This window comes from Ctenopharyngodon idella, chromosome 7 (genome assembly GCF_019924925.1).
Source record: "Ctenopharyngodon idella isolate HZGC_01 chromosome 7, HZGC01, whole genome shotgun sequence".
NCBI lineage: Eukaryota > Metazoa > Chordata > Actinopteri > Cypriniformes > Xenocyprididae > Ctenopharyngodon > Ctenopharyngodon idella.
Window position 1 is genome coordinate 9,457,454 of NC_067226.1, and position 136,478 is coordinate 9,593,931.

At 38.2% G+C, this 136,478-nt stretch overlaps 3 protein-coding genes across 5 annotated transcripts; 2 read left to right on the forward strand and 1 right to left on the reverse strand.

The window, feature by feature from the left end:
- Window positions 1-2,772: 2,772 nt before the first annotated feature.
- si:dkey-148a17.6 (uncharacterized protein LOC108190685 homolog) lies at window positions 2,773-4,214 on the forward strand. Its single transcript, XM_051900233.1, has one exon. The coding sequence runs from the start codon at window positions 2,963-2,965 to the stop codon at window positions 4,028-4,030; it is 1,068 nt and encodes a 355-aa protein (XP_051756193.1). The 5' UTR covers window positions 2,773-2,962; the 3' UTR covers window positions 4,031-4,214.
- A 2,391-nt stretch (window positions 4,215-6,605) lies between these two features.
- Window positions 6,606-29,969, forward strand: esrp2 (epithelial splicing regulatory protein 2). 3 transcript variants are annotated; one of them, XM_051900232.1, is made up of 17 exons: window positions 6,607-6,786; window positions 6,949-7,101; window positions 7,598-7,726; window positions 17,036-17,149; window positions 17,430-17,544; window positions 18,286-18,381; window positions 18,517-18,571; window positions 18,788-18,898; window positions 19,182-19,314; window positions 21,063-21,105; window positions 21,562-21,863; window positions 22,428-22,664; window positions 22,754-22,952; window positions 23,498-23,696; window positions 24,181-24,361; window positions 27,428-27,529; window positions 28,737-29,969. In XM_051900232.1, the coding sequence occupies exons 2-16, from the start codon at window positions 6,970-6,972 to the stop codon at window positions 27,512-27,514; spliced, it is 2,133 nt and encodes a 710-aa protein (XP_051756192.1). In that variant the 5' UTR covers window positions 6,607-6,786; window positions 6,949-6,969; the 3' UTR covers window positions 27,515-27,529; window positions 28,737-29,969. The 3 variants fall into 3 exon arrangements, with proteins under 3 accessions (XP_051756191.1, XP_051756192.1, XP_051756190.1); XM_051900231.1 differs by lacking the exon at window positions 27,428-27,529 and having other exon boundaries at window positions 6,606-6,786; window positions 18,791-18,898; XM_051900230.1 differs by lacking the exon at window positions 27,428-27,529.
- Window positions 29,970-36,137: 6,168 nt separating this feature from the next.
- Window positions 36,138-117,218, reverse strand: nfatc3a (nuclear factor of activated T cells 3a). The gene is made up of 10 exons (XM_051900227.1): window positions 116,726-117,218; window positions 87,904-89,098; window positions 81,247-81,409; window positions 63,219-63,418; window positions 62,085-62,257; window positions 61,852-61,992; window positions 55,414-55,469; window positions 54,666-54,792; window positions 50,331-51,347; window positions 36,138-38,804 (listed from the first exon to the last, which is right to left on the reverse strand). Exons 1-10 carry the CDS (start codon window positions 116,814-116,816, stop codon window positions 38,725-38,727), a joined length of 3,243 nt encoding a protein of 1,080 aa, XP_051756187.1. The 5' UTR covers window positions 116,817-117,218; the 3' UTR covers window positions 36,138-38,724.
- Between the last annotated feature and the right edge of the window lie 19,260 nt (window positions 117,219-136,478).

Genomic DNA, 136,478 nt, shown 5'->3' on the forward strand with positions numbered 1-136,478 from the left:
TGTTTTCTTCTGGAGCATGAAGTCTTGATAAAGCGTCCGCTTTGACATTTCTGGAACCAGGTCTATAAGAGATGGTGAAGTTAAAGCGTGTGAAAAACAGCGCACAGCGGGCCTGTCTGGGGTTGAGTCTTTTAGCGGATCTGAGATACTCAAGGTTCTTATGGTCCGTTAGGACCAGGAAGGGATGTTTAGCTCCCTCCAACCAATGCCTCCACTCCTCGAGGGCCATCTTGACTGCAAGAAGTTCTCGGTTTCCGATGTCGTAGTTTCTCTCCGCCGGGTTGAGCTTGCGGGAGAAGAAGGCGCATGGATGGAGGCGGCTCAGATTCCCCTGCTGCTGAGACAGGACCGCTCGTACTCCGGTTGTGGAGGTGTCCACCTCCACCATGAATGGTCTGTTGGGATCAGGGTGTACCAGGAGAGGAGCGGTGGTGAAGGCTTCCTTGAGGTTGTTGAAGGCCTCCGTGGCAGCTGGGGTCCAGGACAGAGACTTGGGCTTGTTGCGTAGGAGACTTGTGAGAGGGTTGGTGAGGGAGCTGTAGTTCTGAATGAATCCTCTGTAAAAGTTGGCGGTGGGCCAGTTCTTAATGGCTTCCACCTTCCCCTAGTCCATCCGGATGCCACTGTGGTCGATGTGATACCCAAGGAACTGCACTGAGGACTGATGGAAGGAACATTTCTCGGCTTTGAGGAAGAGCTGGTATTCTCTCAGGCGTTTCAGGACCTCCGCAACGTGGTGGCGATGTTCGGCCATGCTCCGGGAGTATATCAGGATATCGTCGATGTATACCAGAACGAACTTGTGGAGGAACTCCCGGAGCACCTCATGGATAAAATCCTGGAATACGGAGGGGACGTTGACCAGGCCATACGGCATTACCAGGTATTCATAGTGGCCGGTGGGCGTGACGAAGGCAGTCTTCCACTCGTCCCCCTCGCGTATCCGGATGAGGTTATACGCGCTGCGGAGGTCCAACTTGGTGAACACAGTGGCACCGTGGAGATGTTCCAGGGCCGCTGGGACGAGAGGAAGGGGATATCGGAACTTCACAGTTATGGAGTTGAGTGCTCGGTAGTCTATACAAGGCCGCAAACCTCCGTCCTTTTTGGCCACGAAGAAGAAGCTGGAAGCAGCAGGGGAAGTAGATGGACGTATGTAACCTTGAGCCAGAGCCTCCTCGATGTACTCCTCCATGGCCTTCTCCTCCGGGATGGATAGGGGGTATATCCGTCCCCTAGGCACTGACTCACCCGGAAGCCAGATCTATAGCGCAATCCCATGGCCGGTGTGGAGGCAGCTTGGAAGCTCTCTTGGGGCAGAATACATCGTTGAAGGGGGCGTAACACGAGGGAATATCCACAGACCGTTTCTCGATGGGACTTTCAATGGAGGTGGTGCAGACAGGGAGATGATTGGAGCTTGGCGGTCGTGGAACTGGAAGTGCAGAGAAACAGGATGGGAAACAGGTGTCACCCCACTTCAGGACTTCTCCAGTCTTCCATGAGAGGATGGGATTGTGCTGCTCCAACCACGGACGCCCTAATATCACGTCAGCGGTGGAACCCTCCAGAACCAGCAGATGGATGTCTTCCACATGAAGAATTCCGACTTGAATTTGTAGTGGACCTGTGCTCCGACTCACATGCCTTCTGTTCACAGGTTTGCCAGTTATCGAGTGGATCTGGTAGGTTGACGGCGTACACTTGGTCTTGATGTCGAGTTGACGGCAGAGTGCGCCGGAGATGAAGTTTCCTGTTGACCCAGAGTCGAGGAGGGCGGTAACTGGAATGGAGATATCAGCAGCAGTAATTTGTACAATAGTGGTGAGTGGTTTCATAGTATTGACATTTGGGATAATGGCACTCACCATGGGACGAGGAGGACGTGTTGGGCATGCGGAGATTACATGCCCAGGAGAACCACAATAGAGGCATAATTTTTGGGTCAGCCTTCTCTGCCGTTCAGCGGGTGACAGACGAGTAGATTCCACTTGCATGGGTTCGTTGGCTGGTTCTGGAGTGCTGACGGATTCTGGTCGGCAGAGGGAGGTGTTGAGCTGTTGCTGACCCTGGTGCTCATCGAGACACGACTGCATACGAGTGGCAAAACGGATGGAGAGTTGGATGAAACGTTCAAGGCCGATGGTATCCTCGTATGCAACGAGATGCAACCTCACTCGAGGATCCAAACCCTGGCGATATGTTGTCATGAGCGCTTGTTCATTCCATCCGCTTCTGGCAGCGAGAGTTCTGAATTGAATGGCATAATCATTAACAGACATGTTTCCTTGCTTCACATTATAAAGTTTCTCACCAATAGATGCATCCCATGAGGGTTTTCCGAAAACTTCTCTGAAGTGCTCGACGAAGCTGGAGTATGACTGAAGCACAGGGTTATTTTGTGACCAAATGAGAAATGGGAAAACAAAGTAACCTGTAAATTATTTATTTGAAAGTAACTCAGATATTTTGTTGTAAATTTAAAAGTAATGCATTACTAGTTGCTTAAAAAATTAACTTATGTTGCTTGTAATGTTACCCCCACTGCCATTGATGATGTGTTGTAACATTTTAAAATACATTTTTCTTTCTTTTAAATTACTTTGCATTTCAATAATTGTGTTTGAAAAAAGAGATTCAGATTCAATAAAAATGCAATAACAGGCACATTAACAATCTGGAGCAAAATTAGACCTGATTAAATTCTCAGAAATGAGCATGAACCGCAGTTTCTTCAGCTTTCTACAGAATTCCTATATTTGATTTCACAGATGTTCTGCCCATGCTCACTTAAACATTTTTATTTTTTTTTAACCAGACAACCAATGTTTTTCTTTTTTGTGTTTGGGAGTTCTGTTTTTCTCAGTTTTCACAAAAGGGAAGTGAGATTTGCTGAGGCAGACTTGTTTTCTAGCTCAGTGGTTAGACGTGTAGCAGACTCGAGAAGATCAGGGAGGGAATCATGAATGCTACGGCTTATCTTCAGGGAGATGAGGAGACTGAACTGGGCTCGGTGGGGGCATGTGTGATCCTGGGCGTGTGCTTCCTGGTGGGTACACCTGGGAACCTGTTGGTGATGTGGACCATCTTGAAGTATGTGAAAGAGCGCTCTCACACGGTGCTGCTCATCCTCCACCTTGCAGCCGCAGACCTTCTGGTGCTGATCACCCTGCCGCTATGGATCTACTCGCTGGCCCGTTCCTGGGTGTTCGGAGAGGCCGTCTGCAAAGCCATGGTGTACATCATCAATGCCTGCATGTACAGCAGCGTCTTCATCATCACCATCATGAGTGTGGAGCGCTTCCTGGCTGTCAGGTACCCCTTCTTCTCAATCAGCTGGAGGAAACAAGCACTGAACAAGATACTTTTAATAATATGGATGGCCTCATTTCTCCTCAGTATTCCTGTCATTGTAACTCACACTTTGGGAGAAGTTCACGGACAACATCAGTGTACTTTCAGGGAGTACACGTCTGACATCCAGGAGGCTGTGTTGCTTATTTTAGAAACTCTTATAGGCTTCATCATCCCCTTTTTTACTATGCTGGTCTGTTACGGCTGCCTCTTTAATCGCATAGCGCAGATGAACTTTAGGTCCAAACGTAAATCGACGGTTCTCATCTGCAGTGTGGTTGTGATATTCGCGCTCTGCTGGATACCTCATCATGTGGGGAACTTCCTTTCCCTCATCTCGCTTGCTCTCAAGCATTCAAACCCAGACATGGCAGAAAGTTTGGAGGATGCCTGCACCACAATGACCATTATAGCAGGAGCCCTGGTGTTCATCAGTAGCTCAGTAAATCCAGTGCTTTATGTGTTTGCCGCACGTACCTTCCGTAGCTCACTCCGGGAAACTGGAATACAGAAGCTGTTTCAACATCTGTCAAGTTCAGCATCAGTTGAAAGGAATAAAGAGTTATCATACGTGTCCAAAAGACAAAGTTCACACACCACCAACTCACAGTCTCTCATAGACTCAAAACTGCCTGAAGATGTGGCTGTGGAATCATGCATCAGTACCTCAGATTGACTCTGTAAGAAACTTTTTACCCAGGAATAAAAAATAAAATAAAATTACCAATAATAACCATAATAGCGGTTGTTTCTCACAAAAGAGTGCATGAGACTTTAAATGTAATTTTGTATTTCAGAATTGTGTTGAAATGTAAACAAATTGAAATCATTTTAAGTGAAATATATATTCTTGTACCTTGTTCTTTGTGTTTTAAGTATATTTTAATATTCACTGATTTTTTTTTTTTTTTTTTTTTTTTAAATTGCAACTGCAGATTCTACAATGAAAACACTTTTACGTTTGTGATCAAGTGCTTTTATAAGTGTCTATTTGGGATCAAATTCCCTTTCATTTGCAATGCATTATGATTTCAACATCTTCCTTTTTCTCATTGCGTTTGTGACTCTTTTAATGGTGTGAAAGAGGAAGTGGGCATTAAAAGGAACAGAGGTCAGTCTGGAAAAATATACCATCTGTTCCACTGAAATGTCGTTATTTTCTAGAATGCTTCTTTACAATTAAACATCAGTTATTTTTCAAAACCCAAACATATACACATCTTGCATAGGCCTACTGTGAAATTGTTAGTTTGGACTTTTCAGTGAAAGACCTTTAATGACTGAATTAAAAAAAAAAGAAGAATAAAATACATTTGAATTTATTAAATTTTGAAAGGCAAAAATTGTACATACAGTGACATGAGAGTTGTTCATGTCTTGACCTGTGGTTCTACTTCTCTCTTTTACAACACAAATTTCATGACTGAAAGAATCAGCTGACCATTGCTGAAGATGAACCCAGAGAGAAAAGGAAGATGCTTGGCAGACATGGAATCTTCACCTAAGTTTGACACGCAATGGACAAGTGAGAGGACTGCAGACAAACATTATTAGTAGGCTATTTATAGGCTTGGGAGGGTTACTTTAAAAATGTATTCCGTTACAGTTACAAATTACTTCATAATAAAAGTATTCAGTAACGTAATCCAAGTAGGCTACCACAATATGAAAGTAATGTAATCTGATTACTTTTAAATTACTTCAAGGTCACACACACACACACACACACACATATATATATATATATATATATATACATATATATAGAAAGAAAGAGAAATTTGGGGGGATCAACTTAAATTGCATTTTTAAATTTAATTTTAATTAGCCTATTTACAATTTCTGCAAGTTTTTAAATGTTACACGTTCCATACTTTTGAATGGGTCTCAACAATAAAAATATTTTACAAATCTGATAAATTATCTATTGCAAGTTTATGTATAATATAATGTTTAGAGCTTAAAAATAGAAGTCACATCAGGTTGTAGACGGGGTGTTATTTGCGCATGCACCAGCGGGTGGCTCACGTGAGTCATCACTGGCAACAGAACCAGGAAATACTGTATAATCAAACAGCGCTTAATATGTGTTATTGTGGCAAAATGATGATTTATTTAGTTTTAAATGAAACGATTGTAATCCTGATAGTATCCCCTCTTTTTTCAAAATGTAACTGTAATCTGATTACTATGGTTTTTTGTTTTTTTTGACGTAACTAACGAATTACAGTTACTGTATTTTTGTATCCTGATTACGTAACGCCGTTACATGTATTCCGTTACTCCCCAACCCTGGCTATTTATTAATTGTTTTTTTTTTTTTTTTTTTTTTTACTGTGCCATAAAGTGAGGCACTGTCATGATTTTTTTTTATTTGCTGTAATTTACCAAATTTGTCATTAAAACTTTTTGTTTTCTATTGTCCTGTTGTGATTTCTTTGTCAACCTATAATATGTTTTTTTTCTTTAGAGAGTAGCTGAATGGATTAAACACTCAAAAGCATTACATATTAAAGAAAAAAAGCTATATTAAGAAGCAAATTCAAAATTTGATATTAATTGCGTTTACTCCAAAAAACAAAACAAAATATGCCATAGTTTACGATGTTCCTGCTATCGAATCATCCAGGCAGATTGTGCAAGGTGCAATGAGTAAGACCCGCCCCTAAACGTCACATCAAATAAGTGAAGTGTAATTGGTGGTTTAATGTGCCAGCCAAGCGTCCTCTTCATAACTGCAAAAACAATGCATAACCAGAATAAACATATGCAGCACAATTGATGCCGATAGTCTAAAACCTTGTCTTGTGAGATTATCAGTATTTGTGTAGTGAGAGTGGCAGTGGAGAGTATTGGTAGCCTAGTTTGTGAAGGTTTATGAAAGTGCATTGGGCATATCTAAAATAACGCTTTTATTATAGAGATTTTATTTAGAAACTGATATGAGTGTTCATATCAGTTAAAATAATGAATTTCAGATCTACTGTGTATTTCTTTAAACGTAAAACTTATTTAAAACATTGAGTACATATGTAGCCTAAAATAAACGTGCGTATTAAAAAAAAACGAAGAAAAAGTAAGCTGAGCAACACGACTATATAGGTGTGCAGCAGCAAAGCAGGACAAAATGAATTCTGATCTTATCTCCCACTTCCTAGCGCATATAAACCAATCCGAGCGGGTTACATAGGCTCTGTGGCAATACGCCCCGCCCTCACCTTTACAAACCAACCAATCAACGCGCTCCCCCGGGAGATTGACTCCAAACAGGGAGGCCGAACCAAAACCAGGTAACCAAGAAAAAACGAGACAGCGAGAAAAGCCTTCAGGGCTTGTTATGGGGTTAGCGTGAGACGAACCAGGACTTTTTTCTGCCTTCTTTACCAGTCAAACCAGTAACTCTGGATAGAGAACACACAAGTACAGCAACAGGTAGAGTCTCGTGCCGCACTCTCTCTCGTGTCCTTCTCTTGGAGTAATCTTCTGTCCTTCCTCGTGTACTTCAATTGAATTTCCATTTCTTTTGTTTGCTTCTTTTGGAGAAAGGTGAACCCTCGCGTTACTGTTTTATTTGATCTTTGCTCTTAATTGTAGTTTTTACCCTTGTGGTCCCTGATGGCTTCGCACAGTGATACTCTGGTGGTGTTCTTTGGGGCAACAGCTGGTGCAAATGGGGGTAAACTGGGGTCGGATGAAAGGGAATTAATTCTCTTGGTGTGGCAAATTGTGGATCTACATGAGAATAAGGTACGGACCTTTTGACCCTGATGTAAGGTCTCTAACTTTAAACTACCCACAATGTGCTAGTGTTAGAAACCACCTTGACAGCTGACATTCACCAACAAGGTGCGCTTTCAGAGAGTTAAATGCGCCACATTGTGATTTACATTATATTCAACAGTTGTTTCCTTTGACGATCTATATGACAACTTGATTAAAGCATTATAATGCGGTCTTTTCGAGCCGCGAGAGTCGAAAGCGTGCCTTTTTTGGTGCATGTCATCGCCTGTAGGTCAGTAACCCTGCCGTGTCTGCTTTGCATTGACAAACACACATTGAGAAACATCGCTATAGTGACTCGGTGTCAAAGCCACCGAGCTCCCTACCTAGACAGCATTGGCGCGTGGAGAACATTGGACATTGCGTCTGTGTTCTCGACGGCCAGGTGTGTAAGGGCGCGCCAGTGACAAAACCCGCTAGAGTTGCTTTGCAGGCCGGTTGAAAGAGATGATGTTGTTAACAGGTGGGCAAGCTTCAGCAGACTCTAGTACAGCCGGACAGTGTGGATCTGTCGGAGCAGTGCAAGGAGGAGACCGGGCTCACGGTGGAGGAGCTGTGCAAGGCCGAGCCGCTGGAGAGCGTCCTGCAGCAGGTGAGAGAAACCTTCATGCAATCTGTTGGTCTGTGTCTTTATACAGTGTTTGTGTATCTTCTGGCCTTTCAAACTGATGTTTAGGAATATTTTAGACATTTTCGTCTGTAATATCTAAAATTCACATACATGTCAGCATAAGGTAAGTCTTTGGTGTGTTGCACACATGATTCTAGCATTTGGTTTGATTTTTAAATGGCTTGCTCTGTGGTGTGTGTGTGGTTTGGGTGTGGGAAGGAAGGCACAGACGCTCTGCTCTAGGCGAGCGTGCAGGTCTAGTCTTGTTGTACACTGATGTGTTCAGCAGACATCTGGAAGACGGAATGTTTACTTGTGAATGCACACACCTGAGAGCCATATATGTCACTGAGATGAGAGTGAGCAAGAGTGACACGAAAACAGGGGGATGAACAGAATAATAGAGGGAATAAAATGAAAAAGATTCAGTGAGATATTCCTGTGTTTCTTTTCTTCGGCTGTCCATGTTAGGCTCATTTATCGAGAAGGATATGGATAGTTATGGGTTGCTCCTGAGTTTTGCATGTATGTTTCGACAAAAGGCGGATGTTGCCAAACGTGTTTTTCAGCCGTGACGCAGAGAGAATTGGTTTGTACTCGGTAAACCTGTTCCCACCCCCCACTGTTTCATAACGGACACCTTCTTATTACTGTCCCACTGAAAGGTATTTAGAGCCTAAGCTCAGTTGTTGTGGGGTAGACGTTTGTTGGAATTTACCGGTTTCTTTTACAAATGAGGGACATTAAACTTTACTATTTAATTTTCTTACATTTGTTTTGCATTCCTTTGTTACATTCAGGTGGTGGCATTTGCATGTTATCTTGATTCAGTTGTAGCCTATCCCCAAGGGGCTCTGTAAATATTAACTAGTGAAATCAATTTCTCTCTGCCTACCTTTCAGAGAGAGCGAAAGACAGACACTATCAAACCATTGTTTCAGTTCAGTTTCTCCTATTGTGTTTGTCCTTTGAAATTTAAAGCAATGCAAATAAATACACCCACTTCCATCGGGGGCCTAAAACCTGAAGCAGGTTTAGGTGGATAGCCAGGTATGTTTTAGTTTAGTTTGCACCAACCCTGGGTTTTAGGCGCCATGAAAGTGGCTTTCCTTTTAGCGGTGTTCATCGCCATAGTAACTTACGCTCCATGGCTAACCTGCTCCGGGGCAGGTTGTATTCAAGGTAAGAGATCTCAAATTGAAACTGGCTGAGCAAAGTGACAGCTGAGGAAAGTGACACATCTCTGACGCAATAAAGTCACTACTCCAGTTTCTCTTGCTCCAAATTAAAGGTCACTACATAGTCAAAGATTTTAAAATACAAAATTGTCTGGCTTTTAGTGATTATTTATTATAATTATTTTGTGATGTATGTTTTATTCATATAATTATTATACCCCTAATCCATTACACAAGCAATTTTAGTTCAACAATTATTATTATTAAACATTTAGTTTAAATGAATATAAATAAGCATGTATGTATTGTTATAAGGAACTGGGGTGGGTGATATGACCAACTTCTTATTTCACAATATGAGTAATTTTATTTCACAATAACAATATAATTCTTTTTTATTATTATTTTGTATTTGTTATTAAAAATAAGGTCAAAAAAGCAAATTATAAACAGTAGGTTAAAGGGTTAGTTCACCCAAAAATGAAATTTCTGTCATTAATTACTCACCCTCATGTTGTTCCAAACCCATAAGACCTTCGTTCATCTTCGGAACACAAATTAAGATATTTTTGATGAAATCCAAGGGTTTCTAAACCAAAAAGGTAGTAAAGACATCATTAAAATAGTCCATGTGACTGCAGTGGTTCAACCTTAATGTTGTGAAGTGACAAGAATACTTTTTGTGTGCAAAAACAGAACAAAAATAATGACTTTATTCAACAATTTCTTCTCTTCCCTGTCATTATCCTACGCTGTTGACATAGTAAACACAGTGCAGAGCTTCCAAGTTCTACGTCAGAACTACGACTCATTATTGACTGGCTTCTGCGTCAGCATCACATGCATGTGTCTTGCTGCTCACATGTACAACGTCGGCCAATACTGAGTCGGCGTTCGGACGTAAACACGCAAGCGCTGCACTGCGTTCATTACGTCAACTTCATAGGAGAATGACAAGAAAGAGGAAAAATTGTTGAGTCGTTATTTTCATTTTGTTTTTGCGCACAATGTATTCTCGTCACTTCACAACATTAAGGTTGAACCACTATAGTCACATGTACTATTTTATCAATGTCTTTACTACCTTTGTGGTTCAGAAACCCTTGAATTTCATCAAAAATATCTTAATTTGTGTTCTGAAGATGAACGAAAGTCTTACAGGTGTGAAACGACATGAGGGTGAGTAATTAATGACAGAAATTTCATTTTTGGGTGAACTAACCCTTTAAATACAACATATGAAAGATACAAATTAAATAAAGAGTGCTTGAAGTTTTTTTGAAGTTCAGGTACAGCATTCAAGTAAAAAATTGAAAAATCAAATGTAAAATAAAACTGCATAGTCTACATTGAATTAATATACACTGATTGTTATTAAAACTACAAATTAGAGCACCGCATTAAGTTCTTTTCATGGCCTGTTGCTCTAAACTCTTTTTAACATCAAGTATGTGCTTTTTGAAATTCATAACTTTAGTTTCTTTATCACTCAGATGTGTCAATAACTTTAAGCAGGTCTGTGCTGTGCGTATATATTTACATATCACGATGTACACCATATAGGAAAATCTCTATCGCTAGCTACACACTTTATATTGTCACCACAGTATATATTTAACGTCATGCCCAGCCCTGTAAAGAACAGTGAGGGGTTTGGGGAAGGGCTGACAGAGACTCTCACTCAGGTATGGCAGTCTAATAAGGATCTTGGCCTGTTGTCTTCAGTGAAAGATTCATTTAAGAAGAAAGATCCCTTATTTAGGGAATTGTAACACAGCTAACATCCATTTTCTCACTGTTGTGACTCACTGTTTGATAAAATAGTCCTGACCAGTGTGTCTAGGTTAGGAAACCGGTATTTAGAAGGCTTTAGTGTGGCTCATCCTATCTTACTAACAGATTTCAGTCAAACCTGTTTTTCTGAGCATTAGCGGCTGATCTGTGCTGTTAGTACTGAGATATGGTATCCACAGTGAAACGAAGGAGGGAAAAAAAACAAAAAAACATTTATAGCTGCTGGCACTCTTTGGATGACTCGCTTTGGCTTCGCACCTGCTTTTAGACGCTAACGCTGTGGGAATGGTGTGGTGTTAACACACCTGTTTGTGTAAATATATTTGTGTGGGTGTGAAGGAGAAAATACTTTTAGCAGAATAAAATTGTTACTATGAGATCAAGAGTGTGTTTGTGGGAGAAAATGATCTTGGGTGTGTTTAAGAGACAGAGGGTGTGCTGGAGAAAGTGTGTGTGCTATTCTGAGCTCGCTGAGAAAGCACAGCAGGCTGGCAGGAGCATGTCAGTACCTGTGTGTGATGAGCAGAGAGCTTTTTCTCTACAGACTGTCAATGCTCAGGGAGGATTCTAGGAAATGCCTCTATGAAAGGATGAGTGACACATTCATCTATTCTTTCATTCAGCCTCAGAGCGGAAAGCACAGACTTCCCATAAGTGAAATGGTCATTTATAGACATGAATTAGATGGGTTTTGAGTCTCATGTTTTTACAGCATTGTATAAAGTAAGTACAGAATGGATTAGGTGAAAACCGGTTGTATGTGATTGTTGCTTAAACATCCTGGTAGTTCACCTGGTACATCCTGTTACCTTATCTAACAACACTCCCACTTTACTTTATCCTGCACACTCAGGGTGAGTTCCACTCAAAAGATAGCATCACTATGTATGTCCCACTAACTAACTTCTTTTTGGTTTTAGAAAAGCGCATTATAAATAAAATAAATGTATTAACTTTGAAGGGCAGAACATTTAAAGTGAGTTCAGGACACTACTGTATCATATGTGTCTCATGATCTCATAATTTGTTACACCCTTCTCAAAGACGAGAATGTCGATAACTTTTTTATTTTTTTTTTTCCATTCCTAATATTACCTTAATTATGTCAGAAAAATTTGTTTATAGCTATTAAAGGGATAGTTCACCCAAAAATGAAAATTCAGTCATCATTTACTCACCCTCAAGTTGTTCCAAACCTGTATGAATTTCTTTATTCTGCTGTACACAAAGATATTTGAAAGAATGTTTGTAACCAAGCAGATCTCACCCACCATTGACTGTTTTTTTCCTACTATGGTAGTCAATGGTGGCCAAACATTCTTCCAAATATCTTTCTTTGTGTACAGCAGAACAAAGAAATGTATACAGGTTTGGAACAACTTGAGGGTGAGTAAATGATGACAAAATTTTCATTTTTGGGTGAACTCTCCCTTTTAAGATTGTTTTGATTGCTTCTCTTCGTTTCAGATTTATTTAATCAGATTTTCAAATATATCCTTTTATTAAATTGCGTGCTCAATGTTTGATAGACATGGAACCAATGAAATGTTTGGGGTCATTAATACTGAGAAAAAAAAAATTCTAAATTCTAAATTATAATTTTCCATGAAAATATTAGGCAGCACAACTGTTTTCAGAAATATTTCTTGAGCATGAAATCAGCTTATTTGAATGATTTCTGAAGGATTATGTGACACTGAAGACTGGAGTAATGGTGCTGAAAATTCATCTTTGCCACAGGAATAAAGTACATTTTATAATTTATTACATAGAAAAGTTATTTTAAACTGTTATAATATTTCACAAAATTACTTTTTACTTTATTTTTCATCAAATAAATGCAGCCTTGGTGAGCATAAGAGACTTCTTTCAAAACATTAAAAAAAATCTTACTGACCCCAAACCTTTAAATGGTAGTGACACTTTCTGCTGATTGATGGATAAATATAAAATCCACGTTTCAAAATCATGTGGTCATAAGTGGCAAAATTACCATAAATGACCATCGTAAGTGCACTTTACTAACAGCCTTAAGGAAAAATCTTTTGTAGAGGGATTTTGTTACTCACTTGCATTTTGAATGACCTTACAGATAGCTTACCTTTCCTTCAAGGGAGCAAAAATTCGGAATTTGGCCTCCTTGTACGGGTGTGTGTGTGTGTGTGTGTGTGTGTGTGCACACGCACACGCGCACACTGAGCAAACATGGCTCATCAGGACAACCTCATTGATTGTCATGCTAAAGATCAAATTTCTTTCTCACTCTCACTGACATCATGGCAGAAGAGAATGTGAAACTGAAACTCAGTTTAACTTACCTTATTATAACCATACAAACAAATTTTCTCAGTGCTGGAAAGGCTAGTTTACTCATTCTGTCTTTTTGCTTAATATAAATATTAATCGAAGTAATCGCGATTGTTTTGATTGATTGCATTTTTGCCTTTCCTATAAAGAAAAACATTGTGAAATGATACCCTTCATATCTTGCTTGTCACTGGAGTTTGATCTCCTCTCTTTAATTGTTTGTAGGCACAGGGTGTGTCTGTGTTTTAGCAGAATGTTTGTGTAGTAGAAATTAAGATTGCACTTAATTATTGCAGTTGCTAATTTGTGCAAGGTGGGGTTGTGCAGTGAAAACAGCCATGAACACATTACACAAGTGCACACACAAACTCTGTAACAAGTGCAGTGCTAAGTCACAATTATAACACACAAAATAATGCATCCACTGTGTACCACTAAAGCTTCAAGCTTACTTGAAATGAGATGTAAAGCTCTTGAATTATACTTTTGGAATTGTCAGGTATTTACAAAAGTCTTGTTAGTTAAGCCCTTAATGACTAACTGAAGCCTCATATTAGGATGAGGTATGAAGATGGACAGGTTATGTAGAAAAACAGCACGTCACAATCCAAGAGCATGATGGGAATGTAGCTGAATGAGCTGCAGTTCTGCCTTCAGATGTTCTCAGTTGGTTGAGAGCTTTATACTGCCCTAGAATTCTCTAAAATTCCCAGCTTGTAGATTTGTCAGGTTTTGTTAAACAGGTCTTTTAAACTTGTCAACTGTGTCTTGGCTGCTTTTACTATTTTTGCTCTGGGTCTCAATGTTGGCTTGTTATCAGTGCTGGTGTAAATGATATGAAAATTAGGCCACAAAGGTTCTATCTGTTCTCTTATTGCATGCTACAGGCTGACAAATACAGAAATGGTTCATCCCTGCTCTGTTGTAATTCATTGCGGATTGGCTTAAATCTTAGAAATGTCATGTTTGATTTATCAGGATCTCCTGTCAGTAGTTTAATGATTTCTTTCCACAACTCTTGTTCTGAGCAGTGGTGAGGCCAGAAATTTTAAAGTGAGTGGACCTTGGTGAAATAGTGTGGACCTCTATTGCCTCTCAAATTACATCATTTTACAATATATATATATATATATAAGATAAAAATGATTTGACAGTTAGGATTAGTTAAATGTGATTTATTGTCAGCCAACTTCATGAAATCAACAAAATCCATTTATAAAAAAAAAAAAAAAAAAAAAAATTAACAGAAGAACAATAATAAATGAAGGTGTGTTTAAGGCTGGGCAGTGATAAAAAAATAATTTTTATTTTTTATTCTTTTAAGTGCAGTAACTTCAATGTCTTGCATTTATTGCATTTTATTTATTGAATTTTCCATTTTACCTTTAAAACTATACATTTACAGGGTCACGTTGTAAGGTGTGCACAGTTATTAAGCACGTTATCAATTTTGCTGAATTATTACCTTATCTGCGGTTTTTGAAACCTGCCGACTGACAGTCCCACCAGCTGACCAGATAATGAGGGCTTTAAAACTGCAGTGAGCTAAATGAATGAACGCATCTGTGCTTTTAAAAACATGAACAAAATGGAAAAGAGCGCAGGGTGTTGAGGCGTGTTTTTAAAAGTTGAACTTCTAACTTGACACTGCGTTTTCGGTCAAAGACATCTGTCTAATGCATTGTTTACATTGAAAACAACCTTTTCTCTTTTTCAACACCACTAGGCAAACAAAGTGCAAGAATTTATATTAAAATATACATTATTTGACGTTTATAACATGAGTGACATCTGCTAAATTAATGTATTTAAGCAATTATTATTATTATTATTGTCATGTATGTGCGAGTTCTCTCCTTTCCCACACACAAATTTTTGTTTGTAATTTGATTGGGTGGGCCAGCCGTTGATTTGAGTGGGCCAGCACCACCCTGGCCCTTATGTGGCCTCGCCACTGGTTTTTGATTTGATTAGTTTGATTAAAAAGCTCTTGTAGGTGTGGGTGGTAGAACCTAAATATTATATCATGAGAGTCATTTTAATATTGCAGAGAAATTGTGTATCATAAGGTATTTATATAATTTATAACCTTTTGGTTTTACTCTTTTGGGACAATCCAGTGAATAAAATACTCAACCAAAAGTTGACACATTAAAATGTATTTGTTTAATACAGCATATTATAAGAGTTAAAAATAGAACACGCAAAACAATAAAACTAATATTATAAAACTGATAGTTTCGTGGTAAAATAGCTGATTTATGCACATCTGTCGAATTGTGTATTTTAGTAAGGCAAGTTGCTTGGCAACCACAAACAACTAAACATTGCTTCATTCAGAGCCTAAGAACAGCCCTTTATAACACATTCGTCTTTGTTTTGACTCGAGAAACATTCTGCTTCGAATTTTCTCTATGGTTCTTCGTTGCTATAATATGAATAACATTAAGTACTCAAACCAACTGTCATGTCATAGTTAGTGGTTTGCCTTTACTGTTCTTGACTGATGCAGAGATGGATATGTTTACTAAACATCTGTAATGGTTCATTAAAGACTCAATGTTTTTGCTAAACACAGGTGAATGTGGGAGCCCCTATAGCTGGGAATGAGCAGGTGGTGTGTTTTAAGAGCAGGACAAATGCTCTGCATTGTTTTGTCATCGCTCTCTCTGGTCACGTGAAATACTTCATCCGAAATGACTGCCGTTGCTCACTTCCCGTATTTTCACCAAACCAGTCTGACCAGCTGCTTAATCTAGAAAACAAGCGCACGCATGCGCATGCACACAGAGCAGCATGTGCACATATTACACCATACTGTGGGTGTCCTCTGTGCTGCCCTTGACATTATAGTTGAAAGTTCAGGAGTTTTAAAAACGTTTAAGTGTGCTTAACGGTTAGATTTTTATCTGTCTTTTAATCAAAAGATATTAAACAAGCTACTAATAATAAATAATATACTAATAAACTAAACAGTGTCTCCTGTGATTGCCTGTGTCTGCAGTTTGTGTGAGGACTTTTGCTTTTACAGTTTTGCAGGGAATAGTGACTTGAGATTTTATATATATTTTTATATATATATATATATATATATATAATTTTTATTTTTATTTTTTTTTTGAAAGCTGATAATTTAAGAATATACACACTACCATTTAAAAGTTTGGGGTTAGTAAGATTTTATGGGTGTACGAAAGCAATTGATGGGTATGAAATCCGAATTTCAAAATTAATGGGCAAAGACTTGCAAACTGGGACCCTTTGATCATAAACAACGAAATTACTCTAAGTAACTTCATAAGTGCACTTTTCTAACAGCCTTAAGGAACGACCTTTTGTAGGGGATTTTGTTGCTCACTTGGATTTTGAATAGCCTTTCAGATCGCATCCCTTTCCTTTTCAGGGAGCAAAAATGTAATCTGGAATTTGGCCCCTTTATACCCCTTATGTTCACCAAGGCAGCATTATTTGAACAAAAATACAATAAAAACAGTAGTATTGTGAAATAATATTATTTGACACTCTTTTTTTTTTTTTTTTCTTTCTTTCTTTCTTATAAAAGAAATTTGTTTTAAAATGTAATTTATTCCTGTGGCAAAGCTGAATTTTCAACGTCATTGCTCCAGTATTTAGTGTCACATGATTATTCAGAAATCATTTGGTGCTAAAGAAACATTTTGTACATTATATGTTGAAAACAGTTGTGCTGCTTAATATTTTCGTGGAAAACTGTGATTAATCTTTTCAGGATTCTTTGAATATTAAATTCAAAAGAGCAGCATTTATTTGAAATGGAAGTCTTTTGTATCATTATAAAAGTCTTTACTGTAACTTCTGATAAATTTAATCCATCTTTCCTGAATAAAAGTATTATTTTAAAAAAACGTATTGACCTCCAACCGAACAGTGTAGATATATAAAGGGAAGTGAATCTAAAGCCTACAGCTGTGTGTAATGCTGTGGTGTTTTTAAAATCTCAATTCCTTCTCTCTTTCACTGCTTATGTCTCTAGTTTCATCAGTCGGTGTCAGCTGAAGTGAAGTCTTTGGGCAGAAGCTCCTACACACTTTGTGTGGACGGACCACTTCTTATTCGACAGGTGCTGCACCCCGAGGCCTCTAAAAAGGTAATATGCAAACACACATATGAGTGTGTTTTTTCTGACATTTCTAAATTAGCTGTCAGTCTGTGGTGTAATCTGTTTAGCAGCAACATGTTATAATCTTCACAGGAATGTTATGCTCAACCAGAGGATAATAAAGTGCTCTCAATCCATTCTGCCTTATACCTTTTCCCTCTTCTTTACTGTTCTCTCTCTTCTGCCCTTCCCTCAGGCTTCTCCTAAACATATTTTCCTGCTTTCCCACTCATTTTTGCCTAATTTGCCTTTGTGTGTTTTATTGTAGAATCTGGTCCTGCCAGAGTGCTTCTACACGTTTGTGGACTTGAAGAAAGAGTTCCACAAATGCTGCCCCAATGCAGGCCCTGTCAAAGATCTCACTCTGCCCTCCATGCTGGACTGTATCCTGCATATGCTTTTGGTTTTACTCTGCTGTGAGAGAGTGTGAGAGAGTGTGAGAGAGTGTGAGAGAGTGTGAGAGAGTGTGAGAGAGTGTGAGAGAGTGTGAGAGAGTGTGAGAGAGTGTGAGAGAGTGTGAGAGAGTGTGAGAGAGTGTGAGAGAGTGTGAGAGAGTGTGAGAGAGTGTGAGAGAGTGAGTGAGTGAGTGAGTGAGTGAGTGAGAGTGTGTGTGTGTGAGTGAGTGAGTGAGTGTGTGAGTGTTCTTGTATACATGGATTATGAGGACACAAATGTGTATAATGAAATGGGTATTACAATGTAAACATGGTTTATGAGGACACTTCCTGTGTCCTTGTAAACCGAATGGCTTAAAAACATACTAAACAGCATTTTTTTTTTTTTTTTTTTTTAATTTTCTGTGATGGGTAGGTTTAGGGGTAGTGTTAGTGTAGGGGGATAGAATATACAGTTTGTACAGTATAAAAACCATTACGTCTATGGAGAGTCCCCGTAAACCACATATACGTGGGTTTTTTTTGTTTTTTTGTTTTTTTTTCAGCTTTCAATTACCAATGCCAATATCATTTTAGAATACCAAATGACGTGAACAAATTTACTCACTTTTTATTTTTGGTTTATATATTTACCATTTTAGCATTTACTAGTTCTTTTCAAAAGCAGCATTTTCAGCTGTTTTGGTAGGAATATGTGCATTTGTGTATGTGCCTTGACGCCGTTGTCAGATGTGTGTATTCCAGCGGTGGTGGAGCAGGAGGCCGGACTCGGGGAGGTGAAGAACATGGTTCTGTTAATGCTGCATCTCCTGGCTGAGCCTTACAGTGAGTCATGCAATGTAGTTGAATGATCTGTTCCATTTATATATTGAGAGAACCTGTTGTGTATTTCACTTTTGATGTGCACAACTGACCATGTTGCTTGTGGTCTCATAATTCAGCTTTTTTTTTTTTTTGCAGATCACAAATTCTCCAATTTTGAAACTGTAAACTACAAGTTTGAATCTGGAGCGTGGTATGTATTCAGTCATTTTTGCCGTGGCCAGATTTTTGTTGTAAACAAACAAAGTGTATATTGTTTGTGTGAGCAGTGAGAAGTTTCACTTTTACTGCTGCTGACCAAAAAGTCATTTGTTGAGAACATCTGTCGAGTTTTCTCATTATAAGACCCATATGAATTCTTCTGAGCATGAGGTTTACCTGTGTGTCTGCATATGTGCACTGTTTCCAGCAGTAAGACAGAAGCTGTGGACAGCGAGACGGTCATCAGAGCTCGTGGGTTGCCATGGCAGTCGTCTGATCAAGACATCGCTCGCTTCTTCAAGGGCCTCAACATTGCCAAGTGAGATTACAGCTCAGCGTAATAGTGAAACACACACTCACAATGACATGGAGCATGCACTCAGAAAAGACCCTTTAGCACACATTAACAGTGTAATGCAAAACTCTGTAAGACCTCAAAGACAAATCCAGCCAAATGTCACATCAGGACTTTCGTTAGTAGGAAAAAAAGGTTTATGTGAAATGCCAAAGCTGATGTGTCATAACGAGCAGATTGGTAAAGGTTACAAACTAGTTGTTAAATGTTCCATCTCTGTGTTTCTTTGATTGTGTGTGTGTATCAGAGGTGGCGTTGCACTTTGTTTAAATGCTCAGGGCCGGAGGAACGGGGAAGCTCTGGTGCGCTTCATAAACTCTGAGCACAGAGACATGGCACTGGATCGACATAAACACCACATGGGCAACCGATACATTGAAGTGAGTTGACCTCCTTACAGCATCCTAACCAAGAGCTTTTGTTTTACTCTGATCAGCTGTCCCAATACTCACTTTAGTCTGAGAAAGTCCTAATTCTTCTTTACTAAGTTTACACTAGGCATGTGAGAAACTACATTTTTTTTTCATAACCCACTAGCCTGAGGTGTTTTAGGATGAATTTAGTGACAACTCTTTTTGGAGAGTTTACCCTGACGGTCAAACAGCATGGGCATCCCGAGGTAGAAACATAAAGCAATTAGAAAATAATTAGTGTAGCTGCTGATAATAACGTTTCAAGCAATACATGGTCATATACTTTTGATCTGATATAACTACAGTGCAAGGTTATGAGATGCATTATGTGAATATTTGGCTAAAGAGATGTCTTTAATCTAGATTTAAACTGGGAGGAAGGCTGTTCCAGAGTTTTAGGAGCCAAATGCGAAAACGCTCTTCTTCCTTTAGATATTCTAGGTACTACCAAAAGTCCAGTGTTTTGAAGAGGGTGATGGTTTGTAGGGCGATGGAAGATTGGTTAAATACTAGCGATATGCGCAGCAACTAATTTCATTAACATTTAAACAGAAATTTAATAAACCGACTAGTCTAATGCCCCCTCCAGCCCCTCGGAGATGGTCTGTATATGCGATCCATTTTAAATAGGTTACTTAATTTATGAGCAATCAAATCTCATACTGAATGCTGCTAAAAAATAGGTCCGATACATGTGATTGCCTGCCTTGCGTTGTATATTAAACTTAAGCGTTCACTTACGCAACGCCATTATAGACATATTTATTCAAATCAACTGAATCAATAGGCAGCGCAGGACCAATAAGTTTAAACCTAATAGCCTATTATAAACAGATTTCCTCAAATAAAATATACAATACCTAATGGGTAACCAGTGCAGGGATGATGGAATTTGGGTTATATGATCATATTTTCTCAACCTGGTAAGAACTCATTTTGGACTAACTGCAGCTTGTTTATTGAGGATGCAGGACAACCACCTTGTAGTGCATGAGAGTAATCCAGTCTAGAGGTCATGAATGCATGAACTAGCTTTTCTGCATCAGAAACGGATAACATGTTCTATAGCTTAGTGGTGTTTCTGAGGTGGAAGAAGGCTGGTTTTGTGACATGAAATATGATTTTCGAAAGACAAGTTGCGGTCTAATACAACACCCAGGTCTTTAACTGTAGAAGATGATGTAACAATACATCCTTCTAGATGCAAATTGTATTCTAAGAGATTCTGTGTACAGGGTTTTGGTCCAATAAGTAATACCTCAGTCTTATCTGAATTTAATAGAAGAAAATTACTGGTCATTAAATATTTTATATCTTTAACACACTCTGTCAACTTGGATAGTTTAGAGATGTCATCTGGTTGTGATGAAATATATAACTGAGTATCATCAGCATAAAAGTGGAAACTAATTTTGTTTTCTAATAGGGGGAAGCATGTACATTAAAAACAGCAGAGGGCCTAAAACAGACCCTTGCGGCACTTCATAAGTTAGTGACGTTAACTTGGATAATTCCCTTTTTAATAAACAAAATGGTAACAGTCAGATAGGTACAATATAAACCACCTTCATGCCTGTCCCTGAATACCAGTGTAATTTTGTAATCGATCTAAGAGAATGTTATGATAGTGTCAAACGCAGCACTAAGAAGCTTGAAATAAGTCATGGTTGTGCAGCCCACTCCTATGACATTCTGCATTTATTTATTTTTTTCAGGTGTATAAAGCGACTGGGGAGGAATTTCTGAAGATTGCAGGAGGTGAGACATTTACATGTAGTCTTCAGTTGTAATATGAGCAGACACTTAGCATTTGTAGAGTAAATCTCTGTCCGTTATTCCCTGGTGTGTGTGTTTGTGTGTGTGCCCAGCCCCCCCTGTGGGAATGAAAGGCTCTTTGTGAGTCTCTTTCCCTTGCTGACTCATGTTGGGCAGGTAGAGGGGGAAACTCTACTCCCCTTCCCTCCTGCCCCCCGATCTGGCCAGGCCACAGAGAAAGAGAGCCGTTCCCTCAGGGAGGAAGATGGGTCAGCAGCCTCTGAAAAGCTTCACACTGCCCTCACACACAGCAGGTGTAAAAGTACAGCGGCCTGCCGAGATATCATTACAGTGTGTGTGTTGATGTGTCTGCTGAAAGCTTTTAGAGCAGCGGAGAGTATCTCTGATATTCTGTATCCACTCACCATTTTAAATCTAAAATTCCTCTTCTTTTGACAGGCACGTCCAATGAGGTAGCTCAGTTCTTGTCTAAGGAAAACCAGGTGATAATCCGAATGCGCGGGCTTCCGTTCACTGCTACTCCTCAGGATGTTCTGGGCTTCCTGGGCCCGGAGAGCCCGGTGACGGACGGGATGGAGGGACTTCTGTTTGTGAAGTACCCAGATGGACGTCCTACAGGCGATGCGTTTGTTCTCTTTGCTTGTGAGGAATATGCCCAGAATGCCCTGAAGAAGCACAAACAGATCCTGGGCAAGAGATACATTGAGCTGTTCCGCAGTACTGCAGCTGAGGTCCAGCAGGTACAGATGCGTTTTATTTATCCCTCAAAGACCCAAGCATTGATATTCGTGATGTATTACTTTTTCACCTTTTAACATGTCTTTATGAAGACATTAGTTATACAATTCTTTTTTGCATTTTAAGATAATGTATCAATGAGGAAATGACTAAACGGCTCGGAAAACGGCTAAAAAAAGGAATAATTTTGACCATTCATTGGTTTTGACTTTCAGGCTCTATTATGTGAGCACAATAAAAGAAAATTGACCCCTAATGCCCACTGTTGCATTTTTGCTACTCTTAGAAGAATGGTCTCAAATGTATGTACATTTAAAAATTCGAGGCATGTAAACCTTTTCCTGTCAGTAGACACAGCAATAAAATTGAAAAATTAGATGTCAAATACTTACTTGGTAAAGGATATAAGCTGTGGCAGTTAATATGTAGTTATGCTGGCTCTCTTAGGATTGATCAGAACAAAGAACAAAAAACAAAAAAACAAATTGATTCTGTACGTTTGTAGGAAACCAACATTTAGTTCTTTATTGCCATTTCCTTGATCTGCTTTTGTATCTTCTAACTAGGTGTTGAATCGCTACATGTCCACTCCACTGATCTCCACACTTCCTCCTCCTCCTCCTCCGATGGTATCTGTACCTGTGTTAGCCACGCCACCCTTCATGACCTCAGGCAGCACACGAGACTGCATCAGACTGAGAGGTCTGCCATACACCGCCGCCATAGAGGACATCCTGGAGTTTATGGGGGAACACACCATTGATATCAAACCACATGGAGTGCACATGGTCCTTAACCAGCAGGTGACTTAATTAGGAACTTAATGAAACAAAAATCATCAGGCGTTATTAGAATGACTCCTTGACCAACCTTCTCTTGTCCATCTTTCTAGGGTCGACCCTCCGGTGATGCCTTCATTCAGATGAAGTCAGCTGACCGTGCATTTATGGTGGCTCAGAAGTGCCACAAGAAGATGATGAAGGATCGTTATGTGGAGGTGTTCCAGTGCTCCACTGAGGAGATGAGCTTTGTGCTGATGGGGGGAACGCTTAACCGCAGCGGCCTGTCGCCACCTCCTTGCAAACTGCCTTGTAAGAGACTGCCCGAAAGAAAGCTTTCATTTTATGGAACTTTTTTTAATGTCAAACACTTGTAGATGAACTGCTCTGTTAATTTGGGTTAGTATTTAGAGAGCGCCAGCAGCTGTAATCGATTCCTGTTTTAAAGATGCTGATCTGTGTGCAGTGTTTCAGTCTGTTTGAGATTAGATTTCAGCTTATCTGTAAGAAAGCAGTGTGATAATCTTTTTCACAGATCTAAAGGTGCAACATTTTGGCATTTAGAAAGAGCAAGCCTGTAGCGGCACTAAAGGAAGGGCTGGTTACTAAGTGATTTGATCTAGTTGTTTGACCTTGGCTTGAGAATGGGCCGTATGAGCTCACGCCACATCAGAGGAAACTGAAGTTGTTCCTGTGCCATTTAAGTATACATGACATTCGCACACTTGTGCAAGGTCAGCTGTGTGTGTGTTTGTGTGTATGAGACAGATTTACACACTGCCTGTTTTTGTGAAAACTACTATTTCTTTTTTTTTTTTTTTTTTTAAATATAAAGTGCTTTATCTTGTCCCTCTCAGGCCTATCTCCACCAACATATGCTGCATTTCCTGCGACTCCAGCTATGCTTCCCACTGAGGCAGCGTTGTATCAGCCCCCCCTGCTGGCCACTCCAAGAACTCCACAGGCCCCAACACACAGCCCTGCACATGCTTTAGCCTATTATTCTCCACAGCTTTACATGAACATGAACATGAGCTATACCACCTACTACCCAAGGTACAAGACAAAAATCCTGAAAAATAAATGTATCACAGTTTTCACAAAAACAATAAGCAGCACAAGAAATTTTTCTTGAGCAGCAAGTCAGCATATTATAATGATTTCTGAAGGATCATGTGACACTGAAGACTGAATGATGCTGAAAATTCAGCTTTGCCATCACAGGAATGAATTACATTTTAACAAATATATTAAAATAGAAAACAATTATAATAAATTGTAATAATGTTTCACAATATTACTGAGGATGTCAACTTGAGGATGTCAAGCAACTTTAACTTCACCCTTTTAACATAAAATGTGTGGTCACGTGTATACATCAATCGGCTGTTTTACAACAGCTTCAAATGTAGCTCCTCCAATCAGAATCTATATTCTAAACTGTCCATTTTATTTATTTATTTTGTTTTATCATTTAATAAATCTATTTACCATTATTTAAAACCTTTTTTTTTTTTTTTCCCCTCACACTTTTGACTAGTCCACCGGTCTCTCCCTCCACGTTGAGTTATTTTGCGGCCCCACCTGGTTCAGTAGCAGCCATGGCCGCCCAGTCTGCCCCTGCCCTCCTCCCCCCTCAGCCCGGAGCACTGGTGCGAATGCAGGGCCTGCCGTACAACGCCGGGGTCAAAGACATCCTCAGCTTCTTTCAGGGATATCAGGTGACTCTTCATTCCACTACTCACTCGCTCATTCATTTAGGTTCCCAAGTTCAAAAACAAGTAAAAAAAAAAAAAAAAAAAAAGTAGGGTTTCCCAAGCAGTGCACCTCTTACCTGCTTCTGTTGGATAAGCAGCACACATCTTAAAAAGATTTATTGTATTGTAGTGTCATACAGCATAGTGTTTTATGATGAATCACTGTGTACGTTTTGTCCTCTCATTAGCTGACACCCGATTAGGCGGAGACTTCAGAGGATGGTATGACACTTGCACTCAGAGAAGGAGGGAAGGGGTTATAACAGACAGAGGGATGGTTAGGTGGAAAAGAGTGATGCTTTGTTTTGGGCACGGGTCTGTGTGTGCTTTCTCTCTCACAGTATATTAATGTATAGCCATGGAGATTTTCAAGAAGTTATAGTTCATTTCATATTGTGTGGTGGGGATGGTACAACTGTCTTCAGCATGCAGCGTCCCTGCTCTCTCCTCTAAGGCGTGTGACACTCTGAGCTGTGCGTGTACCTGAGCGGTGTGCCTGTTACACTGTTCACAAAGCGTAGCGCAGTGGCGCGTGTGTGAAATGCTGAGTTCAGGTTTGACTCCTGGCTGAACCAATGAAATGGATCTGAGCCCAGTCCACCCTCCAAGTGTGCTTTTAACCTCTGATACAAAATGCACACTATGGGACTCTGTGTGCGGGAAGTGTTTCTTTTTTGGCAGGTGGTCTGCACCCCCCCCCTCTTTCTTTCTATATAGCGCATTCATGCTTAAACATCTTATATGCAACCCTGTATGATGGATACATTTTTTTCTGTTTTGCAGTGTATTTTGGGTGAAGTGTTGAATATGTTTGGGGATACACTGGTGTCACCTCTTGTGTTATGAATGATAAAAGGCTCTGCGCTTCAGACCTCTGTTTGAATGAAGAGCCTTTAAATGAACTATAATTACTTGAAGAAATAGTCTTTAACGAATACTTCAAGATGCCCATATTCTTTACATTTAGTTTTTACATTTTCAAACATACAGTAGGCTTAGGGGTGTGAATATATGTGCTCTGACAATGATTTGATTCTTCATAAATTAAATCTGGAATTTGATCACTTGTTTATTTTACTGCAATTTAACCTTTGGTCTGAATACCACTAAAATTTCCTACATTCTCGATACATTAATTGTTATATAAATGTTAAATAAATTAAAATGTAAAATTATTATTATTTATAAATAAGACATTTATCTTACAAAAGATTTCCATATCAGATGTTGTCCATCAAAGATTCCTGGAGGGAAAAAAAAGAAAGTATAACAGCTTCCACAAAAATATTAAGCAGCAAAAACTGTTGTCAATATTGAAGATACTTTTAAAACAAAACAAACCAAAAATCTCCAAAGTTGTGACGGGTATTATAACTGATATTGACCCATTATCAAACACACACAAACATACAAACTGTCTCACTCACTCACACTTGAGATGGTCCTTACTGCAGAACACAAGATCCAGGGGTGAGGTTGGATCCAGATCCATCTCCACCCCTGGATCTGGCTTCTACTCTTCCCACTTTACATATCCCTAAATCTACCTGTCTCCACCCCCTGGATATCGATCCTGGATCTTGTGTTCTGCAGTGAGGAGCTACTGTCACACTCGCTCGCTCACTCACTCGCTCTACCATTCAAAGGTTTGGGGTGGTAAAAATTTTGTAATGTTTTTTTTTTTAAAGCAGTCTCTTATGCTCATCAAGGCTGCATTTATTTGATCAAAAATACAATACAAACAGTAGTAATGTGAAATGTTAAAGGGTTAGTTCACCCAAAAATGAAAATTCTGTCATTAATTACTCACCCTCATGTCGTTCATCTTCAGAACACAAATTAAGATGTTTTTGATCAAATCCGATGGCTCAGTGAGGCCTGCATTGGCAGCAATAACACTACCTTTTTCAGTGCCCAGAAAGCTACTAAGAACATATTTAAAACAGTTCACGTGAGTACAGTGGTTCAACCATAATATTATAAAGTGACGAGAATATTTTTTGTGCGCCAAAAATAACAAAATAGCGACTTGAGCTAAATAGCGACGTAAAGCTCCGAAGCTTTGGAGCTTTACGAACAATTTGTTTCGAATCAGTGGTTCAGAGTGCCAAAATCTCATGATTTCAGTAAACAAGGCTTTGTTACGTCATAAGTGTTTTGAAACTTCAATGTTTCACGTGATTTTGGCAGTGTGATACACGCTCCGAACCGCTGATTCGAAACAAATGATTCGTAAAGCTCCGAAGCTTCATGAAGCAGTGTTTTGAAATCGCCCATCACTAGATACTGTTGAATAAAGTCTCTTTTTTTGTTATTTTTGCTGCACAAAGCATTCTCGTCACTTTATTATATTAAGGTTGAATCACTGTACTCACGTGAACTGTTTTAAATATGTTTTTAGTAGCTTTCTGGGCATGTGAAAAAGGGAGTGTTATGGCTGGCGATGCAGGCCTCACTGAGCCATCGGATTTTATCAAAAATATCTTAATTTGTGTTCTGAAAATGAACGAAGGTCTTACAGGTGTGGAACGACATGAGGGTGAGTAATTAATGACAGAATTTTTATTTTTGGGTGAACTAACCCTTTAATACAATTTAAAATAACTTTTTTCAATTTGAATATATTTTAAAATGTAATTTATTCCTGTGATGTCAAAGCTGAATTTTCAGCATCATTACCCCAGTCTTCAGTGTCACATGATTCTTCAGAAATCATTCTAATATGCTGATTTGCTGCTCAAGAAACATTTCTTATTTTTATCAATGTTAAAAACAGTTCTGCTGTTTAATATTTTCTTTCAGGATACTTTGAATAGAAACTCAAAAGAATTTATTTAAAATGGAAATCTTTTGCAACATTACAAATTTTCAGTATTTTCACTGCCATGTCAGTGCACATCTTTTAACACCCTTAGTAGAAATGCATACTACTCTACCGTCGCCTGTACATGAAGACGGTTGGGAGAAGTGCTGATTGTTATGAGTGTAACGTGAGGCCTGTGGCACTGACTGTGGCTCGTTGTGCTGTAGTACATGCCTGAAGACTACAGCAGCTTGGTTGGAGTGAATGAGCAGGGCCGGAGTCTGATTCAGCCTAAAGAGTGGCTTTGTCTGTAAGGGGAGCCCCTCCAGGTAAGCTCCCATGATGCCCCTGTGGCCTGAACCCATCGCTTCTGCATGGACTAATACTCTAACTCCTCCCCTCACTGCCACTGCTCTGTGGTGACCTCCAATCAGAATTGCAGTCCCAGTAATACTATTCTCTTTTTTTCTGTTTTTTCATCTGTGTAAATCTTCACTCAACTGCTTCATGCATAATTTAGTCCCAGTATGCTTCTGCTGCTGTTTTAAGAAGCTTGTTGTAATAATGCTCTTTCTTTTCGAAGTGACTTATTGGTTTGGGGTTTGAATGTCTTGTTCATGTAGCATCATTGTTCTTAACTTGCTGCAAGTCTCCAGCCTTTATAAGGGTTTCCTAATGAATGGCTAAGTGTAAACTCACATTTCTTTTCAGCTGATTTGATTGACTTTAAGATGGTATAAATCCGGTGTGTGGTGGGTTTATGCAAAAATGCTTGAAAGGTGTTTAATCCAAACTCAAATCCTGTTTCTCTCTGTAGATCTCTCTCTCTCTCTGTGTGCGTGCATGAGTGCATGCGTAAATAAATAAATGCCACCGCTGGAATAATATATATATATATATATATATATATATATATATATATATATATATATATATATATATATATATATATATTATATATATATTATATGTGTGTGTGTGTGTGTGTGTGTGTGTGTGTGTACAGTAGTGGCCAAAAGTGATGTCTTGCCTATGTTCACCCTTAAGTTAATTAAGTTGTGCTTGGAATCAATTTTGTGATAACGCAATGAAACATGCCAAATTGTGCGGACATAATTTTACAGTCATACAAAGAAACTTTTTAACACATGCAAAAACAAGAGAGAACCAAACGAAATATTAATAATTGATTATGCTGTGGTCAATGTGTACTTTTTTTTTTTTTTTTTTTTTTTTTTTTCCCTGTGAGCTTTGTGTTTTTTTTTTTTTGTTTTGTTTTTCTAAAATAAAATAAAACCAGTAGCTGTAGTTTGCCTTTTTTGCCAAATAATTTTGTCAGATAAATACCTTAACCTAGCTTAGCGTTTGATTAAACCATTAAAATATGTGGAAAATATTATATTTATTTATTTGTTTGTTTGGGAAGAACAAACTTGTAGGGTAATAAAAATAAATATCCCCTCTGGACATCATTTTTGACCACTACAGCATATTTATTATACTTGCTTGATATTTTTACTTTTTCTTTTGCTATAGCTCCAGGCGGACTCGGTGCTTGTGCTGTATAACTGGAGTGGTCAGCGTAGTGGGGAGGCACTGGTGACCTTCCCCAGTGAGAAGGCAGCAAGACGGGCTGTAGCCGAATGCTCCAATCTTCCCCTCTCCGGCCACCCCATCCGCCTGGTTTGCTGTGAGTGACCACATACAGACTGCTACATCCACCAAAGGCGGACCGCACTTCACCTGTCTCACCCCTTTCTCCATCATTACCTGTCTTTTGGCTTTTCAGACAGTTGTCCTGTTGTTCCTGACACAAAGTAGTAGTTTAGGAGGGGACCTGATGCAGAAGCACTGTATATATGTTTATATACACACAAGCTAAACATCTCAGTAGCACTGCCTCACTGCTTGTGTATGTGTGTGAGGAAAATTGAGATCAATGGCATGCATGCTAAAGTCTTCCTGTCTTTTGATGTCAAGATCTCTTCTATCCTAATTCAAGACCTTAAAGTAAACTTATAAGCCTGGCAAGCCATCAGTTTATGGAACAAGTGATCTTCCTGTTGGGCAGTCCAGTTTGGCACTAGAGAACTAAAATACAATGCAACACTTATTGCCGTTATGGATAAAGGAATGTTCTGAAATACAGTGAGATTGTAAAAAGCCAAATATGTGCTTTAAAATACTGTAAGACCGTTATGCTGCACGTAGGGTTAAAAAGGGCATGAAGGTTTTCCCAGTGTACATCTGCACTGTTGGACTGACACAGCCTTCAGACTTATTCCTTATTTAATAGAGATCAGGCCAAGTATGTACTCCATAGACTTGCATGAACTGATTTTTAGTTTAATCCATTCAAAAAGTGAAAATTTTTATTTAAAGTAAAAGATGAGTTGTTTGTGTGATCTACATGCTTCAGTGCTCATTCTTTAGAGGAATTGAATTGATAGAGGTGTGTATTCTGTTGCCCCCAGTCTGACCCCATGAGAGATTGTGAAGACTGAACTACGCCGTGGTCATACCTTATTTTGGAATTGTGGTCTACATCAGTTTACTGATTGCAGGCTGCTCGAATCATGAGCTTAGAATTTTTTTTTATTATTATATATATGTATTTCATGACTACATTACCTGGAGTGCAATACAGGCTGAACAAAATGTCACACCTCTCTAGTGAAAGAAGGGGCATTTTTCCCTAAAATGTATGAAATGTGTATGTACGTGTAAATGTGACTCTTATATGCAACAAATAAATTGATATTGCTCTGACATCAGCATGTCAAAGTGGTAAAGTGAAATGTTTTGGACCAGCTTTGTGTGTTTGTTTTGATCGGTAGATTTCAACCTTTTTAACTCCTCCCATTGTCCACAAACAAAGGCCCATGACTTTTCCAGTGTTTTTTTTTTTTTTTTTTTCTATTTATTTTTTTCTATTTACAATTCCTACCCGATAAAATAGAGCATGACATAACTAGAACAATTTATATTCAGTAAGAATGCCTGTGGAGTTTATTAATTTGTTCGTTTCCAGGTCTAGAAATCACACTTTTAAATCAGGCGACCTCATATATCCTGGTTGTTTATGAAAAAAATGTTGAAGGGGTGAATTAAAATAAGAAATATCTTGATTTTAGTCATTGTTTTGTCTTTATTCATTTTGAGGCCATGTGGTTGAGAAGCACTGGTTTGGAGCAATCAAATTGAGTGGTGGGAAATCTGCTTAAAGGATTAGTTCGCATTTAAATTGATAATTACCCCATCACACTCAAGCCACCCTAGGTGTATGTGACTCTTCTTTCAGATGAATACAATGGGAGTTATATTAATAATCACTCTGATGCTCCTAAGCTTTATAATGGCAGTACATGGAAACCACCTGTTTGAAGCTCAAAAAAAAGTGCATCCATCCATCATATACACACTCCACACGGCTCCAGGGGGTTCATAAAGGCCTTCTGAAGTGAAGAGATGCGTTTGTGTAAAAAAAAAAAATCCATATTTAAAGGGGTGGTTGATTATGATTTCACTTTTTTTTTTTTTTTTAAACTTTAGTTAGTGTGAAATGTTGCTGTCAGAGCATATACAACGTTTGCAAAGTTACAACGCTCAAAGTTCAATGCAAAGGGAGATATTAAAGTGGGGTATTTTGAGCTAAAACTTCACATACACACTCTGGGGACATCAGAGACTTATTTTACATCTTGTAAAAGTGGCATTATATGACCCCTTTAACATGTTTTAAAGTAAAATAACTAGCTTCCGCCAGACCACCTTCCGTATTTAACTTACGGAAAAAAACGCTTATTTCATAAGTTGAATACAGAAGGCTTAAGACGTAGCGTGTCTGTGAGTGTTTTGAACTGCAAGAGGCGTTACACACTTTCTTCGTAAGTTGAATACAGAAGCCGGTCTGGGGGTGATTTTAATAAGAAACAAAACCGAGTAGGCCTATATAAAACATGTCAAAACTCCGGGAAACACAACACTTTTAAGTTACGTGTCACCTAACCACAACCTACAGATCCCAGCATAAACTGTGATACGTTATTGAAGTATCAACAACATTCACAAACATAAAACAAAAACTCCGCGTTTTGAGTGGTGAGTGGATCCTAACATCTCATTGCGCTCCAGAAATCAACAGATATGTCTGTGATTGGCTACACTGTTCAATGCTGCAAAAACATGTTATTAGAAACTCTGCCTATGTTTGAGCCCGTAAAGCGTTTTTATTTTAGTTGTTCTTCATAAAAAAACACAAAATTTTTATAGCCCATTCAAAGTGTTTATTACAAACAAAGTATGTGATCAAATTAAATGATAATGAATAAATGTAACTGAACAAAAATTTGCTTTGCATGAAAACAGGGGGTGCTGCAGCACTCCCAGCACCCCTAAGCCTACTTCCCGCACCCCTGAATGTGTTGTAACGCTACTGAAAATATCAGGATTCTAATTTTCATCTCCATATTGAAATCTCAGATGGACAGACAGTGATTTTTTTTTTTTTTTTTTTTTACAAATCATTAATATTGGTGTCTGAAATGCTGGGTTTTTAAAAGCTTTGGTTAAATGTGTGATATGATTATACATGGTGCTCATAAATGACTGTTGAGATAATTTTCAGTTGAAAAGTCGAGGCTTTGACCAGGAACCCCTACTCCTTACATCACTACTTAACAAGCAGTGTCATGAAATATTGGCTACTCTGTTTCAGTCTGCGGCCATTAGCATAAACATAGCCACTAAGTTAAGACTGTCTTAAGAACTAGTCAGGCCAGCTAGCAATTAGTTAGGGCTAATCAGTCTTACTTTTTGGATTTAAATTAGACCAATCTACCTTTTTATGTAACTGACTTAAAAAACAACAACAAGATCACTAACTAACTTGCAAGACTAGTCTAAGCAGTTTATGCTGGTCTAACTTAACCCACAATTTTCAAAATGGATCGAAACAACGTTAAGTTTAATATGTGGAATACATTTTATATGTACTATTTAGGAGGCCTCAGATATCCAACTTTATATTTAGTCTGTCCAATGGCAGAATGAGAAAACTGATGATGTTCTACAGCTATAATGCCTATAAAATATATATATATATAGACACTTCAAATGTTGACTCCTATATACATATATATATATATATATATATTAGTAGTCAACATTTGAAGTGGATCAAAAAAAGTTAATCAAAGATGTCCTAAAAACTAAGAAGAAGGTTTTAAGTAGTGATGGCCGATTTCGAAACACTGCTTCATGAAGCTCCGAAGCTTTATGAATCTTTTGTTTCGAATCAGTAGCTGTGTCTCATTTCGAAGGCTGCGTCCTCCGGAGGTCGCATTCGACGGTTGCATATGTCATTAAAAGTGTACAAGCAATAGGGATAACCGCACCCTGGAGAGGATTGTGAAACAAAACCCATTCAAAAAATGTGGGGGAGATTCACAAAGAGTGGACTGCAGCTAGAGTCAGTGCTTCAAGAACCACTACGCACAGACGTATGCAAGACATGGGTTTCAGCTGTCGCATTCCTTGTGTCAAGCCACTCTTGAACAACAGACAGCGTCAGAAGCGTCTCGCCTGGGCTAAAGACAAAAAGGACTGGACTGCTGCTGAGTGGTCCAAAGTTATGTTCTCTGTTGAAAGTAAATTTTGCATTTCCTTTGGAAATCAGGGTCCCAGAGTCTGGAGGAAGAGAGGAGAGGCACATAATCCATGTTGCTTGAGGTCCAGTGTAAAGTTTCCACAGTCAGTGATGGTTTGGGGTGCCATGTCATCTACTGGTGTTGGTCCACTGTGTTTTCTGAGGTCCAAGGTCAACACAGCCGTATACCAGGAAGTTTTAGAGCACTTCATGCTTCTAGTCATTGAGGCTGTATCATTTCAGAAAAGTAAGTAGGACACTCCGAACGCGACCTTCGAACGCGTCCTTCTTTCACAGGAATTCGGAGGATGCATGAGGTGTATCCTTCGCTGCTGCAGATAGCCCACAGTTCTTTGCATCACTGTTAACAACCGTCATTTATTTGAAAAAAAAAAAAAAAAAAAAAATAGCGGCCGCGGCAGATGTACATGTAGGCTACAGTACAAGTAAAGATGTGGTGTTTAATTGTAAGTAATTTCAAGCTTGTTTTTGTTTTAAACTATTCTTCTTAATACCCCCCTCTTTTGTCTCTGCAACAAATATATGTTGTACATACACTACAGCTCCTCAAGCATTACCTAAAATAAAACAAGTGAATATATTTTCTTTTCAAATTACTTTCCAAATTTATAAATAATTTTCATTAATTTATCTGTTGTGAGAGCGCAATGATGCTGCCGTGAACGTGTTGGCATAGCAACGTGATACTGCTGTTTGTCTTATGAAGGATGTCTCGTTTAATTCTGGTTAAGGACACTCCGTATATCTCATCCTTCACAGGATGCGTCCTCAGGAGGATGCAGCCTTCGAAATTAAATGAAATGAGACACAGCTAGTGATAAGAAGTGTATCAAACTGTCAAAGTCACGTGATTTCAGTAAAACAAAGCTTCGTTACGTCAAAACTGTTTCGAAACTTCAATGGTTCACCAGTAGAGGGCGATGATAAAGTGAACCCATGAATCATGCAGATTCACTGAGAACAATTGATCAAGGATTTTCCCTATGGTTTTACCAGATCTCTGATCAGTTTTATACATTTGTAGATGTTTTAATTAGACATTAGAATAATTAAAATGAATAATGTTATTAATCTCTTATTGGCCTGTTTAGCTTGAGCCATGGAACAAAAAAAAAAAAACAAGCCCTGAAAATTGATAAAAGAACACATATTATACAGACACTCTATATTTAATCTTATTAGATAATCTTATTAGTTAATTGCATTTAATAGATTTTACTTTCAATAAAACATTTGCAATAGATTTGTAAAAGGTGTTTTTATGCATGTTTGGCCTGAGTTTTGTGGCATTTACACTGTTCTGACCACTAGGGGTCACCGTGGAGACGGGTGTCAGATTGTTCCGAAGCCTCGACACATTACTGCACATTTTCTTCAACTGCTTCAGTGTTTCGCGAAGCCTCAATCTGCCCATCTCTAGTTTTAGGACAACTTTGATGAAAGATTTTTGATCCACTTCAAATGTTGACTACTGTATACATACATACATACCCAGCAAGAGCTTCAGTTGATTCGGCAGTCAAATGACATACACTTGTGGTCAGAATTATAGACACCCTTTTATTCAATACTTTTTTCAACCTTCTTTTGCCAAGATAACAGCTCTGAGTCTTCACCTATAATGCCTGATGATTTTGGAGAACACCTGATAAGAGATCAGAGATCATTCCTCCATACTGAATCTCTCCAGATCCTTCAGATTCCCAGCTCCATGTTGGTGCTTCTCGTCTTCAGTTCACTCCACACATTTTCTTTAGGGTTCAGGTCAGGGGACTGGGACGGCCATGGCAGAAGCTTCATTTTGTGCTCAGTGACACATTTTTGTGTTGATTTTGATGTTTGTTTTGGATCATTGTCCTGACTGAAGATCCAAACATAGCCTATTATAAGATTCCTAGCAGAGGGAGTCAGGTTTTGATTTTTTTTATCTGTTGGTATTTGATAGAATCCATGATACCATGTATCTGAACAAGATGTCCAGGACCTCCAGCAGAAGAATAGGCCCACAACATTAAAGATCCAGCAGTATATTTAACCGTGGGCATGGGGCCTTTAAATATTTTTTTCACTTTCATCTGACCACAGAAGCCAGTGCTGTTTGAAGTTCCAGTCGTGTCTGACAACTGAATATACTGGAGTTTGTTTTTGGATGAGCAAGGAGGATTTTTCTTGAAACCCTCCCGAACAACTTGTGGTGATGTAGGTGCTGTTTGATAATTTTTCTTAGGCTTTTCTTAGGCTAACTCTCCTCCTCACCATGCATTAGGACGATATAGACACAAGTCCTCTTTCAGGCGATTTGTAACATCTTCAGTTGATTGGAACTTCTTGATTTTTGCCCTGATGGTGGAAATGGGGATTTTCAATGCTTTAGGTATTTTCTTATAGCCACTTTGTATTTTGTGAAGCTCAACAATCTTTTGCTGTACATCTGGGCCTGTATTTATCAAGCCTTTGAGAATTACAAGAACACTTCTAAGAATTGACTTAAGAGTAAAAAAATTCTTGGCTCAAAGCTGCGCTTAAAAGTTAGTCATCAAGCATCTCATCTCATCTAAAAATGTAAAAATGAACTGGAATATATTTCAGAGATATTTTACTCTTAGGATTTTTTTTTTTGAATGAAAGATCAAAAGGAGAAACAATGCAGATTTATTTTTACAGCCATGTTTGATCATATTTACCAAGGGTGCCAATAATTCTGACCACTAAATTATTGCAATATAATTTTGACTGAAATCAACAGCTCTTGATTTAAGTAGCCCTGGGATAATGTACAATTATTATAGCAAAATAAACCTAACTGATCAGTATTATGCTGGTTGATGTCATTGTTTTTTTTTCTTTTTTTCAAGGGCACCTTTAATTCTGCTAAATTTGTAGCTACATGGCAGAATGTGTGGGCACTTCCAATTCATTAACCACTATAGTAAATAACTGGAAGAATAACAGTAAATGGAATAATAATAAGTGCTACAAACTGCGTTTATGCGATTGTGATAATAAATTAAAATATGCTAATAAATAAGAGTTTGCGACGTCAAGCTGCAAAACAGACAGTTTTTGTACAGCTAAAATAACGATTGAGATCGGATGCCTCGACACAAGTTACAATGGCTTCGTCCACTCTAATGTTAGGAGTATGGTGAATATGTGATGTTATTCTGAAGTAAATCATGATGACAGACCATTGTGTGCAGCCTATTCACTAATTTTAGAAATGTCATTCTTAACGCATGCAGAATTCAAGACAGACCGACACAATAAGAGACATTTGGGCATTTATTCTTTTTATTGATACACTACCTCAGAAGAGCCTATGCCGCATGGTGTTCCCTTTGAATAATTTCAAAAAGCACTGCAGTCTTAAAAATTACAAAATGTTAAATACAAAATGTACATGAAACAACAATACAAGGCTCCGTAAACATCAACTGAACCTGTACTTTTATTTTACAAACCATCCAAGCTACCCAAACTTTAGGAATGACATCCATTTCAAAGTATCAAAAATAGAGTTCTGGTGTCTGCGTTGTCATCTGTATGTAAAATGGGAACACATTGTTCGATCTTTGGTTTCTAAAGAATGAAAATAGGTGCTTATCTGGGGACCCTGCTTCATCCCAGAACTCCCCATCAGTTTGTTTGTTTTTCTGTCTTGATTCTCAAAAAAACACTATTGCTAAATCAAACTCAAACCTTATGACACACATTCTCTAAAACTGAATTTTAACACAAGTTAAGGCTTTCCTACGTATATTTGATAGTTTAAATTAAATAGTCAAGTGTCATTAAAAACACCTGTCACTATATGTAAGGGTTTACATACAACAAAATATATATATACTTACATACTGTATAGATGCAAGAGTAACAAACAAACCTGCTATTTGTATGTTTGAAAATCAGTCACACCGTCATATTGTCTGTCCTTGCATAGCCTAATGTATCCGTGTGCTTTTACACCATTTAAATTCAGAGGTTTTTAAAAATACAAAAACAAATATCTACAATTCATTGGATACAAACTGACATAAGCGCATCCACACAAAACTGTTCAGATGCTTGCTCTGTGCATGAACAGACACATCTTGACACACAGAACTCTTGTCTGGCATACTACCCTATGAAGAAGCATCTCTACAGCATCTAGTCTAGAGGCATCAAGGTTTTCTTTTTTCTATTTTTTTTTTTTTCTTATAGGCAGAAGGCAGGTTTATAGTGCATAGCAGTTTTTTCTTTTTCAAACATAATTAACAGTCATGAATACAGCTGTATGTCTCACAAAGACTGAAAAAAAGATAAGAAAAAATCTTAATTGAATTGTGCCAGTTTTCATGAAGAAAAAAAAAAACAGTTGAGAAAACAACTGTAATCTTCAAATTAAACTTTTAAGGCAAGGAACCAATAGAAATTAATAGATTTGTTTGCATCAAACTGCATCTGCTCTGGCAGTGTCCGTCGTTTGTGTCTGACCCAAAGAGTGAAGTACAGAGGAAACCAGCCTAAACTGTTTTTGTCCACATGAGAGCAAATTGTGAGCAAATATGAGCACTATAATTGTCTAAGATGGGCTGATATAGATGGTTTGGATTTCAACCTTTATGAAAAGTCCCAGAATGCAGCAATGACACAAACTGAGAGCAGCTTTCAAGTCACTTTATAGTAACAGGAAATTCACTTGTTGATTGTCAAGATGCAACCTTTTATGGGCCAAAAAAAAAAAAAAAAAAAAAAAAAAAAATTCAACCAATTGAATATGGTTATTCCTTGACATCAAACCTGCAATGTTTTTTTTCCAATGCATTTTTTTGTCTAATCGAAGGCACAAAAGCGAGTCTCAGCATAGTCAACATAATTTTATGTTTGAGTTCAATGAAGATAAAGTCTATATATATATATATATATATATATATATAGACTTTATATATAGACTTTATTCTCTTCAGACCTTTTGGTCTAAATGAGTTTATCTTCCCATGCAACTGTACAAAACGTTATCTTTAGAATCTGAGAACAATTAATTTGACTTTTAAAGAACAGCACTGTGAAAGTAAGATTGATCTAACACAATTCACAGCACTCCAGAACACAAGATGAAGCTCAGCTACTAAGTATAAAATACACACACTGGATTTTACCATGTCCCCTTTCAAAAAAAAAGAAAAGAAAAGAAATAAAAACTAATATAAATTCTCAGCATAAAGCCTGTTAACAATCACAGCTACTACATAAGGCATTTGTTCAACCTGAAGAGGAAATGGGCCTATCATCAGACATTATCTACAGCTCAGAAAGTCACTAGACATGTGGAATGTTGCATATTATTACTACAGACTCAGTGCAGCGCCTGAGGGCCGTCCACTAGAGGGCAGCACTGGGAGAATGTGTACTGAAAAAGGCGGCATTTCCGCTGGTAAGAAGGCGAAATGAGGGCATCTATCATGGTTCGAGCAGCCCTCGGTTATTCCACTAAAGTGACTGTAGAATTGCTGCATATTCCGGTCAGGGATGAGGGTGCTCGACTGCATAGCTAGCCAATCCGAGGGGTAAATCTGCAAGCCGCAAATAATAATACATCATGCTGTCAGAGAGCCCTGAATTATTGGTTTTATTTCCAAGAGAACGAATCTAAGTTTACTCCCACTCAACCATGTCTGCACACGTGTACAGTACACCTGATTTTGCGTACAGTATATAGCTGTGTTCATGAATCAAGGGTAAGCAATAATTGTCATTAAATTGCACTGGATCCACGCTGGGGAAGGTCGTTTTCAGCCTATTGGGTTAAAACTTGCCGACCAGCTCTGGAGTCCTGTGAAGATTGTCTGAGAGTCTGACGTGGTGTGTTGTGGGCTAGGACTGACTGTGTGCAGCTGGAGAGCCCCCATGAGCCCCTGGGGCCTGAGACATGTCTCTGCCTATGATCTCATTCACTGAAAGACACAAAAAGAGACATTATTCAAAATGTAATTTATTCCTGTGATGGTATAGGTGTTATTCAGCATCATTACTCTAGTCTTCAGTCACATGATCCTTCAGAAATCATTCTAATATGCTGATTTGGTGCTCTGCTCAAGAAACATTTCTTATTTCTCATCCCCATTTGTCATCGATGGAGTTCCTTGCCACCGTCGCCTTTTGCTTGCTTAGTTGAGGACACTTAATATTCGACAATAATGACTTAACACTATTGGATGAGAAATGAACTGAATTGGATGACAACATCAGTGCTTTCCCCAGAGATGCTTTATAGCTGAACTGAACTCATTCCATAACTGATGAACTTTACACAGTTATTGAACCGAACTGAATAAAAACTGGACTGATTTCAACTGAATAATGTAAAGCTGCTTTGAAACAATCTGTATTGTATGAAGCACTAAATAAAGGTGACATGACAGCTTAATATTTTTGTGTAAACTGATATATTTTTCAGGATCCTTTATAAATATAGTTCAAAATAACTTATTTGAAATAGAACATTTTTGTAACACTATTGTCTTAACTGTCACTTCTGATAAATTTCATGTGTCCTTGCTGAATAAAAGCATTAATTTCTTTCAAAAAAAAAAGAAAAAAAAAAAAAGAATTTACTACCCCTTGAGCATTTTAAAAACCATTACTGTATCTAACCATTGAAGGGCAGTGTTGAGCTGTGTAAAGTCGAGTACAGACATCATCCTTGAGGGCCGATGGAAATAAAAGACAGATAAAAGGGGGCAGAAAAAAAACTTTGGTATGACTACTCAGAAAAATTTGCGTGCTAGCGTGCGTCTGTGTACGTGAGGATGTAAGTTCTGACAGCAGCACTCTTAATAAGATGACCACAAAACAGGCTATAAAGTCATCCTCCGTTTCTTTAACTACTAGGCTTCGGTGCAGGCAGTCGCATCAGTTCATTATGAGTTTAATGGCCTTTGATTACATTTCCTCTCGCCTGTTGGCTTGAGCTTTTAGAGCACTATGAAAAGCCTGTATAAAATTGATCCATTGTTAAAACACATGTTCCATATCCCAGAAGACAGTAGAGCAAGTGTGGTAATTACTTTAGCAGGCAGAGAGACTGAGGTTAAGCAAGTAGCCAAACTTTTTTTTTTTAACAGTTTGTCCCAGCAGGGTTCTGATTAATGCCATGAAAATGTGGCCATTTCTCTACACATGCGCTATTGGATAGTGGATTTTCTCATAAAGCATATAAAATGCCTAGTTTTAGCAAGCACGATGATGAAAAAATCTTTCAACGACAAAAATTCATCCTATAAAAAAGAAAAACAACAGAGAAGAGAGAGAAATCTAGGGCAAAGATGGTTCCTTACTTCGTGGAAAAAAATTATTGTTCCTTAGGAGAGATGGCAGGTTTTGACACACTCACCACAACATTCAATGACCAGATTTCCAAGCTTGTCATCGGAGTAAAAAACATCTATAAAAGGCGATGACAAATCTGAGGGAAAAGCCGCAGAGCAGATAAACAAGTTTGACTGTTGAAGGGGGCCTCAGGTATCATTCATACGGGTACCTGCCTCTGCAAGCGAGTTAATAATCCCTGCATTCCTCACCCAGACAAACCATGACTGACTGGGATGGACCAGGTTTCACCACATTTTCCAAAAAAAAAAAAAAAAAAAAAAAAAAAAAAAAAAAAGGTGAGCTCAGTCAAAGTGAACAAATATGTCACTCTATTGCCTACACAGGATTACAGATAAGCTTTAGTGGACATATATAACGGCATAAACAGTCATTTGGTAACAAGACATCTAAAGGCAAAGAGCTGGACATGGTGATAAAAATAGCATTAAAGGTAAATGAAAGAATACGTGTGTTTAAATGTGAAATATGGCAGATGGTGTTACAAAAAAGTGGCAGAACACCATATAAAGGACTGTGCTGATCTGCTCGGTAAATCAAAATAATGAACATCTCCTACAATAATCCTGACGTAGGGTGAATATTTAAAGCGGTTGTGTAGTGTGCGTTAGTATGTAATACTACTGATGTTTGTGATGACTTACACGCGACTCTTTGGTGTTTAAAAAAAATCTAAATGTCATGACAACTTACTATCGTGCCGTCACGTTAGTATCATTCAGGTGTGTCACTTTTGCATAAGTATTGTAGTTATTTGTGTATACTGAAGATTATATCTTGTGTTGCTTTGTGCATGGCGTCTTTTATTAGTGATTTTTTAGTGTTTTTATTCATGTTTATTATTAGGTTTATGTTGTTCACAGCTGTCAACTGTTATTCTGTGTGTTCGAAGTTTAGCGTTGTTTTGGTACCTTTCTTATGTGGTTGATGTTATTATTTTGTGATGGTTTTTGTGTGCGAAACTCGCATGTTTTGAGTGTGTGTCTGTGTGTTGTGTTTCAAATGCCCAGCCGCTGTCACAGATCATCCTGTTGGCGTAGGCGGCTCTTCCTCTTGCATGAACACACTTCACACATGCAGACCTGCTCTGGGCTGATTGTGAGTTCTGCTTTAAAAGCCACTCAACGTGCTGTTGTCTGCCTCTCACGCCGCACAAACAATCTAACAATCTTACACACACACTCTGCACAACGTGCACTGCACAACCTCACACACATTGTAGTAGAAGACTGATACAACTTACAAAACATACTGAGTAAATGTAAATGTCAGACTTATCACACTTATTCAATAATTTGCAACTCTCATATATATACATATATATTATAAATATATATATATATAAATATATATATATATATATATTTGTATGTGTGTGTATATATATATATATATATATATATATATATATATATATATATATATATACACACACACACATACATACACACACACACACGCACACATATATATATATATATGTGCCATAAACAACAAACTATTGCAGATACGTGTTTAAAAGCAATAATGAAGTAAAAATATATATATATAATTGGAAAAAAAAGAGGCTATTATTATTTAGCTATTATTTAGCTATTGCCATGAAGCATTAAACACACACACAAACATCTGGTAAAGAGAAAAATAACAAATTAAAAAAATGTATGTCAGTACACAGTCAGTCAATAAATACAGACAGCTATTTAATCAGCGTCTGTGGTGTGCCTGTGGTATTGGCAGATTTTTAAGGGTACCGATTTTTTTTTTAGAGAAGACTAATATGTCATCTGCCACGGTATTCGTTCTACTTTGAAGAGGACTTTCTTATTTTAAAACGTTATTTTCCTGTCTGCTTCTAGATCAAAAGCTTTCTTTTCTCACTTTTTCCATTTTTGTGACACTAAAGCACACTGTAGTTTCTCATGTTCATTCAAACACACACATACACGCTGCAGTTTCAATGCGTACTCTCTTTGTTCAACGTTTGGACCAGTCTGGAAAGCAAGTCACCTCAGGAGACTCAGAGTCTATAAAAACTCTATTCCAATTACAGTTGCTTACTGTGAATGAACTGTGAACAGCACAAAGTACAAATCTCATCAACATATTGAGGGAGTAAATGTCTAAACTGAGACCTGAGCTCTGTCGATATTAGCGATGCATCTGACTCAGTTAAATACGGGAAGTTACTGTGCAATATATCGCAATATAGCAGCAACTGACTTGAGAGGTTTCAACATCGTCTTTCCCCACATGTAAGAAAGCATGATTCATCTCAATCTATTTCGCATAATGCTTGAGAGTCTCAGTGTAGAGTCTTTAAACGGGGATCCTCTGTGGATGAGTGGTAGGGGCCATCCCTTATTACCATATGATATACAGGGTCTGAGCCTGAGAGCTTTCCAACAGCAAAACTCTGAGCTGGGGTAAATGATATTGTTTGACGGTGCTGCCCCGAGACTGTGAATCACTGGACTAGCCACTGCACTGGCTGACCGTTAACTGAGGCATCAGTTGAGATGGGCTCTCACTCTCTGAATAACCAGAAATGGGCAACATGAAAATAACAATGACTAACTGGTTACTGGATCTGGAACTGGTTTTTTTTTTTTTTTAATTTAAGGAAAAATATAAATTTATAACAAATATTTGGTCTCACACTAGTTAGCCCTACTGAGTGACCACTTAATTTAAGCTAAATTTGCAACCCTGTTACCCTATGGGATAGTTTTATAAATGTACATTTTACTTAAATGTCTATTTTTGTGTGTATTGCTAGAAAATAACAAAACAAATAAACTAACATTTTAAACTATACTTAGAAATTAGCAGAGTTGCAAAATTGCCAGAGTTAAAAAATGATGTAACACCCATTTCCTAAAACAGGAACTATGAAATGTGATTCCATTGTAGGTGAGATCCTGATGATGAGACATATTTTGTTCTATTTTCAAAGCAGCGAATGCATTGTGTTACGATGGAAAGTATTATACTAGGTAAGACTGACCTCATTAGCCGGGGCACCTGATAGAGAACACCAATTTCCATTTCGGAAAAAAACAAAAAAACAAGTCAGATGTTTAAATGAAGGGATCTGTAGCTTCAAAACTAGATGTGAAATCTAGACTGTTTTTAGGACATGGGTAATGACAGGGTGTTCTCTTGGTTTGCTTTTTTATGACCTCTGTACATTAAACTACACAAATCTCTCTCTTTTTTTTTTTTAAACAACTAAAAAAGAGAGACAAAAAGTGCCTGAGAGAGCACAAGGGGGCAGTTAGTTTGATCTGTGAATCACATTGTGGATTCCCCATCTAAAGAGTCAGTGATTCACCCCCATTTTCTTTGACCAGAGGCTGCCGCAACCTCTTTAACATGTTTTACATGTTTAGTCATTGGCATTAACAATCAGTACAGTGTAGCCATGGGGCAAAACTATATAGCTGTGTAGGTGCCGTTAAAAAAACTCAAGCCGATTGTTGCGTTTTAATGTGTGTTCAACTTATGGAGAATTTTTTTGTTTAAATTATGAAAAATAAATATTTAAAAAGGAACTCTTCAAGTGAATTTTAAAATGAAAACAGATTATCCCAGGTGAATAAAACAAAACGTTCCTAATAAAAGTTTGAGAGGAGCACATTCTTATAACTAAAATCATAAGATCAAAGCACAATGTGCATACACACAGCCACATGTTGCACTCCTTACCACAATTATTCTGGCCTCCCTCCTCCACCCAAATACACATTTTACTTCTATAACTAGATTCATAAAGGAACTTTGAATCAGCAGATTTAGAGATATATATATATATATAAAAAGATGCACAGTGGAACAAAGTTTCCAACAAAACAAATAAATGCAAAATTCAAATTATGCCATACAAAACAGAATTATCCAGTACATTTAATCATTTAGCAGACACTTTTATCCAAATCAACTTACAAATGAGGAAAGACAAGCAATTTATCAACAATATTAGCAGTGTAACAATATCAAACTTAACCTTAAAAGACCCAAAAATTAAAAAAATCAAAACCTGTATCCAATATGTAATATCCAATGTTCATTTATCTGATCTTTCTTCATAAAACAGCATAAAAGAAAAGAAAAAAGACATTTTTCAAAAAAATTTTTTTTTTTGGGTCCATTCAATTGGGAGTAAAAAGGCATCAAACCTGTTAGGTTAAACATTCTTCAGAATATCTTTTTCTTCTACATAAAATGAATTTTTATTTTGGGTGAACAAAACAAGAGTAGTACAGAAAAAAATAATAGATAAAACAAGAGAATAGAGATTTTTTCCCACTCATATACACAACATAATAAGGTGAAAATGTCATGCCAGAGAACAAATAAGTATGAGTTGGAGTTTCCTGGTCAGAGAGCTCACCCCTGTCACATCAATTCCCTAGGATCTTTGCACCATGCCACATCTCTGCAGCCAAACACCACAGCATTGCAAATTGGACAGACCACAACACCGCTGCCCACCTCCGCCAAGACCTCAAAATTATGTTCCTGTAACTGTAATTGTACGGAAAGATGACACGAAACCAGGTTTCCAGTGGTTTCAGAAGAGTTCTCTGATTGTGTTTAACGAGCTGCGTTGGGCCCAGAGCTCTGTTTTTTCCCTTCCACACTCTCTTTTTCCCTCAGAGATGAGAGAAGTTGTGTTATTAATTTGACACAGTCATTTACCACTGGCTAAAAGCTACAGACCTGGAATATGTTGCACGATGAAGTTTCCGTACCCACAAACGGAAAGAGGGAAACAGACAAATAACGGATGAGAGCAGCACATGAGGATATACGTTATAAGGAGCAGTTCGAACAAAACAAATTTGATTATGGTTACTTTAGTAAATTCCACACGTTAAAACTAATTGTCATCCCTTGGCAGAACAGGCTGACACTGAGATATTAGCTCTAGGACACAAAGTGAGAAACCGTGTTTGTGTGTGTGTAGAGTACGTCAGGAATACGGGACCCGAAGACAGCAGGCCTTTGCCTATTATTAACCCAGATCAGTGCACTCATGCCGGGGTGGCAGCTGCACACAGACATCCACGAGAACAAAGGAGCACAAGCACACGCCTGCGTACACATCTCAAACACAGACCTCTGGGAGGACATTAATTAAATACAATTGACATGAAAAAGAGAGGAGAGGAAAGAAGAGATGAGGCAAGAGAAAAAAGAAGTGACTAAGACTAGAGTAAGTACTGACACACACAGCTCCTTCTGTTCAGCACGAGGGAACCAATCCAAACTCATCAGGGAAAATATGGCACCCAATTCCTTATGCTCGTCTTACACGAACACACACACACACACACACATACATACATACGGCTCCATCGGCACATAAGCCGTCTACATTTAATCATGGATATCATGTTGAGAGATAAATCCAATGGTACTAATAGTAGACTTCTCAAATTACAATACTCTTTTAATAACTTATTTACATCTCCTATATTCTATTTCATTTTATGACCTTTCTGTTTGAAAGTGTGCGCGTTTGTGTCAATTCCCTGTTTTTTTGTCGTCCATCTGTCAGTCTGTCTGTAGCCCCTCCCCAACACCACCTGCAAAGAGTCTTTGACATCACCTGTGCCATCTGTTCACACACACACACACACAAACACACAGCACCGTACGAACGATTCTTATTTGTCCATGAAAAACCCCAAACAGTTCCAGCCCTTACATATGAGCTTTCTATATAAATAAACTTCAATCCACCCAGTTGTAGCACTGACTCCATGTAGACCTGGAATAAAAACAATAGGACCGGACTATCAGGTGGGATCCCCGCCTACCACAATCTGCTAGTAAGCATTATTAAAACTTGTTTAACCAGTATCAAAACAGCTTTGGAAATGAAAGCCGGTGCGATTTGTAAATAAACACCAGGTTTTACACTAAATGATCACAGAAATCACACAACTCCCAGAATGCACTGTAACTGACAAAGTGACAGCCACTGAATTCTGCTGAAAAGTGATTCATCAAATGGAACTGAAGTATCTGGGGCCATAAAAGTGCCAGGAAAGTGTGATTAAGAACTGCAGAGTCTGACTGATACATAAACTTACATTTAAATCTAGTGAAACTCTCAGCCAGCTGCAGAGCACTTACAGTTAACCATGAAGAGTGATTCATGACTCTTATGAACAGTATCGAGAGACAAGAGAGCAAGAAAAATTAAAACGTTATACTTAAATGCAATAATCATGCAATATAATATATGGAATATGGTAAATAAATGACATGCATTTTTCTAAATAGTGTTTATAGTTTCAGTTTATTCATTAAATAGGCCTATCATAATGCTTTCGCAAAACATGCTGTACATTTCAATAATAGTGGTGGCTGTATGTTGACGTGAAAGAAGGTTTATGTCAGTGACTGGAGCTGTGTTCTGTTCTATTTGCAGTTCATTTCTGACCTCCTTAACAACTCGACGGTACTCAAGAGCTTCAGTCAGAATGACACAGACCCTATTTATAGTGTGTGCTTTAGGGAGGATACAGTCCCTGGTGGAATCAGTTCAAAATTTCACTTTTAAAAAGGCTCAACTCCATCCCATCTCGCACACTGAATGCATGAGGACGGCTAATGTTACAGTATATGTGAGCAACATGTAGGCAGTGAGCTTGTGTGGCTGAGCATGCCTATTTTGAAATATCGAGAGTGTATGAGCACACGTATGTGAAATGGTGAATTAGAACGTGCACATCTGTGAATTAGTATGCTGCTGGCCAAATGTGTGAAGTGTGTGTGTGTGTGTGTGTGTGTGTGTTTGTTTTAATTAAAAATGCTGAATCCTTCTGGACTCACACTTCACTACACACACACACACACACTTGTCTAATTTGAGTGACTCAAGCTGTTTATTAACTCTGTCTGACTGCACATTTGAATATGTAACGGAAGATTGGCAGAAAGCAGAAGTGACTCCCCGTGATCGAATTCTGGTCCAGGAATGGTATCTTAAAGTGGGGGATGATATGTACCATAGTCATATCATCATATCGTCAGCCTGTGAGAATGCCGATACATGATATTATCGCGTGGGGGTTTGTTTACTTATTTGAGCATTAACTTACTTATTGACTTGTTTATTTACAATTTATTTAATTTTTTACTTTGTTTTATTATTGCGGGAAAAAAATATTTTTTTTAAAAATCATTTTGTGGACTAATATGAAGTTGGTCATGAAGAAAAATGTCACATCGCATAGAAATATACAACCCGTGGATATCACACATGCAACTTGCAAACTTTGCACAAGAGTTATGTCGGCGAAGGACTCTCCAACCACAGTCAATTATTCCCTGAAAGTGAAAGCAAAAACCGACAGAGCTTTTGGCATCTGACGCTGTCAGCGGATTAATTCTCTCAGACACAATGAGAGTTGAATCTACCTCAATGCTGATAACGGTATATCAACTATCTTAATGTATTGGCTTTATTTTTCTCTTGTGGACATACATTAAGGATAGGGAAAAAATAAAAAGATTCAATTTTTAAGTCAGTGTTTGAAGCTGCTTTTAATTTTCACCAATGACTGATTACTGTGCTGTGTCCGGACCTAAAGGCTGTCATTAGGCCTATATCATTTTAGTAATAACATATTATTATTATTAATTTGTAATTGTATTGTTATTAGTAGCATTAAAATGTTTTATGTGTTATGTGCCTTTGCTTAAACAACAACTACAAGAATGATGTGTCTCTTTTATAACAATCATTCTTGACAATTTGTGAATAGATCACCTTGCAATTCAATTTTGATGTGGGATGTAGTTTTGTAGTTTTAAAGACATTTACTTTGAGGATTCCTCAATCCTCATACACGTCTATCAGTGTTGCAAGTGTGGTTATGTGGTGATGTCATTATGAAATTAGGGAAGGCAAATGAATTGTAGATCCTAATAATAACACAAGCCTTATAATAATAATAATAATAACTTAATAAATTAATGGGAAAACGAGCCAATTATCGTCTTGATATCGTCAAAAGCATCAGCAATATCTCTGATTATTGCTGATACACGATACTATCGTCTGTCAGCACAACACTAGTGTCTTACAAAAATGACGACATTGCTGGAATCTGTGCTGATGAACAGCATTATCCTGAACTCTCTCATCAGCCATCCATGAAAAAATAATCTACTGTGATAGATGCACCAGGTTCAGTGTAATACAGCCCACACAGCAAACACATTTTCAGTTGTAAATGGCTTTGAATAAGGAATCCATTGTGGTCTGTTTTCTGTGCTTCTCACATAAACACACCGTCAGCAAAAACTATCCACATAAACACTGAAGCTAAGGAACAAGCTCTCTCGCTCTGGCTACATCCAGAATGGAATACTACGGTACGGCTTACTGTATTCTGCACAGTAAACACTGAATATTGACTATTTTTAAAGACACAAAAACAAACATTTTAACTAGTAGTATGCTATTGTTCATGCTGTCATTACCTCATTATGTGCATGTAATTGTGACTGATGACAACTTAGCTTAAAGATAAAAATGGTTATATACAGTTTGGGGTCAGTAAGATTAATTTTTTTTTTTTTTTTTTTTCAAGAAATTTATACTTTCATTCAGCAAGGACACATTAAATTGATCAAAAGTGACATTTATAATGTTACAAAAGGTTTCTATTTCAAAGGCATGCTGCATTTTTTTAACTGATCAAAGAATGTAATCCTGAAAAAAATGTATTAGTTTCCACAAAAATATTTAGCAGCACTGTTTTTAACTAATAATAAGAAATTGTTCTTGAGTACCAAATCAGCATATAATGATTTCTGAAGGATCATGTGACACTGAAGACTGGAGTAATTGCTGCTAAAAGTCAGCTTTGCCCTCATATGAATAAATTAAATTTAAAATATATTAAAATATAAAAGTTCTTTTAAATTGCAAATAATGTCACATATTTTTAAAAAACGTAAGGTCACATTGAGTGCATTGCATTGAAATAGCATGCACTACTGTATACAGCAGGGCTTGACATTTAGCTTTGTTATGTGCTTGTCCTTTGGACAAATAAACAGGTCATTCACTTGTCCAATTTAAAAAAGTTACTTGTCCGGAAAGAAAAAATGATTTTTGAAATACTATAGTATATACACTGCAGAAACAGTGAGAGTAAAAAGGTAGTAAGCGACTCCAAACACAGCCTCTTTCCCTCCCCCACACTACTAACGTTCGGTCTCACAGTTCTGCTAAGAAGGATTACCAGCGTAATGAATCCGCCCTATGTCATGATACTCTTAAAATCTGGGACCTGCCAACCACTGTAATGCCTCAGGCAACTTATGCATGCAAATTCATTTTTTAGTAAATTAAGCATTAACTTGTTTATTTATAACATTCTATTGTTCTTGCTATACTAGTTCCTGTTATGAATAAGCTTCTACTGCACCGATTCACACATATTTATTCACCCTTAATGTATTATTTACACTGATTACATTACTGCAAGTACCTGTCATACTCTAATATCCATAAATATCATATATGAATAAAGTTAATAAAAAGGTAATTATTTCAGTGAGTACTACAGAAACTATAACGAAGGGGGGAAAACAGACATGTCTGCTGGTGGGATTCATGCATTGTTGTTTTAATCATCATAGCTAAACCAAATGCAATGGAAACTGTCTTCATATTTGCACTAAAATCTCAGAGCTACGAAATCTTCCAGTATAGTATTCTCCCCTAGCAAACTGTGGTAGCAGCGAACTCTTTCTGTCATATTTTTAATACATGTCAATCACAACAAATTATATTATAATATAGTATAATACATATATTTTTAACTGTAGAGAGCAAAACATTTTATATTATATTAAAACAGCTTTAGCTTTAAATATCTTTAGCATAAAGGTGATCATATATCAATATTTTGTGCTTCATTTTCTTATCATTTCCATACACTGCACTGCACCGGAAATTGCGGTGGCCACTGAGGCTAAATGTGAAAGGGACCATGCACATTCAAATCCTATCAAGTGTCATGAGATAAAAAGACAGTGTTTAACAAAATGCAATGACTCACCATCATCAAGCGTAATGTCCTGCAAGCCAATGGTACGGAAAGTGGGCTCTCTATCCTCTGGCTCCTGTTTGATGTTCAGCCTCTCTCCCTGTTGGCTCAGGGGGTGCACCAAAGGACCTGAAGGGGACAACCCAGCCAAAACAGGGCTGCTAGCCTGTGGGGAAGGCTGTCCAGAGAGCGTCATGGGCCCCAAGGGGCTGCTGGATGTAGGAGACGGGGAAGTAGGCGAATGGTAGGGGAGGGAATGGAGCTGGGGGGACGAGGGCCCAGAGTGGGGAGATGGCACCATACGAGCAGGAGCACTGGAGGGTGTGGGGCAGGAGGCAGAACGCTGCCCGGCTGGATGGTAGACCAGTGGACGCTGAAGCTGTGGGACTGGCTGTCCCAGCGTGTGGGTGGGTGATGGGACCTGACCTGGAGTGGGGCAGTGATAGCCTAGAGAGTGATGGTGAGGGGCTGAGTGGGCCATGACCTGGTTGCTACCTGTACAGGCTGCATGGCTGGGGCTGGAGCCAGGTCCCGGCGGCACTCCAGAGGTGGGTGTTGAAGAAGTTGGGCCGTACACCATCCCCAAACCCAGGGTGTGACACCCGGCCGGATCGGACTGGAACGTCATCCGCTCATAGGCCTGTGGGGAGCCCACAGTCATAGGAAGACTGTGCTGACCGTTGAATGGCATGTTGTGCTGTATGGGTGGGTAAGACGGCCTGGCAGTAGCAGCAGGGCCTGGGTGGAAGGGCATCTGGCATTCGGGAGGTGCATTCAGCCCTTGAGCCTGAAGGTGGGGCAGGTGGGGAAGAGTTGGGGAGCCCATTGGGGCGCAGGGGGCCTGGAGTGGGTGCAGGCCTGTAGCCAGGCCACGTGGGGAGCTAGACAGAAGGCCGTCTGGTGGGTGGGAGTGCTCTGGGGAGGACAGCGGCTGAGCGCAGACCAAACTGGCAGCATGGACCAGAGGCATAGACATGGGCGGCACGGCAGGGGAGTCCAGATCATCCCTATGTTCTTGCTTGACCAGGACTGGAAGGATGGAGAGAGAGAGAGAGAGAAAGAGAGAGAGAGAGAGAGAGAGAGAGAGAGAGAGAGAGAGAGAGAGAGAGAGAGAGAGAGAGAGAGAGAGAGAGAGAGAGAGAGAGAGAGAGAGAGAGAGAGAAATATATGGGTAAAAAAGGAAGAGAGAAAAAAAAAAAAAAAAAAAACTTTACTTGATAATCTTATTTGAAATCTCATTAGCTATAAAATGTCACTGAATTAGCCTGAACAGTAATTAACTGTTTCACAAATTTGGTACTTTTCAGTAATATCAGTAATACACCTTCAGGTATTTTTATTTATACTTTTATTGTGATCATATTGAGATGTCATGATGCCATTACATTAGCATATCAAACTGATTAACCATCCTGGACTGGAAATTTCTTTTAAAGTTTAATAGATTCACAGCACTAATGAACTCTTGTCCCATTTCCCATCTCCAATAAATCTGACAGCAAAATTATATGGCTAACATATGTTCAAGAATTATGCTCAGTATAAAAATTGCACATATTTCATTATGAGCCAATACTTCCATCAAACTCTTCTCTCCACTCCTAAATGTGCACACAATGAGTAATAGTAACACATAGTGTTCAGTAACCCATTTCCCGATCTGCCATTTCCCTGGCCTGCATGAGTGGGGGATATTTTTACTTGCTGCGGACTCTGAGAGAACATATGTTGCCTGCTTGAGTGCCATGTAAACCAGTGCTGAATTTGGGAACTGAAGAATGCTGTCTGCCCTCCAGCATTGCTCCAAATGGGAATCAAAATCCAGTTCACAGCCCATACGCTGCTGCAAGGCCATTACTGTGGTAAAACTGTAGTTTCCTTATATGAAGTGCAAGTGGCGACCATGTGTGGGAGAGAGTGTGAATGCATTTGAGTCTGGTGTTACTCACTGTGTACATATAATGCACTTGGAAAAAAAAAGTTTAGTTTCAGTTGATTAATACAGCTAATAGCATTCGCTTCCAGGTGCATTTTAGACCAAAGCTGGTGGATTTGTCTGTGACAAACAAAGAAGCCTCAGACAATCAATTAGGTGGATTACAAACTACTTCCTCGCAGGCCTAACAGCATTCACACTGTATATAGTTTAAATCTGGATTAAGATCTCTGCTTATCACATCAGACGTCTTATTCATTACCCATGAAAAGTCTGGCTCTACTCTAACAACACAGCACCTCAGCCCTTCCCCCGCCATGCCACTTTCTCAGTGGGCTGATGCCATGGCAACCACAGTCGCCGTGGCCTGTTCATAATATTGGCTGCCTGTGCTGTCATCTGATTGGCTGAAACCTGACGGGTTAGTGTGGAAAACAGGAAACCCTAATTTGAGTGGGTGCTTTGTGGAGCGGAGAGGGTGGGCGGGAGGCTGGGCCTATCTCGCTCTCTCACTCTCCCTCTCTTTTTTTTTTCTCAATCTCTTCTACAGGTTAGCATGCAACTCAGAGATAGAGACAGAAAAAAGTTGCTCACGTGTGATTCAATTACGCCAACGCTGTTTTTCGGTTTGACTCACTTTGGGAAATTAATACCAAACCAGCTTAATGCTATGAGAACTACACATGATTACACTTTATTAGAAACTCTATAAGCCATAATTAGATGTAACCTTTTATTGCACCCTGGATGCTGGTCTATCCCACATATGTATGCACAAATCAATTTCAAAAGCAGAGCTAATAAATGTGCTGATGTAATGCATGTCAACTAAACATGTGAGACACATTATTATTGTCATGTGAATCATCAAGCTCATGATTCAAGCTCAGACTTTTCATAGGGAAAATTTTTCAAAACGCAAAGCAATTCTCCAGAATATGACTCTTAAGACAGATGAAGCTAACAGGAGATGGAAACAGAATGAGAGCATTTAATGAGAGCGAGAAAAACAGAAAGACAAAGACAGTGAAGGGGTCTAGTTCTTGAGTAATAATAATAAATAATAAATTTGCATGGCTCTTGCCACATGTAAATCATGCTGATTCTTTCTTTATGGTGTTTTACATGAGCGGTTACCAGGTGCTCAACTGTTACTGGAACAACCTCATCCCTAACCACACTGGTGCACAGTGCAGAGGAACGCTGGCATGATCAAACGGGTGACTCTGTTGTGAAAACCCACATGTGTGCCATTCTTGTTACTGTTAGGTGAAGTTAGTAAGAAAACTGTTTTGCATGAAGGCCAGACTCAAACATAATCCAATTCTTGTAGTAATGTGGACATTATATTACATTATTGCATTTGTCACAAATTCCATAATACATTACATGATTCAATATATTTTATATTGCATTTTCTTGTTTATATTGTGATGTATCAGTTATTAATTAATGTTATTTTGGCTTTTTTTTTTTTTTTAACTGTAAAATGTAACCACAATTACAAAAACATATTGAGCTCATCTTTAACAGAGCTGTATTGAGTAAAATACAACCTGAACCTGTGAAGCACTCAGGACCTATGAAGGTACTTTTTTTTTTTTTTTTTTTAATTAATAGTTTTATTCAGCAAAAATACATTAATTTGACAATTACTGACAATAAAGATTTTTACTTTGGTATAAAAGATTTCTATTTCTGTTCTTTTGAAATTTCTAGTCATAAAGAATCTTAAAAAAAAAAAATGTTGGAAGATTGAAGTAATGGCTGCAAAAAAAAAAAAAAAAAAAAAAAAAAAAAAATCAGCGGTAACACTTTACAATAAGGTTCATTAGTTAACATTAATTAACTACATTACTTAGCATGAACTAATAATGAACTGCACTTCTACAGCATGTATTAATCTTTGTTAATGTTAATTTCAACATTTAGTAATACATTATTAAAATCTTGTTAACATTAGTTAATGTACTATGAACTAACATGAACAAACAATGAACTGTATTTTCCTTAACTAACGTTAACAAAGATTAGTAAATACAGTAACAAATGTATTGCTCATAGTTAGTTCATGTTAGTTAATACATTAACTAATGTTTAACTAATGAACCTTATTATAGAGTGTTACCAAATCAGCTTGGCCATGAAAGGAATAAATTACATTTTAAACTTAAAGATAAAATAGAATATATTAAAATAAATAACTAAATAACTATTAAATAACTGTTATATATATATATATATATATATCTTACCCCAAACTAAACGGTAGTGTATATAAATTTATATGAGGTCATAAAAGTACATGACATTGCTTAGTTAAGAGCAACAAATAGTTGAGTAATATTCTCAGCCATTATTTCCTTTAGGAAATGAGTGTTGTAATATGGAACGTGTTGTCGAATACAAACCTGGCAGATAGGTAAAGCGGTGTGACTGGCTCCTTTTCCGCTTGCCATTGCACACGTAGAACTGCACCTGCACTGCTGAAGTGACCGTCTTACTGTGATAAGGAGGCACCTCCACCACAATGTTTGACTATAGATGGAGACATGAAACATAACTTTACTAAACAACACATCATGGATGTCTGAGGCAAACCTCTTAAAGTTGTTCCACAGAAGAATACAAAGTTCAAACACAGCTCTAAAGACTCGCACTTCCAGATTCAGAAAGTTTCGACCCAACAGTCATCTTTGAACTCCCTCTCCCCTGCCTCTATTCTTCCATAGCTACTTTAACAATTTTGAAAGGATGCACAATGCCATATTATTGCAATAACATGCACAAGATACTTTAATCTGTTTTTTAGGATTTACATTTTTCTTCCATATTTTTATATATACTAATTGTTTTTTGTGTGTGTGGGTGTGCGTGTATGTGTGTGGAATGTGGTCGAATACAGTTTGTTTTTTATGAGAGAGATCACATTTCGTTGTACATCAAATACAACGACAATAAATGCAAACTAACTATATTCAAAAAATGTCCTAAAATCTATCATGTGTTAAAACATTCAGAGGACTGATGGGAATTTCAGCTTTTAGTTCAGTTAAAGAAGAAAAGAAAGACTGAAAAATGCTATGCAGACATATTTATGTCTCTGCTTTTGTTGGCAAATATTTATTGAGTCGTGTAAAAAGAAAAGCATTCACTTACTCCATGACTCTTCTCTCTGATGATCTTCGCCTCCACCTCCCACTGCGGTCTTCCATCTGAAGGAAGAAAAGCATTAGCTGCATACGCGAGAACAACATATTAGGCCGGCTACAATGACCTCAACTGAACTCTGTGTGCCAATATTTGCCCCTCAAATGTAGGTAACTTGACCCTCTCGTTATTACCGCCACAACCATCATGTCCACTGAAACTTCTAGGTTACAAATAGCTAATCAGTAATGGGGAGCTTTACTGCTGCATGTTTCTACAGGTGCTCCTGCACCGAATACAATGAGAAGCATGAAAAATTGTGCTTCACCTTTGGAATGATAAAATGATTAATTGAATTTGCTTGCAAACGATAAGCGTTTTTCCACAAAAGGAAAGAGGCTCAATTGCTCGAATAGATCAAAATGTCAGCTCTATGCAGGGACTGCATATAACAATGACCTGACCACAAAAACCAAATGTTATATTAAATACTCCCAAGAAAGAGGACTAGAAATGCTGGAGCTTTATTAGCAGAGTGAGTTCTTCACAGTGGGATACTCAAATCAGATCAGTCTCACTCTGTTTGGCCTTTACTGAGAGGAACAGAGAAGACTCTTAAGCCCCTAACAGGTAATGATGCAATTTATAAGGTCGTTAGAGTCTTAGAGAGATGTGTGGAATAACTTTATTTATTGTTGAATCATGGCAAGATGCGTGGAATTAATGAATTCAGTGCACAACGCATCCACATGCTGCCCATGGAGAGGCACAGGATCTCTCGGAAACATGCTGTCATCTCATTTTTCCTTTGACATGAAGCTAATCAACTGCGCAGACGTATTACAGACAGAAAATAAAAGCCAAGGGACCAGAGCCAACCGGTTAAGACTGATCCTGGATCAGTCACTTCATGGATCATAAATTACATAAACTGCACAAACAGCAGATCTGATTTACAGTCTTAAACACTTTTCCAGCTTTGAAGTTTGTGCTTGACATAAGTCTAACATGGGTCAAACAGCAGTATACTCCCAAGAATGTCTAAAATTAATGTCTAACAATGTGGGAATATTGGGGAAAAATTTCAAAAGGTTAATGTAGTGGGCACGATTTGAGGACTGCTATCAAATTGAAGATACCGCTGTGAGCAGTTTCATAATCACCTGGTGCATTACACTCCAGAGACTGCTGTTTACACAAGGTTACTGTGTAGAGTCTCAACTCCCTTCTGTGTCAAAAGGCAATTTGTTAATATGAGAATGACCTTGGATGCCTGTAATTTCAGCAGTAGTAGTACAGCAGCACATGTTGACATTCACCGGACACCAGAGAGGGCCCCACATGAGGGCAGGTTCAAACAGGAACCAGACTCCAAGAACACACACAAGAACGCATGCTGTCCTAATTCTTCAGCTCAGAAATACTGCTGTTCTGTTATTACTAGTATGATAAACAAACTCGTGAAAAATAAATTCTGGCAAAATCATACAAAGCCTTTGTGTGTCATTATGTGGAATTAAATGTCCTGCTGGCAAGCGGAAACTAACATGAATTGAAACAGATGGTTAATGTAACTCTTCACTTATAATTTCCTGAATCATTAATTATAAAAACTTTTTTGGTTAGCTTTTTTTCCCCATAGTAAACACTTAATTAAATTTAATATTCCTTATCTGCCATTTATATTATCTCACTGTAACCAAAACAAATGAATAATCTTTGAGGACTATAGGTGAAAACCCTGTAAAGCTTTACATATAAAATAATATTGCCCTTTTAAGTTTCTTTTTATTCCTGAATATGAGGGCAGTAGTAAGTACAACTTCTGCTATCCAGTTCTGTGGTTGTCCAAGTAATAAAAAAAAACATGATTCATTTGTTAACTTCTCTATATTTCTATCCATTCAGCAAATCAAAAATAAGTTACAGTCTCAGAACCACCACATGAGCTACTCAGTTAGAAACTACACATCTAATTACTGTAGATCCAATAATCATTCAATTAGATTAGATACAATCTGTCAAAATTAGACCTAAAATTATCAGTCCCCTTCCTCTCATATGTCCTCCTTTGTCCCCTACTGCTAGAGTGGCCCCTAGGGACAAATGTCTCTCAGATGCACGGCTCCGTGCCAGTCCACAAAAAGACTTCTCCCTACAATTTAGAGTGAATTGTGGATATAATTTTATGTATTCCAGACTCAGTCAACTCTTATACAGGGACCTTAGACAACATTTTGCTTATAGATTCAGCATAGGTTACTATTAAAGCAACACCACAGTTTTTCTAATACAGTCTCAAAAAGTCTCAGTCTTAACCAGTCGGCTCTAAATACATTTACTTTTACTATAATACTAATACTACTCTTATAATATTTGATCCATGTGTGGCAATAATACAAAAAAATAAAGTAAAAGCTTCACTCTGTCTTCAATTACTTTAAGTAAATTTCTCATTAAAAAGTTTTACACACAAAAAATGAGTAATACTTTTAAAAAATATAGTTAAAATTATGTACACACATTAGATAACAAATCCATGTTAAGAAAACATGACTAGCCCAATACTACTAATTTTCTATCACTTGTTGAATATATTTTTAATGGCTTATTGCAAATAGGACATCAGTATTAGACATCAGTAACCAAATAGGGCATCAGTATTAGACATCAGTAACCAACAGTTTATGTGATGCTGCCAGGTCAGTATAAAGTCCAAGACCAGTGTCATATTACTGAGTGCAACTTTAACAACCTATTCGATTTCAACACAACTGCAGAACACATCCCTGCAAATCACACAGACACTGCTGAGTGATGAGCTCCTGCTCAAAAAGATAGGAACTTTTCCTCAGGGGCTACTCAAGGCCAGATATGAAAGCTAAATTTCCACTGTACTTGTTTAAGCATCTCAGGACTTTCCATTTTTCCAACAAAAGCATGGGTTATCACCATACAGATTGCCTAGGGGTTGCCACTTCACAGGGAGCCAATTAGAGGAAAGGTAAGTTCCAAAAGGTGCCTCTCTGAGTCAGTTTGTTGGGTTAGAACAGCCCTGTGTGTTTATGTGTAAACTCCTATTGAGTGAGTCAGTGTGTCACTGTCTCAAACTAGAAACACACACATAGACGCACACTCAAGGCAGGTCAAGACTCGTATTCCCAGAATGCCTTTCATTCATTGCCTTCATTTGAGGCTGGTCCTAACTTGCGTTTCATTATTTACAAACGAGTGTGTCCATAAGTGACGGAAAAAATGAGCAACAGCAAGAGAGAGAAGTGTTGCTTATCGAAGAATTTCAAAAAGAGCACACAAGTGATGCTGGAAAGAGTCAAGGAAAAAATTATTTTCTACCATGCTAGTTATGAAGAGTAATAGAGTGCGAGAGAGAAAAAAAATAAATAAATATGAAAGTAAAATGAGAGACTGTCTGCTGGAGATGACAGACTGTCTCTGAGGGCTCTGTTGAGTGTGTAAAAGGTCTATTTCAACAAAAATCCATACAGACAGTGCTGCTGGGGCTCATGACATGGTCTAACCCCAAAAATTCTGTCTAATAAAGCCTCTTGAAAGCACAGTGACTGAAAGCTGAGGCTTCAGACTGATGGCCACATGGCAGCCCTGTGTGTCAAATGGGAGAGAAAGAGTAACCTACAACAACTGAGCTATAGTCATTTGTCAGGTAGATGTAACTAGCAATATTCAAAACTAAATATGTTCAAAACTGACTACTCAGTGGGTTGCTTGAATGACTAGTCGACTAATCAGTCCTTAGGAAGCCATGAATAATTAGGACGGTTTCAGGTTCACCTACATGTCGGTGAGCTGCCCACGACGCCATTGAATCCGACATTATAAAGATATCCTTAATACATAAATGACACCTTGTAATACAATGTGTCATTTTAATAAAAACTTGTATGTATGACAGTTATGATTAACAAATATATACTAATATACTATACTAGATAAAACCACATTTTAGATTTTCTGCCATATGTAGAAATACCATCATGTCATACTGACAAATATTTAAGTGCCTGAAAAAAAGCATTTTTGTTTGATTTGTTTTTCCATCAGAATTGTAGTCAATGTGGAAAAACAATAACCACTGATTTCCTAATGCAGCAGAAATAAAGCCAACAAAACAGTGCATTGTGTGATTAGATGTGTTAGATTTTCATGGTTACAACTTTAAAGCATATTGTGCAGAGATGGCCAAAGCTGGCCCGTGATGACCTTTGATTTGGCCTGTCATGCCATGTCACAAGAGGGTGGAAAAATGTGAGAGAGAAAATATATCTTAATTTCTAATTTATCTTTTTGTTTTAATATTTATTTTTGCATTGAAATATATGTAAAATAAGAGATTTGTACCTTTTAATAATAATAATAATAATATAGTTGGATATAATGTAGCTTTTGCTTTCATTCCACAGCCATCAATCAAGTTTGATTTTTGGCTCTTCTTAGCAAAACATTTGATTACCTCTGTTATAGTGTATTAAAACTAGTCAATTAAACCAAACTAATGGCCATTTAACTAAGTCAAATTAATAAACGCAGATTAATTAATCAAATTAGGTAGTTGATTAGTAGCTGACTGCGGCCTTAGAAAAACACTAAAGTGGTAAATTCTGTATTATGTTAATTTTGTACAGATGGCATTGTAACACAATATATGTATTACACTCCTTAAAGGTGTAACAATATATAGGTAAGCATTTTAAATGTGCAGCTTTAAAACAATATAATGCATTAAAATGCTGTATACACAGGCTTTAGTGCAATCAATAAATAGATATAGATAAAGAAACAAAAAGATCCTTATAGTACAAGACACAAAGTTTGTCTGGCACACACATTAAGCTATTAGTTGCCAGCAGCTGGAGCAACCGTGCTGACCTCTGAATCATCCTTACAGCAGATGCTGAGGACTACAGGTGAGCTCCAGAGCATCAGTGACATGCCACTATACCGACAACCATAAATATAGCCTCCATGTGTATGGGTGAACAGAGAGACAGAAAGAAGGGAAAAACAAGTTTAATAAGCATAAAGTAATGAAGGTATGTATTTGTGCGCACAATGCTCTTGCACCTCTGTGTGTGTGTGTGTGTGTGCATGTGTGTGTTTATGGGCTGAGGATGTAGGTGTGTGCATAGTGCATTTGTGTTTATGTCTGTATGCGTGTACGGAGTGAGCACTTGCTTGAGTGCAGTGGTGTTTGTGTGTGTAGGTGTGTTGTGTTCATGCTGAACTGCACTAACACATATACAGACACACACACACACACACACACACACACACACAATGTCCCCAGAGGAGAAGGGAAATCGTGGGAGGTCAAGATGCTGATAAAGTGAAGATAAATCTCTCTGGTTTGACGAGCAACAATAAAATTCCGCTCTCAAATGAGAAGTGAGAAACTGACACTCCCTCACATTTTACCCATCGCTCCAGTTTCCCAAAGCCAGACATACTTTAACTATAAACCACCTGATCTTGTTATTTTTAACAATAAGGCTGGTTTAGCTTCACTAAGTCAGAGATTAGTGCAGGTATAACTGTGACCCTTGAGGATAAGACAGGTGAGGAGGCAATATTTGCTCACAGTGAATGATGAAGACATTTATAGTGCATACTCAGCTGTACTTGCAGAGCTTGCAGCAACCTGCTAAAAGGAATTAGTACTAGCCAAACTAAAGAAACGATACTAAGTGGAGGGATCTAATATCCCTCTAAAAGGGGTTAATTTTGATATAATGACCTGCTGACTGAACATTATCCAGCTACACAGTACACAGCTACTTACCAAATAAATAAATAAATTGGTATGAAATATTGACTTGACTTTAAATTATGTATGAAGTGAGTAAGAAAGAGACTCGAGAGATATGAAACTGCCATAGCTATGTAACTATGCAAATCAATTCCGATTAATATATAAGGGAATATAAGTAAATGCATTATTTTTTTAATTAATAAAAAAAATTAAATAAAAATGACTGATCAAGTGTTCCTGAGAGCCATATAATAAGCAAAAACAATAGACCTTATGCGCCAGAGAAACAAGCGCGCCGCCATCTTTATAATATTGTCTTTGAACTTCCGTTTTTGCGGTAGCTCTGTATATATCTATGGCATCACTGTCAAAGAATAATTACCTGGTTAAGTGGATTTAATTGTAGAGTTAATGAAAGTGTTCATGAGCATTGTAATGTTTAAAGCAGATGTCAGTAGAACGGGAAGATTTTAAAACGAGCAGTTCATTCATAAATACGTAAGATCGCTGTGGAAATACAAACTGGAAGACAAAAGACAACGAGCGAAGCGCTGAAAAGGGGCGGGGGTACATTAGGTCTATACACGGTGAAAAAGAAAAAAGTGACTAGTGTCTACCATCTAAAATAGCACTTGAACCTCAATTGGTAGGAGGATTCTTACCAGGACCTTTCTCCAGAAAAATGACCTTTGACTCAGGGAAGAAGTTGGAGCCAGTGATGACCATTTCCTCTCCTCCACTCACTGGGAAGCTGCTAATACTGGCCTTCTCGACCTGAGGTAACTCCTGTGCTGAGCGCTGGGCTATTTAATCACAAATACAGATAAGACAGTCAAATTTACAGAGAATATTTTCTTAAATATATTTTTCTTCTATGCGTATAAATAAAACCTACAGCACTCCACTGGAATTGACGCAGCCTGCAGTGAGACCACTTTTCCATTGGGTTGTGGGATGTGAACCCGGAACACCACGCGGACCCGAGTGTTTTTCCGTCCAATATCAGTCTCTCCTTTTCTCAGCTCGATGTCTGAGTTCCTCAACTTCAAGATTCCAGCACAATCAATACTGACAAACACAGCAAAAGAAACATGTCAAGAAGGAGTATCCATGACAGTTCCATCATCCAACCTATCAAACAAAGTTGCTTAAATGATTTCTAATCAATCCAAGTCACTTTCTGCATTTATACTACTTACATGTAGTTAATAAATGACTGATAATAATCAAAGGGGTATATTTGCATACCCAATTCAATTTGTATATTAAAATAATAAAACAGAGAAATAAAAGTTCAAGCTGTACTTATTAAACAATGGAAGAGATTATTGGTGTTTTCAATTAAAAATTGTTATACATGCTTTTGAACTTTCTAATTAAAAAATCCTGGAAAAAAAAGTATCATGGTTTACACAAAATATTAAGCAGCACAGCTGTTTTCAGCATTGATTATAAAAAGAAATGATTTTTAAGCAGCAAATCAGCATATTAGAATGATTTCTGAAGGATCATGTGACACTGAAGACTGGAGTAATGATGCTGAAAATTCAACCTTGTAATATAAATAAATAAAAAATAAAAATAGAAACAGTTATTTTAAATTGTAATCTTTTACAATATTACTGTTTTTACTTTTTTTTAATTTTAGATTAAATAAATGCAGCCTTGGTGAGCAGAAGAGACTTCTTTCAAAAACATTAGAAAATCTTACTGACCGCAAACCTTTGAATGGTAGTATGACAGTGCTGATATGTGTGCAAAGGTTTTGCTCTACTTGTGAAGGACAAATTTTTGAAAATGTCTTGAAAATTATTTTTTAATCTAAATCCAATAATGTAAGAAGCGGGTTAGGTTTAGGGATGGGTAGATTAGGGGAAAAACAATATTATTAGGCCAGAATAAAAACAAAAGAAGTCAAATGGAAAACCCCAAACATGATAGAAAAACAAATGTGTGTGTGAGAGAGAGAGAGAGAGAGAGAGAGAGAGAATCAAGGTTGATGTCGAAGCGAAGAGCTGCTGGCAGGTACCTGGCAGACATATTGTTTTCAGGAAGGAGAGGAATCTCGAGAACCTTTGTACTGGCAATGATAATTTCCTGGCTTGCTGTAGCAACAGTTTTTCCTGTGATGCGGTGAACCTGGTAGAAAGCATGCGGCCTCAAATAACGGTCATCCGCTGTCCCGATGAACATCTGCAGGTTCACTGGCTTCTCACTGTAGCCAACGAGCTGTTAAAAAAGTGGAGAGATGATTCATGATCAGTTTTTATCTGCATGAAAATAAATAAAAGGTTAATTGTTGCCGACCAGAGGTTTTTAATGGTCCTAGACATTCTGACAAAACTGCTATGAAAACTATAACACAATCATACAAAGAATAATACAATAAATTTAAAGGAGAAGATGACTACACCTGAACTATATGGTGCATATAATATATCAATAATACCCCACTCGTGATTTTTCATCAACTTTTGTTGATGAACTCATCAACTTTTGTTGATGAGTTTATTTTCTGCAATAATCCAAAAGCCAATAGAAAAATCCTATGGGCTTTTTGTAGAGGGAATCAGGGTGATGGTAACTTGCAGGTTCCAGGTAGAGGGTGCCTGGAGCCCTCTATAGCCAAACTCATATTCTGACAGGCTGTATTCATCTAGAAGCATTGGACATTCAACCAGGTCAAACTGGCAATATTCTCCATTTGTATCACAATCATTTTCCCCCAATGCATTTCCATCTGAAGGACCCTGTACATGTGCAATTACTTCCCAAATCCTCATCCATGCACATTAACAGACGTTAGCCCACTTTTTCCAAGACGAACCCAAAACACACTGTAACTACTAATTAAAATCCAGACTTGAACATAAAAACACATTTTTGAGCCACGAGCCACAAAAAACACCAAAACCAAATTGAAGGAAAAAATAAATGAGTGGGTAGAAAGGTGAGAAAAGAAAAACAAAACCATGAAAGACATTCTACTTCTGTTACTGAAATAGTATAAACAAGACTAATGGAAATAGGGAAGTGAAACCCCTATTAAAACCTGAATAAATTAGATGTAACATTATTCTGTGAAGTAAGTCACAGAAAAAAGCTTTCACAGAAGCATTTTCCTTCCTGGTGCAGCACACCAGGGTGTCCGGTGCAAACCTCAGTCAGACACAGGGAGCCAGTGAGGCAGCGCAATGCCGCATCCAGCAGTTTGTACACATGTATGACCTGCCAATAAGCTTCCCAGACAGGTGAGGAGTTCACAAACAGAGGGGAGCTTTTCCACTGACATGCATATGTGGGTGGGTGTTACCTAGGTTGAGCACACAGACTCCTAACAATCTCTCTACTGTTGAAATGTTATGCTTGGCAAACACTGACCCAATGCAGTGAAAGAGAGAGAAACTGGGAATGAGAGCAAAAAAGGAAGGAAGAAAAAGAGAGAGAGAGAGAGAGAGAGAGAGAGAGAGATGACCCACTCACAGGTAACAGAAGGACCAAGCCAACCACAGCAACATAATAATGAGAAAAACATGCTTCACATTTAAACTGACGGGTCCTGAGAAAAGAGCCAGACATGTGCAGATAGGGGAAAAAGAAATAGATGTTGGGAAAAGAGAATCAGGGAACAACGGAAGACTTGGATGGTGGTGGGATTTGGTTCATGTAGTTCCCAGGACAGCTTGGTTTTATTACACTTGGAGACAAGCGTAACTAAAAAATTATTAAACCAAAAGGGTATGCTTTGTTTCAAAATATTTATGGTAACTTTTCACAACAAGTTTCTCTATGTTAAAATTAATAGTTAACATGAAATAACAAAAAAAAATTAACCTTCTAGCATTTATTAAGTAAGAGATAATGTACATCCAGCTGGTTGTTAAGACAGAATAAACCCCGACAGGCTTATCATGATTCGCATCACCCTGAAGGGGTTTATTTCGTGATGACAACCAGCTGGATGTACAGTATCCCGCGTATTAAAAGTTACCACATAAGTAAATAATTGGACACAAAATATTGACTTTTATTGAAATATTTTATTAGCTTACTAAATGCAAAGCTTCCGCAAAGAAATTAGTTGCTAGCAAGAGGCTTTTAGCCAAGCCAGCTAACAAGTTCAAACTAGATGAAGGGATAAAGTACAGTCATACCACTTATTAAATGGCTTCTAACCACATAAATAATTATGGGGACAAGAGATATGGATTTGAGATGCAACCGTTCTGAAATCTTGCCTGTTTATTATTTAATAAACTATTACAGTGTACAAAATTTTCTGGGCAAGAAGTTGAACACAGCAACAATATTAGGGCCTGTTGTGTTCACACAGAATGCTCTAGACCTTGCGTTATTTTCTGTTCCATTGGCCTGCGTCTCGTGTTTTTAAGTGTTCAGTGTGAACCGGCCCTTAGTATTAATACTTAAGTCCCCTGATTTCATTTTCAATACAATCGATAAATGGACGCAAGATGGTAGCAGCTGCTTTTGTATGAAACAAGCAAGAATGATGTGATATGACAGACAAGACAGACATGCAGGCTTCAAATACCCAGATGGGAGGTATGTTATTCAGCGTTGCTATTGATGACTGTTGTTATTGGGGAATAACACCTCAGAATGTTACGACTGACTAATCTGAATCAAATATTCCAGAGAACCATGTAATAGTCTTCTCCATATAATAATACATTTTGGGTTGTGGGCATTTGTTGCCTAATGGTTAGAGAGGTCGCGGTACCGGCAGGAAATGTAGGTGAGAGGAGTGAATGAAAAGCATTCTCTTCCAGTCTCATTACCCACAACTGAGGTGCCCTTGAGCAAGGCACCTAACCCCCAACTGCTCCCTGGGTACTGCACACTGCACACATGGTGTGTGTGTTCAATACTTATTGCTGTGTGTGCACTTGGATGGGTGAAATGCAGAGCACAAACTTCAAATATGGGACACCATCCTTGGCTACGCTTCACGTCACTTTCACTTTTAACCTAACTAATGTATTATGAAAAACTGTAGCATATTTTCTTTTAAATTAACATTAAACCAAATTTTAAAAATCAGTAAAAATTGTTGTTCATTGTTACTTCGTTATGTTTTTACTCATGCTATGGCAGAGATGAGTAAAAGTAGAAAGTCAAAAAAAAAAATGTTGAATGGAGCATTATTGTTCACTCTGTTTCATGAAACTTTTGCCTCATCCTTCAATTTAATGCTTTTCCATCTAGCACTCTTGTTTCTGTGAGTGCTGTGAACTCTGTGAGACCTCCAGGCAATGGGGGATTCAGGAGCAGAGGCCATGTTTATGCTTCAAGACCTGAAAAAGGTGAAGAGCTCAACTGAAATGAACCATGACCCCGCCAACACCACATACTTGTAGGATTTACTTCAGTGATGAGAGTGAACCACCCCAGGTAACAGCTCCAAACCCATCTGGACAATTAATTTTCATTGTGTGTATGCACAAAGAAAAACAAAACAAGTCTGTGTTGTGTCGTGTCGTGTTATGTGTAACTGGCTTCCAGGTTTAAACAAAAGCTATCAAATACCGTTCAAAAGTTTGGGGTCGGTAACTTTTTTTTAACGTATTAATGTAATACATTTTTTTTTTTTTTTAAATACAGTAACAGTAATATTTTGAATATATTATTACAATTTAAAATAAGTGTTTTCTATTTGAATATATTTTAAATATAGTGTATTTTAAATACAGTGTTCAAGATAGATTTAAATAGTGCAAACTTTAGTAAACTCTGGACAACGTCAAAAGGTGAATTTTCCTCTACTATTTTAACAATGGTGTGATATGATTTAAATAAACATGAAACCACATTCACAACTTATTTTACTTCCAAATTATGTTTTTTTCTGACTGAGTGAAACAAAATATTCAATACATATTCAGTACTCAATTGGGAGCTGACTGAATCCTTTTGCTATGACGTTTCATAGCATAATGGAGCCAGAAATTACATTTTGATGAAAGATTATAAAGACAAACATTTCTGTTTGAAATAAAGTACACTGATGAATCATACACAACAGGACCAGGAACATGTTTTATTAAAGTAAACAGTGTCAATTTTGAGTTCATGTTTACTTTAAGGTCACCAAAGTCATTCATTTTGATCTGGAATGCTATAAAAAGAAGTATCCAAAACCCCTAATGGTCAGTATGATGCATTATAATGTAAAATCACTTTACAAGATGATACATCAGTCCATGAACATTTATGACTTTTGGAAATTCCATGAACATGTTGCAGCCTCAGCAAAGTTTCAGAGCGCTGCTTCAGTTTCAAGACATTTAGAGCAGCTACAAGGCGCCACATCCTCAAGGAGTTTCTGAATGCCTGCGGCTCAACCTCTGTTGCTGACTTCAGCACGACCCCTGCACTCTTTCTTTCTCTTCCCCTCTCTTGTTCAGTAATTGTTCCCTCCATTAAGGTGAAAGAATCACAGCTGATCTCCTTTTCTATTTGTCTGCAGAGTGTTTAATTGTGTTTATACACTACTGTTTAAAAGTTTGAGGTCGGTAATATTTTTTAAATGTTTTTTTTTAAAGAAGTCTCTTATGCTCACCAGGGTGCATTTATTTGATCAAATATACAGTTAAAAGTAATATTGTGAAATATTATGACAATTTAAAATAACTGTTTTCTGTTTTTGTTTTTTTTATTATTCAAGTGATGATAAAGCTGAATTGTCAGCATCATTACTCCAGTCTTCAGTGTCACATGATCCTTCAGAAATCATTCTATGCTGATTTGGTGCTCAGGTTGCATTTCTCATCAATGTTGAAAACAGCTGTGCTGCTTAATATTTTTGTGGAAACCTAATTGTTTTCTACTTTCTGAAGGTAGCATACACATGCTAAGAGTTTTGTGGATCACCTGTGATTCATTCTTCAAGGAACAGGGAGTCATTTCTGTTTTGTACGACAACACTTCATGAAATGACCACATCCATGCTCTGTTCCCACTTCTTTTAATCCTGAAGAAAAGCTTAGAGGCGGCCGCGTGCTGTGAGGGAAGGAGAAAAAAAAAGAAAAAAAAAAAAAAAAAGAAAAAAGGGAAAGGGACAACAGAAACAAACAACCTTAAAAACCAGTAGTCTTGAATGATGTGGCATCTCTCCAAGCTACAGGAAACATCCTCTCATTCATCCTCTCATCATCAGCAGGCCTGAAGAAATCCACAGTGTGTTTTTCACAAGACGACTCTCCCTGCACTCCTGTAACCTCCCTTCTCTGACACTGGTTATATTAAACTGCTGACATTAAGAAAAGTCACATGTCCCATAGCTGGAATAAAGCTAGCAGGGGCAAAAATAGCCTCCCTGGGTTGCCTTTCATATTGAGGACTAAATAAAGTCTCATTTCTCATTTCTCAGTTCCAATCAGGTGGTCTTAAAAACAGCAGGAAGACACAGTCTAGCGCACAACAAAAGCACGTGCAGCACTGTTTTGGTGTAGCACGTTTTGCGCTGTCGTACTTTAGGCTGCATGTTTCATCGTGCCTTAACTCCCTTTACACACCCTCTACACCTTGAATTTCCCTTAAAGCTTCACGTCTCATTCCCCTATTCCTCTTCAATCTCTATCTCCACTCTTCCTTCTTTCTCCATCTCTCCATCTATCTCTCTCCTTCCTACCCGTTGCTGGCAAGTTGTTTCCCTGTGTTGCTCTGTGGTTGCTATGGTGAGGGCCAGCCGGTGCGTGTGTGTGCATGCATGAGTATGATTGAGTGTGTGTGTGGGTAAACCCGAGCCTGAGGGGGTGGGGAGGAGACTCAAGGTCACACACACACACACACACACACACATATCGGGGACCTCTTGCCCTGAACCGTGGACTAGTGCTGACATGCTCTCTATGCTTACTGGACACAGTAAGAGGTCTGTTCACCGATGCAGTGTTTACACAACATATGCCTGTGTGTGTGTGTACATACTCGAGAGAGAGAGAGAGAGAGAGAGAGAGAGAGAGATAGAGAGAGAGAGATAGAGAGAGAGAAAGTAGGGATAAATAGAGGTGTACACACAGAGAACACTCAGACCTAGGAGGCTGGGTAACCTGTTGTTTAAATAAGGTCAATACACATTCTCTCTCTCTCTCTCCCTCTCTCCCTCTCTCTCTCTCTCTCTCTCTCTCTCTCTCTCCTCGAGTATGTACACACACACACACACACACAGTATGTGTAAAAGGCTGCACTAGGACTTCCACACAAACACATCAAGATATAAACATTCGTACAGAGTTACAGAGTGAGTACTGCATTTACCGTGGTGTGTACCTCTCTCACCCCCTCCCTTCTCACTGTGCTGTGTCCTACCCTTCACTCTTCAATCCACATCAGATACAGCCTCAGGCTACTGTACAACAAAAGCACTGCACTCATGAGGGTATATAGACAACAGGGTTGCTCCCCAGAAAAAAAAAACAAAAAACAAAAATTTTTATCAAAGTACAAAAACGTCTCTGGTTGGCACAGAAAACCACCCAGCTTGAGGTCTGAGGGTCACCAAGGTCAGCCATTTTGTTTTTCATAATGATGTTATCCGATACTAAGCCATGTTGCACAAGTCAATAAAGCTAATATCTTTGGGAAAAGATCAATTAAAAGACTATTCAGGATTAAACTCTAAATTCGTTTACCAGAATAATGATTTTGACTTGTTTCTCAGTTTGTAAAAACAAAGTAATAAATGTAAATGTAAACCACTTATAATGGAAGTCTATACTGTGATTGTAGAGCAGTGGAATAAAGTTGTGTACAAATTTCACACAGGATTTTAGTCTGCTGGCCCAGTCAATCCAATTGATCCAATTTGTACTTGTCCTGCTGAAACTGCTAGAAATAATATTTATTTTTTTAATTAACTAAAAATTGTTCCTGTAGCTCAAACAGTAGAGTATGGTGCTTGCTAGGGCTGGGCGATATGGCTGAAAACTGTATCACGATATCAGTGTTTCATATCGGTCGATATCGATAATTATTGATATTTTTTCTGACCCATTTAAAATAAGGACCAGGAGAAAAATACATTACATTTAAACATTTTTATTTTAAACTTAACCTTCCTCTGATCATAATCCCCTCAGTTATTAAGACAGAAATGTCAACAACCATGGAAAACTCAAATAATTAAAATGTTGTGCGGTGTTGCAGCTACAGATGTTGTTGGTTGAATACGGCTGTGCTCCAAAGGGTGAGCGCGGCTAAGGTTGTACATCAAGTTCGTGGTATTACCAGTCTTGGTGGGGACGACGGTCTTGCATAATTTGCAGACGACATTGGTCTGACTACGGTCAGACTTATAATATCCAAAAAACTGCCATACTGGCGAGCTGACTTTTCCTCTTTTATTTACAATTTCCTCGCTCGCTGCGGCACTCATTTTCTGCTTATCAGTCGCCGGTTACTGAAGAGGAATCCAGCAGACCAGCACGAGACAACGATATGGCGCAACCAAAAAGGATACTGTTACATGATTGGCTGTTAGTGTGTCACTCCCTACGTTGCTAGGTTACCAGAGAGCGAGTGCCTTTGTTAATGCAACCAAACTTGCTTCGCAACCTCTGTTTTCTTCCGATGAAGAATAATAAAAAAAAAAAATATCGAACGTTTTATCGAACACATTTTTTATTGATATCGATCACGTGTCTATCGCGATACATATCGTTATCGTTTTATCGCCCAGCCCTAGTGTTTGCATGGGTTTGATGAACCAGAGAATGCATGAACCAATGAAATCTATACCCTGAATGCAATGCAAGTCGCTTTGCAAATGCATTATTTAAAAGTTATGTTTTATTTTTTTTTAAAATTCTACACGTTTTTTTCAATAAAAAAAAAAAAAAAAAAAAAAAAAAATCACAACAAAAGCATATCATTTTCTTCACAAATAATTAAAAAAAAAAAAAGATAAATTAAATTTATAAACAATTTAGGGCCCCTATAAACCCGGTTTGCATTGTTTTTATACAATAAAACCAAAAACAAACTATTTTTATGAAGCAAAACTTCACCTGCAGGAATTACATTGGTAACCCATAACCAGAACAGAGAAAAGTCCCCAGCTTGATCATCCCTACAGACTTGTAAGGGCAAAGTCAGAGCCTCTTCAGCCTGTCAGGCATGATCATTTTCTACAGTGGGCATGTTCAGAATGGTATTCCCAACTCAAAAGTATCATTTATACAAGTGCTTAAAAAAAAAAACATAGGCTTCGCATTTCTGCTTTTAACCTCTCCAGTACAACTGCCATTAGACGACTTCTCTGTGGTAATTGACAGCCTGGCAACAGATGCTCTCAGTAGAGTTAACCCAGAATATTCCTTTGCCATCCTCCTTCTAAAAACACAGGGTTATTTATTTTTCATAAAGCTGATTTCCATCATGTGTGTTGATTCCACTGAGCCTTTTTATCCACATAAAAGCTCTGGGTGAAAGGTACAAGTGACTTTCTCTGAGAATAAAACACATGAACAGATCCTACGGCAAATGTAAACTCTGCTGCCCTTTGTGTGCGTCTTTGTGTTTAACCAGTTCAATTGTGATCTTTCACTCACACACACTTACATTTAGGGAAGTCTATGCCAGATGGGCTCACAACTTCTATACGTCTCCTAGCAACAGGTGTGCTGATTTTGGTTAACATCGAACCCAATGAGATGAGAGCGAGGTTTGTAGGGCATTACACAGCATTCCTCGTAGATCTCTGAACTGTGAATTAGCCCAGTCCAAACACTACCAGTAAACACTGTCACTTTGTTTTGCTGGTGTTTGTCTGGCTACTGTACGCTGCAATCCGCAGCCTTCTGTTATGGCAGCTTGACTTACACACAACTGATAGATACACTCACACACGTTTCTTGATTTCACCACAAATCATGTCTCTGATCTCTCACACAATAACTGGAGTAGTAAAGTATGTGTTTTTGGTTGTAACATTAGACTGCTCTTGCCCCTGTAAAGCAAATTTCATGACCTTCTCTTAACCTCATGACCTGTGTAAGGGATCTACCATCCATATAACTGGGCCAGTCGTTACTCTACACAAACTCAAACATTACACCTCTATGACAAATGCACACATGGGACGGATTCTGCTGCTTCAGGATGAAGCATTGTACAGGTTTACATGGGACTGAGAGCAGCTACAGAATGGCTGTAGGTAGGGTTGCATCAACTAATTAGGGCTGCCCTCAACTAAAGATTTTTCAAGTTGACTAGTAGTCATTCATTTAAGCGATTAGTCGACTAATCGCACGTGTATATTAATAAGCCAAATAAATTTTAATAATGAGCCTTTAATTGCCTATATATAACACATAGGCTAGTCAGCACTCAAGTGCATGCATAAAGCTTGCCACAGTGCACTGGCAAAAGTAATGATTATGAATGTGTCATGAAAAAACAGCACGGAGACGGTCTAAATATTTTAATAATTTATTGATAATGTTTTCTCTGTTTTTCGGCCGCAGAAATTAAATAGACGATACTGACTCGTCATCTCTGCAGTAGTAGACCCGCCTATATGCATGTTTCATACAGATTATATAATCTGAGAATATGTTTTTCACTTGAATTGGTTGACAATTGCAGTTTCGAATGATGTATTACTCTTATCTGTATGACAAAAAAATGACGGAGTATTTTAAGTTGTTTCCGTTGTTCTCAGAAAATTTTTTATCTAGGTTAATGTTAGGGCAAGCAGCCATGTAAAGTTGCTATTACTTACATGTTTCAAATGATAATCCATATTTGAGGTCGATGGAGGATAGGTGAAAGTTTGGATTTCCTGCCTGACATACTGTAATTACCACAAGGATTCGCTGTTAATGATCTATCCCTTGTGGACTGCGTGACTTTGCCACAAGGTCTTTTTGTTGTTGTTGATGTTTTTCTTCTGCGACTTACTAACTAATAAAATTTTTGGTCGACTAAGCCTCTTCTAGTCGTCTAACGATTAGCTGAATATGAGGGGGCAGCCCTACAACTAATCGATAAAATAGATTATAATCCATAATAAAAATAATCCACAATGAATCCGATTATCGATTAGTCACACCTGCATGCTGTGCAAAGAAACCATCTGCCAGTCACGTCACTTTACAGTAGTGAATAACTAATTTCTATGGACAAAAACGCATATGTCTTTCCTTTTGCCAAATAGGTAGGAAAACTGGGCATGCTGCCGTCCAAGGCTACTCTCACCAGTCTGCTATGGATACACATTAGTAGGAAATACTTCTTAGGAAACTTTTAGTCATAGTGGTGTCTATACTTGTATTTTTCCCAGGTGCATGAATTCAAAGAGTAAACGTAAACAAGTAAAAGCAAGTTACTTTCATTTAGTTTAGTTTTCCTTAGTGCATAACTTACATTTTACGGTTATATCCTTATTTGTAAATGTTAGAAAGTCATGCAAGTATGTCCATTTTGCATATTCCGACAATAAGCGAGTTTCTGTTAAACTGCACAGCCTTCAATGTCCAAGCGTAGGTGTGTGTATGCGTGTTAAACAGACAGTAGAACAGGAGTAAATAAACTAACTAAATAAAATATACATTTAAAAAAAAAATTATTGTAAAAAATTAAGTTTAGGTTAAAACTCTACATGTAACACAAGTAATCATTTTTATGACAGCAGTGACAGTAAATGGATTATTGTTGGAAAAGCCTAATGTTTTTGTTTATTGTAATTTTTAATTTAGTAATTTTAACTTCTGCTTTAAAGGGACAGTTCACACAAAAATGAAAATTCTTTCATCAATTACTCACCATTATTTTGTTCCAAACCTGTATGAGTTTCTTTCAGACAGTGGACAGTAGCCATTGACTTCCATAACAGAAAAAAAAAAAATACTATGGAAGTCAATAGCTACTGTCAACTGTCTGGATATCAACATTATTCAAATATATATTCTTTTTAGTTCAACAGAAGAAAGAAACTCAGTTTTGAAACAACATAATAACATAGTAAATAACGACAGAATTTTAATTTTTGGTTGAACTAACCATTTAAAATGGTAAGCAATCACATGTTTTGTGGTTTAGAATGTAATGTTTTTATTTTAACCCTTTTTTGCACATCACAGCTGCGTTTCGGGCCAGTAGCCTGAGATATATCCAGCTGCAGACCAGCAGCGCCAGACCCGCAGCCACAGGACAGAAGTGAGGGGCGAAGCTTATACAGTTAATAGAATTGCACTACCACGCAATGAACACAATGTTCTTTTATTAAATATGGGCTGTTTTCACAAGGTTTGCTCGGATTGATATCTACAGTATATTTAACAAAAATAAGTTTAAATAAAGTCACTTTTCTGTTCAGATTAAAATAATTGTTAGTTGCAGCCCTAGCTGAAGGTGAAGTATCCAGTCAGATCATCCACACAAACACTATTATACAAATATTATATTTATAAATACTTTGAATTTGCTTTTATTTTCATATATATTTAGCTTTCTTTTTTCTTTTTCTTTTTGTTGTGCTTTTGTAATTGTATTAGTTTTTGTTATTTCTATTCAGCTTTAATTTATTTTTATTTTAGTTTTAGTAATTTTCAGTTATATTTGCCAAGGCAACATTTCTAAGTACTTTATCTAACATTTATATTTTATTATATTTTATTTCAGCTTTTAAAATTCCAATTCCATTTGATGTTTACAAACCCGATTCCAAAAAAGTTGGGACACTGTACAAATTGTGAATAAAAAAGGAATGCAATAATTTACAAATCTCATAAACTTATATTTTATTCACAATAGAATATAGATAACATATCAAATGTTGAAAGTGAGACATTTTGAAATGTCATGCCAAATATTGGCTCATTTTGGATTTCATGAGAGCTACACATTCCAAAAAAGTTGGGACAGGTAGCAAAAAGAGGCCGGAAAAGTTAAATGTACATATAAGGAACAGCTGGAGGACCAATTTGCAACTTATTAGGTCAATTGGCAACATGATTGGGTATAAAAAGAGCCTCTCAGAGTAGCAGTGTCTCTCAGAAGTCAAGATGGGCAGAGGATCACCAATTCCCCCAATGCTGCGGTGAAAAATAGTGGAGCAATATCAGAAAGGAGTTTCTCAGAGAAAAATTGCAAAGAGTTTGAAGTTATCATCATCTACAGTGCATAATATCATCCAAAGATTCAGAGAATCTGGAACAATCTCTGTGCGTAAGGGTCAAGGCCAGAAAACCATACTGGATGCCCGTGATCTTCGGCCCCTTAGACGGCACTGCATCACATACAGGAATGCTACTGTAATGGAAATCACAACATGGGCTCAGGAATACTTCCAGAAAACATTGTCGGAGAACACAATCCACCGTGCCATTCGCCGTTGCCGGCTAAAACTCTATAGGTCAAAAAAGAAGCCATATCTAAACATGATCCAGAAGCGCAGGCGTTTTCTCTGGGCCAAGGCTCTCAAAATGGACTGTGGCAAAGTGGAAAACTGTTCTGTGGTCAGACGAACAAAATTTGAAGTTCTTTTTGGAAAACTGGGACGCCATGTCATCCGGACTAAAGAGGACAAGGACAACCCAAGTTGTTATCAGTGCTCAGTTCAGAAGCCTGCATCTCTGATGGTATGGGGTTGCATGAGTGCGTGTGGCATGGGCAGCTTACACATCTGGAAAGGCACCATCAATGCTGAAAGGTATATCCAAGTTCTAGAACAACATATGCTCCCATCCAGACGTCGTCTCTTTCAGGGAAGACCTTGCATTTTCCAACATGACAATGCCAGACCACATACTGCATCAATTACAACATCATGGATGCGTAGAAGAAGGATTCGGGTACTGAAATGGCCAGCCTGCAGTCCAGATCTTTCACCCATAGAAAACATTTGGCGCATCATAAAGAGGAAGATGCGACAAAGAAGACCTAAGACAGTTGAGCAACTAGAAGCCTGTATTAGACAAGAATGGGACAACGTTCCTATTCCTAAACTTGAGCAACTTGTCTCCTCAGTCCCCAGACGTTTGCAGACTGTTATAAAAAGAAGAGGGGATGCCACACAGTGGTAAACATGGCCTTGTCCCAACTTTTTTGAGATGTGTTGATGCCATGAAATTTAAAATCAACTTATTTTCCCTTAAAATGATACATTTTCTCAGTTTAAACATTTTATATGTCATCTATGTTGTATTCTGAATAAAATATTGAAATTTGAAACTTCCACATCATTGCATTCCTTTTTTATTCACAATTTGTACAGTGTCCCAACTTTTTTGGAATCGGGGTTTGTACATGATTTCTGTGTTAAGGGCATATGGAACAGCATTAATAACTACAATATTAGAATAAGTATATTTTGTGTAGCTCTTATTAGCTACTAGTAGCTGTTTGTTCGCTTCTTTTTGGTAAACAAATGCTCGGTAAACACAGCAAGTGTAATGAAGGTCACAGGCACAGAGGTGCACTTTTAATTTAACCATCTAACAGTTCATTCATAGATAATCATTTCAAGTTAATTTCAAATCACTTCCATTCACAGTATTTCATCTCATAATACTTTATTGTTTTGATTTAATTCTGTAATTCAAATTTTTTTTTTGAGGTAGTACCTCTTTTGCCTTCTCTGTCAAAGGCCCAGACTCATACATAAAAACACACAAACAGCGTCTGTGTTAGTTTACAACTGGCATACAGGTGTATGGGTCTGTTCTCCTGGCTAATTGGCAGCGTAAGTGCTGCTGACGGCAATATGGCTCAGTGAGTCTGTTCACCGTCTCTAAGATCCAGTCACCGCAGAGAAGCTCACTCCCGGGACAGATGGAGTCTGCGGTGTCACCTGCTGACGTCACAACAACAGATACTCCACAGTAGCAGCCTAAGACTCCAGCAGCGCATGCCCCAGAAAGCATCATGGGAAACATGATCGTAAACAGCTGCTCGCTGAAAGGTCTGAAGGTATGGGAGATTTTCCATGTGCAGATTTTCCCAAATGGAACCAGGGGGTTTCAAAACCACAATCAAACAGCATATATGACCAGTCAAAATGAACACAAAACAAAGACAGGTGTGAAAATTCAATGTTAACACTTTATAGTAAGGTTTAATTTGTTAACATTAGTTATCATGAACTTAATTTTTTTTTAATGCAGTGTTTATAATTCAAGGTTAATGTTCATTTATACATATACAATTGCTCATTTATAATTAACATATAATTATATAACATATCATTAACATAATTAATATAGTATTTATAGTATTTATAATTATATAACATAATTAACATACAATTAATATAGTATTTCTAGTTTTTCTGTTCAGTATATTACTATTCATAATGACTTTATATGTTCTGTGTCTATGAGCTAATTTTCCCTATTAATTTAATTCTCCTCTTGTAAAAATATGATCAAATAACCTGAAAAAAAAAAAAAAAAAACACATATTTAGCCAGGTTTTCTAGCACAGTTTTTCCCTGTGGGTGGACCAGTATGTGTCTACCACCGAACAGACTTCATTAATGTGAGGTAATTATGCATCCTCAGTCATAGTGTGAGGGGACGAGGGGCTATGATGTTAAAGAGTTAGTCATTAATACTCTGAAAAAGAAAGGAAGGCACGCTCGCTCGCACAACACTGATTCTCATGTGCATACGGGTGGTTGATGTTTAAGCACGAAAGCAAACAAGACATAAAAATCAGTTTTGCAAATGACAATTGAACTTTGTATTTTAACTTATTTGTTACATTTTTACAGGCTCAATCATGAAAGCACATTTCTTCTCTACAAATGCAAAAGGAATATATCTTTTCTGAAGGAAACATCTGCATACTAATTGTCATTAGTCAACTGAATTCGTACCTCTGATTATATTAATTAGAATATGCTGTTCATATGTTGAAACATCTGTCTGTTGAACATTTTCAAATAATTCTGACAAACCAAACTATAATTAAAAAAATTACCAACTTAAGGTTTTTTGTTTTTTTTTTACAGACAAAAATATATATCATCATATGATAATTATTTGAACTAATAAAAATAATAATAATAATAATAATAATAATAATAAATTATATAATATAAATAATAATAATAAAATACAAAATTATGACTCAAATTATCATGAAAAGATGATTTATTTCATTCCATTTATAATGCAATGCCTAACTGATATCAGCAAGCATCCAGCATATATATGGCAGCATTCAATTTAATGGCAAAAAATGTAAAAGGTATTTTTCTATGAATAAGGTCACACATTATGGCCTTTACTACAATAATACCATCTTATAGGGAAAAAAAAGACATGGCAAAACTCAGAGGCATCATGCACTGTATGTATTTTTTAAGGGGCACCAGTGAGGGGGGGAGGGGGTGTGGTCAGTGATCGCCTTGCATTTTTATGTATTATTTCTTCCATGATGACACGTCATGCTTGTCATATGACACTGCAGCCACAATAGTGCTGTATGACCGATGTATTGGTTTTATTTCATTTGCCTTTTTTGTTCGAAACATTCCTAAACGTGTTAACAATATCATGAAATATCTGATATTCTGATTCTCAAATACATGTAAGTAAATGTATTTTGTCGTTTAAACACCTTTATAATGATATATTGGTTTATTTATGGGCAAAGAGTGCCGCTGCAATTCAGAATCAGAGTTGTCAGATTTACAACACAAAAATCCATCCTTTCTCCTGACAGACATGAAAGTGGCCAGTGAACTGGGAAAAGAATAAAGTTTATAAAAATAAGAATAACTTTCAATAAAACACGCAGTCAAATTATTCATGAAAGGATTATGATTGCCGCTTCCATAGGCATCAGTGTGTATTTTACAAAATATTACATTTTTTGCTAGTACTGTGTATTTAAATATCAGAAACCTAAATTAAACATTATATAATATGGTTGAAAACAATGAACAGTTGTGATCTATGGTTAAATGACAAGTGAGCGCATACATCTCTGGTCAAAGACTTTATACACTCTTGAAAGGGACTTTACTGTGGCTCAGTACCAGCCGAAGCGAGAACACAGATTTGAATTTAGCAGTTGATGACATGCTGCACTGAATCTTTTAATCACACCTGTTTGATTGTATCGAACGTAAAAAAAAAAAAAAAAAAATTTTGAAGATGCGTTTAAAATCCATTTTGCTCAAAAAAAAAAAATCAGAGGGGGCACGTGAAACTATGCGTTATCCATTTCTCTGACAAAATGAATTAAACTGTTAAACCCTGTGCATTATGCATGGCCTTTTGAGTTTCTAAAAGCCAGATACACTCACTGGCCACTTTATTAGGTACACTTTGCTAGTACCAGGTTGGACGCCCTTTTGATTTTGGTCCATAATGACACAATAGCATCACGCAGTTGCTGCAGATTTGTTGGCTGCACATCTATGATGTAAATCTCCCATTCCCCCACATCCCAAAGGTGCTCTAGTGGATTGAGAGCTGGAGACTGTGGAGGCCATTTGAGTTTAGTGAACTCATTGTCAAATCCCAAAGTCCCAGTAGATCTGCAGTTTCTGAAATACTCATACCAGCCCATCTGACACTAACCATTCCACGCTCAAAGTCATTTAAATCACCTTTCTTCCCAATTCTGATGCTCAGTTTGAACTTCAGCAGATAGTCTTGACCATGTCTACATGCCTAAATTCACTGAGTTGCTGCCATTTAACTGGCTGGTCAGATATTTGTATTAACGAGAAGCTGAACAGGTGTATCTATTAAAGTGGCCAGTCAGTCTATATAATATTATTAGTAATAATAATAATAATAATAATAATAAGGCTTAATGTTCAGCCGTTGTCAGAAATGTTTGAGCACTTATTGAATTTCAAGTATACTCAATTTACACATTAACAATATAATTATGAAACAAGGCAATTAACTGCTTCAAAGTGGTTTTATTAATTATATTTTACTAATTCATTATTCACTACTATCTTCAATATGAAACCCTGGACACAAATGCCATATCAACAACCCATACACACAAACTGACAACATACTACACCAAAGAGATCCCTAATTATTTTGTGATTTGATTTTGCATTTGACATCTACAAATTTCATGAGGTACAGTCCAGAAAAAGTACGAAGAACTCAAACTAACTAAGAAGAATTGGAACAAAAGGCATTGTAAAAGGCAGCCCTGCAGTATAAAAGAGATGAGATGTCTGATAATGAAAGATGATCATGCAGGTAACCTAACGAAGGTCATAAACAAGGAATGACCAATTAATGGCCCCCAAGACACAAGACTGAGGTGTGATGTGGCAGAAATGCAGGTCTGTAATTGTGGTTGCTTAATGGACCATTCAAAGCCAGAGGTTATGATTCTGGGGAAAGGCCTTCTTCTCTTCCACACATGTTCAATGATCTTGGTTCCTGAGTTGTATGTGTGCTTCATTAAGGCTACCACAAAAGAGGCCACTGCCTCCAAGACCATAAAATATTTACCAACAAGCTCTCTCTCAGTCTCCCTATGAGAGGCAGCCTCAAGAGAGTGCCAGGTAAGCTTACCTATCTGATCAGGAGTACCACATGACACAGCAGGATACTAATTTGGCTTCATTTTACATAAATGATGCCATCACCTCTACTGAAGCACGCTCCCACGGGTGAGCCGCTAGTACAAGTAGCACAGATGTAGTCAATATGAAATGAAGTCTCTAATCAGACTGCTATACTGTTTGTTTGAATCTGATTGACACCAAAACAGTCCCGCACTAGCTGTTACCCAGTAAAAGGAATTTTATGACCAGTAATGAGGTTACTAGGCCACACAGCAGACGCTTTCTGTGTGGTCTCGCTTCTCATGTTCTGCTTCCTGTGAGGGAACGGATGGCATCACACTCTGTTCCCACTTTTGTGGCCAGCGTAATGAGTACCAAAAAAAAAAAAAAAAAAAAAAAAAAATCAAGACTACAAGGCTTCGTATGACAATCCAAAAACAAGTTTAACCTCTGGTGGTAATCAACAAACAAATGTATTCGACCAGGAAAGATAGCCAGGGAAAATGACATCATCACTAAAAGTCCTGTTGTGGAGACTCACCTTGACGATAGGGTGTCCCCCAGACGCGGCTTTGACAGCCCCTCGGCTGCCTTCGGTCTCATAATGAGCTCTGTGATGAGCTTTGGGGTGGACCTCAATCTTTAGTTCATACTGCCCATACTGATTTGGCAACGGCCAGTCCAAGGGAGGCAGAGATGATGCCCTGTACACAGACCAAGAGCAACATAAACAGAGCAGTTACACAATGCATAGTGAGGAATCGTAGATTGATTATAAAAATTAAAACATGCAAAACAAGATCAATCATTGAGCAGCTATGCAGCAGTTCAGGATGCATCGATTTCATGTTATTTTGTTTGTCACAACCACAGAAATTCAACAAATCTTATTTTTTCAGTGTTGGTGCTGGTGCCAGAAACGGTTTCCACTCCCCATGAAAAAGCGCTATGCACGCAAGACATCTAAATAAATTTTACAATGAAATCGTACAACTGTGGTGTGTGTGTGCCACAATATCCTTCGATAGGCTTGTCCACTGAGATATAGCACAAATTAGAAAGCTCTCAAAGAAAAAAACAAAACAAAAAAGGTGTATGATCTTTCGAGCTGCGAATTAGATATAAAAATATGGTTTTAAAATGAGAAATAAGACTTGTGATCAAAGACCATGATGCGACATGCTTTTGTAAGGGCAGGTTAAATGCTAAAATAGTCAATAACAAAAATTCTGTCATCATTTCCTCCCCCTTATGTCGTTCCAAACACAGAATAAGAACATTTTGGTAACCAAACCATTTTAGTTACCATTGACTTCTATTTTATGTACAAAAAACAAACAAACAAAAAAAACAAGACATTTCTAAAATATCTTCTTTAATGTTCCACAGAAGGAAAAAAATTATAATTAATATTGGGTTGGATCAAAATGACAGCAAACAAATGATGACCGAATTTTCATTTTTAGGTGAACTATCTATTAAGGGTATGCAAAACTATGCATTTTAACAAAGGCAAGTCAATGATCTGAATTTTTAAACTGATTTTCTGTTTTCACAGATTTTTATCTCAGTCTAGCTCTCTACCACATCCTCTTTCTTTCCCGATCACCCCTCTCCTGTAATGTGACATGTACATGCCCCGCTGTCATGGTAACGCGAGATGGATCGTCAGGGGAAACGTGAGAAGGCTATGTGTGACGGTAGTGGCCTAACTATAGTGGCCCAGTGGCCTGTGGACACCAAACAGTTTTACTTGGTGAAAATGTACAATTGCCTTATACATGCACACAAAAAAAAACAAAAAAATTAACAAGGAAAAATATTTTATCTTTATCATTAGTATACACCAATATGACAATAAACAGGGATATTAACACAAATGATAAAACAACATTTTAAAATGTTATATATATATATATATATATATATATATATAAATGCCACATAGACACTTTCATCGACATAGATGAGAATCACTGAAACAGAATTTTGAATTGATTAATACTGTAGAAACAAACAGAATGGTTTATGAAGTTCTGATTCATGAAGATTCATCAATTGCAAAAATTGGTAAATTTGAAGTGTAAATTAAAGACACTATTTAAACATTTTTTTACGCTCTTCTGCACAACTACCGTTCAAAATTTTGGGGTCAGTAAGTTCTTTTGTTGTTTGTTTGTTTGTTTGTAAATTAATACTTTTATTCAGAAAGGATACATTAAATTGATCAAAAGTGACACTAAAGACATTTATAAAGTTACCAAAATTTTATATTTCAAATAAATACTGTTCTTTCAAACTTTGTATTCATTAAAGAATTCTGAAAAAAATGTCACCGTTTCTACAAAAATATTAAGCAGCACAAAAGTTTAAGATTCACAATAACACAAATATTTCAGCAATTCAGCAATTTTGAATGATTTCTGAAGAATCATGTGACACTGAACACTGGAGTAATGATGCTGAAAATTCAGCTTTGCCACCACAGGTATAAAATTACATTTTAATATGTATTAAAGAAAAAAAAAAAAGTTATTTTAATTATTTTTTACAATATTACTTTTTTTGTTGTTGTTGTTGTTCAAATAAATGCAGACTTGATGAGCATAAGAGACTTCTTTGAAAAACATTTAAAAATCCTACCTACCCCAAACATTTGAAAAACCAAAGTGAAAACATAATGGGTCTCATTCACTAATCTGTGTACAAATGTTATCATGAACAAATCATGATTCTTCAATAACTTTCGTTCTAAAATTTATTCTAAATTTGTGAAAAAAAATGTAAGGAAAACTGAAACCACTTGTACTAGGGCTGGTCCGAATACCATTTTTTAAGCTTCGAAGCTTCGGTAGCAATCAACACCGAATATTCAAAGCTTCGGAAGGAGGGGGCTGAACATATTCTTCTCTCTAATAAAGGCAGTGTAACGAGTAGAAATATGGTGTGGCCCCTTTAAGAGCTGCGCGCTCCCGGTTGAACTGTCTGCATTGTATGTGCGACTCGAGCACTGCATGTATGCGGGTTATTTCTGTTTTTCTGTTGCTCATTTAAAGTTATTTTCTTTATTAAGTAACGCTGTGGATGGCATAACATTTGAGAAGGACAATTACATGTGTTTAATGGGGAATAAAGCGCCAGTTGTGAAATGTCAATCGCCTCCGTGAAGTCTGTTTGATATCAATAACTCAAGCTATTTGCTCTATACACAACGAGTTACAGTAGGAATCTCTGTGTCTATCTGTCTGTTTGCATTTTGATTATGTCGAGAACTGTTCACCCAATCAACTTTACAGGTGGTGGATGTGTTGCTGCGGTGGATGTGTTGCTGCAGACCCAAGGGGGTGCAGTGTCGCATTTGGCGCAATATGGACACGCGACACGTTCAGAATGAATAAACTTTTAATAAACTACAGAACAGCGAAATAAACTAGCTGAAAGCAGCGCGCTTCACGCGGGCAGGGCATATATACTTCGAGAACGGACACTGCACTAATGATATAAAACACAGGTCTGTTAAGAGCAATACTTTTAAGAAGGTAGCCTAACATTTTTCTAAAAAACAAGGTTGGGTTCCTTCAACTGTCCATCCTATTAAAAACAGATTTTATAGTGTAAACATTCAAGCGCGAATGAGAACCGTTTCGTGAGGGGGATGCAAGGTGTGTGGAAAAAAACAAACAAAAAAAAACGAATATTTGAATCCCAAAATTGAAAATCAAATACCAACCCACCGAACGAATAATCAAATATTCAGGTCCAGCCCTAACTTGTACACAAACATCACATACCTGTGTTGCGTTATTAACGTGTTAAGGTGAAATTTTATGCAAACATATTTCATTTTAAATATATTTCATCATTATGTATATATACATACACACAGACAAACTGTATATATACAATAAAGTATAACAAAGGTGCGTTATAGCTTGAGCTGTGAGTTTCCTCTGCATCGAGATGCAGATTTGTGTATGTACAGCTGGCTAATCAGAGGTCTGTAATCTGGGTCTGTATTAAAGGTGTTTCTTGTGTTTGAACTTGTTTTGATGCTCTCAGTGGAGAGAGTGTCTTTAGAGAGCGTCATGTTTGCTGAGAGCGGTGAAAGGAAAGGGTGTGCGGAAAGCTCTTATAATGGACATGGTTTGGGCATTTTTATGCAAATTACTAACCTTTGCCACACGGTCGCTTATTTAGAATACTCCAAATTCATTAACGTTTGAACAAGGTTAAAAACAAATCCATGTGCATATATTCCATATAGGTGGACATTTTTCGTGAGAAGTTTTTCTGTGCGATAAATACGAATAATTCATGCAATTATTAGTGAATGAGAGCCATTGTCTATTTGATACATTGGCCAGTCCTAAGAGCAGGCAGGTGTGTGTCTTCATCTGAAAGTGCGTTATGCTTAGTTGACTGTCATAAACTAGACCCACTAGAGACTAAATCTCAATGCTGTGCCAACTTCATCAACCCTGCCATTGCACTCCCATCTGTTAAACCAGCTTCTAGATCTTTCTATTGCTGCTGATTGATAGAGCAGTCAGTACACACACACACAAAAACAAACGCACACACACACAAACAAACACAAACGCGCGCACACGCGCACACACACACACACACACACACACACACACACACACACACACACACACACACACACACACACACACACAGGTCCGATGGCAGACAGCAGAGCTGTGAGCTCATATAACATGGATCAGGTATCATGTCTCTATTGTATGAAGGTACAGCCATAAAGATGTTAGTCAACACTGCTCCTACGTGTTGCTTTGCTGAACATTTCTTGACATATTTGTGAGAAAGAGTGAGCAGGTTGTGCGACTGTGTTCTTTTTCATATTTTTTCATATTATTTCTTTTTCGTGTTTTGCTGAATGTGGAACCAAGTGTGTTTACTATACATTGTGGATTATTAATGAAGGGGCCTGACTGAGTTAAAAAGTGTGTTGTGTTGGTGCAGTCAATAACAGAATGACTGTGGGTAGGGACACGTTTGCGACCCACAGCCACACGCTCTCTTTACTGATTTATGGTGACAGAGGCCAGGGCACACACATAGGCGTCTTCATCTAACTAGCACACACACACACAACCATTATCTGATGCTCTGATATGGATAGTGGACACACTTTTAACTCTTTGTGTTCATTGGCTCACTCAACTACCTCATGCTACTCTAAATGTATATTAATTCTGTTCTAAATGTAGTGCACTATCTACCTAGAAATTATTGTAAGGCATCACTGAAACACTTCTGAAACAGTAGGCAGCATGATTATGTCTGGAAAAGCCTTTAAGATTGTTTTTGGCCAAATTAGAAAGCAGCATCACATAGGTTTTTCATATTTAAAAGGATATTTTTCAACAATGAAAATTCTGTCATCATTTACTCACCCTCAAGTGATTCTGAATTTGTACTGTGGAACATAAAAGATGATATACTGAAGAATATCTTAATGCTGTTTTGTCCTAAAAACAGCTGTAGCTCTATTTAAAAGTCGACTATTTCCATAGTCAGTAATTTTATGTGCCCTGTGTGATTTTTGTGCTTATAGTATTGCATTTTTAGCTTAGCAACAAACTAAAATCTATTGGAGTAAGGAAGCACAATATAAAAGGTACAATACCATTTATCAGCTGGTATTAAAAATATTTTAATTTGGGCTGTTGGAAAACCAATATTTGCTGTTTAACATGTTAAAAATAATTAACGCAGCATCAATATTTTCACTCCCTGAAGTATATGCTAATGTCAGATATTTTAAATACTGTCTTTATGTTGTTTCCACATTAATTTGTGATGTGAAAATATACTTATGACACCAAATTTTAAATGTTAGGAGTGATTAAACATTATTAATTACTAGGGGTGTAACAATACACATGTCATGATTTGATACAAATCGTGATACTGAACTCGCGATACGATACTATCAAGATATTATAAGGCAAAATAAAGAAGAGAGGTTTTTTAATATTATTAAAATAATATTATTAATATTTTATTATCAGGACCCACAAATATTCCCTCATTGCATTATTATACATTATATTCAACATTATATATAGTAGTTTAATGTAGTAATGTGAAGAACTCAGTGAACTTTCATTTTTTTCCCCTCACACAGTACTTGCGCTTTTAATGCAGGCATTCATTGGATCTCTTACAAGCTGCTAACGCACAGACTTTCCTGGTGCTTGCCTCTCCCGCTATTAATGCACTATACATATAAGAATAAACTATCTAAAATGCTTTGAATAATCATACTACTAAAAGCCATCTTTAGAATTTTGTCTTTGAATTTCTGTTTTTGTGATAGCTCTGTATATTTCTATGGCATAGCTGTCAAAGAGTAATTTGCTGGTGAAGTGGATCGTAGAGTAACGCAAGTTATTATAATCATTGTAATGTTTGAAGCGGATGTCATAAATGCCAGTAGACCAGTTTATTCATAAATCCGTAAGATCTTGCCTTCATGCTGTGGAAATACAAACTGGAAGACGGAACACAATGAGTGCAGCACTACAAAGGGGCGGGGCTACATAAGGTCTATAGGTTTGAAATGACATGAGGGTGAGTACATGATGACAGAATTTACATTTTTGAGTGAATTATACTGTATAAATACAGTAAGCTGAGCACTGGATAAAACTAACTCTATATAGCAAATCATATCGTTTACATCAATGATACATATTGTTGCAATTTTATATCATGATATCTTAATATAATGATGTAACGTTACACCCCTATTAATTACAGAACTCTATGCAATTAAATAGTTAATATAAGTTTATCGGTATCGAAATTTCCCATATTTTTACATTTAGATTTACTTTGCCATCAAACAGTTAATATTTAAAAATACTGTCAAATGTAATAATTATCAAAATATTATAGGATTTTAATATCTTCCATTTATTGCTTATTGGCCATAAGATAAACCAAAATAATTATTGGTATCAGAAACTGAAAGTTGAGTCTCCTGTGCTTGTAAGGAGCACTATTTGTGTGCTGCATGTGAGTGACCATTAAAAAAAAAGTTGCTGCCAAATCAGTCACATGATGTTCTCTGTCAGTTTAGATGCTGCCTTAGAAGGTCATTGACAATGTAGTAGTCAGCTCTTACTCTTACTCGTGTCTCTTCAAAGCAGAGGAGGGGGTTTACCTGAAAATAGGTGTGTGTCCTGGTTTGGGTTTGTTCCATGTGAAGTGAGATGGGACAGAAAGAAACTGCTCTCCAGATCCATCCTTCTTTAATCCGTGCATGGCATCCTCAGCAGGTGAGTCAAGCAAAGGAGATACATTCCCAGAGTCATCCATGCCCATGTCGCCCTTCCCTTGCTGAATTGCTGCTGTACAGTCCTGGGAGGTCTTCCTCGTTTTGGAGGGAATGTCAGCCTCAGAGGGACAACATTGGAAAGGGGACATACTCATGGATGGGCTTCCTATCCAGGTGTCTTCGGTCACGCTGCCCCTGGGCGAGGGGCCGGGCGTGGCAGTCGGGGAGTGATGGGGTGATAAAGAGCCCAGGTAGCATATATCAGCGCTGGAGTGACGTCTCTTTCCACAGGGCGATGTCGGGCGGGAAGAGGGGCGTGAAGGTGAACGTGGGCTCAGCCAGTTCTCATCTGTGACGCTGGTACGGGGCGAGTGACAGGGCGACTGGCGGGGTGAAAGAGAATGGCCGTGTGAGTGAGAAAGAGAGTGAGTGAAGCCCGAGTGATGATGCTGCTGCTGCTGCTGCTGCTGCTGCTGCTGTTGCCATACTTCCTCCTGCGGTCCAGCCTGTGGAGAGCAGCCAGGTGAAGTGAGCGGTGAGCCGAGGGTAAAACGCGCCGCTGCTTCATTTAGCTCCGAATCTACATCATCGTACACATGTGAGATGGATTCGCAGGATGATGCGTCTGAGAACCAGCTACGTGAGGAAAGGCTGCTACATGGACTTGGGCTCAAGGACGAATCTCGATACGAGTGATCTAGAGGCAGGTACAGGTGGTCCCGAGACAGAGGCCTGTCATGGTAGTCTCCGTCCGGACCCTTGGCTCTCATCTCATCCTCGCTGACCTCCATCTCCTGCTGGCAGCTCGGGGAAATAGAGGTGATCTGGATGCTGGGACATTCAAAGGCCTTTGGTGGGCCGTTCCCCCCTCCACCCACCCCTGTGGGCGTGTATTTAGAGTCCTGAGGCTCATAGCTTTGCTCATAGGTCTTTTGGTGGGCCTGCAGGGAGGTGGAGGTGGTGATAAGTTGGGCTGGAGGCGGGCCTCCATGCCGCTGGAGACCGTGTGATTGGCTCACCAGTGAAGGAGGTTGGCCCACATTGAGGATGTAAAATGAGGTGTTATCATCCGTGTCTAGATCTAAGAATAAAACAAAACAACACAAATCAGAAATAATACATGACGTCAATGCAACAGTTTTTTACAGACTGTGGAAAAAACTAGCCAACCAAGATTTGCGCCTTAGGTCACATGCCCAGAGGAGCTGCAGTTACAAAAACTACGACTGGGTGGCGCTCACAAAGACTATTTTGCTAAGTGACAATGAAAAGCAGAGGAAGAATCCTGAACCAGCTTGTAAATAATATGTACATAAATAATGAATATAATAAGATTAAATGCATAATATAGAATGTTAAAAAGTGTAAAAATTGGCTTATATTTACAGAAGGGATTTGGCAATATACTGACTGTCGACCAGTATAAAACTGTCATTTCTATCACAGTTAAGGCAGTTTTTCCTGCACCTCTTTTCAATGGTCATGTAGTAATGGAGAGGCCCCCCAAAAATGCTCATCATGCTCAACTACAAAGAGAAAAGCCTCAAAGCTTGCATTGAAAAAAATATACAGAGCAGAAATCATACACTCTAAAAATGCTGGGTTGTTTCAACCCAAATTTGGGTCAAATATGGACAAACCCAGCCATTGGGTTACATTTTTTAATTAAATTTTTAACCCAACAGTTGGGTTTGTCCATATTTGGGTTGAAACAATCAGCATTTTTAGAGTGTAGATATAGCAGTATTTTTAATTGATAGTTTCATACACACAAACAAATCCAAAATGTTTATAAATAACCTATTTCCATATTGCACAATACTCGATCACTAGTGTGAGTAGAGAACAGATAGCACACCTTTCTGTTATGCATTAAAAACTAACTGGGAAATTAATTTCTAAAATGATCAAAAACAGTACAAGCAATCTGGAAAAGCAAATTCTACAGTTTTAGGGACATTAGGGCATGTAAACCAGAACTATGGATGTGTGCATAAAATAAGTCACTTCCAGAAACTGCATAACATTTACCGAAGTTTACAGTGTAATTGCTTGTATAACTAACACATAAATAATTATGGTCTATTGAGGCACTTCAAGGTCTGTGTCTCTGTCTGCTGATAAGGGAGATGAAAGAGAACAGGCTATTTTCTCTCTCCTCTCTCTCTCTCTCTCCTTTATTGGACTGCTGTTCTGATAGCCTTGAAGAGGAAAGACTTGGGCTAGTTGCAAACAAGGCACTGGGGAATCTGTAGACACTACAACACTAGCAACAGGTTAACAATAAGAGCGTTATAGCACAAACAGTACTGATATCTCAGATCAGTGCAAGGGAAAGGTAGGAGTGAGAAGAAGAGAGAGAGAGAGAGAGAGAGAGAGAGAGAGAGAGAGAGAGAGAGAGAGAGAGAGAGAGAGAGAGAGAGAGAGAGAGAGAGAGAGAGAGAGAGAGAGAGAGAGAGAGAGAGAGAGAGAGAGAGAGATCCATAGAGTCAGATCCATTTAGAAGCGGATATAATGAGACCGAGAGCCGGTGGGTTAGTCAATGGGGAGAACTTCGGGTGGGGCGACAGATGGGCTCAGATCCAGAGAGGAATAACCCGTGCACATGTCATCCATCTCAGGACGTGCGCAAAAAACACACGGGAAACAAATTCGCAAATAGGCGTATGCTTTAGCCTGTCACCACATAGAGACCGACCCTATTAATAACGCCAGCTCGCACACACACACAGATGGCTATTATGCTCTAATACTGTACAGACACACACCCACAGAGCATATTGTGCCTGTGGTCTATTAAAGGTTATTGATGAGCTTCCAGTGACTGGGCAGAGGGAGCCTGACAGGGAAAGACAGCAGTGAGCAGTCAGTGAGATGTGTTTCTACAAGCTGCATTCAGCACAACCAAGTCAAAGAAACAGCGTTGCGATTTCACAATGCAACGCAATCAGGTCTTGTTGAATATTATTTCAATTCACCATTGGTATGTTGCTTTGGGAGAAAAGCATTAGCTTAATAAACCTATGTAATGAATGTAAAAGGAGTCATGACCTTTCTCTCACTTATTCTCACTTATTTTTCTTTCGAATTCTCTTTTATGTTTCTCTACCCCATTTCTGGTCTCTCTATTTTTACCCTTCTCTCTCCTTCTTCATCTGATCAATTTATTTATAGATGCTCCACACACTCCCCGTCATAAGACATGACTATTTGTGATGACAGAGCTTGACAGAGAGGAAGGGGGACAAACCTACGTGTCACACAAGACTCAACATGTCAATCCAACTGTGAACTCTGACCCCAAGGGAAACAAACCACTGGGAGTTCATTCTATCAGTCTGACACACGTACTGCTGTGGTACATTACAAAGATGCTGCAGTATAAACACTAGAACAAGTTCAGAATAACCTTCTATAGCAAAAATAGGAGATCTTTCAAACCAAGTGTTAATCGGCAAAGGCGAAACCCATGTTTTTTTTTTTTTACCCACAATTTCATGCTGAACTTCATTTATGCGCAAGGGAGGCTTTGATTAATCCACCATATGCTGGCTGCCAGTTCATTAGCATAGCGCCATGAATAAATACAATGATGGAAGGATAAAATAAAGAAGAAAACGGCACTAAAAGCTTTGAGCATTGGGAGCAGTGGAAAAGCAGGATGATGGTTTCAGTCTGAAATAAGACTCAGGTCCAACATCTAAAGAGATGCTTGAGACATGTATTTTTGGACAGGTGAGGTAATGCTCTGGGTATGCTTCAATATATAATAGACAGAAATTAATTTTTATTTGATTGTAAGTGATTCAGCCACTAAAACGAACCACAGTGTGCTGGATCATTTGGCTTTCACCAGTTCCTGTTTCATCAAAAATTTTTAGTCATTCAATCCTTTCTATAGTCACATCACCGTCGACCTTCATTCATCTTCAGAACACAGATTAAGATATTTTTGATTAAATCTGAGTTTTTTTTTTATCCCCCATAGAAAGCAATGTAATTACTACATTCAAGGTCCAAAAAAGTAGTAAAGACGTCCTTAAAGGTCCCATGACATGCTGCTTTTTGGATGCTTTTATATAGGCCTAAGTGGTCCCTAGTACTGTATCTGAAGTCTCTTTCCCGAAATTCAGCCTTGGTGCAGAATTTCAGCCACTACGAGCCAGTCCCACAATGAGCTTTCCTTAGGACGTGCCATTTCTGTGTCTGTAGCTTTAAATGCTAATGAGGAGGAGAGAGGCGGGGCAAGGTGGAGGGTGGGTGTGTGGCCTTAACCAGCTTGCGGCCACGGTACCATGCGCTAATGTTGACAGTGGATGTATCACAATGGCTCATAGACACGCAGTCGTTCAAGCTTTTCAGTTTGACCCAGAATCTGATCCGGATGGAGAAGTACCGGATGAAGAAGTTGCAACAGCAGGACGTCTCCGAATGGTTAGTTTAAAATATTGTGTCTGGATACGGTACTTTAGTTGGTTTGTTTATGTATGCTGTTACAGTTATTATCATGTAGCTAATGCTAGCCTATGTTGTTGGCTTTTCATGTTGCTCTGATTTGCTTTTTGTATATACATACATATATACATACATACATATATATATACATATACATATACAGGTGCTGGTCATATAATTAGAATATCATGAAAAAGTTCATTTTTTTATTGTAAATTATTTTAAAAAATGAAACTTTCATATATTCTAGATTCCCTACATGTAAAGTAAAACATTTCAAAAGTTTTTTTTTTTTTTTAAATTTGTTGATTAGAGCGTACAGCTAATGAAAGTCCAAAATCCAGTATCTCAAAATATTAGAATATTTACATTTGAGTTTCATTAAATGACCATCCCTACAGTATAAATTCCGGGTATCTTTTGTTCTTTGAAACCACACTAATGGGGAAGACTGCTGACTTGGCAATGGTCCAGGAGACAATCATTGACACCCTCCACAAAGAGAGTAAGTCACAGAAGGTCATTACTGAATGGGGTGGCTGTTTACAGAGTGATGTATCAAAGCATATTAAATGCAAAGTTGACTGGAAGGAAGAAATTGGGTAGGCAAAGGTGCACAAGCAACAGGGATGACCGCAAGCTTGAGAATACTGTCAAGTAAAGCCGATTCAAACACTTGGGAGAGCTTCACAATGAGTAGAATGAAGCCGGAGTCAGCGCATCAAGAGTCACCACACTCAGACATCTTCAGGAAAAGGACTACCAAGCCACTTCTGAACCAGAGACAACGTCAGAAGCATCTTACCTGGGCTAAGGAGAAAAAGAACTGGACAGTGAACAGTGGTCGAAAGTCCTCTTTTCAGATAAAAGTAAATTTTGCATTTCATGTTGAAATCATGGTCCCAGAGTCTGAAGGAAGACTGGAGAGGCACAGAATCCAAGCTGCTTGAAGTCTAGTGTGAAGTTTCTGAAGTCAATAATGATTTGGGGGGGCCGTGACGTCTGCTGGTGTTGGTCCATTGTGTTTTATCAAGTGCAAAGTCAATGCAGCCATCTTCCAGGAGATTTTGGAGCACTTTATGCTTCTATCTGCTGACAAGCTTTATGGAGATGCTGATTTCCTTTTCCAGCAGGACTTTAGCACCTGCCCACAGTGCAAAAACCACTTCCAAGTGGTTTGCTGACCATGATATTACTGTGCTTTATTGGCCAGCCAACATGCCTGACCTGAATCTATGGGATATTTTCAAGAGAAAGATGAGAAACAGTCGATCCAACAATATACAGATGATCTGAAGGCTCAATAGTGCCTCAGCAGTGCCACAGGCTGATCACTTCCATGCCACACTTCACTGATGCAGTAATTTGTGCTAGGAGCAAGTCATTTGCTGTAATATGTCCTGCCGATCAAGTATTGAGTGCACAAAAGAACAAACTTTAAAGAACTTGAACTTTTCTGTTTTGCAAATCCATTTTTTGATTGATCTTAGGAAATATTCTAATATTTTGAAATACTGGATTTTGGACTTTCATGAGCTGTACGCTCTAATCATCAAAATTTAAAAAATAAACGTTTGAAATGTTTTACTTTACATGTAGGGAATCTAGAATATATGAAAGTTTCATTTTTAAAAATAATTTATAATAAAAAAATGAACTTTTTGATGATATTCTAATTATATGACCAGCACCTGTATATATGTATGAAGAGTTCATTTGCAAAAACAGTTAACTCCATTTTTATTAATTCTCACAAATCATTTTTTTTTTATTGTGCATAAAAAAACTCCAGAAATAATAACTCCAAAAAAATACAGGTAAATTAAAAAATTAAAGTTCATTGAAAGTATGTTTTTATATATATTAAAAGTTTGTGCGCACACGCACACACACACACACACACACACACGCAAAAGGACAACCAAGGGTTCAGCATGTAAGACGTGTATGGTGTACAAGGACTTACAGGAGTCGAAATTATAAATCCTTGATCACTTTTAGTCAGCTTTGACAAAACTTCCCTCAGCTAGCGCGTCTTTTTGAAGTGACTAGAAGCCTTGTCACCTGACCTGAATACTGTGAGTTGATTCGCAAAAATGGACTTATCGGTTTCTGTACACAAACAACAAGGGCGCTTGTCGGCTTCTGCTGTAAAACGTAAAAAAAAAAAAAAATTAACCCACTGTTTCTTCATAGGCTCGGATGAAGGAACTAAAAAAATACTTCGGTGCTCATTTGTACATCCAAACACTGAGCAACTACCATGCTTCGCCAATATTGCGCTCACCTCTGCACGGTAGTAGCTCATTTTCTCATAGGCGGGCAAAGCAGAGAAAGGGGATGTAACCTTTCCCCGTATGACGACATATAGGGACGATTCCAGATTGGGCCATCTGAGCTTTCATTATCTCAAAGGACAAGCAGGATACCCAGGGCTCGGTTTACACCCATCGCCTTTTCTAGCCACTGGGGGACCATAGGCAGGATAAGGGAACTCATATTAATGTTTAAAAACCTCATAAAGTGAAATTTTCGTGCCATGGGACCTTTAAAATAAACCACGTGACTACAGTGGTTCAACCTTAAAGGTCACATATTATGCCCATTTTACAAGATGTAATTTAAGTCTCAGGTGTCCCCAGAATATGTTTCAGCTTAAAATACCTCACAGATTATTTATAAATCCATGTTGTAAATACTAATTTCTGACTACAGTCAAGAACAGGCTGTTTTCGCGCATGTGCCTTTAAATGCAAATGAGCTGCTGTGCCCCGCCCCCTCTTACGATCACAGTGCCTGCCTCAATCGGATTCTCTGCCAAATATTAACAAGACATCTGCTTGGTTTTGATTATCATCTATACCGCGAACACTCTCGGATAGCATAGTTTTTCTTTCATCATTAAAGTTTATTATTTCCACGCGTTTTAAAGCTATATAAGTTTAAATTTCTAATGGATCGTTTTCTGAGTGCACTTATCTGAAGCGCACACACACAGACAGCTGTCAGACGTCAAGTCTCCTGAGTAACTTCTTTTTCACATTTTTTGTTTTGTTTAAACTGTCAAATACACACAAGGTTCTGTCACACACAGTTCACATAAACACAGTCAGTTATGTCTGTGAAAGTAAATAGCAGGCAATGTTACAGAAATCGTATGTGTATATTAGATCTGTGGCGCATTCCCTTCAAAAATAAAACTAATCCACTGCGTTCAGCGGCTCAGATGTCAGTAAATGAAGACTGTTATGTTCACTCTTACATCCAACAACAAAAACTTTCAATTACTTACCAGGCACTACAGCTGCTCGAGCGCGGAGAAAATGGCGGACAGCGTACAGCTTACCGAGGGTGGAAACTATGGTAATACAGGACTGTCAGTCAGTGGGCGTGGCCGAGGCATGAGGAATGTGATGTCACATTACTTAATGAGACTGCTTTGATTTAATGGGGATTTACAAAAAAAAAAAAGGAGCGGATGGATTTTTATCATTGTAGGGTGGTTGTGTTCACACACTGCTAACACACATTTATATCCAAACATCTTGTAAAAGTGGATTTAGCATAATAGGTGACCTTTAATGTTATGAAGCAACGAGAATACTTTTTGTGCGCAAAAACAAAACAAAAATAATGATTTTATTCAACAATTACTTCTCTTCCCTGTCATTATCCTATGCTGTTGATGTATTAAACACAGTGCAGCACTTCCGCGTTCTACGTCGGAACGCCGACTCAGTATTGGCCAGCTCCTGCGTCAGCATGACACGCATGCATCGTGCTGTTCATGTGAACAGCATCGGCCAACACTGAGTCGGCGTTCCAACGTAGAACACAGAAGTGCTGCACTGCATTCACTACGTCAACAGCGTAGTGCATTGTATGATCTCGTGAATAATTATAACCACAGTAATAATAGATTAATATATTTATCTATTTATTGAACACACCTTTAGAAAGTATAATGCAGTAAAACACGACAAGCATCCAATTTTAGATGCAACAAGAAATCTGCAAATATTCTAATGCATTTTAACTTTGGTTACAATTATTTACAAAGAGATATAATGCATTATACATAAAGTACATTATGAATATCTTTAAAATGCATTATACATAAAGGCTTTAAGTAAAGTGTTACCAATAAGGGTTGTTGTTGTCATTATTATTATTATTCATGAGAACAACAACCACCACAATAATAATAATAATAATATTAAAATATACGGTAACACTTTAGTATAGGGAACACACATAAACTATTAACTACGACTTTTCCCTCAATAAACTCCTAATTTACTGCTTATTAATTGTTAGTAAGGTAGTTGTTAAGTTTAGGTATTGGGTAGGATCAAGAATGTAGAATATGTTCATGCAGAATAAGGCATTAATATGTGCTTAATAAGTGCTAATAAATAGCCAATATTCTAGTAATATGCATGCTAATAAGCAACTAGTTAAAAGACCCAAAAATAAAGTGTTACCATGAATATACATTACTGTTTTGTGTAAAATAATTAATAATTAAAATAATAAAAAAATGTAAAATATTTTGTCATAACAACAAAAACAACAACAACAGGGTGCAATAAGTATGTGTCATAAGAACAGCATTGTATATCAAGGCTCAAAATTGCGACCATTTTAGTCGCATATGCTTCCTAAATTTAATGTTTGCAACCTTAAAATATATATGGGAGCATTTGTGCGAGTGCAAATAATTGTTGAGGTGCGACCTTACTGCACAGTATGTGCCTGCTGTGAGCTGATGCAGTAACCGGTCCACCATTCTGTCACATAACCAATTAAACTTCATCGTTACGTTCTTAAATTTAAAGCAGATTTTAGTTTGGTTAATATTAGCAGTCATTCACTCCCTTTCGCGGTGCTCCGTTGTCACGTGACAGGGAGTTAACTTTCGCGCAAAATATAAAGAGCTGAAGAGAGATGATGAAAAGAACGTTACACAGGGCTCGACATTAACACTTGAGTTTTTATATTTAAAACATATGATACAGTTAAGCAACATTACACGACCAAGAGTAGGCCTACAGTTTTCCTGAATATCCTGAATAAAACCATCACGATTGAAAATGTAACAATGGTTTCATAACAGTTCAATAAACCGTAAAAAGTAGTTAGAATTAAATCACTCACATTTTAGATGCAATAGTGGCTGTTTTTGTTCTGTTTCAGCAGCGAAAATAGTTCCAAACAAAGATCACAGCAGAATCATGCGCATTTCATGACAACACAATCGTGTTTTCATTACTGAATGATTCAGCATTTTGAACGAATCGGTTGAGTCAAATTCAATGACCCATTCATCAACAACCACCTCATTCTTGAATGAATGACTCAATGACTCACTCCTAAAGACGGTCACCTGCCGCCACCTACTGGCGGTTTAGTTTCATGTTTAAAAGTATCAGTCTTTCCAACATTTCTTATTTGTGTATTCAAAAAAAAAAATAAAACAATCTCATAACATTATTTAATTCCATTGAAATTTTTCAGTGTAAATTATTTATTTGACTGGTAACAGCTCTATAGTGTCTTATGATTCTAATTACATTTACTGATCAAATTTAAGAATTTAAAATGAAAGATGAAGCATACACTTAAGATTAGAGGAAAAAGCCCTTTATAAAGGTAAAAAAAAAAAAAAAGCAATCGGACGGAGTAAATATGACAAATATGGCGATTTAAATGTCAAAGCTGAGTGAACACTTATTGCTTCAAAATAAATTATATTTAAAAACAAGAATCCTATTTTTTCCAGACAAACAACATTTTTATTCGGACAAGCGAATGACAAGGCTTTTTAGTTGTGGTGCTCCTAAATTTTTGCTGGTGCTCCTAACTTTTTGAAGTTGGGAGCACCAGTGCTACCAAGTAAAAAAAAAGTTAATTTCGAGTCCTGTATATTACAGCAAAAATTAGGATTTTAAGATTATGATGATCAGTTTAATGATAAACTCAGGCTTCTTCTCAGCACATTAATTGTAAGACCAAGAAGAGAAACAAAAGTGTGAAATAGCCAGTGATGCCACAGAAACTGCACACTGCAGTAAGGCATAGAATAAAGAACTGGATATATGGTCACACTTTAGATTAGGGTCCAATTCTCACTATTAACTACAATGTTTGCCTCAAACAGCCAATATCCTAGTAATATGCATGCTAATAAGCAACTAGCTAATAGTGAGAATTGGACCCTAAACTAAAGTGTTACCATACAAACAGAATGATAGCATGAGAGAAAGAGAGAACAGAATAGCAGAAAATGAGTGATGAGCAACACAACTACAAGAACAGCTTGTTCCCCCAAAAACCTCCCAGAATCTCTAGCAGGCCTCCCATCCACTGGTCCTCAGCTCACAGGATAAAGCTAAATACTATATGTGACATCTACATCATCCAAAAGTGGAAAAGTGTGGAAAACTGCACAGTGGTTAGCGCAAGTCCTCTGGATTTATTCCTGTGATGGCAAATATTTATTATTATCAATGTTTAAAACAGCTGCTTAATATTTCTGTGAAAACCGTAATACATTTTTTTCAGGGTTTTTTGATGAATGGAAAATTAATTAAATTAATTAAATTAACAGCATTTATTTGAAATAGATAAGTTGTATAAGTTTGTTACATTACAAATGTATTTACTGACCCTCTCAATCAATTTAGGTTATCCTTGCTGAAAAAAAAAGTATTAATTTCTTGGAAAAAACAACAACAACAACAACAACAAAAAAACTTACTGACCCCAAATTTTGAATGATAGTGTATTTTATCTGTGTGCAGTACAAACATGTTGTATACTTGAAGATGATTGTTGCCTTGTACACACACACACACACACACACACACACACACACACACAATTAGTTCCTGCTACTTTATGTCTGGTGCGAACGTCAGTGAGAGAAAACCTGACCCAGATCAGCCCAAAACCATCTGCTAGAAGGAAATAGGGGAAACTGCAAAACTGTAGTGTCATGACTAATATGGCATGCATGCAGTATAGTTAACAACAAACTCTAATTTAGCACTTAAACAGTATGGCAGTTGGTTGAGATTCATAGAAACCCTTTATCCAGCTCCAAACCCCCTCAGAGTGGGGTCACAGAACCTGGGTCAGTAATAATCTATGATGAGGAAAGTACAACCGATCTTATGCAGTATGAGGAGAGGATTCCCAGTGTTGCCTGCTTATATCAGACACTGTTCAGATCCACATCAGACTGGCTATCTGGTTAAATAAAGAGCCCTAAGAGGCTTTGCTGTTCCTAAGCTAATAATAGTGGGAAATCGCTGCAGTGCACTCAATGCCTTGCCCAGTCTGTGACACTACTAATACACAGGCTTTCACCAATAAAGTCACCCAGAGGTGAGACCAACTGTCCCTACCTGGAGCAGTGTGTCTGTGTGTTTGTGTGCATGCCGAGGGGGTTTACGACATCAATATCGGATCAGGCGCTGCGGAGACCGCAAAGGATTGCGAGGGAAATCATGTCACACACAAAGTTTAATTGCTTTGATTCCCCGAACGAGAACTGACAACAGGAAGTAAAATTTATGAAAAACTCAAGCCCTTTACTCCATTAGTAATGATGTCCACATAATTCAATTATCTTCTCCTTCACCTGCTACGAAGATAAAACAGTACTTAACGCACGTCACAATGCAACTCTATGAATTTGTCCACCACTGACAAAAGATGGGGGCAAACGCTGTAATGATCTTTAAAGGGTTAGTTCACCCCAAAATGAAAATTCTGTCATTTATCACTCAACCTCATGTTGTTCTAAACTTGGAAGACTTTCATTCATCTTTGGAAAACAAATGAAGATCTTTTTGATTAAATCTGAGAGCTGTCTGTCTTCTAAACCACGCTTTCAACATTTCACACTTGTAATTTAAAATCAGGGTTAGCACTTCTTTTCACTCAGGGTTATGAAACCCTGGGTTAGTGGTGTTAACCCCGCATTTTGGTGTCATATTTGTACAGTGTGAAATGATGTGGGGTTAGAATTTTAAGGCTAGATGCTTTGCAACAGACAGCCAATCGCGTGCCTCATAATCACATGCTTTGGACAATCACAGAAATAATGTGTGTTGTATAAACAGTAATCAGAGTCAGTTGGCGTGAAGAAGAGACGTTTCATTTTTACCTTTATAGTCCAAAAAGTCCAGTCAGGAAAAACTTGATAGTACAGTCAGCAATATATACAGTAATATGAGGATATGCAATGCTAGAACCTTTATGTTGACAGGTGACGTGTTGTGTTCGTCCAGTCAATGTCACCGCAAATATGCAATTAAGGACGTTAACCCAAAGTTTAGGAATGTACTGTGTGAAAAGTCAGTTTATGAATACCCAGGACTAATTGTTAACCCCGAATGATCAGTATGAAATGTGAAACAAAAAAACAGGAGTCCGTTTAACCGAGGTTTAGAATGACCCAGGGTTAACTATTTAAAGTATGAAAAGCCCTAAACTGTAATTATCTGTGCTGTGCTGTGACTTTGATGTAGCAATGACATCTGGGTAATAAATTGGATGAGGAATGCACTTACCTACAAACACTCACTTACTTCAGGTACTCATTTTGGTTTATTGAGAACTTACTGTAGGAAAACAGATCTTTTGAGGGTGTAATAACATTTAAACACTCAAGATTCATTTGAGAGCATCCTGCTTTCTTCGTTTTTCCATTTTGGCTTCATTTTCAAGTCTTGCGTCACACAATTTTCCTACTTACACGTGATGTTTTGCTTTCCCCAGCTTCTCTCCTGAGTCATTTGTTTTGCTGATGCTTTGTGAAAATCATTTCAATCATCGTGAAGATGTCAAAAGCACGAGTACATTGATCTCTTGATTTGAATTTTATCCACTGTACCGACAGCCTGCGTGAACTCTCCTGTTAGAGGGTCAATTCCTGAACTGCTTACACAATGTTCTGACCTGAGTGCTTGTGTGTGTATCGTGCATAGAAAGATCGTGTAACCTAATCCGGAATTCCCTATATATGTAGAAAACACTCGCATGAATAAAAGGTTTCTCTTACAGATCAAACATCAGTCTATATTGTACAAATGGCCTAAATCCACATAAATAATTATAAATTTAAAAAATGAATGATTTAAATAAGAGCTTTTGCTTGACTGAACAAGCTCCCTCCTAACACTGCCGGTTTCTAAGAACTGTTGGCACAGTGCCGTCACTTCTAAACACTGAGTCTCTGACGCAGGCCACACAGAGCAGCTCACACCTGTAGCACCAACATCCCTGTAGCGCACAACTGTAGCCGCTTAAGAACACAAAGAGACACGCAGCGAGAGTGTGTGTGTGTGTGTGTGTGTGTGTGTGTGTGTGTGTGCGCGTGACACAATGTTTCTGCCTTTGTCTAAGCTTGCATACGAGTGTGTGCACATATGTGTGTCTCATTAGTCGATGTTGGATGCTCAGTCAATCAGGCGGAGTTGTAAGAGGAATACTGTTCTAGGCTGTTTTTGTCAATTGGTTTGTTTGTGGCAATGAATTCACACAATTTACATTTCTATTATCTGGTTAATTAAAAACATTCAACAGATGAATTTATAATAAAAGTAACTGTTAGTTGCAACCCTACACTGGTTATTTTCGGGCAAGCTCTATAAATGATTTCTAGAGTAGCAAATAGTTTTTTGTTGTTGTTATGTTACAAACTAAACAGTTGCTTTAGGAAGTGACAGTGACAGTAATAGCCATATATTGTAAAACAAATGCACTGAAAAATAAATGAAATTTCATAATTAATTTTCACAAGTTTACAAACGCGTCTCATTACAAATCAAGTGAAATGCTGTAATCGACAACTATGCAAATGTGAAAATAATGCGTAAATGGTGCAGGCTAAACTGAGCACATGCAGAGATGGAGTTGACTGCATTCATTCACTGTGAACTGAGATGCAGAGCTGATCGTGTGAGCGAAGTGTCAGCTCAAACAGACAGTCTTTTGTGATTTTATAAGGACACAAAGCCTTATCATGCTTCCGATTTTAGTTCGTTATAACACTATACAACAATAACACTATATTGTGAAATCACAAAGACTGCGATTCAGTTAAATAACAACGTAAAGCACGATTCAGGGTGAAGCGCGACGCCTTAATTATTTACATGTGTGCAGGTTACGCGTTTCTCGGAGCTGCTCCGTTCACAGTAAATGCTGCTCCACACAAACTCAGTCTCTGCATGTGCTGTTTATTTGTGTTTCCAATGACGTGCATTTGGGAACGTGTAAAGTTTGCATGTTTTGATGTCCACACGTTCTTGTTCAAGAAATTACAGTGGCTGTAGCATTTCTATCGTAAAGAAGTGACCAAATATTAAAGATTAAAAGGACATTTGATTAGCTGTTTGGCCAATATTAAACAAGGATTTTATCATTCTGTATGTGTAACAACAACAGTCACCAGGCTGTTGGTGCCCTCTGTAGGCATTTGTTATAATACGTAAAGTACGGAAGTTGATAATGTTTACATTATGTATATTACATTATGTGTTTTAACAGTGTTGTTCAATAAAACAATATTAATACTTAAACCAATTATTATTGCCTTACTGTTATTATAACTACGCATTTTAAGTCATTTTAATGGTTAATGTTCACTTAGGTCTCAATTACCAAAATAATCGTTAGTGTCAGCCCTATTTAATAATGTAATGTACTTATGATATTAAGCAACTAATATGTTTAATCTGGACCTTTCTATCTTTAATAATTTTGGGTCTTAAAAAAAATATTGCAGAATTCTGCAATCTTATATAACAGAAATTGAAAAGAATGAAAAGTCTTATCTTTTCTTTCAAGGAGGATTACTCTAAAGAAACATCTGTTTCTTTGTTTTAGCAACATTCCCTAGCTTTTTGCATCCTTTTCCCCGTGCAGGCGAGTCACTACTGTGGCTACAGTTCTGTAGCCATTTACATCACCAACAAGCTGCGGATGTCCGCTGTGCTAGGTGATGGCAGCCTAAGCCAACATGAACGTATGTTTGCTTTCTAAATAAAGCTCCCTAATTAAACCATCTCATGCTGTGATAACATTACAGGATAAACAAAGCTCAGCCGGCAGAGGGAACGCCTCAGGTTCATTTAGTCCCAACCTTGTCAATCACTGCCGAAATAGCCAAAGCAATAGAGTTGGTTTCAGATCTTACGTCTGGCCAATTACAGTTCACATTACAGAGCAGCTTACAATACCCAGAAATGTAAATAAAGGCCTCATGCCTTTCTTTTTGAATCATAAACAGTGTTTTCGCCCGTTAGTATCGTATCTGAACAGATGCAGATTTCACCCGAGTTCAAAGTGGTCAACATAGCAAAAAGAATTCAAAAGACTTGCTGACAGACAGCTGAAGGACAACTTTGGCATCATTATATGACCATGTACCTGCATATTTCCCTAGCTGATCATCATGTTATTTTGTCCACTATTTGAGGAACCATTTTCGTTTCACCGCAGCCAAAAAAGAAATGAAAAAGCCCAAAATAGAGATAAAGAAAAAAGGAATGAGAAACTGAGAAACAGCAGTGCAAAAAGGCATGCCAATTAAGTTAAATGGTTTTAGCATTTTACTTTGTCCTTTACATTTTTTGGTCTAAACCACATCTTTTAAGCAGAGGACAGCCATTTACATGACTGAAAGTATATTTGCTGAGGTGAATCAAAATACACACCATCTTAGCCGCCAAAAGTCTCAGAGCCTCATCTGTGATACGCCACAACCACATACAAGACGCACACACACACAAAACCATCCAGCTGTCAGACACACTTTTAATTACACAATGGCCCGAGGGTAAATTGTGTAACAGTGCCTTAGGGACCAAAAGAAGGAAGTGAAGCAATGACTCCGAGGAGAATGAGGGACCTTAGGTACAACACAAACGTGTGAGGGAAGGAAAGACTGGAAGATCAAATAATCTAGCCTCAGAATCCCATTCAGCTTAAATCCAAGTTTGGGCTTAGAGATTATTGGATATAAATGTGAATTTGAGTACCCATGAGATAAATAAACAAATACTCAAGTACTAATTAAAAACACTTACTTCAGAAAAAAAACACATCTCTTCTGTTCCATTCAGGTGCACTCTAAAAGAGTGTGTCCTGTGTGAACAACCCCTAATTCTCTCCAGAGTGTTGAGAGCTGCCATGGGTAGAAAATCATGTGTTGTTAGGGCTGGGTATTGACACAATTTTCATTATTCGATTCGATTTCTATTCACATGTTTGCAATTCGATTTGATTCGATATCGATTGTTTTGGATGTAGTATATCAGTTACAGTACATGGCAAATTTTCTAGAGGAAAAAAAATCTCTCAACTAATGCTGTAAACTACACATGGGAGTCAGTTGGTACTACTTTACTATAATAATGAAGGTTAAAATTAACGTATTTATATACAAACACTTAAATTACACTCAATTATGTTTTTTTATAATAAATAAAGTTTAGAATTACATAATCATATTTCTACTCCAATTCATTTTTTTGTTTTTGTTTTTTGTTTTCTGTCATAACTGATTTATTCAAACATGCATTAAATATTAAAGAACATTATAATGAATATGTAATGGTGCGTAGCTATATTTATCAAAATGCTGCTTTCTAGAGTTCACTTTTCTAGGTAAATAAAGAGTTTATGGTCACTGAATATGTTTTTCTGAGGTAAATGTGACGTTACGTGACATTGTTTACAAGCTGTTTTATTGATGTCTTTCCGAGGTTGAAACACTAATTGAGCTATTCCATGAGACATGATACGGATTTCTGTAAGTTGTACTGTATATTTGAACATACCTTCAGATGTTTATTCATGTTTATTTCGCACTGTAACTGGTATTAAAGCGGAGAGGATGTTCACATAACTTTAACTGAGGTGCTACAGCGATCTGTCACGTCACATTAAACAGCGCCAAAACGGTATTTGTTTTTTGAATCTCATAATAAGATGGATGTCATTTGAAATCTGAGACTTTGCTTCATATCAAAAGTAACAAAGCACAAAGATTATTGTGATTTATTGGATGGGAGGTGCGCTACATGTTCTGTTCATCCATCAACTGAAAACAGACCAGACTAATCGATTCTTAAGATTTAAGAATCGATATCGGTTCGTAAAAATGAGAATCAATTAAAATCGAGAAATCGATATTGTTTACCCAGCCCTATGTGTTGTTGATTCAGTTTTCTCTGAAAACGGTGGTGTAACCAACTGGAAAATTAAAAATGAGGCCTTCGTTTGACAAGTTTGTGTAAAGTTGTTACTAAATTCGGATCAAATGTGAAATTGAAAAGAAAATACAATAAAGTCACAAATTTATTAGGATTTCATAATTTGTGATTTCACAGAGTTTGCTTAAGAAATTAACCAAATACCAGCTCAATACATCTATTTGGCAGATGATTGACAAATGAATAATAGGGTTTTATATACACCCAACTTAACTCCACCTACAGTACAGTAATGCCCTATGCCAAATACAAGGTCTGAAATCAACACTGCCCCTCTGCCAAAAACTGCCAAGGGCCAATGAATAGAGTTAATTCAATAATTAGTACATGAAATCCAGCAGCTTTAAATAGCAACCAGACTTCATTATACAGCCTTATAACCACAGATTTTTAGAAATTCACTTTCAAGTTCACTTTTTGATAATGCTTTATCTTCAGACTGAAGCTGTTTCTATATTTTACTACAATAATTATTTGAAGATATTATTTAATTGACTAAGCAAATATAAATATGTAAAATTGGCAAGACTTTACAATAAAGGTTTCATCAGTTAGTTAACTAATTCAGTGAATTTATGCTAACAATGAACAATACTGATACAGCATTTATTTATCTTAGTTCATGTTAATCTCTGCATTTATTACTAATACATATTAAAGATTAAATGTTACATCTGTTAACATTAGTTATGCACTGTGAACAAACATTAACATTTTTATTAACCAACATTAAGAAAGGTCAACACAAGTCATTTTATTGTAAATACTAAAAATTTTTTACAATATGTAAAACAATTTTTGGAAGTTTGAATTAACATTCACTACCATTCAAATGTGGTTGTTTTTTTTTTTTTTTTGAAGATTTTTTTTTTTTAAATAAGTCTCTTAAAATAAAGTAAAACTACAGTAATACTGCGAAATGTTATTACAATTTAAAATAACTGTTTCTATTTTAATATATTTGAAAATGTAATTTATTCCTGTGATGGTAAAGCTGAATTTTCAGCATCATTACTCCAGTCTTCAGTGTCACATGATCCTTCAGAAATCATTCTAATATGATGATTTGCTGCTCAAGAAAATTTTATTATTATTATTATTATTATTATTATTACTACTACTAATGTTGAAAACAGTTGTGGATTTGTTTTTCAGAATTTTTTGATAAATTTGAATGTTAAAAAAACATTTATTTGGAATAGAATCTTTGGTAACATTGTCAAAACATTTACTGGTCACTTTTAATCAAATTAATGCATCCTTGCTGAATAAAAGTAAAAAAACTTATGAAAACTTTTGAACAGTAGTGTACTTCAACAGTAAAATTTAAACAGTTAAAATGATTATTCTTGGTAAAGTAAAACGCAAGTCATCTTATCTCTGTTTTTCTTTTTTTAAAGCTAAAGGATGTTGCCAAAGGTGCCTCTATGACGCATCCCATTTGAAATGTAAAATCAGCTAGCACCTGTGTCTGATCCAACAAGCTCCCATCTCTCTACCTCTTACTGTGGCCAAACTCTGACACTTCAGAAACGTTCCCTCTGTAATAGCATCCAATGAATGTTGCTGGTTTTAGTTACACTAAATTTAAACTAGACAAATGCCACACATATCTGCTCGTGCCTCGCCCCAGGAAACAAGTCCCTCACACCCACCACATTACAGACCCCCCTCACACACAGTGTTCAGATCCTGTAACAAAAAAAAAAGAAAAAAAAACACACACCTTCTCTGATGCCAAATGAGTCAGGCGATTCACTGGTACACATGGTCCTTTTGCTGGAGCTAAGCTAACAGCAAAACTGCCCCAAACAAAGCTCTGGAAACAACTTGTAGGGCATTAACTTGAAATGTTGATGGCCTTTACGATTAGTATCAAGTCCCCTGAATGCATGTAAAGCTGATTCACTGTCATGTATTACAACACCACATTCTGGCAGCAAATCAACATGAAGCCCAAAATAAGAACAGCAGCGCCACATGAATGTAACCACTACAGACGATGATCAGCGCCCTGCTGTAGCATTAGCAATACATGCTTTTGCATTTCCAGAGGAAAAGAGAAAGAAGAGGAAACATTTTAACCAGATCATATTTGTTAGACTGTAAATAAATGAGTTGGAGATGAGAAACTTATTGGTCACTGGTTAAGGCCTTGGGAGCCCACCTCATGATGCTCCAAACCTGTATGACTTAATTCTTTCTTCTGTAAAACTAATGAAGATATTTTGAGAAATGTCTCAGTGTTTTGTTTTTGGTTTGTTGGTTACCAACATTCTGCAAAACATCTTTTGTGTTTTAGATGCCTTTAACCCAACAGAGGTGAGCTAGCATGGATGTTGAAGTTCACCTGCAGACAAACAAGGTCACAGAGACAAACTTCTCTGAAAAAAATGTATAAAAAGGCTAATGACTGAAATTTGGTGAAAAAATCATTAACTTCCATGTGGACATTCATGCTGGAGTTGAACAACCTTCTGAAGCTACAATATCCATAAAATCTCACCATGGCTCCTCTGCGATGGATCGCCTGCAAGCAGATCATTCACACCTTTATGTTGCATGTTAACACAGTGCTGCAGAGGCAAAAATGAGTCAGCACTGTAAGCCTGCTTAAAACCTGGGACAGAATTGATTGAACATGAATATATATAGAAAACGCACTTCGTTAACATAAACTCTTGCATGTTTAGCATGTTTATGCTATTGAGAGTTTTATAAACTATTTCTGCTGAATATTCGCTACCACAATGTTAGGGTGTTGTGAGTTGCTAGAGTGTTGCTATGCAGTTCCTAGGGTGGTTACTAAGTGATTTCTTACTAAGTCGGAAAGAGCCTACCCCCAGCATAAGGCATAGTTCTCTCCTTCAATGCAAGTCTATAGGAGTTTTCCCCCCTAATTTTTTAACATTTGCCAGGTAAAATTCTCCAGCCCAATAGTCTAGAAAAGCAATGGCACATCTCCAAAACAAGATGCACAATTTTTGGTATCATTCATTTTCGTAGCACGATGTGGAGAAAGTTATGCACTGAAAAGTAACACTTAAAATTAGGAGTAACTGTTTAGAAAAAAAACCTACACCAATTAGAAACCAAAAACAGTAATGCTTGCTTTAGGAAGCAGCAAAAACATTTTTCAATTAATTTTTTCCCACTCAATGTGTAAAACTGTTTTAATGTCACAAGAGATTTCATGGTAACTGCCAGGCTGAGCTACACCCCATTACCCGTCCCCTGACCAACAAGCATCAATGATACACCTGAGTCTGCGGCCTCACCTGTGGACGTAGCACACAGCATTTTAACCCTTCTCTGCTGCTCGGGACACACAGCGCGAGGCGGTGCAGGGCTGAAAGGTGTGGCGATTTGTCCGGTGGCACTTGCTGGCCGAGGGGGGAATTCTCCTCTGACGGGACTAGCGAACCTGCAGTCTGCCCTCTACCACTTTTGCTGTGGCTTAAAATAACCCACCCTGAGAGCGATGTAATTTCAGTCTTTCCCACGACTGAGACAACCAGCAAGCCAGATGAGCAGATGCAGACTAGCACAGACGCTAAACACTGCACGCCCGACATTTAGCTACCCACTCCTAAAATACCTCTAGACTGGTACTCATGCACTCTGTCAACCTGTTTTTTTCAAAGCCTGAAGACCGTGAGAAGATTGACGCAAAGGTTTGTCATAAAAGAGAAAAAAAAAAACAACAACACACACACACACACACACACTTACAGCCAACTACTGATGGAAAGATGAAGAGACAGAGAAGAGAAAGTGAAGAGAAAGACTCAACCCCCTTTTCTGTTTCTGTCTAGGCAGGAGGGTCTTGTGCCCCTCCCCATGAATTCCACTGCCATCTGAAGACCACATGCTGTGTCTGGGCATTACGCCAGGCAGCTACACACTATCTGACTTTACCCAGCCCTGAGAGAGCACCTTCTGCCCTACTACTGCCACCTCTACAATGGAAGAGGCCACTTTTACTGCACACTCAACCTCTGTCTAACAAAGCCTTCATTCTGAGGGCATAAAATACTAGATTTGTTTATTGTTATCTTATTTAAGGCTGGAATACCCTACATGACTTTTGCTCAGATTTTTGCCCCAATTTGGGATCTGGGTGAAGGCAGGCATACACTGTGCGAGTTCAGACACTCGGGAGGTTGTGAGCCATTGCTCACGTTACGAGTCAGTTAACCTGATAATCGCATCAAAGCAGCTGGTACATGGCATGACTGTACTGCACGGCAAGCTGGCAGCAATCGCACAAGCTTTCATGCTAAACATGGAGCAGTCAGTCCGATTTGTCCAATGGTCCGGAATTGTGGGTTGGAATGAAGAATGCGCAGGACAAAAGAGCGTCCCAGTGAGCTTTCAATATTGCTGCTATAGCTTCAGATAGAAAAAAGAAAGACTGGGCTATAATGTAGATCTAGCCTATGTGAAGTGGTTGTATGATTTGGCAATAGGGAACAGCCTATACACTGGTCAAAATCAGGTCGACTCCCCAAAATTTTTAAACAAGTTTGAAGATTATCAGGAGGTCGGGAGGTGCTCGTAACTTACTCAGCTCGGCTTGTAATTCCTCTCACACAGGGGTTAGGAACCTTTTTTGACCAAAAAAAAATCCATTTTTTTCATGTTTGGTTATTGCACTTTTCCAAAAGAGCCACAGTAATAAAAAAATATATATAATTTTTTCAATAACATTTCAATAATAGTAACTTTATTAGGTCCATAGATAACTAAAAACAAACAAATACATAAACAATAAATGAGTTGCAATAATGAATTAATTGTGCAGGGCTTTCACTGTGAGGTTACTGCTCTAAAAAAATGTTTTCGCCATTACCACATTGAATCGCCATTGAATCTGAGTGCAGGAGCTCTAGGTTACCACAGAATTACCACGTGAGCCATAAATTCCCGACACAATGCGAGCCAAATCACGTAGTGTATGATGGGCACAGACTCCGATTTTTTAGCTTCAGACTATGATTTCATCCAGTCAGAGGATATCAAATGATTGAGGAAAAAAAATATATATATATGGGAGGAGATGATGCAGGTGCGCCTTTCAGCGTGAAAGACGTTCCGGACAGTTGAAGGAACTGTCAGTGTGTCCCGATCGGGCCGGCGCTGCATGGTCACAAAAGTTTATCATTTGCAAGCGTTTTCAAGCCTTGCCAATTTAAGCATTCAAGTGAAAGAGAACTCGCTCACGCTGTGTAAGAAGTTTTGTGTGCGACAGCTGCAAGCCTCAGACAGCGTGCAAATAATACAATTAATTCTCCTTCACGTCTCCTTGCGCCTAAACAGACAAATTCACAGAATTTTATCTCAAAATGCCGCCTTTGCAAGTTTACCTAGATACACAGTCGGTTACAGTAAGCAGTAAATAAAGAACACATGTGTATCGTTATTGTATCCGTGCGTTAGTCTTAAAGTGACAGCAACCAAATATTTCTGCAGCTGTCTGTGTTTTTATGTGTTAAAAATGCAAAAGACACAGAGAAAATCACTCCCTGCTCTTCACTAAATAACGTTTTTGTAACTTTAATAAGGATTAACATTTATTTCATTTGTACAGTGAAGATTATTTGCAGTGTTATTTTACATTTGATTACTTTATTCAATTTATGTACATGAAAACTATTGTTAGACCAACCTGAAAAAACAGATTATTTAATTTGTATCTTTGTTGTATTGTATTTATTTATTTGTGCTATTGCTTGTAGTTTAATTATTTGTTCTTTTTTATTAATGACTGTTTACTTGTCTTTAATAATCTTTGAAATTTATATTAGTAGTTTTAGCTGTGGTCTCAAATGGAATGGAGAATTGTTAAATTTCACTTTCAAAAAAAACTATGCTATCCGAGAGTGTTCGTGATATAGATGATAATCAAAACCAAGCAGATGTCTTGTTAATATTTGGCAGAGAATCCGATTGAGGCAGGCATTGTGATCGTAAGAGGGGGCGGGGCACAGCAGCTCATTTGCATTTAAAGGCACATGCGCGAAAACAGCCTGTTCTTGACTGTAGTCAGAAATGAGTATTTACAACATGGATTTATAAATAATCTGTGAGGTATTTTAAGCTGAAACTTCACAGACACATTCTTGGGACACCTGAGACTTAAATTACATCTTGTATAATGGGCATAATAGGTGACCTTTAAGATTTTATTTTACAGGGATGGGGAGTCATCATTATGTGACGTATTGAGCACATGCATGGCTTCTGACGTCACACTTGGACGTGGCCAGAGTTGGATGTCCACTGCAGAATGCAGCGAGCCATACCTGGAGGCGCTTGGCGAGTGATCACTTTGAGATACTAGGATATACAGCTTACAGCTGGTAGACGGAGCGGCGAGCTCGCGCATGTCTCCCAAGTAGGTATAACTGCAGACCAGAGATCTCCAAAATGGGGTGTGAACTCCAAAAGTGGGCTGACCCTCCAAAAGGGGATGGGTTCTCCAAGTGCTAAGACTTTCACTATTGGCTCTGGCTTCATCCGATTGTCATTGACTTACATTTCAAAATAAAAGTTTGTGAATTAAACATTGTTTCTAGTTGATATTAGAACAAGAAAGTTATAAAATATGCAATATAAATAAATATGCTCCATGAGAGAGGAGCCCAGAGCTCGTGGCCAGTGGCATTCAGACCAGAGTTTGAACCCCTGCTTAATGATATAAGCGGGTATCCCCAGCGAGCTTTTCTTCGAGCCGTCCCAGTGCAGCGCTTGGGAAAGTTCTACTCTATCGCTGTGTTATAAGCGATGGGGGTGTCCCGGGGCTCAAGATTCGCAGGGTAGGAATTGCAATCAATTTCACTGGTTAAGGTTAGGGTGTAGGTAGGTTTAGGGGTTAGAATTTGATGTAGCATAGTATTATAGGAAATACTATGATACTATACTATGATTTGGGGAGGGAAAAAAATAATAATAATCACACATGCGTATCATTGCCTGTCTGTCAATGGGAGGAAGCCACACCCTGTTTTGGAGTTCCCACCCCCATTTGGAGATCTCCAGGCTACAGCTATACCCTTTTTCATGCAATGCATGAAATAAAATGTATTAGAAAATGCAGCATCTACTGCTTGTTGAGTAATTGTTTTCGACATTTCAGTATTCACACAGTGGGGTTAGCGCAGCTCACATCGCTAAAACTATGCCATTCACCTCCAACTCCTGTTGTAATCTGTTGTGTCCATACTGACTGCGTCTACCCACCTCAGACCGTTTCCAAATGCACTTGGCTCATATCTTCCACTACTGCGGGTCATCTCCTGCATTTGTTTCACATGTCATGCATCTCCTAGCAATGAGGCACATGTTTCTGTTTGGAACGATTTTAAAGTCTGGTCATGTGTGATCCTCAGTCGTGTAGTGTTATGATGCCCAGCTTTTCTATGTAACCATTTACAAAATCGGCAAAGTGTATGATGCCTGCTGTTTAAAAACCTGTTCAGATTTTCAAAGTCGTGTAATGTATTCCAGCCTTTAGATTTTTGAGACTAAGAATTTAAGATAGCATAACAGAATAGAAGCAAGCAAAACAGACAGTTTTCATAAATATGATACTTTATAATGTCCAAACAAGAGATTTACCAAACATCAAGAGATTTTAAATAACTTTTAAATAATAAATAAATAAAAATAAATAACTTCAATAATTTATTAATTGAGAATTAAATTAAATTTGTATGGCTTCTACTATTCTGCTCCCAATAATAATGTATTGCCATGTCACGTCCAGTTATGTTTCTTAACAGGACAAAAATGCTCAGAAAAGTTACAATTGAAAGTTGCCTGGGGTGGGTCATTCAAGGTGACAATGGCCTCTATGCAAATATTCACAGATTAACCAAACGAGCAGATAGTCCTCCTGTGAGATTTCACTTTGGACTAAACAACATTGAGAACTAACAAAAAAACATTACATAAATATAATAATTAAATAGACAAAATAGATTACATTTGAAAATAAATGAAAATTAAAAAAAAAAAAAAAAAAAATGTGACAGAATGGGTAACATGGTTGCAGGTACAGCCTAAATTAAGCTATTCTGGGGCAAATGTTGGTTTATTATAGTCATTAAATATTTTGTATTACCAGTTTTCTCAACAGGGTTGAATGGTTGAATCTGACAAATGTGTTAACGCATTGCTGTTACTGACTAGAGACTAGCGCTATGATGAGTGACTGATTCTGATTGAGACTGAGAGCATGCATGTGCACTAAAACGCTCTCTAAAGCGGCACGCACCTCCTGAATGTCAGCACTCCTGTTACATCATGCGTACGCAGATTTGTATTCTCATCTTTGTTGTTTAATTCATTTTACATTTTATTGTTCGTTTTTCTCTTCTATCTCTAACTGTATAGCATTTTAGGTGAATTACCGTAATTACATTGAAAATGGGCATCCTAAAATTCATAAAACTTTAATATTTATATTTTAAAAATAAATTACAGCTGCATAAATTACAGCTTGCCCAAGTGAATCTATAAAGGTGTGAATGCCTAAAGATCAGCATTTCACCTTCCTAATGGCTGTAATCTCATGCTTGGAAAGTTCTCATTCCGTTTTATAAAGTTTCAGAGTTACGTTTTTTGGTAATTAAAATGAGTTACTGATAAAAACAAACAAACATAGAAGCCAAAAAAAAAAATACTTGAAAATTCATCAAAATTTAATAGGATGTGATGTGATTATATTTTGACATTTTACAAGTCCTGATCTAAATTCAACTGACTCAGCTTTAGTAACAAATACAAGAGGAAAAACTCAGTTATCTTTGTCTAAAAACAACTAGAGGCACAGTGAAAAAACACGGATGAGTGTGTGTATAGTAACAACAGCCCTGCCCTTTAGCTGCATTAAAATCCTGATGACTTCTTGCATGAGCGGACACCTAAATACCTTGGGATAAAACCTGTTCAACAACTTAAAACTAATGTATTTTTATTTACATTAAAAAATGGTTTTATTCAGATATGACACTTTCCTAACGTACAGAAAAAAATGAGGCTAGTATTTTCTACCAAAATATAACCATTACATTTTTCCTATAGTCAGTGGCTGTCAATTATGCAAAACAATTGGGCAAGATAGAAATTTAAGTTCCTAAACAATTCTATTCTCTGCTAAATCAGTTTGAAATTCTTCTTAATACTCTACTCTTCTTAAAAATAAAGTTGGACTACATACGGTAGCTGGAGAAAAAAACAAAACAAAAAAAACAGCACGCTACCAATTCTGATGTACAATTTTCTCTTAACACCCACCTGTGTAAGTATGAGTGTACAAATCCTACATACAGGCCAAATTATACAGGGCAACAAACTTCCACACAAAGGCTTTTTTTTTTTTCTTTCTTTTTCACCCCCAACATTTAGTCCAAATACATCCTCTTAACTTCTGTCTCAAATTAAAGGCTTTCTCTTTTCTTCTGTCAATTTCCATAAAAATCTCTTTATGCATCAACAAAAGCACAACAGTGATGTTTCCACTGATTCGTGTAGTTTATGAAGTAGCAAAGTTACTGCTCAAAACACAATAGTATAGTATTTTACATAACAAAACATGGCGACTGCTCTTTTAAAATACGAAAAAAAATGCTCAGTCCTCTTTTGCCTAGGCAATGTATGAAATCTCCATATGCAATTTACTGATCATGCAATACTTTTCAAAAAAACATGCAAAACTTAAACAAAAACACACAGGGGTCCACCCACACACAGGCATTCTGCTTTCACTATACCCAAATCTCTTTCCTTCACGACACACTCAAGCACACTGACAGAGGCTGATAGGGTTGCTACTTCTCACACGTTTTTTCATTAGGCAATTACACACACACACACACACACACAATGCCTGGTGGTCGCAAACTGGAGACAATGTGCATTGCTGATTATACAACTGACATTACAAATTTTTCACAAAACAATGAGGGCAGGAGCAAAAAAGTGATGATCAAATAATCAAAACCCTGGTAACAATTAAATGTCCACATTATTTGAAATGCAAGAACATAACTATCATTCAAAAAAAAAAAAAACACTTTTTACAGCAACACTTAGGTCTAATCTTATAATGTGATTGGCATGTAGTGTTGCTTAAATAATTTAATAGCTACAGTAGTTGAAAACCATGTAGATTATGTTAATGAAAAAGCAAGAATATGCAAAGAGTATATCAAACTTAGCAGTTTTATGATTCTATTGACAAACATAAAAATTGCCATCAGATTACACACAAAGCATGTTTTTATTCTGGAAAAGGAAAAACAGATACACTTCCCTCTGAACTGTGATGAGGACTCGTTTATATAATCATACATTTTAATACATTTGTATTACCTGAAAACTCAGAGACAGAACTAGCTACTGTTGATGTATTGATGTAAATAAGAGTAAAATGGAGAAATGAAACAGTGTAAGTTCAGTATTAGTGGAAACTTATGGGTTGGAACTTTTTCCATGTGTTCAAACTGAAGGCAGGGGCGAGTGATAACACAAACTTTTATAGCATTTCACTGTGCAGCAGCTGTCAAATTCATGGTTGCTCTGTTTCAAACCACCGCATATGTTGTCCAAAAAAACTGTCTAGGTAGGCAGCTAACTAGGTTTTTGAGCCGCTGTGACCGGCTTAAAGTCTTCAGGAAAGAGTGTCCAGGTGCTTGTTGGTTATATTTTAGTTCATTCAGCCGCATAAACTTGCCGCTTCTCATTTTCATTGGCTGAATTTACAACCACACACACACACACACACACACAAAACTAAACAAAACTGCAGCTGCTGGTGTAAAGCGAAAAGCCGGCGAGTGTTGTCGTTTTAACAGCGCGGCTCTGCTGCTTTTGATAGCGTGTTTTCAATTTCTCCTCACTTTTTCGATGCATGATTCATTAAGGAGTGCGTGAGAGTATCCCGAAGTAAAGGCACTGACCTGCGGGGCCTAGCGGCGGCTGCTGCCCGTCCTCCCCGAAGATCAGTCTGAAGTCCAGCTCTTCATTCCCGGGGCAGTTTGCAGTAGTCATCGGGTTTGACAGCTCGGGCTCACCCCGTCTATGTACGCCGACTCTTTAATAAACTCACTACATTGACTAATTATGAAGGCAAAACTTTTGAACTTTCCCTGCTATACTTCTCTAAGTCCGGGCAGAAAATATTATTGCTTCTCCCTCAGAATAATCCAAACTGCTCGACCTTCTGCGGAGATTCAGCGAACTCGCAGCGGCTTCAACTTTTTGCCCGTGGCGTGAAGGGGGGTGAGCGTTGTGCGTCAGCACGACCGTTGATCGAGTTCGTCCGTAAATTTGCTGCTGCTCTCCGTTTCGAGGCTCGAGCTCCTATCCCAACTTTTACTAACAGCGCGTGACAGGGCAGTTCCAGTGGTGACGTCAGGCGAGTCGGCAGACAACACAAGCGCGCGCGCACACGCGCCCGGCCCTCAATCACTCACGCACGCACACACATACACAAACTTAGCGGGCTTATGGGTTTTGTAGTTTCTGTGACGGTATAGCTGCAGTTGAATCAGCCGTCCTCTTTTAAAGACCACGTGTTTCAGTGCATTTTTTTGTAAATGTAATTTACAATAAACCAAATTTCATTATTTGTTATGCTCTCCTTTGCTCTAATGACAGCAGAACACAAGCTGTATGAACTGCAGAAGTTTATGAAAAACTTGATCATGTGAGCTGTAGCAAAGAGCATGTTGTGCTTCACTGAAAGCCAAAACATCTGCCCATTTATTCAGAGGAGTTAACATGTCTGTCACAGATTTTTGATAATATTTTTTAAATATTGCAGAAATTAAATCATTCTTTTTTCTTCCGGATTATCAATGTGGTTTCAGACATTTATACCCAACTATATGCCTGTACATATTCTTGAAGATTTTGGCTCTGTTCAAGACATTTTTCGCTGCTAAAGGGTGCTTATTAAAAACAAAGGTGTAGCTTGATGATGCCATGCAATGAGTGTGGAATCATGGGAGTTGTCGTCTTCACCTCCACAGCCAGCTGATGGAAAGCAATCCGACGGGACTCAGGCAGAAATCATGTTCATGGGTGAGCTAATGTATTAAAGTTTTATTAATGTTAAGCAGGGGCGGGGCTGAAATCCAGGGACATTTTACATTGCTGTTTTTATTACGCTTATATGCCACAGTCGGCCGCTGCTCTTTCGTTTTGTTGTTTGTGTAATTAAAGTTACGTTTAACATCCGCCTCCTCCTTCCATGATCTTGAACTTTGTTACAGTTATGTTTGATCACATAAATTCACATTATTTTGTTTCATTCTAACAGCCGCAAGTGCTGAATAACATCTCACACAATTCACTTTATTTGATGAATTAAAATTGTGGGGTAATGCAGCGCTGTTTTACTTGGTCAAAACGTACTCAGTTACTAACGTAACCTCAGTCCCCCTAGATACGGAACGAGTACTGCGTCATTCGTCTTATTATTCGAGACAAGACGCATATGGGGAAAATTCCTTTTTCTCAGATTTCTGAAGCCTTTTTCAATCACGCAGTGAAACTGCACAGCCATTGGTTCGTGGAGTTAAAGTAAACAAACCAATGACGGCGTGGCAGAGCCACGCGAGCCAATGGAGAGCGAGCCCGCTCGAGCCCGCCAAAAGGGGCGCGGTATCGGGCTATATAAGTGGCCGTCTCACCTTGGCAAATCGAATTAATTCGACTGAAGCGAAGACATGCTAAAGCTAGCAGTAAGGCGGTTTTCAGCGACAGGGGTCGTAAGTCGGCAGTCTGGATTGGCTCAAAGGGAGGGCCTTTAAGGCCTCTAAGAACCAAGGATAGGTCCCAGGTAGGAAGGGACGAGGAGGATTCAACCTCCTGGACCCTTTCAGGAAGCGAACAACAAGGTTGTTTCTCCCTATCGACTGCCCTGCTATAGTTGCATGAGAGGCCGCTATAGCTGCGACATAGACCTTAAGGGTAGAGGGAGTACGGCCTCTATCCATTAAGTCTTGAAGGAAGGACAATATCTGGGATATGTCACAAGTCAATGGGTCCTCGCCCCGGGCTGTGCACCAGGCAGCAAAGACGGACCATTTAAGGGAGTAGAGACATCTCGTTGACAGAGCTCTAGCTTGTGAGATAGTGTTTAAGACATTCCCAGGGAGGTTTGCAGGCTCCCATTGAGAAACCACACATGAAGATCTGGGGTGCCATATCGTTACTCTCGCTTGAGAGAGGAGGTCTCGTCTCAGAGGACTCGGCCATGGCTTCATGAGCAATAACTGAGACAGTTCCGAGAACCATGGTTGGCTCCTCCACAGATGAGCCACCAGGAGGACCTTGTGAGCACCCTCCCTGATTCGTCTGATAACCTGGGGAATCAGAGCGATCAGGGTAAAAGCATAAAGGAGGAGGCTGGGCCAGTCGTGGGCCAGCGCATCCCTGGTTTTTGAGAAATAAATTGGGCAATGATAATTGTCTTCTGAGGTGAAGCGGTCGACCTCTGCCCTCCCGAAGACATCCCAAATTTTCTGAACTGTGTGTCCATTCCTCCGAGGGAAGGTTGTTCCGGGAATGTCCGCCCCTGTGTTCAGTACACCCTGTATATGCGCTGCTCTCAGTGAGAGCAGGTTGAGTTGGGCCCACTCTAGGATGGTTTTCGCTAGAGTGAAGAGGGTCTTTGAAGAGAGCCTGCCCTGGTGATTTATGAAGGACACCACCGTCATACTGTCTGATCTGACTAAGACATGGTGTCCCACCAGGAGAGGAAGGAAAGTTTGGAGAGCTTGATATACCGCCATCATTTCCAGACGGTTGATATGAAGCTTGCTTTCCAAGTGCTGAAGGCCAGATGGCCGTCGCACAGAGCTCCCCAACCCATTTTCGAGGCATCTGTGACGACCTTCCTCTTGTTCATCGTCCCAATTGCCACGCCCTGCTCGACGCACGCCTGGTTCACCTTGAGCAAGCAGCGACCATGTTGCCAGGCTTGGGGCGGGACCTGTGGTTTCAGCCAGAACTGCAGTGGGCGCATGCGAAGCAAGCCCAGCTGCAGAGCTGGTGATGCTGAGCTCATTAGACCTAGCATCTTCTGAAACGCTCTGAGCGGCAGAGAATCCCTGGGCGTAAAAGGTTTCACGAGCTGCTGAATGGCCAGAGATCGCTCTGGCGAGACCACGGCCCTCATGTGGGTTGAGTCTAGAATCATCCCAGGAACAAGACACTTTGGCTAGGAGATAACGAGCTCTTGGGAAAATTGACCCTGAGCCCCAAGCACTGTAAGTGGTTGAGGATGATGGATCTGTGAGATATTAGCTCCGCCTCCGACTGGGCCAGAACGAGCCAGTCGTCGAGGTAGTTCAGTATGTGTACACCCATCTGTCTCAGAGGGGACAGAGCCGCATCCATGCACTTCGTAAAAGTGCGGGGAGCTAGAGATAGCCCGAACGGAAGGACTGTGTATTGATATGCCACCCCTTCAAAGGTGAATCTCAAGAATTGCCTGTGATGGGGGGGCTATCTGGATGTGAAAATAAGCGTCTTTCAGATCCAGGGTAAAGAACCAGTCTCCCGGGCGAATTTGCGGGAAGATCTGCTTCAAAGTGATCATTCTGAATGAGCGCTTTATTAGGGCCCTGTTCAGATGTCTGGGATCGAGGATGGGTCTGAGAACGCCATCCTTTTTGGGAACGAGCAAGTACCTGCTGTAAAAGCCTGACTCGCTCAGTGCTGGGGGAACCACCTCTATGGCTCCTTTTGCCAGCATGGTGTTCACCTCGGAACGCAGGACGTGCACGTCCTTGTTTTTCACAGAGGTTTGGATCACATCGTTGAATAATGGGGCCCGTTGAGCGAATTGGAATACATAACCTCGTTTTACTGTGTCAGCACCCAAGTTGACACTCCGGGGATGGCCTGCCAGGCCTCGGCCCGCGTGGCAAGGGGCTGGATTGGTTCTAGCACTGAGTCGCTGTGAGGGACTGTGGTGCACATATGGGGTAGAAGAGGAAATTTTGCTCTCTTTTTGAGTATGTTTGTTTTTTATTATATTCACTATAACAGCGGTGCACTGTCAAGGCGTTTGAACAGGCTCTGCGCAGGCAACAAACAAATCCCCGAGCACCCGGGGCTGAACAGGGTGGCAGACAGCGTGAGCTGGCGCGGGCTTGGGGCAGCTCGAAGCAGAGGAGCTGGAGCGCTTTGGCAGAAAGTGTTGCATGGCCTGGGACGACTTTTGTGCAGATGTGAAGCGCTCAGTAAACCCATCAATGGCGGGGCCAAATAGACCAGTGGGGGAGACAGGCGAGTCAAGGAAGACGGCTTTGTCCGTGTCCTTGATCTCGGTCAAGTTCAACCATAGGTGGCGCTCCAGCACCACCAGGCTGGCCATTGAACGCCCAATAGCCTGAGCCGTGGTCTTGGTGGTGTGCAGGGCCAGGTCCGTGGTGCTACGCAGCTCCTTGAAGGTGGCTGAGTTGTGTCCAGCCTCATCCAGGGCCCGCAGGAGCTTAGCCTGGTACACCTGGAGTACAGCTATTGAGTGTAGAGCAGACGCTGCCTTGGCATCTGAGGCCGCTAGGGGCATGCTGTCATCCAGCGGCTCTTCATCAGATCCCCCGAACGAGACCAGGTCGCTCACGATGGCAGAAGGGCGCTGGTCTGGGCGGGAGAAACAGATGGGGGAAACCTCTCTTTGTGGAGATAGTGAGGCACACGGGACATGAGCCGGTGTGAGCTCACTCTCATTCAAGCACTGAGATCCTCTGCCCCACTGTTTTTTCCTCACAGGTTCCTGGAGGAAAGAAATGGGAGGGCGCGAGGGGCGGAGTCACTCTCTGAAAAGAAAGTGATCCGCGAGCGCAAAGAGGCCAGACTCATACTCTCGCAGTGAGAGCAGGTCATTTCAGTGAGCGCGACTTCTGCGTGGGACTTCCTCAGACATCACACTGTGCCCGTCATCAGCGTGCAGAGGGGCTCTGCATGTGCCACAGCCGTGGCGCAACATTTGCAACAACGTCGCAGAAATTTGTTCTTAGAAAATTAGCTCTTTTAGATTCCAACTGCGGATGCAGAAGGAAATACCAGAATGTACGCGCTCAGCGCTGCAGGTGGCTTATGAGCGAATCGCTGACCAGGCTGCTTGAGAGTGGCGTGGAGAACTGATCTGGCTGCTGAAGAAGTGGTGCGTTGATCAGAGCTGCACGAGAGTGGTGAGCTGCTTGAGAGCGGCGAGCAGAGGAGAGGCGAGCTGATCAAACTGCTGCAGCTGCCTGCAGTTGAAGGCAGCTTCAATTCTCGTAGGATCAAGCGAAGAGATGAGATCTGCGTCGCTGAAGGAGAATGAATCGATTTGCCAAGGTGAGACGGCCACTTATATAGCCCGATACCCTGCCCCTTTTGGCGGGCTTGAGTGGGCTTGCTCACTATTGGCTCGCGCAGCTCTACCGCGCCATCATTGGTTCGTTTACTTTAACTCCACGAACCAATGGCCATGCAGTTTCACTGCGTGATTGAAAAAGGCTTCAGAAATCTGAAAAAAAGGAGTTTTCCCCATATGCGTCTTGTCTTATGAATAATAAGACAAACGACGCAGTACGAGTGTAGTATCGAAAGGGAACAATCATACTAAGAATACATTTGAGTGTGTTGAAAGTTAGGTTAACGTTACTCTGTGCGTTCGCTCGGTGGACACTTGGTGGAAACTCACTTGGTGCACACTGCTGATAGATCTATATTAGAATATATTAATAAAAGCTGGATGGATTTATGTTGCTTGGCATGCAATTTTAAAAACATATTGGAGAAAATGCTGTATTACTGTTATTACAAATAAAGCTCTTTCTGATTATGCTGTTACCCACTTGACAAAATAGCGTTGTCTCTGAGGCATGCTACAAATATGTTACTCACGGTAAAGAAAACAAGAGATTCAAACAAGACTAACTGTGTTGAGCTATATAACAATGATTAGTTTTCTCTCGATAAAGGTATCCAAACAGTTGCTCACCTGTCTAAAAAAACACATAATATATTAGTGTCTTTGGTGTTTCCATGGTTTTTAAGGTAGTAGGACAGGAAATCGAGGGTAATGAGGATACAACGTCATTGACAGACGCTGCAATGACACGGACCGTTACGTTGGTTAAAATTGCAAGTTTCTCTGGATTTAAACATTGTTGGAAACATTTGGGATAATGTAGGTACACAACTGAACAAAATATATAACACTGTGCTAGTGGTTTTTGGATATTTTAATGCAAAAATCGTACATATTGCGCCTTTAAAGAATTTAATTTCAATACTTGTGAACATGAGTGTTACTCTGCACTGATTTCCACTGACAGAGATTACAGTAGCCTATTATTTTCCTAAATCTTTAAATTAGCGTGATGACAGCATAATTTGTGTAAATAAAATGTAAAGTCTACACACAAAAAATAAACTAACTTTAATCTGTCATCACACTCACCCAAACATGAATTCATGTGCACATTTCTCTTCCATGGAAACATATTCACAAAATAATACACAGTGCAAATTTCAGTCCTCAATGTAGCTACCTAATTAAATTTAACACAAGAAAAGTGTTATGATACAAGTCACGACCAATAACATTTAACCAATTACTCAACGTTGTGGAGTGTTTCTTTACCTCATTATCCTATGATGACTTTTGTTTGAATCATTGAAGTGCTCTAAAGTGACATAAAGATAATGTTAAAGTCCATTTAGGATAAGCAGGTCTCATAGACGAGATAATTTTTCTTAATATACATTTTATATTATACATTCACTGTAAAAAATACTGTTTGTTTAACTTTAAAAAGTTACCTGGTTGCCTTAACATTTTGAGTTCATTGAAACAAAAAATATGAGCCAATATAATGGAGAAACTGGTTTAATCAACAGAAACTTAAAATATTATGTTATATGAACCACATTAATTTTCACATTAAGTTTATTTGACAAAAGAAAAAGTTGTGATAAAAAAAAAATCACGAAAATAATTTTTTATATATATATAATCACGAAAGTGATTTATATATATATATATATATCCTCAATTTTCCTGCAGGATATGTACACACACACACACACTGATAAACAATACACCTATATGATCATTTGTTTTCCTCATAACTTGATCTGGTCCCATTTTGCACTGTAGTCAGCAGGATGCTGTGTTACGGCTAAAATAAATGAAAAACACAATCTCAGACAATATAGAGAAAGAAAAAAAAATACAAAACATAAAAGTGTGGACAAAGCAGGTTTATATCAGTTACATGGAATTCACACCGTCAAACAAGAATGTTTTCTTTGACGCATGTGGGCGTAAAAACGCCATGTTCACATTTCCTGTGGTCTTTATTTACTTGATGTCAACTAATCTACACATTAAATGCATAACTTTCATTGAATACTCAACATGTTTGATAAGTTCGGCTGTTATTTAGCAGTTGCAGAATCAGTTGCAGAGCCACTTTGCTCTTAACCTGGTCTCAGATGGCACATACATGGCGTTTACTAAAAGTTGTAATGTTTTTATCTTAGAATTATGAACTTCAAGCTAAACTAAATCAACCACAATGTCAATTTTCTTTTGCAAAACTTTTTATCATGCTATGCAAACAAACACACTTGCACATTTCGACAAACTGCACAATTCTGAAAGTTTGCATAAAGGGACCCAGATGTAGTTGTTTCATAATTACGGAAACCCCAATGAGAATGAATAATGCTGCATAATATTCATCTGTCACGAATCATCTGACTGATTCATTTCATTGTTAAATACAATTTCAGAGAAGAACACAGACAACAATATTTGTACATTATCGTGCAGGGCAATGGTCTGAACAAATTCTCACACTGTTGAAACGATCCTGCCAAAATCATTGTTTACTATTCAGAATACCTGTGTTTCTCTTCGTCTCTGATGACCTTTGTGGGAGGAAGATAGAGAACACGGTATCCGTGGATTGTGTAGGAGGGGGACGATGTGGTTTTTGATACTCTGTTCTCGTAAAGAGAGTTAAGAAGAAAGAAAGAACTTTCTACTCTCACACAAATCCGGTTCAAAACTAGTTTTCTTTTCAAGGATTGGTGTTTTGGTAACGTGTTTTGTGCCTGTCATGTGCAAATATGCATTGTTTCAAAACAATCACTAGATAAAAGTGTGCATTAGCCGAAATAAGATTTATGAGATAAGTATTGATTTGTTTCATTTCTGTGCGCATTAGTTTGTTTTCTCCTATGGAAAATACCATAAGTAAATTTTATAATCAAAACCTGCTTTAGAACAAATTACAATATTTTTTTAATCAATTTGAGCTGTTTAGGAATAATATTGCAAAATGCTGCAGTAATATATCAATATTTATTTATATATATATATATATTCATTTAATAAAATTTCTTTCCAAATAGCATATTTATTATATTTAAAGTATATAAGTAGGCCTATATTTAAATATCAAACAGTTTATATTTTCTGAACATACTATTTAGTTTAGTTGTTATTTCCATCCCAGATGGACATATTTTGTTGTATTTGATTTAGAGAGCAAACTGACTGACCAAAACATAAAAAAACCCAAAAAACATCTGGAATGTATCAAACATTGCGTTTAATGGAGACTTAAAATAAGTACAGTACAAAGTTAATGAAATACAGCATCCTGAACAAAGCCTTTGGTCCAGAAACACAATCTTCAACTGATGCATGCTGCCCTCTTTTGGACTATTCTGTTTATAAAAAAAATATGGCTAAAATGTGAATCGTGAAAACCCTGTTCTCACTCCTGGAATATTTAAATGAATAGTAAATTAGGCCAATATTAACAGCAGTGGGTTCTGTGTTGAGTCTTTACATGGTCATCATTTTTAGAAACAGTGATCTAATCGAGCATTTCAACAATATCAACAATGTATTCACAAATGCTGAAGGTTTCTTGTTAATTTTTTCATTGACTCATAAGGCCTATAGCACTAATATATTCTTATCTTTTAGCGACCTGGTAAATGTGCACTTCTAGAAATCTTCTAAGATTGTGAATATAATTGCACATTCTGTACACACCTGCTGTCTTGAACTACTGGTTATGTTCCAACATGAACAGAATCCTCCTTGACTCCTTAGACCCTCTTCAGTCGCTAACAGAACAAGGTTGTCTTTGCAATGTGTCCTACACTCTGTTGAAAAACTTGAAAAAAGCACAACTAATTAAGGATGCTACAGGGGGAGTTATAAGCTACTGATTGTCTTTGACCCTGAACTTCATGAGCAGCCCTGAAAAGGCATATCAAGGCCTGACTACTAATACACTTACAAAGTATTAGCACAACACAAAAAACAATCAGATCTTGGCGAATAAAGCCATTACTGTACATTAATTTCATATACAATGGTATTTTATAGTAGTTTAAAGAATACAATGAAATTATATCATTATACAATGCTACATGGCCAAAAAACCTACCAAATTTAATAATATTGTGCTATTTGAAAAAGATGTTCAAAGTAATATATTTAAAAAAAAAAAAAAAAAAAAGCTTCAGTTTAAAATAAGCTTTGAATTAATAATCCAAATAAACATCATTAATTACTCACCCTCATGTCGTTCCAAACCAGAACATCTTCGGAACACAAATTAAGATATTTTTTATGAGCCGGCATTCTGACGAAGAACCCGGAAGCGCTGCACTGTGTTTACAACGTAAATAATGTAGGAGACTGACAGGGAAGAGAAGAAATTGTTGAATAAAGTCGTTATTTTTGTTTTTGTGTTTGCGCACAAAAATGTATTCTCATCACTTCACAACATTAAGGTTGAACCACATCAAGTTGAGTTACATGGACTATTTTAACGATGTCGTTACTACTTTTCTGGGCCTTGAAATTGGTTATGACGTTGCTGTCTATAGGGAGGTCAGAAAGCCCCCAGATTTCATCAAAAACATCTTAATTTGTGTTCCAAAGATGAATGAAGGTCTTACGGGTTTGGAACGACACGAGGGTGAGTAATTAATGACAGAAATTATTTTTGGGTGAACTAACCCTTTACAACATCCTTTCAGCTGTACATAATATTCGCCAACAGAGGGGGTTAATGAGTCAAGGAAAAAAAAAAAACAGTCACAAGTCACTGTTATACAGTACACTACAACAGAATGCTTTACACTTTATAATACACAGCTGACTCTTAGAAAAGACTATTCCCACTTAAATGTGCCCCATAGTGATTTAAATTGATTTTTTTTATTAGGTTATAAAATTTTAGGTTCATTATTTATATAGGTTTTTATTAAATCTATTGTTTATTGGGTTTATAGGCAGAAACAGATGTTTTGGTTCTTTGTCCATGTCAGTTGCTCTTGGAATGTTTGCAGTGTTTTGATATTACTGAATTCATTTTGACAGGGAATTAAAATAGGATGATTCATTATACAGATTAATGAATTTAGCAGGAGATGTACTAATTGATCCAATTCAATCCTAATATGAAAATGTACCAAGAAAATAAAAAAGTGAGATCTACCACAGAAGAAGAACACAATGTAAGAATTTAGATTGTCATTTAGATTATTCTGTCAAATCCAGAATAATCTAAATGAATTTAACAATGCACTCCCTCACTGCATGTTTGGTTGTTCTGTGTGTAATGTATGTGTTGGTAAGCAACATGTGACTCAGTCATTAGTGTGTGTGCTGCACTGCGTGGAGAGAACATCAATCAGATGGCTGATCGATGCAACATTTGGGAGTGATGTCAGAGGATCAATACTAATCCCCCACAACACACAGACACACTGAACACTTACCCATGCTCTGTAGTCTCACTGTGTCATAGGCTTGCAGAGACACTCACTTTCAGTTTGCTTCATCTGACCCCTGTCTTCACAAGCAGGAGAAAATTACAGCCAGTTCTCCTTATCAGATATAATAAAAGCAGGAAAAGAGCTCTCACCAGAATCAGAACGTTTTTTTCCCCCCTGAGGCAAAAGAGGACAATACACAGGGCAGATAACACCAGCTTAAGGAAAAACAGGCCTTTACTCATAGAGCATTCAGAATTAACACTAAAACACATTTTAATAATATATTTTAAAATCTATCTATCTATCTATCTATCTATATATATATATATATATATATTTTTTTTTTTTTACATATTCTGAAATATATAAGACTTTTAAATCTCAAGAAGAGAATGTGAAGCTGACGTCAAGCCATGTTGAGTTCTAACTGCTTTGTTTATACGCCATACTGGGAGGATTGCGCTGCCTTTCTGCTAGTGAGTTTAGAGCTGTATTTTGATTTTATGTCATGATTTTGAAAAATGCAGCCATTGTAGGTCAGCTGCACTGAGAATCGCCATAGTAACTCACATCATCGTTCAAGGAGAAAACTGGACAATGTAATACGTCTTTTCTACGGTGACGAGGTAGTGACGAGTAGATGCCGGATAACAAATCTAGTAATAATGTCACTGATTAAACCCACTGCCTATCACCCAATAAATTAATCGCATTGCTGAGTGTTTTTGAAAGTTTTGTATTTTGTTTGGTTTAATAATTTACATTACAATTGCGAGTATGACTCTCACTCGGCTTGTGAATTAGCAGAACTTTAACACAGCCACTGCAAAACTGTTCACAAGCTTCTATAGATATGATTTTGGATGCCATTTGTTGAAATAAATACAAAAAAAATACAGTGTGTCTGTGTCTGTCTGCTGAATGTGACCCTCTTTGATTCTCCTCCGTGGTGATGGGAAAGTTAATATTTACAATGACAACAAAACAACTTCAGTTACATTTACATGTTTCCAACAAAGAAATGGATCAACTTCTGTCAGCTTGTTGAACACATATTTGTATATGTGTTTATATTTTATACAATATGATGGCTGAAGCAGCAGCGAGCGACACTGTTTTCATGGCAGATCAACATTGTGAACAGAATTCTACACACCAAATGATCATGCAATGCGATAAAATAGCTTCTCTTCCCTGTAAATGATACCATTGTCACCATTCTGTTCAGTTAGTTTCGTTCATGGACTTTTAGTTTGTAATTCTTCAGTTCCTGTGTTCCTTTATTTGATTTTCCCGCCACCTATCTGTTATCATGGACACTAACTATCATCACAGATATTTATCATTTAGCTCATTACCTTTGTGTATTTATTGCTGCCTTCACATGCTATCGGAAATTAGATAATTCCCACTTCTTAAGTCATGATTACGAGCTAATCGCATTCACGTTTTGAAATGGGAGGGCGTTCATGTGCAATTTTTACCTAGGAAACTCGTATTAACGATAATTCCGAGAGCACATGAAGGCAGCCTAAGTTCCCGCTGTTCACTTAAACACCACAAGCGTGAGTGGCGCGTCAGCGTAACATCATCGCTGCAGATGCAGACACGTGCAAATATTCACACTGGAAGCGTTTGTACAGCATCACAGCAGCGGCTCCAAGCTACATAAAGTAAGCATTTATGAACCTCTTGTCCAACAAAAGACAACATTTAATAACGTTTTTACTCTAAACTCACTTCATAACGTCGGCCGAGTGTTTGAAATAGTATTTTGATTAGCATTGCATTATAAATACACTTTATTATTATGGAAATACCCGAGAAGGACTGAAGAACACAGATAAACCATTTATTGTTGTAGTCGTCTATTTATTCTATTCATGTTTAATCAATCAAATCGTTTCTATCTTCTATTCAGTCACACCGATAGAATGATGTCCATTGGGGATTTCCTGGAACGACATGCGTTATATTGCGGTACTTCTGCGAGACATATATGGAGTTTCTGTTCAAGGGCGCCCTCTGGCGTCTAGTATGAAACAGACGTGTTTAGCACCAAGTAAAGCTTACTCAATCCTATTCTGGGTAAAAATAGGAAAAATAAACTCTTCTCTCTATAGAACTTTGAGGGAAACATATAATCAATATGTTTTGGGGTTTTTTTGTACAGTTTTTTTTTTTTTTTTTTTTTTCCACAGTGGATGCATAAGAGGCACATTTAATATTAAATACATGGACTCCATTTTTGATTTTGCATACCTCCTGACAAAAATAAAGAAATTGTTGTCACAGATTTTCATCATAATAATATAATATTTTATAATTAATCATTAGACCTTTCTAATTAATTTATAGTCATAGGCTGCTTATGCCAACGTTCATGCTTGAAACCAGAAATGGTGGACATGCTGGTTTTCTTAGCAAAAAACCTTTAAACATTTAAACGTTCTAATTATAGTTTTTTGAGAGACTTTAGTCTGGGTTGTTTTTTATTATTTTGATGGTTTGATTACCTACATTAATATTTGTTTTGCCATATGTCTGTTCTAGAGACATGTTACAGCTTTTTGATAAAGCTCTAATTGGTTTCCTTTGGAAATATGTTTCAAATTCACACTGAATACCTTTATGAATGTAAAGGGTGTCTGTGTGTGTCAAAATCGTTATTAAAATCGAAATCGCAATATTGATCAAAGAAATCGTGATAGAATTTTTTTGTCCATATCACACACCCCTAGTAGGAAATGAAGATAAATTGAATGTGGAGGATTTTAACTGTGACAAGATGACTGACAGGGCAGTTTAAATGGTGACAGGTTGCATGTAACTAAGTGACAGAACTGTCTGTTAAAGACGCAGTTATGATAGGTTGGTAGTATGTCCCAAAGCTTGCCTACTCTTCTGATACACACTCAAAAGTATGTACTTTTTCTTCACACACTTTCAGGGCATAGTATAAGTAGGTGAATTGGGACACAGCAATACACTTGTGAACTTCCCTAAGGAAGTTTATTTGGACAGACACTCAGCCCCTTGATTTTGACTGAGGGAAAGAGTCTACTCAACATGTACACTTCAGGCAGATCCATAGACCACAATGCACCACGATTGTGACGTCACAGCAGATTGCGCTTAATTTACCCCCACCCCACACAACTCTAGTATATGGGCAAAATCTAATCAGAAGTGAGCATACCTATGTCCTACTCACTCCGAAGGGCAGAGCCCTTGAAGTGGGGACTTTGGAGGGAGAAGGGCACTTGTGTGTCATAATGAAGCAGTTTGGAACGCACTTGGCAAAGGGAGCAATGAAAGACCAAGTAATTTTCTCATTGACCCTTTTCACATTTCCAGGTTTCTCAGAAGCGGAAGTCGTCATAACCCCTATTCGGACAGGACTACTTTTACTAATGTAAAAACTCGTTAATTCGGATGAGCCTGTTTACATGCGAATGTTGTACACATCCGCATGTTAACAAACTTTCAAGACTATCAAGTTTATAAATTACCAACTTATAAAAACAAATGAATAGTTGTCTTTGTAAAGAAATGCTCACTTTACATGTAGCTTGGAGCTGCTGTACAAAAGCATAAGGAGTCGTTTGCTCTCCAATCGCTCTCTCATGGTACGTCGATCGGTCTGTGCAGCGCCGATGCATCTCGAACAAGCCTGCGCGTGTCTGCAGCTGCAGTGACGATGTAGTTACGCTGACGTGAAGCTGATGGGGGTATTTTTCTTAATAAATAGATTATGACCTACAAATAAATGTAAAGAGATTCACAGAAAATAATATTATGCACAAATAAATAGAATGAGATCCACAAAAATATGTTGGGAGTTTCACAGAAATTATTTAAATTCACAAAAAATTTTAATAAAATGAGATTTGCTAATAAAAAACATATTCAGAAATATGTTTTTATGTCACAAGCACAACTCTGCCTGGCATTCATTTGTGAATGTGCTTTCTGTACATTTGTGAACTGCAGCACGCATTTGTGGATCTCTTCTTGCGCATTTGTGGATTTTGAAACAATTCTAGCGACAAGATTTCAGACAAATCCACAAATAGGTCGACTCCACCCACCAACTACTCAAGCCAATCAGATAACGGCACATTGCGCTGACCAATCGCAGCACGTTCTCGCTACAACCAATCACGTTTTGCTTTACAATTGTGGTGGGAACAGATTTGCACCCCTGAAAGGAGCTCTGTACTATTCTATGGCCGCTTTGTTCAAATTGACCTGAAGTGCTGTTTGAGTGATTAAAACACCCTGGTATAATGTTTCTTTATATTGCCATCAGGATAAAGGACTATGCATGAATTATGATCATTCACAGATCCCGTGCTATAACACCTTTCATACCTGACGCGAGCGATGCGGCATGGCACGATGCAGCAAATAGAAGGCATTATAATCATAAAAAAAATGGATCACATTATTACGGTCCATGTAAATGCAGCTAGTGATACTGTCTACAAGCTGCACGGCGCGACCAAGTGTGCCACACGAGTCCTGAAAAGTTAAGCCAAAGCATCTCGATCGCCCCCAGGTGGCTGGAAGCAGTATAGGTTATAAACCCCACTCTCTCCATTAAATGTATTGGGACGTGAGACAAACTAAACAATCAAATTACACTTTAAACATTTTTTTTTTACCAAAGTTTCTGACGGTTTCTGTCATTTTAGGCAGTTTTTATCATGCTGGTGTTAGTTCAAGTGTTTGTTCTTTAAAAAACTTTGTTTTTAGTTAGTTATTTGATGCTATAAAAACGGGTGCATCCCATTGATGCATCGTCCATCTTTTTTTACTGTCTATGGGCGCGACACGTAACTGGCAGTAAACGGACCCCTTCTACTCCCGAAGTACAGTATTCCACACTTGCATAATACCATGTTTAATACCAAATATGAGCCTGAATGACCATCAGCGATGTAAGAGTACAAGCCTCGGCACCTCTGTGGCGTGTAGCCTACTATGGTTTTTATGAGAGGATAATGCAAATAAAAACATTGCAATGCTGAAAAATACATTTTTGTATTTATTTTGGATGCTGTAAATAACTTTTACAATCAAAAGCTATTAAGTCTGATTCATTTGAAATATTATTTGTGTGAAAAGTGTTTGACTGCTGGACATTTTACTTACTTGCATAATCTATTTGGAATTCAACAACCTGTCACACGTTTAAAAAGAACTCAGGTAGGCTATATCTTCTCTACAAACAATGGTAACGTTAAAACGTTTAATTAATGTTTAAAATATTACTTATAGGCCTAATGTTTAATAGCTAGTTTGCTGCTCATATCCGTCATTAAAATGTTTGACTGTTGGCTGTTGTGTGACGACAGTTTCGTATTTCAAGAACTGGCATGTTTATCACAAGGTTGAATACAGTTAGTTAAGTTAATAGCTTATTGACGCTTTCTGTTCTATCTTGATTAAAGGGGCTCTATGTAGGAATGACACCCAGTGGTCGAAATAGGTACTGCAGTCAAAATTCAAAATATTATTTGCCCCGCCCCCTCGTTCAAAGACGCGGGTGGCCAGCTTGAGGACACGAAACAAGAGTGAGCGCAATTGACAATAAAAGCTGAGAAGACTTACACACTGTAAGCTGATGAGTTGATCTGTGTTTTAATATGCTGTCGTTCATAGAGATTTTTAGGTCAGGTAGAATCTGCGATTCTCGAAACCAGTTTGTTCGCAGGTTTCCATGGCTGCAGTACGCGGTGTATTCTGCCAACTGGCAACCTGTGATGTCGAAATACTATTGGATAAACTGGCAGCACGCGGTTTCGCACAGACCAAAACAAAGACAGACATTCCGACACGGAATGCACATTTCAAAGTAGAATATCTGGCTGTAGCATTGTTTTTCTGAGAAACAAGTAGGTGAACTTAGCGTGTTTCCTAAATATCTGCAAACATATTGGGGTATTTTTATGCTTTATTGAAGTAAAAATCTTACATATAGCCCCTTTAACCTGAGGCTTCCATAAAGTGTCTGTATCCATAGCGTTGTCATCATAACAGAGAGCACTGTTTCTCTAGCATTTTCGAACGACGCATAAAATATAATAGTTTGGCATGGCTTGACACACAGTCTAATGGTATAGTGAAATTTTAAACATCTTTTTTACTGTACCTATGTTTAAGAACCCTATAACATAGAACCCTATCTAAGCCAATGCAGGACGAGATAATCCAAAACGTGACTGGTTGTAGCGATAACATGCCACGAGTCAATGTATGTGTATGTACATTTATTTGTAGATTTAAAGCTAAAGTTGTTCTCTAAATATGTGTGCTCTGTCAGAAAGTGTGCCTTTGTGAATCTAAGCAATGCCTCAGGGATATATGCTGTAAAGCCACAACCTTGTAACCACCTCAGTGTCTTCTGAGACAGCAAGAGAAAGGCTGTTTTGTCAAGGTGGTCATTAACTGTGAAAAACTATGCAAACAAATCCCCTTCATATCATTTTGCATATTCATGAATATTCACAATGAGCCTCATACAGGGCCTTAATTTATTTATTTCAATGTTTTTCAAATTGTGAAAGAAAGTATTAGGCTTTTCCTTTTAAACCCAGAAATTTGACATGTTAAGGAGCCTGAACTTTATCTAGACCTGTCAACTACACCAATAAACTGCATAAAGATATGAATTCCCCAGCAGCCCTCTGTGGTTCAACTCCATGAGGCACCCACTCACTAAAAATTCTATACATGATGTACAATTTAATTTGTTTAGACTCTTTCCTGTAAAAATCATTCAGTGATAGGAAATAGCTCCAACGCCATGCCCAACACAGGATCTATTGAACCATTTAAGAGCTAAGAAAAGTAAACAGATTTATTATGAAGAGTACAACCCTTTACTAAGGATATTAGGGAGAGAGAGAGAGAGAAAGAAAGAGAGAAAGAACAGAGCATTGTAACCAATGTATGTCTTAAAGGCCCTTCTCTAGATTATTTCATAATGACAAAGGATCAGGAGTTAATATAGTCTTAAGAACATTTTTCCCAATACAATGAACATTTTATAAAAATTAAAAGATTCCATGGATGTTAAAGGTTCTTCATGAAACTATAGATGCCAATAAAGAACCTTTTTGTGTGTGTTCTCACATCTCATCTGCTTTCTTAGCCCAAATCTAAAATCAGCTTCAGAGCAACAGCTTAAATGTTCATATGAAAATCCACAATCCTTGCAATGCTAAACACCACATATGGTACATTTATATAAGACATTTCAGTTAGATTGTACATTGCAATTGTCACACCAGCTATCTTATCTCAAGGATTAACATTTAATTAGCAACACTAAAACCTTTTCGATGCAGAATTTAAATGCTATAATAATTAATTATAATTAAATGCACAGTCCTAGGGTGCTATTACAAGGACCCTAGGCAACATAGGCTAACTAGTGGGGAGGGCTGGCAAGAAGGTTTTAAAAGCTAGGTAAACCGCCATTATTTCAAGGCCGTTGATATGCAGGCATTGCTCCAGGTAGTTTGCTTGGGCACGTGTAATGTGGGTGGGATGGGCACAGTGTTTGGCAATGTGAACAGCGCCTCCAGCGCCCAGAGCTGAATGGGGGGTTGGAAGGGTGATCCAGCCTCAGTGGGACTTAACCCTCCCCTCTTCTCTCCTGACGGATCAGGATGGCTTCGGGGGCCCTGGTGTTTAGGAAAGGGGTAGGCTGAGGGCGCTGTCGGAGCTCAAGCTCTGGCTTGGACTGAGACTGAGCGGGCGACGGGGCAGGCTTTGCAGGCTGTTGAGTCAGTGCAGCCTTCTGGTGACTTGAAACAGCCGCCGAGCTAGAGCGCTTAGGCAGGAAGTGCCGCATGGCTCGTGACGTCTTCTGTACTGCGGTGAAGCATTCTGTGAAGCCATGTACAGCGGATCCAAACAGGCCGGTGGGCATCACTGGGGAGTTGAGAAAGGCGGTCCTGTCCATGTCCTTAATTGTCCTTAATGCATCACAAAAATGTGAAGAATATATATCACAACAAAACAAAAGACTTGAATTATTCTGTTTATAGGCTATGTTAACTCCAACTCTCACGCCATATCTAGATTTAAAATGAATCAAGAGGATTTGTTACCCGGGGTCACATGACCATAACCGATTAAATAACTTCCTTGGAGTGACCATCGCACATTCCCTTCGCTAACAGACTTCTGGAAGGGCCCTTCGTGAAGGGATTCAGTTGTTCACTTTCGTTTGGAACACCCCTACATATGGTGTCCCCCTTCCCGAAGTGCCCTTCAAGGGTGCAAAAACGAAAGCTGCATCCGAAAACTTAAAAATGCTGCCTTCAGAGGACGCATTCCAAGGTAGGAAGGCATCAAGGCACGTCCGAATCTCATGTTAGCTTCACTTCCCGACTCCTGAGTTACCTTCATCTGATCAGTTTTTGAAGGCAGCAAAGATGTATCCTTCACTGCCTTTGATATCCCACAGAATGGAAAGCACAGGATTTTTTGCTAGTTTCAGCCCAACGCTGTTATAATTTTCATGTCCAGCGCCACATTGTTTACACTGTGTTCCAAATTATTGTGCAAGTGACAAATCAGGAGAATTTCACTACAATAAACATTCAGATTTTAGTTTTTCAAAGAAAGTGTTTGTTTGTTTTATTTCTCCATATATTTTTAGATAACTGTTATCAATTTCAGACAAAACAGTTTGCCAGGTCTATAGGTAAATGGAAACCCTACTTAAAGAGGTTGTTCCACATTATTAAGCAAGTCACAGTTCTCATGCAATATGGGGAGGAAGAAAGATCTTTCTGAAGATGAAAAGCATGAAATAGTGCAATGTTACGTAAAAGGCATGAAAACAACTATTGTGTGAAAAGTGAATGTAAATTA

Bases quoted from the DNA above. Each gene is read 5' to 3' on its own strand.
- nfatc3a (XM_051900227.1), bottom strand. From the start codon at position 116,816: ATGACTACTGCAAACTGCCCCGGGAATGAAGAGCTGGACTTCAGACTG. The intron at 63,419-81,246 runs GTGAGTCTCCAC...CTTTTTTAACAG, and splicing joins GGGGACACCCTATCGTCAAG to CTCGTTGGCTACAGTGAGAA. The intron at 54,793-55,413 runs GTAAGTGAATGC...CTCCATCTATAG, and splicing joins TCAGAGAGAAGAGTCATGGA to TCAAACATTGTGGTGGAGGT.
- esrp2 (XM_051900230.1), top strand. From the start codon at position 6,970: ATGGCTTCGCACAGTGATACTCTGGTGGTGTTCTTTGGGGCAACAGCT. The intron at 17,150-17,429 runs GTAATATGCAAA...GTTTTATTGTAG, and splicing joins ACCCCGAGGCCTCTAAAAAG to AATCTGGTCCTGCCAGAGTG. The intron at 18,899-19,181 runs GTGAGATTACAG...TGTGTGTATCAG, and splicing joins AAGGGCCTCAACATTGCCAA to AGGTGGCGTTGCACTTTGTT.
- si:dkey-148a17.6 (XM_051900233.1), top strand. From the start codon at position 2,963: ATGAATGCTACGGCTTATCTTCAGGGAGATGAGGAGACTGAACTGGGC.